The sequence below is a fragment of the Nipponia nippon genome, unplaced genomic scaffold, assembly GCF_047370975.1.
Source record: "Nipponia nippon isolate SJK-2023a ecotype South Korea unplaced genomic scaffold, ASM4737097v1 scaffold_7, whole genome shotgun sequence".
NCBI lineage: Eukaryota > Metazoa > Chordata > Aves > Pelecaniformes > Threskiornithidae > Nipponia > Nipponia nippon.
This window is the reverse complement of record NW_028262391.1, coordinates 29,294,718-29,412,031: the sequence shown is the minus strand read 5'-3', so window position 1 is coordinate 29,412,031 and position 117,314 is coordinate 29,294,718. Positions and strand designations below refer to the sequence as shown.

The 117,314-nt window shown below is 46.7% G+C and overlaps 2 protein-coding genes across 4 annotated transcripts; both read right to left on the bottom strand.

Annotated features, from left to right (window-relative positions):
- Positions 1 to 2,270: 2,270 nt before the first annotated feature.
- RYK (receptor like tyrosine kinase) lies at positions 2,271 to 68,525 on the bottom strand. Of its 2 annotated transcripts, none has more exons than XM_087739796.1 (15): positions 68,099 to 68,525; positions 49,399 to 49,520; positions 47,538 to 47,637; positions 44,536 to 44,670; positions 42,206 to 42,262; positions 40,612 to 40,756; positions 36,631 to 36,731; positions 33,257 to 33,391; positions 29,997 to 30,083; positions 16,441 to 16,510; positions 14,383 to 14,515; positions 12,437 to 12,546; positions 8,348 to 8,507; positions 4,164 to 4,300; positions 2,271 to 3,320 (listed from the first exon to the last, which is right to left on the bottom strand). In XM_087739796.1, exons 1-15 carry the CDS (start codon positions 68,415 to 68,417, stop codon positions 3,209 to 3,211), a joined length of 1,923 nt encoding a protein of 640 aa, XP_087595922.1. In that variant the 5' UTR covers positions 68,418 to 68,525; the 3' UTR covers positions 2,271 to 3,208. The 2 variants fall into 2 exon arrangements, with proteins under 2 accessions (XP_087595922.1, XP_087595923.1); XM_087739797.1 differs by having other exon boundaries at positions 33,257 to 33,382.
- Positions 68,526 to 91,931: 23,406 nt separating this feature from the next.
- On the bottom strand, positions 91,932 to 99,668 carry AMOTL2 (angiomotin like 2). Of its 2 annotated transcripts, none has more exons than XM_087739296.1 (10): positions 99,583 to 99,668; positions 98,240 to 99,081; positions 96,564 to 96,798; positions 95,882 to 96,026; positions 95,636 to 95,728; positions 94,677 to 94,972; positions 94,274 to 94,566; positions 93,952 to 94,163; positions 93,630 to 93,785; positions 91,932 to 93,318 (listed from the first exon to the last, which is right to left on the bottom strand). In XM_087739296.1, exons 2-10 carry the CDS (start codon positions 98,992 to 98,994, stop codon positions 93,260 to 93,262), a joined length of 2,244 nt encoding a protein of 747 aa, XP_087595422.1. In that variant the 5' UTR covers positions 98,995 to 99,081; positions 99,583 to 99,668; the 3' UTR covers positions 91,932 to 93,259. The 2 variants fall into 2 exon arrangements, with proteins under 2 accessions (XP_087595422.1, XP_087595423.1); XM_087739297.1 differs by having other exon boundaries at positions 93,630 to 93,782.
- Positions 99,669 to 117,314: the final 17,646 nt, after the last annotated feature.

Here is a 117,314-nt window from a genome sequence, read left to right as displayed (position 1 = left end):
GGCTCTTGCAGAGGTCTTCAGTGACATTTTTCTACAGAGAATCCACAGCAAGGAGCTATCATGCTCTAAAGGGTGCAGAGAGGACTGGTCCACCCCCACCGTGCTATTTTCCCCAGAAATTTGGTTAGGACTTTCTCAGCTGTTTCCTTCTTCTTTAGCTCCAATCTGCTGGCTCTCCCACATACAAAACATCTTTTCTACACATCAAGTCCACAGGTTGCACCTCTCTGCCAGACCCTGTTACCTCCTGTTCAAAGTCAGAAAAGATTGAAGAAAGACTACTTGGTATGTTTAGTATGGCCAGAACAGCCACTTTTCTTTCATCCTCTTCTTGTTAACACAAAATACACCTCCATCCTAGTCTGCCGTTGGAGTGTGTAAGCCTGAGGACTATCATCAACATACTCTTGATGTCTCTCCAGCATGAAACATGGTGCCATACTGGAGCTTGGTAAGAGGGTATATATTTGTATTCAGGTAACAGGTATTGATCAATCCAAACTTCAGTCCTGAGACTTTTTCTGTGTACTTTAAGAGTAGAGGCTACCGGTAACATCCTTCTTCCAGAAAGTCTGTATTTTCAATCTTCTACCCGAGTGACCTGCTCCTCAAGAGCTTTGCTAAAAGGCCATGGAGCCAAGACATATCACATGCAGCAGTGAAGAAAAATGCCAGCATGAAACCTGTTTGCAATCTTAGGTACAATAAATGCCTGCAAGGCATCTACTCTAGGTAGCTCTGCTATCAGCAAAATGCCTATCTTAGCTTTAACCCCCGTAGGTGAAACGTGTTTAAATTAAAGTAGAATTTCCAAAATTGATAGTCTATCTATACCTTAATACCACACTAAACCACTTCTCAGTCTTTATTGATGTGTACACTCATCCAGGACCAGATGAGAAATAGCCTGTTGAAGGAAAAGCTGATGTAGTTTACCATTCCCACAGCTCATGCTGATTGAGCAGAGCAGCCTGAAGTGCAGTACATCCCTAACCAACATTAAGGTGTGGCCTTAAGGCTTAGATGTCACTTCAGATATGTATCAGATGTGAATATACCTTGCAAGATACACATCTTGTATGTGACTACTACAGTGCACTCAGTGAAGCATATGCTACCCTGTGAAGTACATACAATATGCATACCATTTTCACCCTGGGCTGATTTCCAATCTCAAGTAAATCTTACAGCCATGACCTCTGTAGATCCCATCATAACACAGATCTGGATACGAATAACTCTGCCACTGATAGCTTTAACAACCAAATCATCGTAAACAAGTACTGACATTGGGTAGTTTTCCTGGGTCAGAAAGGAAAGACACCACAGAATTCCACGCAACTAAAAGCCTTACTGCTATCCCCAAACTCAGTGACTCCAAAGCCAATGAAATGAAACCAGTTTCAATTCATTCAAGCAAACACAGCCTATCATAACATGCCCAAACTTGAGCCAGCAGGAAAATTTCCTTCTAGGATAAAGCACGACTTGGTTCACTAACCACAGATAACTAACACCGAAGTACAGATAGGAAAGCTCCTGCCTTTTGAGGGGCACTCCATTTTAGCTCAGCAATACAAAGGCACAGGCTGCAACACTGAGAACGGACAGCACAAAGTTCTGCCTCACGTGATACTAACTAGAAAGGATTCATTTTCTTCAGCAAGGTTCAGAATTCTGGAAAGAACAAAAGCTACACATCTGCATGACACAGCCAAATCCAGCTGCTCATACTTGCAGACCAGAGTCTTCCAAAATGCTCACTATGGAGCCTGTCTGGGCAATGCTCCCAACCATGCAGTTGCACAAACACTCGAGGTTAGGCGTGCTTTACTCTGAAGACAGTGTGAGACAAAAGGCAATTTTTCACATTTCACATTGTGCTAAAGTGCAACCTGCCTCATGGTGCCACCACGTAGAGGATGCAATCTACAGTTCATTTGGAGAACTGGAAATTATTCTACAAATAACTGTTATATATAGAATATGAAAGTTACTGAGGCTGAATCAATGGATCACCACACACTTTCCTGAAATACCTTGTTCAGTCCTCTTAAGTAATGTTGAAATCAAAATAACCTGGGGTGTAATGGATATTTGGGTTAAAGAGTACAGCAGGACAATATATTAAGTCTCAGGGACTAGTTCTGCAGGGAGGGAGGCAGGCAGGCAATCCACCTTGTCTTCATACCAACTCCAGCCCAACGACAACCGTCAACTTGCACGTTCAATACACGGGGCAATGTGAGGGACCAATCTTTCACATTAGATGTAATAGAAAAACATTCTTTACTCTGCAAGTGTCTTTACAAATATATATTTATATATTTAAGCCCGTTTCAGGCCATAAAAGCCCATAAAAAACAACCAGTACCTTTCTGAACAAGAGAAACTGCAATCCAGAAGTCTGAGGTGAAAGACTCCCATGCAAGGGCTGCTTTGGCGCTTCTCTGAAGGCCTCTATTTAGCACATAAAACCATCTTAAAAATCACATCAGCCTTTCATCTGCAAGAAGGGGCACCATTTTTACCCCACCTTTACTACTCTGTATGAGGTAAACTGGAATCACTTTTACATAATCACTTACTGCTTTAAAAAGGGGATATTGTATCCTGAAGACCAGCTTTTCCAAAAAACATTCATGAATGGGTTAAAGTAAGATGCCGCTTGTGGATCCAACCACAATGTGCTGTTGTCTCAAAATAGAAGTTGATACTAAAAAGCTATTCCAGATACATACAAGTACAAACACTAGAGCTGGTCAGAAAGATTCAGTTTCAACTTTTTTAAAAAGCAGGGAAAATTTTCTGCAGTGTGGCTTTTGCATTGATTTCCCCTATCCTCACTTTTCTACCAGTTCCGTATACCCTTCAAAAAAAAAAAAAAATCACGTCTGTTGTAAGAGTGCAAAGTCCATCCAAATCTCATGTTTAAGTTCACTATCACTACACTTTAAAAATCCTGATGGCAAATAAAAAGGTCTCAATTTAACTTAGCAAAAGTGATATCTAGAAAATATTCAACATCAAGAGGTCTTACAAAAAACTTCAGACTACTAAAGCATTCTAAGGCACGGTGTCTCGGAAGAAGTGCTTTCTCCCTTTGGTGTTGCTTTATACACATCACGTGTGTGAGTCCGAGTGATGCATGGAGCTGCAGATGTATGCCATGCCTTCTCCCAATCAGTGAATCAAATCTTCTGCATTTTCAGACATAGGCTCCCAATGCTGCATGAAATTCAGTTAGACATTGCACCAGCTGCTGAAACTTGGGTCTTTCTTCAGGATCTAGGGCCCAACAGCAGGCCATCACAGCAAACCTGCAAGACAAAGACAAACAGAAGACATGAGAATGTAAGCCAGGCGACCACTGTCCCAACCTGAAAATGAAAAACAGCATTTGCCATTAGAAAACCTGCTGACCAGAGAGAGAAAAGGAACCCTGTATCTTCTGATACACAATGCTGAACAACTCCTTCAGAAGACAGACACCTGGAACGACCAATAAATGTGCTGTGACTGGAAGTGCTGGTTTGATTTAGGATATGAGGCAGAGGCAATCCAGGAGGAAGCAATACATAGTTCATTGGAAATTGCTCAACTATTGTAAAAGCATAGTTCAAAGCGTTTCTGTGGTAGGTTTAAGAGAAGGGGATCTGGAGGAACACGTGAGGCAGAAGGTAGTACCTGTGTATTTCAATTCTTCTGTACCATTAGGATTATGAATAAACACCTCAAGCGCTGCCGTTTAACTCCATTACACACAGTACTTTCTCCGTAGTCTTGCTGAGAGAACAGACATTCCCTCTACCTACAAACCTAGAAGCTTCCTACACTGCAGTCCCACAAACACTAAGCTGAAAACCCCCAGCCCCTTTGCCTCCCTCCTCCCATCCTGCTGATCAACCCCATTTCTCCCATGTGTCAGAATAAGCAAAAGAGTTGGGTCAGGACTCAGTGAAACAACAACAAAAAAAGCATTTAATTTTAGCCTGAGTTCCTTGACGTAGGTCACTGAAGCCAAATACTTACATGAGGGCCAGCCTAAAAGGCAGAAAAAACAGGCAGGGGAAGGCAAACCTGGCTCTTTCATCGATAAGGCTGGCTTAATGTGCTGGTTACAAAATAGACATTTTATCCTCTCTCCAAAAACATGCACTTACAGTTCATCAGGGCAGTTGATTGGCTGAGCTATTCGATAGCCATCCTTTAAATAAGCAGCCATCTCAAAGGGGTCAATATCGACATATGGAGTCTGTCCTAAAGTCATCAGCTCCCACAGCGTTACTCCGAAGGCCCACTAAAAAGAAACAGTGTACAGCATTAACATTCAGACACTCCACAAAATCAGTCATGAATAAGGCTACACAGAGTAAAAATGCTTTACATAAATGTTATATATATATATCCAAGTTCAACATGACAATACTTTGTCTTGAATAGGGACAATTAAGTATCACAGAACAGGTGTTAAGTTGAACTAAAATTAAAAGCTAAGCGCACTAAGATTTAAGTGCTAAAAAGGCAAGTATTTACTGCATTTTTCCAGTATGACATTTCAAAACACTTAACAAATCTAAGCAATATTAAACACTAAACTCACTGTTTTGAAAAAAATAATGATTTTATATTACATTTTACCTCTTCAAAACACTACATGAAATTCCTCAAAAAAGTCTGTGAAATTCAAAGGTTCAGAAGAGCAGAATGAATGAAACCATTGTTTTTTAAAATCAAAGTCACCTGTATATTTTGAGTATACGCTCAGAAGTAGGACTCATGAGAAAAATAAAGATTTCATCTAAGTAAACCTGACAGCTGGATCAGCATTCAACACATCATTCAGCCAACAATACTTGCCAAAAGGAGCTTAAGGTGATGAGGGGGGGGAAGAAAAAAAAAATTAAAAAAAAAATCAATCAATTCATGTGCAAGCACAGTACAAGTGAAATGATTTACTAGCTGGTATCAAGAGACAAAACATAGATGGTGCTGACACTGCACACTGATGATTTACTGCTGAAGTTACAAGTGCTGCAAACATGATTTATTAAAAAGGGACAGAATTCTGCAAGCCTCAAAAGATTCTTGGTTTTAATCAAAAGAAACCCTGCTCCGCTCTCGACCAAAATCTTAACTAAGGGATGCTGTCAGTGGACACCAATGGGAAGCTCAGAGCTGGAGAATGGCAGGGGCACAGATGTGGCCCTGCTCTGAACAGCCATCTATTAGCAGTGTAGGAAGGCAGGGGAGGACATCCTTTTTATTTGCAGTTAAGAAAAATGTCAAGGGACAAGCGGTGGTGCACGTAGAACATGAGAATAAAGGGCAATTCTAGCAAAACTACTTTGAGAATACAGCTATTTCTAATTCCATAAGTAGCTGCATAAAAATGGCATAAAGAGATGCAGACCTTCATGTCCAACAGAGGGAAAAAAAAAAAACCAAACTAAAATTCAACAGGAATTATGTTTTGTTTTTCTATGCTTTGGCTGACTGATAGAACTGTTGGCAGAGGAGGAACACATTAGGAATGTTTCAAGCCAGCAAAACCATTTTAAAGAAATGCATCCAAAAAGCAAGTCTAGAACACATGCCAATTGCATCTTAACAGGCACGACCTAAATTGTTTGTAACAGATTTCACCACCGATTATAAGCTACATGCAAATGATAACTAGATTTGTTCCTAGCAAGCAGACGAAAACATATTACACCATATTTATGAAAAGCGTCCAGGTAAATGCAAAGATGATATTTAGGGTAGATAGTATTTTCTACACTCAGAAAAACTGTCCATTTTTGCACACTGCAAAACTTGGATAGCTATGCATGCAAAGTTAAGAACTATGTATTAGAAGCTGAGTTGCATTTATCCCTATATAATGCAAAAAGGAGTCCTGTGTTAAAATGGTGTGGACTATACGCTGAATTGTACTAGAGTTTTCTGAAATGCTTATGATACTGAGGTGCCTTCATCTGAATAAAATTCTACATTTCGCTGACAGTGTTACATAAGGTTTTATTTCCAAGTCCAGTCTTCATGAACAGTGAACGCTTTCATGTTCCAGATTAAAAAAAAAAAAAAAAAAAGAAATCAACATTTAATCGACCCCATTTAGTATTACAAATACATGTTTTACAGCCAACTTCTATTTCCTGTTCCGTCTTCAAGTTTGGTATAACACAAAACCCCACACATTTTCCAATGAATACAGAAGTATTTCTGGAGCCGAGCTGACTCCTTCCTTCCTTTTTTTTTTTGGTTTTTTTTTTTTTTTTTTGTTTATGTGGCTTGAGCACTAGTACAGAGACCATGGCAATGAGGGGAAAAAAAAAAAAACCAAACAACAACCAACCAACCAGAACTTTTCAAAAGTTTTCTAAACTAGCACATTTTAAGATGCAGATTACAATTTCTGGATGTAGCCATGCTAAGCAAAGCATCATCACCAAAGAAAATACCCCCTTAGCAGGAAGGCACAAATCATAAGGGCAAGTGGTTTACCATTAATTAACACTCTAATTACCACAGGTCCATCTTCAAGGACAAGCTCCTGTAAGCACAAGAACAGGCCGTACTGATGTGCAGGAGGCTGAGCAAGGATGGTAGAAGGGCACCATGGATGCACTAAGTTCAGACACTAAGGAAGGAAAGAGAGGGTGGACGCAGGAGAAGGCTACTTGAGGAATACAGTGAGAATGCACCAGCGTGCAGGGATGGAGTTGGGAACATCAAGGCTCAGCAGAGTTAAATGACCAAGAAATGCCCATAGAGGAAAACATTTAGGCTGCACTGAAGCCAAGTGTGTACACACCAGACCGCTGTACCAGACAAGATGCATCCAAGAGTGCCGAGGGAGCAGGTTGAAGTCATTGCAACGCTGTTATCATCTTTGAAAGGCCACTGCAATTGGGGGAGGTTGCTGACAACTGGAAAAAAGGCATCCTCTTGAAGAGGTGGGATCTGGCAAACTACAGGCCAGGTAGTCTAACATCAGCTTGTTCTAATGTTGGGGAACGCGCGATCCTGGGAGTCACTTCCATGCATACGAAGAATAAAGGCATCTGGGAACAGCCAGCGTGGATTTATCAAGAGCAAACTGTGCCTGACTAGTTCTTTGCTGAGAAGACAGTGTTGGTGGAGACAGGGTGAGCAATGGATATTCACCTTGACTTCAGCAAGGCCTCTGACATTATCTTCCACAGTATCCTTACACCAAATTAGTGAGACGCTGACATTAAAGGGGCTGTACTGCTGGACTCAAATTGCTGTTACCAGCAGTAGTAGTACGACTAGCAGCTGGTTACTAGTGGCATTGCTCAGGAATCAATACTGTTTTATCTTCAGTAACAACCTGGACTCTTAGGAAGTTCGTGGATGACACCGATCTGGGCAGAGCGGCTGACAGGCTGGAGGACAGGGTTCTGCAGAAGGATCTCAAGAAGCTGAAGAAATGGGCCGACAGGAACCTCAAAGTTCAAGGAAAGCAAATGCAAAGTCCTGCATCTGGGAGTGAATAGCTCCACGCACCAGGACTGGCTGGGACTGACCACCTAGAAAGCAGCTTTGCAGAAAAGGACCTGGGGGTCCTGGTGAACAAGTTGAACGCATCAGCAGCATGCCCTTGAAGCAAAAGAAGTCAGCTGCATTCTGCACTGTGTTAGCAGAAGTGTAGCCAGTAGGTCAAGGGAAGCAATTCTCCCCCTCTTTTCTCTATCTGTGAGACTGCAACTGAATTACTCTGTTGTGGACCCTGGATCACGTTCATTCAAACAGCAGAGAAGTCCCAATCAGATTGCTCACTGAATTTAACTGCCTTTTCTGCTAACGCTACCAAGGAGAAGAGTGTGCAACGGACAATTCTTCTGGGCAAGGAGGGCCTGCTTGATTTTTGAACTATCTGCCAGGAGCAGCAAGTGCAGGAAGCAGGTGTATAGATGTTGTTCTAGACAAATCTATTCAGTGCCATGATTCTCCAATGGCTGAAAAAAGGGAAAAACATCAACAAGTCCACAAGTCAACAAGTCTTACAGGTACAAGTTACTCCCAGGGAGATTCTGATTGGACATGAGAGGAAAATTTTTCACAATGAGAACAGTCAATCATTGGAATAATCTCCCCAGGGAAGTGGTTGACTCCGCTACGCTGAACACGTTTAAGACTCAGCTGGGCGTGGTGCTGGGCCATCTCGTCTAGACTGTGCAAATTCTTGCCTAGAGAGGTTGGACCAGATGATCCTTGAGGTTCCGTCCAACCTGGTATTCTATGATTCTATGATACATCTATAAAATGTAAGAGGGGGGGAAAAAAAAAAAAAAAAAAAAAAAAGGAAAAAAAACCTTACCACATCACTAGCACTGGAAAACTCATTGTTAACCAGGCTTTCAAGAGCCATCCATCGAACTGGTCTGTTCTCGTTATCTCCCAGGCAATGGTAGTCCATAGGAAATAGGTCTCGAGATAGCGCGTTGTCTGTAATCTTAACCTGAAGTGCATCATCAATGCTAATTTAAAAGAACAGAAGTATTTAGCAAACTTGGCATTACAGTTTTACAGAAAATATTTAATAATTACACTCAACCTTAAGTTTCAGACTTGGGATTCAACTAGGGAATGCTAATCGCACTATCAACATTTCAAAAGACTAGCATTCTTGTAGATCAAGGCATGCTTATTCTGTGAATATCAAATATTATCAAAGAAAATATTTATTCTGCATTAACAGATAAGCACTAGAAAAATCAGCAGTCTTAGATTAAATAAAATCAAACATTTGCAAGTACAAAAAAATACAGTTAAAGCAAACAAACAACTCCCTTAATTATTCCTGCTCCCTTGGAGATCCCCTATCAGATCAATTAAACAAATTCTAGCTACAGCACCTCTGTAGCAATAATGAGCCAAAGATTTAAGCAAAGCAAGATCTAGTAATATCTTGTTAAAGCAACCAATATTATTAGTGGCCTAAAAGCTTGTCTATAACCAAGCAATTTGGTAAGACATTATTTATTCCCCTCAACAAGGGATATTGATTCTGACTGTTGTCAGAAATAGGATACTGGATAAGGGAAACCTACTTTTAATCAACAAAAGATGACTCAAAAAAGCACATGGAGCCCACTGATTCCCCTCCTCCCCAGGATGCTATTTCATATTCTTTTCAACTTAAAAGTCCGTAATAAAGTTCAATGTTCTCATAAACAGCTGACTTCAGAATATGAGTAAGACTTTGGCTTTAACATCTTATGACAAAAGTATAGAAATAACATTGGGTTAGGGGGATTGTAACAAAACGGCATTTCCTGTTTTTTTATCTTGTCAATTATTTCTTTATTTTGATGAGAAAAAATAAATAGAAATGCTCAATTTGTGTGTTTCTCGCTTCACTATGTCAAGTACCTTCTTATTTATCCCATTTCTATGCACTTTCAGGTCAGTTCACTGCCCTCAAAATTCAGATATGGAAATTCCGTGGTCTATAATCACTCTTAAGCATTCAGAGGAATTCCTAGAAGACCTGTCTATAAACAAATACAATACAAAGGGTAATTTCCCACTGATTACAGAGCTCTGACTTGTGTAATCCATATGTCCACTCTAATTGGGCCCAACTGTGCCATGGACACATGAGACCAAAAGTATTTCCTCCCTGACAAACCTGCCAAGACCACTGCAATCCTGGCTCCCTTCCCAAAATTAGGGCACTACTTTTGTAGGGCACTACACCTTTGTAGACTACTACATAGGTCTGATACACATTTCATATCAACGCCTCCTAGCCTTTTACCACACAGGAACAGACCTGGGGAGCAAAAGGGTGGCAGATGAACCAAAGCCCTTCAAGGGATCCTGGCTATTGGCACCCTCTTTCTCTTTAAAAACCTAATGTTAGCCCAGGATTTCTTGTACTGCAGCACAGATCAGCAGATGCTCAGCTCCTGCCTGCATTTCCCACAGAGAAGGAGCACCAGGTGGACAACGAATTGATTTTTATTGCCAGCACTCCAGATCACACATATGGCAACTAAAGTAAAGCTGGACTTTGCCCCAGGAGGACAAGGAGCCGAGCAGTCTGGACTGCTGACCCTCTGCACAGCAAAGGCATTAGGCTATTAATCCACTGCACAGAAATGAGAGGTTGTCACAAGGTAATTTCCCTGAAGCACTGTGTACTGCCTGCTGTGGTACGACTTCTTCCTCAACATGTTCACCAGAGAGGAAAAGCAACAGGAATTAGGAACAGAGTCTCTCAGGAACTCCATCAAACTGAGCATCCTCATGTAGCACAAGAACCAGGAAAGATTCTGCTGGACTAGCTTGGTGGCACCAGTTCAAAAGCACAAGGGATGGCTTCAGGGTGGATCTCACTGCTCCCTCTGTCCCAGCATTTCCTACACCAACAGTACTGGCACCACTGGCATCAGGCACAGCAGGTGCAGCAGGTAAAAGAATATCCTAGGACAAGCACGAGTGCTTAAGTGTCTCCCAGTTTTTTCTCTAAGCCCCTGGGATGCAACGTCAGAAGCTCTATTGGCTCTGGTTGGGACATTTGAAGAACTGGGCAAAAGACTGCACCTGAGAGGACTGAGTGGTTTTGTGGACAGAAGCATGAAGGACAAAAGTTGTAGTGACAGTGACCCCTGACAACAATGAGGGGCTAGGCAGGGAAGTCAGTCCAAATTTCAGGAGCAGGACCTATCCTGGTGTGGGGAACATGACTCATATTTTACTATTAATTGCTGAGCCAGACATACAGAGCTCTCTAATGGACACCAGTGGCATGGCCACAAGGCAGACCATACACTACAAGGGCATGCTGTCCATGAAAAGTGCAAAGACAGAAACTGGGCTTCCACTTCAAGGACTATGTGGGAACAATCAAAGCAAATCCCCCGTCAAAAAGGGGTACAACAAGGTGATTCAACAACTGTGCGTTGAAGATATTGGAGGGACTGAGGCCTTGAGGATCCCAGGAGGTATTTCCAAGGGTATACTGGAAAACATGTTGGCAAGTAAGGAAAAACAGAAAGGTGGCAAAAAGTTGGAAGAGATGGAAGCCAAAGAACAGGAACTGAGATGGTAACCCAGTCGCTCCTCCTGCCTGGGCAACTGAGAAACCTGAAGATTCAGGAGCATGCTCCAGTCTTTACACCCTTGCACTGGCAGAAAACAGGGCCTGAGAAAACCCTGTAGGCATTGCTAAGGCAAAAACTCCCAGACTACATGTAATGCATGTCCCAAGGTCATCAAGAAGATGCGGGCATCAATTCTAAGAAACTAACTAGTTTATCAATAATATTTTCATAAAACAGACACAAGAAGAATCAAGCAAATGACTAGACCATGGGGCATTTTATTTTCTTCCAAAAATAAATGAAGCATTGTAACTGAAGGAATGCAAGATGTGCATTCATCCCAAGTGATCTAATGATGATGTACTGTTTCATAAATGAAATTATTTATTATAAAGCAGAGCTCATCAAATCTCAAAATCACCTCTAATAGCCAATTTCAGGTTAAAGACTTTATATTCCTCAGGAGTTCAGTTACCTCATTAGAACTTACTACATTGACTGACAATTTGTACACAGCTCTGGTGTATAACCCAGAGGTTGCTTCTTCTGTTCTTTCATTGCTAGTTCATTAATAGACCAATACGTGTCCGGGGCGGTGGGGGAGACACAGACACAACAAAAAAGTGTCTCTCCAAATCAAGAACTCGAATTCAAGGTTTCAAACATGGTCTTGAATTCTGAACAGCAGCTGTGTTACTTGAATTATGACGTTATTTGCAGATACCATAAGACTAAGCTCATGGACTACCTGCCCCTTTAGGTATTTTCAGATGTTTAGTTAAGTTTAGGCAGAAGCCTGTATTTTCTACGTTTCCTCTAATTAGGTATGAAAGCAGGTGGAGAATGAGCACAGTTGGTCTGGTTTATAGAAAGCCACCAAACACCTCAAACAATCTCTACATTTTGAGGGCATATTCCAGTCAGAAGATGGTCTCAAACCCTGCTTTGGCATTCCTACCATTTACAGAGCACATTCATATCTATTCATCATTTGACAACTAAAATCTACCAGCGATCAAGGCCATTAGGCTATTTTTTTAAGAAAAAAGAAATGAAGAAAGCCATCTTCATACAAAAATCTATCCATTGGTAAACAGCCAAAGATATTCCAAGTTTTTAAAGTTTAAGGGAAGCTTTAATACTTTTCAAGCCTTTGAAAAAAATAAGGATAGACAAAACCTAGCAAAAGTGTTTACGGTGAGGATATTCTGCTTTCTTGAAAACAATGCTTTCTGGTTCACCTTATGTTTAAAGTATATTTTGAAGTAGAGATTGGGTCAGTTGGAGAAAGCCCATCCTAGCTCTAGCTACTGAGGTAACATTGTCTACACAATGACTCTACCCCGTTGAGTACTTACACACAGTTTCTAGCAGCCAGGTCTTTGTGAATGACCTCCCGTCTGGCCAAATAACTCATTCCACAGGCAATCTGAATAGCCATATGTACAAGATCCTGCTGGGAAATTGCCTGCAATGCACAGAACAACAATAATTGTAAAACTGCAAGCCCAGTGCCTGCGAGGTTAGTGGTTTTGTTGTATTCTAGTGCCCCCTCCCCTCACCTTTAGTGGCTGATGCTTTCTAGTAGCTACAGACACTACCACCTGTTGAAAACTTATGAAGACACCCTATTCTAAATCTTAACTTTTTTTTTTTTTTTGGCATGCCAGGGCAAACGTTTCCAATTTGCAACTGCCTCACTGCTACGCAACTTTTTCTTTGATTAGTGGTGAACATAAGCAAAAACGGTCAATTTTACTCTTCTTACCACACTTTTTTCACTTCCTGTTTCCCCAGAAACCAACCCATTTTCAGGCAGCAGAGCACAAACAGCACTCAAAATTCTTGTTGCTACCTACTGCTGAAAACTAGTATCAAGGACTGTTGCTCCATCTACTTTTACAACTTCACAGTCCTATATAAGTTAAACCCTTCTACATATTTATACCTTGGGTTCCCTCTTCCATTTCTATAGTGTTTCACAGACTTCAGCATGTAGGTGGACCCACTGAATTTGCGAGACTGGGGTTAAAATAAACCAAATACTAAATTTAAACAATAATAAATTGGTTTCTTCATTAACAGGTTGTTATTAAGAACAATAGCCACGTATTATTTCAGAAAACTCAAGAGTTTGCTTTAGGTATTTGTAGAAAAGTTCCATCTTAAAATAAGTATCTAGGACACCAAATGCCCCATTTTTTGATAGTTAAGTACAGTCATACCTAGTTACTAAGAGGCAACTCTTGTTTGACATAATATAGATTATAAATATAATTTCTGCTTAAATTCTTGGAAAGGGATATTAGTGCATTGCATAGAGATTTATAACTCAGATTAAGCAGCAAAACAAGTAAAATCAAAGCTGAAAGATCCTACCAGCTTATCACAACTTGTAAATTAACAGAGGTAGGTGGCCCTTGCTAGTCTGAAATCTGGTACGTAACAGGGACAAACACTGACCTCAGGAAACAAGATTTCATTTTGTGCTTGATTTAGCCTAAAGACAGAAGCCAAACCAAGGCGCAGTTGAAGACAAGACAAGGTAATCCTAACAAGAGGGATCGTTTTAATACGTATACACATCTATCACTAAACACTTACTCAGATTTTTAAAAATATGCAAAACATGTTCTCATCTAGGAATATTTTCTTTCTCACTTCTCATGAAATATATGCAACAGGTTCCACTGAAACACAGTAAAGTTACAAATGCTAAGGAGCACCCACAGCAGTAAAAAAAGAATCAGCAGAGATTGCTTCCTTTAGTATCTAAAGTCAAGTAAATTCAGTTATTTTACTTAATAGCAAATCTACAGCAGCACCATAAAAGTTTAACAGAAGAGCTTTATGCTTACTATAAAATAACTACAGTAATTAAATGGATGAGCTATTAATTATTAAAAAAAAAAAAAAAATCAGCAAATTTGAAATTTCTCCATACACAGTTTTCCCCTGTGTATTCTAACTTAAATCCACAATCATATACCATTTTCTATGTTTATAGTTATGTTTTGGTTTTATATGTTTTTTATAGTTTTTTAAGATGTATTGATATACCAGCTACTACTCTAATGAGAGTCTAACTCAGCTTCATGCCCTCTGAACATCTGTGATAAACCCAGCCAAGAACGTTTGCCTTGTATGAATCAAGACAAACACTTGCTAAGGAACCTGCTTGCCAATTCTCTTACTGTCACAACAGAATAGGTCAATATCACAACTATTTCTTTTAAGGCACATAAACAGATGACAAACCAAGTCTAAGTTTAATGGGCAAGAAGTCACAGATTTCTGAGTATACCTGAGGATTGTTGGCCTCTACCAGCTTGCACTGTCGCAAGAATAGTTTAAGGTTCCCCCAGTTCATGTACGGCAGCAGCACCATTGGTTTCTCTCCCTCTTCTATACAGACATGAGTGATAGGTAGCAGATTCCTGGAAGGCAGGGAGAGATATCTGTAATTTTATGAATCTGAAATTTGATAAAAGTTGTCTTGATCCCTAAACACAGTACGTGAAAGTAATTTAACACTGAAGAAAAGCATTAATCTTGCATTACGAATTGCAGAGCACAAGGTCTCCAAATAACTGAAGCCCTAGACATTTTAAAAAAAAAAAAAAAAAAAAAGAAAAGATATTTGAGTACTTTCCCATTAGGAAGAACCCTCCAAATTTTTTCACTTGATCCAAAAGGGCTGAAATAAATTTCTGTGAATACAAGCTATCATTTATATTAAGAAGCAATATATCTTTAACTTGGAAGTGTATAATTCTAAATGTAATTATAGATATAAAATATATAGCTCCATTACAGAGTGCTTTAAAAAAAGTCAAAACTTCGTGTTTGACTCACTTCAAAATGACAGAAAAGAAATTTTTAGTTTTGAATCAACTAAACATTAAATTGCATTCTAAATGCAGGAGTATCTCAGGAGTTTTATCACAGGTGTTTTACTCCTCCTTATAGCTCAGATTACCCCCATGCTGCATTGCTTAAACATCTTCCTATAGTATCAACAGATAAATTTGTAGAAACTTGAAACAAACTGTATATAGTTTCAATTTTAAAAAACCTGTATCTTCTATTGAAGACATATTAGGAAATAATCAATGAATTATAATGATTTTTAAAAAGGAACTTTGAAATTTCCTGTTCTTACTTGAAGTCTGATAGTCAGATGCCATGCCCATGAGCTCTACATACCCACATCGCTCTACCTCTGACCAAGATAAAGGTCTCCGCTTAATAGGCACTGTACAGAAGAAAAGCTTTTTGGACTATTTAAGGAGTTTGACTTGTAAAAGGGAGGGAAACAACTGATTTTAAATGATGAGAGGGAGGTTGTTTCATTTTGTTTTAATTTTGTTTCCCCAAGAACCTTCTACTCCTCTTAATTAAATAATCCTGTATTTTAGGCAAGGTCCTAACTGTAATAATTCTTAGAAAAACAGTTTTTAAATGCACTGTAGAACTAATAATTCTGCTTGAACTATTCCCATTTCCATCACATTACCAGCAAAATGATCAATTACCAGTCTAGGGACTTGACGATGAGCATGGTTTTCTTCTTACCTGCATCCTTGCCACTAATGAAGATCATTAAGGCCAATTTCAGCCTTTAATCCAAGCTGCAGAACTGCCACTAACTCAAGCTGTTTGGGGCATTACTTTAAAAACTTAAGTCATCACTCCAGAAAATCATGCCAGTAATTCTTAAGGAATAAATCCCATCAGAGATGTTACGATGCCACACCAGGACAACATGAGTGCAAGACTGCTAAAATGCATTTCCTCGTCACCATGCAGGAGTGTACCTAATCACAGTACTTGTCTGTGCCATGTAGAAAATTATGAACAATACAAAGCAGACTAGTAAATTAGCTAAACTGATAATCAACCTGCACATATACTTACTCTCACTGTCACTAAGATTCCACCACATTTAACAACTAGCCTGTGCAAGAACCCAGTGTAAACCAACACATGCCTGCAGCACCTTTTGCAGTAATAATAAAGAATATATAAAAGGAATATCTACCCATATTTCACTGCAAGGCTCGGAACATCAAACCAAAGACTTTTCCCATCTTCCCATATGCTGCTACTATTTGATTTTACTGACTGTGCAGCTGGAAGAAAAGCTTATAAGCACCCTTTGCAATAAGAAGCGTATCTAGAATTTTGTATTTTGAAGTGACACAAAAAAGTTTCAGCTCTTTATGGCTTAATAAAATTTCAAACATACAAAATGTTGCTAAGTTCTGAAAAAATAATTTCCTCTCCCCCTAGGGAGCTTTAAGCACAAGTATTTTCAGCTCATGCAGATAATAGTTTTGTTTATAAACACTGCTTAGCTTACCTGTGATGAAGCCCTCTGAGTTTACAGCTTTCAGTCAGCATCATTGTCACCTGTACCTCTGAGGCTTGATCTAATAAAAAAGAAAATAAAGGAACCACAGATATAACTTTGGAAACAAATCAACATATTAATTAAAATTTGGTCCAGCTTTGCAAGTCAGCTGAGGTCATTTGAGCACAAAGAGAACTTGCTTGCCTACTTTTTTTAAATGGAACTTAAAAAAAAACCAAACAAGTAAGCCAAGTTCTAGGGCATATTTCTTCCTGAACAAATGGGGTGAAGCTGAAAAAGGAAAACAAAACACACTCCAGGTGCTGACAGACTGTACTTCTGCCACTTCCTGACAGCTTCTGGGCAGGCATGAACTGCCTGCACTAGGCAGCGCGGGTCACATCCTGCACACAGGGCTGGTGCTGCTGGAAAAAGGGGAGCATGCCATGCGTTTCCCAAAAGCACAGAAGTGCTCAGAAGACACCGGTTCACTGCTGAATTACCAGTATAAGCTTCTGCAGATTATTTCCACACTGATGGAGACCATTTATTTCTAGATTTATTTATTTACTGCTCTCTACTTGAAACAGTTGACTCTTGGTAACCTTACAAATGTTTGCTGTTCTCCTCCCCACCTTTCAAAAAATAAATTCACTGCTGCCAGCTAAAATTCAAGCATCTGTGATAACTCCAATAACCCACAGCAATCAACATCTACTGGGCAGAAGCAGAAACGTTGCCTGTAATGCCTTCCCCACAAATATTTTTGCATTTGTTTCCCCCCCCTCCTCTGGTGGCAAGAAGCAACAGGGAAGCTTAACGCGATGTAAATCAGAGCTCTCACAATCCCACCCTCCTCATACCTGGGTGCATTTTCTGTCCCTCCTTCATGCTAGAACTAGTACCGGTGTGCCTAAGCAGCAAGCTAGCACAGGAGATGGCCCAGCAAAGGCCAATCAGTTTTCTTGCTGCATTAGGATGAATTTACATATTACAGATGAGTCAAACCAACATTTTACTGCCCTGGGAGGAAGAAGAAGAGAGAACTCATCTGCTCTTTTCCCTTCTTCATGGTCTTACCCTCCCTCCCTGTACCAGCTCTGACATCCTTTCCTAACTGAACTTTAACCCTGCAAAAGAAAACATGACTTTTGACCGAGTTAAGAGTGGTGAACATGGTCAGTGGAGATGAGCGCAAGGTAAGGAAAGAAAGCACAAAGCCCAGAGGGAAAGCATGGCCTCCCCCTTATGGCAATGGCAAGCTAAATAGATAGGCTCTAACCATAATACACAAATTGGCATTTAGCTTTCCGGATCTGCTGGAAGGGGAGACAGCTTCAGGCACAACACAGCTCCTGCCTAAGATGGGTTCATCAAAAGAAAAATCACACGACTCAAGAACCTGCAAGCCACAAAACATCGCCTGGATTGAGAAAGTTCCCCTAAGTCAGGGAAAGGAATGATATCCCAAGGCAAATTACTTCAAAGGCTGCTTTACCACCTCGGCTCAGGAGTGATGCCTTCCGAAAAGCATACAGGCACTAAGAAAAGGAGATCAGGAAATGGAGGCTATAAACGCAGATACAGGTCCCAGCCAGAGGCACTGAACCCTAAGCATGCTTGGAAACCCCCAAGGAGCACTGCCTAGACCCTGTACAGGCTGGAAGGACCAAGACCACCAAAAGACAAAACATGGCGCTCTAGAGAAGTCCAGATGCAGAGGTGCCATTAGATTAGTGACAATTATGGCTGTGATCTATTGTGGGATGCACCAAAATGGTGCATTTCATTGTATTTGATAACAAGTATGCATGGGGGGAAGGTATGGACAGGTTCTGCAGTGCAGGAGGCCTCACCTGGCCATACTTTCCTACCTACTGTGCAGGAATAGCACTCAAGTGTTTTATACATGACGAATTTGCTATGTAGGAGACAGACTTCAAAGGTTTGTAAGCAGACAAGAAAAACCAAGATGCTACATTAAAATGAAGTTATATAGGCATGAATGGTTGAATTATCCAACTGTTATAATGGGCAAGAAGCATTACAATAGAGGTGTAAAAGCATGTTATAAGAAGTTAGAGGAACTGCCAGCAGGCTACTAGTACACAGCTTCATGTTTAAATGCATTAATTACTAGAACTCAAAGACCACAACCTCTTCATCCCAGCATACGACGAAGAGAGGAAAGAGATTACTAGGTGTGAGTTTAAGGTGATTAACTCACTTATACACTCTTTGGCCCTGTGCTTGCTTAACTGGTTCCACCATGCAATAATTCGAAGCTCTAAATCAGAGATTATTTAAGACTAGCTTTAAAAATCTACAGAACGAGTTAATCTGGTTTGGACAATGCACCTATTCATCTCTTCGCGCTAACACTGTAAGAGATGACCCTTTTCTGCCAATGCCTTTCCCTTTCCATCACACAGGGTGTTTTTCAGCAGGTTACTGTTACATTTCATTGTTTTCTTTCAGCTCGGGGACACTGCGCTATAGTCGCTGAGCACCCAAAAGGACGATTGACTCCCATTCAAGTATATACGGAAATCTAAATCTTATCTTGTGAAACAGTCCCAGCATCCGTATTGTGTTTTCTTATCAATATTATTTCCTTGTTTTCTGTATGGAAAAAAAACTTACACAACACCAACAAATTCAACACAGTCAGAACAAACAATAGGAGTACAAGGCTAATCCTCCTCTAGCTTAGACTGGTGCCAATTTAGAACAACCACACAATTTGATTATTGTGGTTTTGTACTACATATAATTCAAAACAGAATATAAATCACCACTCCTTGCGCGATTCTAGTCAAAAGGGTGTAAAAAAAAAAAAACAACCAACAAGATAACGCTACTGCAACAGTCCCCATTGCAATTAGACTTCCTTTTAAGGCCATTTGCTTTAGTTACACAACAAAAAGTATATTTAAACAAACTCTGTCACACTTAGTAGATTATAACCACTTTCGAGCATCCAACAGACAGGTTTTCATAGATTAGGAAGAAGGTGATTTTGGCAAGAATACATTTTGTTGTAGAGGACCTGGTGAATCTGATCATCCTGCTTTGAAAACCCTTAAAAGCAATCCACAAAATCCACAGCATTTCTGGCTTTGATACGAGAAATACGCAGTCCCAGAGCAAAGCCAGCGACAGCTGTGACCCAGCAATTCTGGCTTGGCGAGACATTTTTACAAGGACATACTAAGGCAAATCCTACAGATTTCATTTTCCTGCCTGGGCCAAAGTGTAATCCTGTACCGAAACCATATATCAAATCTCTAATCATTACATGTAAGCACACACACGTGGGCATTTTACTCACAGAATTGTTTGTGTAGCCACACAAAACGAGACCTGGGGAATGATCTTGTCAGATGCACAAGAACGCCCACAGGCTTTTTCAGCTTGTTTTTTCTGTACCGGATCTGTGAAGTCATTTGATATGAACACAGCCACACACGCAGCTAAAGAGGGGGGAATGGGGGGAAAGCCTCCCACAGAGCCAGAAACGTCTTAAATTAGACTAGCAACTTAAAGCCACGACAGAGGAGGCCATAGTCTCCTATATATTAAATCTGTGCATCAGGAAACAGCCTCAAGTTTAACTCGAACACTCCAGGGCAAAGCAACAGTGGCATAACTTTCTTCAAAGCCCTAAAAAACCCTAAACTTCCCTCTGAGATATTAACACTATTTGTGATTAAGAATACATCAGTGCTCAACAATTCATGCAGTTGCAGCTTGATGGTCATGAGGTGTAGCCAGCTCAGTACTTCTTAGTCCTGAAAGAGCATCATCTATTTTCACAAGGCTATCGCACACCAACAACAGGTGAGTAACTGAACAGCAAAGACTTCAGGCCACATGAGTTAAGAGAAAGATTTAATACCCAGTAATTCTAGGTGTTGACTTAGGACCAAAAAAGTCCAACTTTCAGAAGGTGCTTAAAAACAAGACTATTTGAGATAGATGTAACTGCATTCTAGAAGCAGCAAGATGCTTTTAAAGCACTGTTTTCACCCTTTCTGTGCCAAGAGCCTGGCTGTGAAAGTCTACCCTAAGGCACAGAACAAGAACAAGCTAGGATTTCAAGAAGTTTTGATACAGCTGCAAGTTTATCTCATGATATTACGTTATTTGTATATAGCCAGGCACAATGGGGCTTTTGGCACTACTATTTTTATATAAAAGGCTAATCTCTCCACGCAATTCTGGCAAATGTGACGTGCTGAGGCCCTTCCTGGTTCATGGGGAAAAAGAGCACCTATTTGATTTTTACCAACTTCTAAAAGGCCATCTGCAAAACTGCATTTTAAATCTTTGTTTACCATCAGTCATATGAATCATTGTGACACTCACATGAAAAAAATCTCTGGCAAGTTTTGCGATGAAACTAACATTGGAGCAATTTGCTTGCTATGAGACTGGGCACTCATAACAACCGCAGAGCATCATGCTCTACATTCACTAGGTGGTAGTGTATCGGAAAAGAGTCACTCCACAACTCAAATTACTTACCAGAGATGAAAAGCAGCAATTACCTGGATATTGCAGTGGGTTACCCAATTAGCTGGATAGCTTTCAAGAATAACATTTTAAGTCAGACTTCCTAGAATCTCAAAATAGCAAAGCACAGCATTACAACTTAAAGACTTTAGATTGTAGCACAGTCCCTGAAATCTGTTTCTTCAGACAGAAGACAAAGCAGAATCTTAAAACCAAAGGTTTCAAAATTGGAATAATTTCAGAGCCCTTTGATAGCCTACTATGGGGCAGTAACACACAGCAATTTCTTTCAGCACTCCTATAAGAAGCAGCTCCGCAAACACTATACCTAGGAAGTCTAAGGCTTCCGATAAACATGCTTCCTGACAGCAATATTTAAAAAGATGTTTTACCAGAAGCTCTTCTCACCTTTGGACCATTTGTAACATCTTGTTCCCATGCAAACTTCCTTCTGTCTCCTATTGCAAGCTAATATTCCCCAACATCAGAACACTCTTATACAAACCGCTTTCTATATGGCTACCTGTTTTCACAAAGCTTGTATTACCCTTATTATCTTTCAAACTTGTCAGCTTTGCTTACTGTGACAAAGTCCACAAGCTCAAGTTATTGAAGGGTGAAAAGCATACAGGCAGGCACAATGGTCACAGACTCTGTGACCACAGGAATTGAAAGTGTAGTACTTGAACCGCCTTAAATGTTCAGCTTCAGGTAAGAAATGCTCCTAGTATCAACACATCCTTTTTAATTACTGCTGCTTCTGCAGAGCAATTCATTCTGTAAAATTTATCCCAAGGCAGAATTCAATCCCAGTTCAAAGAGAACACTTGCCTGAATGCTGCTTTAACCCTTCTACACAAGTCTGGTTTTTTGGAAGAAATTCAACACTCAAAGACTATCCTCAGTTCACATCTGTTGTACATGACATTTTTTAATGCTGCTAGCAGACATTTTCAGAATTTTCCTTCAACAGAAGGATGAACTGCTCAAGGAATGCAAGCAGTCATGATCCAATCTGCCTTTTTGTAGGTAGAAGGGGAAGCACATACACAAAAATATTTACACTTCAAAACTTCAAGAGGCCCTAACAGTTAGACAGCAACAAGTTACCGTGGAAGCCAGTAGCACATCTAATTGCTCTCTGCCTACCACAGAAGTAAAGGAAAAACATCTTGCTCCTGTTTAGCCACTCTATTGCATGCGCAAGTCTAGATAGCTACGGAGGCATTCAGGTAATGGTTATACTTTTACGCATCAATGTCTATCTGCTTTACAAGGCAATCGTGCATCCTACAAAATTCAAATCTTCCTTATGTTAAGACATATAGGCACAAATGACAACATAAAGAGGTTACAACATAGGACACTTATGTAAACGCTTAGTCTTATAAAAATTTCAATAGAGCAGGATTGCTCCTCCAATCTTAATATCAAGGCTATTTATATTGAAATGTTTGTTTCCACACCACAACCACACAAGTTTATTTTCCAAAGCAACGCAGTTCATATTTTCAAATTCAAGCCTAATTTTAATATATTATGGAAGTGATTCAACATGACACTGCTAAAACGGGGAATGTTGTTCTGGTTTTCCTACGTTACAAATGCACACATGACTTTAAACCGCAGAAAAGGGGAGAGAGAAGTATGATTTGGGGATAGTGCTATTTCCCTACATAACAACAATACTAGAAGCCAAGTAGTAGCAACAAATAGCAACAAGTAAAAGGGTCTTTGGTCAGTAATCCATTTAACTTAAAATGAAGCTGAAAGCGTAAGCAAATGTGAAACTGGGGAAGAGAGACATAACTGATTTAATGTTTCAAAGTCTATCAACTGCTAAAGGGCAGCAGCCAGCAAAACTGAAATACAAGTAGTGATTTCAACTGTATGTAAATGAAAGTGTACTGTAGATCATGATTCTTTTTTTCCTGCAGAAGCATATGGAATAGCAAATCTTTAAATTAAGTAGTACAGTACTTTGGATATCAACCTCTGAGAGCTGCCACTCAAGACTTTTTTAATGTATACTGTACTATTTTAGGTCTCTTAGGATATTTTCTTAACAAACTACGACTGAATGACAAATACAGTGCATTTTTAAGGTGATATTCTGAAATTTGCTACTTTTCCCTAATTCTTTAAATTCAAGTATCTTCCTTTATGAAGATGCTTAAGAATTTAGCTTAGACTAGAAGCAGCTCTTTTCTTGAATTTTTTTTTTCCCCACAAACTTTCTTCTACAGAAACAGGATCCTGCACTCTGATTTTGGGAGGTTAAATACCTCTAACAAGTAACTTAAATAACTGTACATTTAAGGCATGAAGTTGAACTTATAAATACTCTCACAATGCAGTGCTTTTAAGAATGAACTGCCCAGAATAGTAAGTTCAATGAAATTTAAAAATGGTACCTTGGGAACAACTCTGTATACTCCAGGCTGCAATATACTACATGTCTAATATGAACAAGAAACCCTTCAACTTGGTTAACATAAAGCTTATCATACACACTTAAGTCACCTAAGTATGCCTATTGCTTTCCCCTGCTTTGTGTAGCCTAAGTTCTCAGGATCTCTATCCCTATACCTCCTAACTGTACTGAAGAAGTCCTAAAGGGTCACCAACTTGCATGTGGCTAGGTTGTAAGAAGGCCAAAACAGACATCACGTGAATGAAGGCAGTAATAGGTCTGCACACTACGGACAGTTAAGTCCCACTTGTTTTAACATAAAACATTTAACATCTAATAGGTTTCCTCACATCTACAACTCAACACAAACTTGCACTACAAAGTGCATGTTTTCACTCATACTAGAAAAGTCTTGTGTACTACAAATACTCTGAAGGTAGCTGCAGTCCTGAGATGTACCAGATGAATTCATGGTAAGGTCCTTCTCCAAGGCTTCCATTACAGCATTGTGATCCATATTGTCTGTGTGGGTGCAATTTGAGCATCCCCTCTTAACTAGATTAACAATAAATAAAAGTTTTTAAAAGTATAATGTTAGAGGTAGCCAAGAACGCTGGAAGAGTCCTTTAGTGACCTATGATGACATGAACAAAACTCAAAGCTTTGTTAAAGTTGGTAAAATGAGGAAGTCTTAAGAGTTACTCTTCACTCACACTATGACTTTGTTTCCAGTGCTTTTCATGGGTGGTTTGTTTTCAAACACTCCTTTCTTGGACATAAGAAAAATTTTAAGTGGTTAGAAAATTAAATGGAAGCAGTCAGGTTATCTTGAACAACATGATCAGTTGTTTTTAACAAAAACGTACCTTGGCCAGAACATACTAAATGAGTCAGGGCTCTGTACAACTCAAACTCACTGTGTATGTTCCTGGAATAATACAATTCCATTTGTTCTGCAAAGAATTTTCTCCTCCACAGGAAAAGCATGATTAAACAATGTGTTCTTTAAATCAAAGGTGAAAGCCGTGTGTTTTCTTCCTATTCTAACGTAAGATGATCTAAAAAATTCACAAGAAAGTCTGTTTCACACGGTACAAAGGCAGAAGAGATCTGTCAGTCACTGGCAAGAGATGCAATGCCAGCTTTGAGAAACATGCCAACTGAGACACTTCCCAAAGTTGAGAGTGATGGGAAACCTCCTATCAGAAAGGTAAGTGAAGCCTTTTGACCTCAAATCAATTCTACTATAGAGCAAGAAACACAATGAAGACAGTAAGTGTCAGCTAAGTCTCTCATCTTTCTAACAAAGAACGTATTCAGGTTGTGTTGATCCATGGCTTCCAGTATCCCAAATACAGTACACACAATATATTCTTGTTCTTACAGGTAATGAGACACACATCCTTAATCTTCATGAATGTCTATTTAAAGAAATAACGAAGGCGAATTATCCATAGAAAAGTCTAAATGTGAGAAAAGCTAAAACTTTCATGACGATGACTAGCAAATTAATACAGAGTGAAACTGTAAACTGCAAATAGAAAAGAACAACTGGATGGCCAACGTGAAGGATCAAAGTATGAACAAGTGACACCTTTTGGCCAGGGCTTGTGATCTTTGTACTCCCAATGTTATTAGAGCTTCCAGAAAGCTACCTCTAATTTTGCCAACTGATACCCATTTTTTCTTTTTAGCTCTCCTCTTTGGCAAAGAGCACTGCACATAATGGAAGACTCAGGCATCCAGACGCACTCTAAAGCATTAGATGATACAGCATTAAAAAAAACATTATAAATTAATGTATTTCATGAACATGCAGGTAGAAGCTTTGTCACTACCCAGGGCATGTCACAACATTTCTCTGGAGTGCACTACAGTTAGGTGAAAGAAAAATCTCTCCTAAGGGATCTGGAGTGAATTTCTGGCACTCAGGGATTAATTCTGCCTTCAGACTGTATCTTTATAAATGATGCGGCTTTGAGATTTCAAAAGAAGCGTCTCCAACTTTTCAGTCATATCAATTTGCAAGCTACAAAACAAGTAGTCACTGAATCAGTTGAAAAGCACTTCAGAGACTTAATGAATGGTTCAGATGAAAGACCCCAGACAAATTCTGTGGCAGAGGAGAAACTAGTCAAATAATGCTAAACAAGCAAACCTCAATCTATTTGCCTCCTGCACTGATGTTGCTTTATTAGGATCAAACTTGCCCTTTGAGAGTCTGACCTAACAGGTCAATCCCAGCTTGAGAAAATGGACAATACAATACATTCCTGGAAACTAGTCTCACACTCTCTGAATGGCCTCGTTCACTTAAAGAGTTTCTCAGGACAAAGGTAGGCAGGTCCAGGCTTTCTCAGTTTTTATGTATTACCGATTCTTTTAACAGCAGATCACTTCAGAAGGGAGAACAAGTACTAAGTTCAGAAAAAATCAAGGCTTCTTGAATTCACTTAGCACTCTTCTGGCTTATAGTAATGCTCAACACCTTACCAGAAGGCTAGAAAACATCAGGGAAGGAAAGTGGGAAGGGCTGCTGAGTTACTGCCATTACCAGTCAACTATCTTTGCTTTTTGATCCTTTGCAGAAAAGCATCAACCCCAGGGCAAGGTAAAAAGATAGGAAAGAGGCAAACTGACAAGGCTGCAAACACACCCCTCTCAGAGTGGGAAATACATATCTAACTATTGTCTGATGAGCATTTCAGCCACAACATTCATCTTCTCCAGGGTATGAAATGAGAAAACTGACAGCACGGTCTCCTCTGTCCACATTATTAGGAAGTAACCCATCCTGAAAGGTTATGGATCTTATAAATTGCTTTCTACAACTACCTGAAAGGAGGTCATAGCGAGGTGGGGGTTGGTCTCTTCTCCCTAGTAACAAACGATAGGACGAGACGAAACAGCCTCAAGCTGTGACAGGGGAAGTTTCAGTTGGATATTAGGAAAAATTTCTTCACCGAAAGGTTAGTCAGGCACTGGAACAGGCTGCACAGGGAAGCAGTTGAGTCTCCATCCCTGGAGGTATTTAAAAGAAGGGTAGGCGTGGTGCTCGAGGACATGGGTTAGTGGTGGACTTGGCAGTGACAGGTTAACGGTTGGACTCGATGATCTTAAGGGTCTTTTCCAACCTTAATGATTCTATGATTCTTTAAAGGTCCTTTCCAATCCAAATGATTATGATTCTGTGATTTTAGTATGAAGCTCTAGTTTGGGCACAAGTGTACTGAGCATATTTGCCATGTCCAGGTGTTCTCCTTTTCAAAGGGTTTCTTCTATTGGCAATTCCAGATTTAAAGCTGTAGCAACTACCTTAATATCAAAACAGCCAATGCAATGTCTTAAGTTTCTCAAGCTCTGATCCTGCTAAGAGGAGGTGTTTTTCCTCTCAAGAAGGTTATTCTTCCTCTCGGCACTTGCTGAAACAATTTCAGTTCACTTTTTTTAGAAGATCTGGAACACCCCACACCCCCTCCTCATTATTTTCTGTCCTTTGAGGTACCACTGGGCTTTATTTTATCAGAGTGCACCGCTGGGTAAAACAAGACAGTTCTGGAGCAGCCCATATCTTTTCAGGGGGGATAACTTAGCTACACAGACAAAGCCTTTTTCCCTTATTTCTTTTCCATGACCCTCAGGCTCCTTTCTTGCCTTCAGCAACAGAGATACTTAAGTCAGTTTAATAGTTCTCATACCCATCTCACTTTTGTGGTCCTGCCCTACCTCCTGTGTTTGTGCCAAAACAGCAGTGTGTGTGGTCACAGAAAGAACAAGATCAAGGAAAAAGTCTGGTTAAGAGAGAATTTTTGCAGCTTTTTTTCCAAGCAGATCAAATTCCCAACTTATTACATGACCCAGCTGCACACACAGCTATCACGAAGCTGCTTAATATTAGCACTGCAAATGAACTGCTGTAAGGAGAAGTGGGGATGTTTATAGTTATTTTCCTAGCAACATTCTGCTGCCCAAATCAGTATCATTTCACAGACAAGTATCAGCAAAATCTATTATAAACTTTGTCCATATAGATCCTTTTTAAAGCTCAGAAATTCTCTACAGACAATTACGTGAATACCATTACTCCCTTAAGACCATGCTCCAGTTCACCGCAGCCAGCAAATCTTTCACTGCAAAGGGAAGGGCTAGAGAAATTAGGATGTGTGCTGTGTCAAAGATACAAGGCACTGCAAGGGAGAAATGCAGCTTTAAGAGTGGATTGGAAGACCCATTTTGGTCAAGCAATTAGACAAGTGGTGATGGGAGGCAGCTAAATTAAGATCTGTTCTCACGACTGTCATCTTGTCATTTAATCCAATGCTATAAAAAGTAAGCATGCTTGAGTAGTACCGTACAGATGTCAAACTGCCCTAGCTCACAACAATTTTGGGGTTCACAAGAGCCATAGCATTTGTTGACTGAATCAGGGCAGAGAACCACCAAATAACTCGGCAAAGGGGATCACAGGTTAAGGTAACACTGGTGAATGATGCCCCAAGTTAGACATCCTCCTCGTCATACACAGAGGAGCACCAGGCTCATGTGATAGGGGATAAGTCTGTTGGAAACTATACAAAATAAAACCAAGATGATAGTCAGAACTGTTTGGCAGGGAGGGGCAACAGAAAAAGGGCAGAATTCAGGAAAAGTTCCTAAAATACTGCAAAGCAGCATAGTTTTTTTTTTAATTGAGGATGCTTCTTTACTTCTAGCTAGAAGTCACTAAAGAAAATACTTTCCTTTTTACAAGAGGACCACTACTTTTGGTACAGCTATGACTACTTCAGTAGACACAGTTCTAGCTACCACCATCATGCTAAATGGTAGCTACCACCATCTTCCAAAGAGCAGCGTATCTATTTTTCAGAAGTCCTCTCTGGACCCAACAGGGAGGAAAAGTGCTACAGACTGAAAGTGTACCACCTCAGAGGCACTACTGAAGAAATAATGGAAGTATCTTGTGACTACAAGAGTAACTGTCACTCTGAATCTAGGAATGCCCACAAGGACGTGCAAGAGAAAAGAGCAGGAAAAGGGACAGCAGCAAATCCTCACTGTTTAACCCTCTGTGAATCCCATTAGCAGAAACACAAACAAGTGTCCCAGAGCACAGATCAAGGTCTGCTGGCTGACTTGATGCTGAGACAGATCTTCTACCCACAAAGCACTACTACACTGTCAGTACCCATCCCACTGAGGTGGAGGGACCTTCCAGTTCAGGCATACCAGGCTGATTAGGAGGTAAGGATTTGTTAGGCAGGAAAGGAGGCTAATTTCACACTGCCTATGTTGGTTACTCACAGCTGGTACCTGGCTCATAGTACAGACAGGTTGGACCTTTTTAAATTCAACATATTTTGTTAGAGCAGCAGGTATGGTACTGGGCACTGCCCTGTCTTCACTGCCAAAGCACACCATCCTGCTAGGTCTACATCAAGAACAATGTGTAGCTAAAGAATGCAACAGCATCCATCCCAAACTGCCACTTCAGACTGTTTCAAGAAGTAGGGACCCCTTGTTCAGCTACCTTTATTCCAAATCAGGTTGACCTTAAGAAATTCCTCCCCTTGAAGTGAGTGTGAATCTTTTTCTAAGTGGCCTTCCACCTAAACTGTTTTTTTATTATCACAAGCACACATCCGATTGTGTGAGAAACATACCAAGAATAATAGAAGGTTGCTTTCTTTAAGCAATATATCTTTCTTAAAAACAGCACAGAATAAATGGGTACTAGAAAGATTCAACAACAAAATTTAGCAGCTTCACCAATTCCCACCTTCCTCTTTAAAATCAGTATCTTTAAAAATTACTAGCCAGGCAAAAAAAATTTAAAACAAGTTGAAATTCTTATAGAAGCCTAATTTTTTTTTTTACAAGAAAGAATTAAAGAAATTGTAAAATGAAAAACCAAAGGCAGTAATACACACAATTGAAATGACAAAAATAACTGGTGAAGCACCTACTGTACAGTGAAGTCAGCAAAACTGTTGTGAGCTACTAGAGAACTCCTACAATGATGAGTTTAGAGGAAGGGATATATGTAATATATATGTAGGATATATGTAATACGGTTTTCATCTATACTTACCTTCTTGTTTCTTAAATCTACCTATCATGGCTTAAATCACTCCAACAACGTATTTCTTGAACAAAGATGCTATATTTGTACAAATTAAGTTCTAAATGATAATTCTTGTGCTTCAGTAGCAAAGTTTAAGGATACCAGAAACTATGCCCTATCTTTTGTACAGCCACGGATGTTTATAAAAGCTTTTTAAGATGCATTGCAGGTGCCTTTTTCAGCAATTTGCAGGGGAAAAGGCTGTGGATGGAAAGAATGATGACATGCTAGGGGAAAAAAACAAATATATTTTTTACTTAGAAGAATAATAAGCAAAAGTATTCAAGACGCAGTAACTGAAGGCACTGGTGGAGAACACACGCATTTTTCTTCCATATAAGATTTCTGTTCTCTCTGGCTGAAGGCAGCATCCTAATTGCTTTTGCTTTTTAAGCAGTAGCCATTTGCGTATTTTGGGGAGGAGGGGTTTGTTTTTAAAGACAGATTTGATACACTCGGCATGCACCACAATCCAAACAACTGGATACAAAAAAACCCTCCTTTATGTAAACATACCTTTAACAGTTTTGACAAAAACTTGTTTCTCTTTACTGGGGTCTTTTTCTTCTATTAGAATCCCATGGAAAATGCGCCCAAATGTGCCTATGAAGAGAACATACAATTAGTAAGTATTATGTGGTAAAAATACACTGGTAACATTAACAGAATTTAATATCTATTAAGAAAACACTACCTTAAAATGATTCAGCCACAGCAGAAAGTTAGGAACAATGGCCATTAAGGCATAAGTCCTGAATGCCCTAAGTAAGTCAACAATATATAACCCAACCACCTCTCCAGCACTGCATCCAGTTCTGAATTCAGAACTATATGCAGTAAATGCTGAAAGTTTAGATAACTAAAATTTAGGGGGACAAGCGTGAGAGTGAACTAATGATAGCAACAGAATGTAGTTAAATTAAGTATCGATACTGATGATGGGTTTATTTGTGGCAGTTTGGTCTTTGTCAACAGTCTGCACTAAAAACTCCAGCTCCGTCCTTTTCTCATCCACCAGGTCTGGAATTCTCCAGTTGAAACATTTCTCAAAGATGAAATTTTTTAAAAGTTTACAGGGAAATATTGGTTTCAGCCAACCAGTACACACAGAACAGTCTGAAAAAAACAGTATCACGTTACTCAAATGTTTTACCTTAGCTAGAAGGCATTTGGTTTGTTTGGGTTTGGTTTTTTTTCAGTCTCTCCAACATTTTTCCACTCACAAATTTTTAACGAAGCTATTACAGGAAGAGGAGCTACACTAAACAGCTGGAGTAAGAACAACTGCAGCATGGTAGCGCACAATTAACTTTTTATACAACTAAGGTTTGCAACACTTTTCTGTCACACTATTACCATGGCACCAACATGTGCATCATCTTCATGCAGTCTATTCATATGTTGCATCCCTTTCCTATTGATTTGTCCTGTCTGGTTAGCTTGAAAGATCTTTGATAGGGATTGCCTTATCCTGGTTGTACATCTTCTGTCATGAAGTGTGGGTCTCATTTGGTTTCTAAATACTTAACAAGGACAGCACAACACTTGCTATCATCTACCCTGGGACTGCAAGTAAACCCTGCAAGACAGGGATCTTCAAATTATAATCTCATTAAGAAGCAATTTAACTAGAGACTACAGGCAACCATAAATATATAGCATAAGTTATTTAACAGTAAACTAAAACCCTCCTATCTTGGTTCTTGAAGGCATCGTAAGAGTGCCTTGAATACATATTTCCAATATACAGATCTATGTAAAAGTCAAAGGGAATATTGCATCTTGTACTGAAACATGTTACGGTATCAAGCTATCTATCTGTTTTTAAATGCCGGAAATAAAGAGAATGGGGAAGTGTGTAAAAGCAGCTATGACTAGAAAATAATTCTCATGCAATCCAATATCTAGACATATTAAGACTGTAACATAGCATGCCTGTGTGGTCCACAGTTTGGGATTTTGTTGTTTTGGGTTATTTTAATGGTACCCTGAAAGACTTGTATCTTAGCAGGAACTGTGTGTCACTGGTGTGCTGTAACATTTAGAGACAGCACTGTGAACACACTACTTCTGCCTCACTCTCCTCTGGGTTTTTTGCAGATTATGCTGTTTATATTCCAGACTGGACATCTAAGTCATTTCTCTACTTCACCAGAAAATGGTAAAGGTCCACATACTGTTAACATCTGCTCCATTTGCTAAAGCATAGCTATTCCATTTGAAACTTTTTTTTTTTTTAAAGACGCCTGCGTTTTTGTCTTACATCTAGTACAATATGAGCTTGATGCAAGTTCAGAATCAGATGCTGCACAAGCCCAGCAATACAAAAGGCCCCTGCAGATCCCTCTTCCTTTGTGCACTCTCAAACCCTGGTGCTTTGCATTTTCCAATTGGTTACACCACAGCAGAGCCATAATCTCCTAAATTTATAAAATGTTGAAGTAGGTTAAGTTATGGAAGCTACTTGAAGTTTATAATAAATCGCTGGCCAAGACTTGTAAAATACCTTTAAGTTGCATTTGCAGCACTTAGGAATTCTTGAAAATTTTATGCAAATATTTCTATTATTCACTTCCTCCCCTCTAAAGCTCATTTGTTCTTAGATGAGAGGCTCAACTCTGCTACAATCCTGAACTAAAACTGATGATTGTTCATCAGGATCAGTCTTCTAGTCCTCTGACTAACTTTTGAAGGTTTTGACAGACTCAAATACCAACTGGAGGCCAAGAAAGAAGATCCCAGTATTAAATGGGTCCACATTGCATTCAACAGCCATTTAAGCCGTGTCTCACAGAATAGGGCAGCTCTGTCACTTGGTGCTAAGCATCTGAAGCGTAGCTGTGGTACTGAGTCCTTTCTAGTCATCGGATGACTCCTAACATCACAGCTACAGGCAACAGACAGTACAAAGGAACATAAAGCACATCCCACATGCGAAGGAAGCTTTTTGCAGAACCGACAATGGAGTTGAGCACAAAGCTACCTCCTTAGAGATTTAGAGGCATACATTAAGTGGGGAGGGTTAGCATCCTCCCATTGTTTTTCAGACAGTAATGCAAAGCATTTAGCAGTTCTGCCTCCAAAGGATGAGTGTCTCAGATATCTACCTTTGGAAAGTTTAATTTCTCATGAGGCTCAGGGAACACAGACTTGAAGTTGCAGCAGTAAAGATTAACACAAAAACCCCTGAATATTTAAGTCTATTTCCCTAATTCAACATCAACAAGAACCATTTAATGTTGTGCATGTACATTTACAAAGTAAACACTAAACAAGACAAAAGAATCAGGTAATCTCAGAGCTGTAAATGTTGCATCTGCTGATTAGATTTCCAAATCAGAAGCTATTAAATTGAGATTACGAGGTTAGATAACTGAGGTTTTTGTGGGATTTGATATTTTTGTTTTGATCTTTTTTTAAGAGAAGCTCTCCTGCAGTAACTTACAAAAGTGAGTTAACTTTGTCACTTACAGCCCCAACTGATTACCTCATTCCTTAGCCATCTAACCCTTACCTTTAAAGGACCAGATTATTAAGACAGACAAACTGAATTATCTACTGAGCACAATTAGTTGCTCCCCCATTCTAATGAATTCTGGAAACTGCTTTCCCCACACCCCAAATTCAAACATTATTCATCACTCTTCGCCTTCACTAAAGTTATGAAGATCAGAAATGTCATCCATGATTAATTTCAGAAAAATCTAGCTATTAAAAAAAAAAAATATATATATACACCATGCTGTAGTCAACAAGTGTCCAAGTCCTGTAAATACCTTCTTGAAGCACATCTTTTAGAGTTATCCTCTCCCTGGAGATGGCTATGTCCTTTACTTTAGCTTTTGCTTCCATTAGAGTGACACTTTTAAGATCATTCTTCTCTATCCGTAACGTAGGATAACCTGAGGAGCCAGCAGAGCCAAACAAACCAATATAAATACCCTTATAATGAGAACACAAGCACATTGCTTCACCTCAGCACCACCTACAGGTATAAAGACATGCAAGCAGCATGTACTTAAAAAAATATTATAATCTTAAAAAGATTATAGTATAAACAACAAACACGAGAAGTCATGTGAATATAATAATCTGGGGAGAGGCAGGGGGGGATATCACACAGGAATTCTATATAGCATCATGCAATCAAGTCTCATTACTAACACCAAGTAAATAAAACTCCTCCTTACATACTGAAGCTGATTAACGTGACACTGCACTTCCCCGACAACAAGAAAATAAAGCACAGTCAGAGACTGTCAGAAGACTTGTTAGAGTGAGGAACATGCCTTACCCCAGCAGGACGTAACGAAAACTACCAGTGCCCTCTTCTGGCACTTCTAGACATCTAGATACACTAATATAGTCAGAAAGGTCTGAATATTTTTGTACTAGTTTATGAATCGCTAGAGAAAAATCTTGAGAATTACTTTGATGGTAGGTTTTTTAATTTAAATGTTACTGAAAACAAGGTTAATATGATTGTGGAAGGACTAAGAATGTTCTTCCTGTTTATTTCATGCATCCAACCTTTTTTCCTATTATATTCGTTTTTCCTGTGCTACCAGGGGTGTCCCAAAACAGGTAAGAGCCATTCTGAAACAATACAGACTGAACACAGCAAATACATCCCATTTAGGCATACCAGCTACCATGCTTGTCAAGGTGAGGAGGGTTTAATCATCACTATGGGCTTGGCTTCTAGGCCACCTTCACGACAAGTCCTCCTCTCCCCTTTTGCCAGAGGCTCAGTAATGAGTTTCCAGGGGTCATATTTAAATTAACCAAACAGTGTCACGTAGAGAGCCAACCTAAAAACCTGAGGTCGATAGGACATCAACAGCAGAATGCAATCTGGGATAAGAGATGGAAAACAAAACGGCTGGGGAGGGACTTTGGGTGGCAAGAGGGAAAAACCAGCTCAAGAACTAGTTGCATGCTAAGGTCTCTTCCAAACTCTGTGGAAAGGAGTTTTTTAAAATATTTTTATATTTATTTATTTTTATTTTAAAATTAATTCTTCTACTAAAGAAATTTTAAAGGCAGTTTTTTGCAAGGGAAAGATGAAAAAGACACTATTTTTTTAAGGAGATATAGCTCAATTTAGAAGAAAGCCAAAACTTTTCCAAAGTTGCAGGTGTTCAATCTTAGGTAAAAACCTGCTTCCACACATGGGGAGGAAGCAAGAAAACACAGCAGGGCTGAACAGTAATCACGACACTTGTGCAGTGCTCCCCAATGAATTGGGATGGTCTGTATCACTATTAAGTGCAATCAGAAGAAAATGGGAGAGACTTTTGGGTCTTACTGGTTCCTTTTAAAAAAAAAAAAAAAAAATCAAGTCATTAATCATTAGTTTTACCTAGCTCTAAGTAACAGATCTACATTGACAATTCTACTCATTAGATTGCTGAACAAAGTCTCCTCATGCAATTAATACAAAACTATTGAGCATTACGGAAGAGAAAATCACTGGTGGCAGTAGATGAAAACAGGAGCCATTTAATTTACACTTTCTGAAAAGGTCAGGAGTGCCTGGGCATGATTTCAGCTTGGCAGTTCCCACTTTATTGAGAAAAACACGAATTTGAGTTTAACAGAGAGAGAGTTTGTTTCTCTGGTGGGGCTCCCCCATTTTTCTCACTTTGTAATATAAACCCTTACCTCACTTTAGATCTTTTAAAGCAGGCTCTCCAGCAGTAGCTGAAGCCAATTGAGTTTGGGGCTAAGTCCTGCCCTCTTCCAATGCTCAGTCATGTAGACCCTTAGCTTCTAAGCACCAATCTTGGTGCTCATACGGCTAGGCTACAAGCCGGCTCAGAGACCCAAGTCAACCAAAAACCCATCACTCTACAAAAGAAGTCAGTTTTTGGCTGACTTGGGTCTCAACAACCCCATGCAACGCTACAGGCTGGGGGAGGAGTGGCTGGAGAGCTGCCTGGCAGAAAAGGACCTGGGGGTGTTGGTTGACAGACGCCTGAACATGAGCCAGCACTGTGCCCAGGTGGCCAAGAGGGCCAATGGCATCCTGGCCTGTATCAAGAATAGTGTGGCCAGCAGGACCAAGGAGGTGATAGTGCCCCTGTACTCAGCACTGGTGAGGCCGCACCTCGAATACTGTGTTCAGTTTTGGGCCCCTCACTACAAGAAGGACAGCGAGGTGCTGGAGCGTGTCCAGAGAAGGGCAACAAAGTTGGTGAAGGGTCTAGAGCACAAGTCTTATGAGGAGCAGCTGAGGGAACTGGGGTTGTTTAGCCTGGAGAAGAGGAGGCTGAGGGGAGACCTTATTGCTCTCTACAACTACCTGAAAGGAGGTTGTAGCGAGGTGGGGGTCGGTCTCTTCTCCCTAGTAATGAGTGATAGGACGAGAGGAAACGGCCTCAAGCTGCGCCAGGGGAGGTTTAGGTTAGATATTAGGAAAAACTTCTTCACTGAAAGGGTGGTCAAGCATTGGAACAGGCTACCCAGGGAAGTGGTTGAGTCTCCATCCCTGGAGGTATTTAAAGAACAGATAGATGTGGTGCTCGAGGACATGGTATAGTGATGGACTTGGCAGTGATAGGTTAACGGTTGGACTTGATGATCTTAAAGGTCTTTTCCAACCTTAACAATTCTATGATTCTATGATTCTGAATCATCTTGCAGAATAGGTGCCAGCACAGGGGAAAAGGCAAACGCTTATGGTCAGTCCAACCTTAGATGAGACTGAACCACCAGGCAACTGCACACCAAGTGTGTCCCTACACCATCCAGCTTCCCTACAGTCTGAACAGTCCCTTCGCTGGAGTGATGCTATATGGGATATAGAAGACTAGAGAAGACAGACAATAATTGGAGGAGTAAACACTCTGCAGATAATAAATACCTCCAGTAATTACAGAATTAACACAGAACATAGCTAGTATCAGTCTATCACAGAGTATATACAACACTGCCACCCTTCCTTTTAATTCACTGCTCTTTTTAACTATTTAACATTCTTTCAAGCAAAGCTGTAAACAAAAAGAAATCACAAATATATCATCCTCAAAGTTCATTTCCTTTTCAGCAGCAAGATGAAAAGACTAATTGGTGAGACTCCTACCACTAAATACTCCAGCTGTGTCCAAGAGGGTCTGTTGCAAGGGTCTGTAATTAGATTAACACTTACTGGTTACTGGCGTTGCATTGTTTGGCGTGTCAGCTCGCAAGTACTGTGTTGTCTGTGTGGAAGGTTGGGATAAACCTTGTGAGCTACTGCTGTCACTAATGCTGTTTTAAAAAACAAAAATGGACATGAACATGACTGCTTGCCACTGTAATAAATTCAAAATTAACATATCAAAGTTAAAAACAGAAGATTTTCCAGGCTAGACTTTGAAAGAATGGCATTTTTTAAAGTCTCTCACACATTAAAACGTATTTTAAGTAACTCAAAAATCTTAGCACTTCGGTCTGCTGAGCATGAACAAGTTACTCCTACTTGTTTTGCAGAATTTGCCCTATTTTCCAGTACTTTTTCCCCACTTTTGAAAAATCAAGGTGACAAAATATTTATTGCAAGAACCGCCATGTCATACCAGAATCAACAAAAATATATTCCAGAGAAGACTTGTATTTGTTTCATGGTACCAACATCCCACTGAGAATCAACAATGACTACAAAAGTTTGAAAGCAGTAGCCTGAGCCAAACAGAGAGGAACCCATAACACCCTGCAAAGCTTAACTAGCTTTTTCAACCAGAGAGTTCTCTTCTTGCTTGCTCTGGGCATGCCAGCTGCTAGCTCTATCTGCTGCCCTTTAATTCCTGTGCTGGAGCAAATATTGAAAAGATACTCCCTAGTTCACTGTTGCAAATGGTTGTTTGCCCTATGCCACTGTACCTGTCTCAGCTCTCTTTTACAGACCAAACTGCCCTAGCCTACTTTGTCATTCCTCTCTCTAAGGATACTTGTTGTCCCTTCCAGGGCCACCTACAATGTACTTTTGAGATATTTCTTTGGGTAGAAGGACCATAGCTCCACATAGTATTCAAGAGGCAGTCAAACCATAGCTTAAACCATAGGAGGATGTTTTCTGTCTTATCCTCATAGACAAAATCCTACAAAAAGTTGTAGCTGTAATGGCCTCAGAATAGATGAGGAATTTTGCAGGCAAAGGCAGTACCTGTTACTAGCTCAGATGACAGGGCCAGAAGAAGCTTTTTTGATCTCCCTCCCAAGCACACACAAACATCCCCCCCTTTTTTGAAACTTAAAAGCTTCTCCACTTCTGCTGACTGTATCGGGAGAACAGAGAAGAGATTTTTTTGGGGGGTATAACCCTCTGCCTTGCCAAATAATCAACAATCCATTTTCTTCTTAGGCTGCTATTGAGTACTGCAGTGCTAGCCATCCTTGTAGGATTTTTAGACATGCTTGGTGATGCCCTCAAGGACCACTGTTAGCTTTGAAGCAAGACTTCCTTTAAAAAAAAAGAAAGCCAAGTCAACTCTTCCCCATTATACCATAATCACAGATGCACCTGCTGAATTTTTTCTTTAGAACAGAATTTACTAATTCTCACAATGCAAACATCAGGCTTACTGATTTATAGCTGGCCTTGATCTCTCTCCGGAAACTTTTTTTAAAGTTATTCCCACATTCACTGTCTTCCAGGTGTAGGCTTCCAGCATAGTTTTTAGCACAAGGTTAAAAGCCACAGCTGGTGGTCTAGCTACTCCACTTTAACTTCCTTTAGTTTCTGAATGAATATTCTCTGGTGCTGGCAACTTATTGCTGCTTATTTTAACTGTTTGCACTATTGCATCTATGAGCTGCTTCAATGTGATCCACTCTGCAGCAAGTTCCCTGGCAAGAAGTGTCCTGGCATGGTCACTGCATTAAACACTGATGCGGGACTTGCATTTCATTTTCCTGCTATGGCTTTATCTTCCCTGGAAACTCCTTTTGTAACTTGATCACTTACCAGCCCTACAGATTTCTTTGGCTGCCTTCCTGCTGCAGGCAATTTTGAAAAAGGAATTATTCTTTTTATGTCTGTTGCAAGTTTGAAAAACAACTTTTTTGGTCAGAGTCATTTTGGTTTTTAGGTTTATGTTTATGAGCTGTCTTAGTTTTCTCACTTGTACACTACATCAGCTTTTTGAACAATGCCTTCTTGCTTTTAATAACCTCCATTATCCTGCTGTTAAGCCATGCCAGCTTTCTTTGGCACTTTTTCAAGTGTCTTTGATAGGAGGCATGCAAGCATTTGCTCTGAACTTTCAATACAACATTCTTAAATAGTTCATGTGCAGCCTGTGAACTCAGCTGCCTGGTTTTAGCTTCTATTTAACAGCCTTCCTCATTTTTATTTAGTTCTGGTTTTTGAAATTAAGAGCAATGGCAGTGGGTTTTTCAGCCTCAGTTGCTCCTCGGAGGTCATTAACCCTAACGACATTATCATCTTTGATTCAGAACCCCTTTACAGCAATGTTTTGAGATTGTTATTCAAAACCAAATCAAAAGCTGTTTCTTCTCTCATGAGTTCCTTGACTAGCTGCTACATCAAGCAGTCACTGATCATACATAATGCTAGTGCATAACATTGAGGCTAAATTATAACACTGAACCAGTTTCTCAGCCAAGCACCAAAACATCACCTCGCAGTCTCTTTGCTGGCTCCTGTGCACGCTGCCCGTTCTGAAAACAAAACTCCACAGATCTGATTTTCAGGCCCATTTTGCCTCTGTTACACCTTTGCTACGACACTAGTTGAACACAGCTCTTATCCAGGAGCGCATCCAAGGTTTTCTCAGGTGAGGCACCTTTGGGCTCAAAAAACAAGTCATCACATGGCTCTCTGAAGAACTAAATCCCACTATCTGCACAAACTTCACAGAAATTATCAGAAGGCCATATACTGATTCAGAGCAAATTCTTTAACACTTGCAAGCTACAGAGTATTAACATTAGATGAATTTTTAGCTTCTATCTCCACAGAAATCAAGTAGAATGGAGTGGATGAAAGGATATTTGACTACACTGCTAGGCTGAGACAGTCTCTCAAAAAACTTGTAGATGACACTACCATTTACACACTCTAGAAATGTAATACTTTTCATTTCTGAGTTAAAGCAAGCTGAACATCCTTTAACATCTTGTATTGATTAAAAACCCTCAGTAGACAATTAGGCACAAATGAATTGAGGAAAGCTGACAAGTCATTTGGTTAGATAATCAGGCCTTGAAAAACCATTACTACTTAGTACACTGACCCCTCAAAAAAACAAGTGATATGGGGACACCAAAGAAGTAAATGGCAGAAAGAAAATCAGAAAGAAACAGATGGATGGATATAGAGGAAGGTGAAAAGACAGAGCTACTCTGAGAAGCTGCAAGCAGGAACAGAAACAGTTCAAGACGCCCTTTCAACAGGGGTGACCACCCACAGGCCTGACTCTTTTCCAAAGTATTCCACTTCAAAACTGCCTGCTTCTGAACAGTTGCAATCTGATGCAGCTTGTTCACACAGCCTCAGCAGAGCCTCCATCCACCTGCTTCTTCAGCCTCCCTTCCGCTTCTGTGTTTAATCCCCACTCAGCTGACCGTATTGCCCTTGGGTTCATGTTACAAGTCCTTTTTGCATGCATATGCCAATTTGGTTTTTCTGGATTGAAAATACATTTGAGAGCGAGCCCATTTTCAGCTTTATAACCAACCAGTTGTAATCCCCAGACTTTACCCTAAAGCCAATATGAATACTGGTAAATAAATCAACATAGAGAAAACTGAAATTGAATCTCCTGTAGAAGTCAGTAAAAAACCCAAATATTTTCAGTGTGCCCAGGTATTATCAAATTTCCTTCAATCCTGACAATCCCTATATATCTGATTCTGTCCAAATTTCCCCACTGTGTGTCCTCCACGCAACTATTCTGGCAAAAACCCAACAGCCACAACCCTCCTACCCCACTAACAGCAGAGCACCTGAGACTGCTGCCTTTCTGCAGTATAGCACTTACCACAACTCTGCACAGGTAGTAATTGTTACAGCTTGACATCAAGAGCAGAAATTGCAAGCTACTATAGTGCTCATTTTGAGACCACAACTCCCACAAATCTGAGTAAACGTGTCCCAAAAATGAACCTGAAAAGCTTGAATACATACCTGTCATCCAACTCTATCCTTTTCATGCTGTGGAGATGCAAGACAGCTAATATTATTGCCACCAGGAATATAACAGCACAGCACACACCTACACTGATATAAAACACGCGGGTAGAAGTGGTGGGAGCTGCGTTTACAGGATCAACTGAAACAGAAAAGTGAAAAGTTACTGAACCTTGAGAACCCAAACAAACAAACCACCCACCCAAACAAACCCCACAACAAATGACATTTCATTAGTTCCCAGCAGGCTGACGTGTCAGGAGGGCAGTGCTGCTGTCCCCAGACTCGCCCCCGGTGCCCTGCCACCCAGGTCGGGCAGGAAGAGGGAGCAGGGAGCCAGCCTGCAGAGACAGACCATGGTAACCCCCCAGAAGAACAAGCACCACAGCTCCTGCTGCAGCGAAGCAGGGCAGGGCCCAGCAAGCCACTCAATGCCTCCATTTATGTACTGGGACAAAAGGAGGGTTCCTACTGAAGGATAAAAGCTAGCCAGGAACCTCCTAAAGTGGGTTTATTGGTCCTGTTGGTTCTACCTCGCACAACCGCACAACCCTCCTTCATGGGTCCCATGCTGCAAACACAGTAGGAGTATGGACAAACCCAGCCTCCAGCTCAGCAGGGCCCCAATGCAGCAAGTGGCACAGACTTGCTAGTTGGTGCTAGAAGAGCAGAAGTCACCTGCACACCAGGACACACACCAATACAGTAAGTAAAATGAGACTAATACCTAGGTGCAGCGCAATAGTGGTGCTTACTCACGAACCGAAAGTGCCAGAGCATGCAACTTCAGCTTCTCCTCCTGATTTTAGGGTATGATGGGTGGGTTATGGCCCCCTGACCTGAATCTTAATGCAGCAGTGTTAACAGGGCGGTTAACCCTCTTTCTCAAAAGAATCTCAGCTGCAGTGAGTTTTACGGCAAAATTCTGCAGTTGCATCTTGGCAGCAGAGGGCCATCTGCCGTGCTAGACTTCAGCTAGAGCTAAGCAGCAACACGGGCAGAGGGACTGTAGGCAGGAAGAAGCAATAGCCCTAGCCGTCCCCAATTTTAAATCACACATCAGGGAGAACAATTGCCCTAGAAGAGACGGCAGGTGGTAAAGAGAAAACTGAGCAATGCACTCCGCTGCTTTCCAAAAGCATTTTGGCAAAAATGTTTACATTTTGGATACTACAGAGGCTGAGCACAGTCAGTCATCAGACAATATTTCCAGCTAGAAGAGGAGTGAGTAAAAGAAACGACCTCATTCTATTCATTCAATACTGACAAGTTAAAACAGCAAACCAGACAGGTCCTAAAGTCAAGAAAATAGATCACAGTCATGTATGGAAACCAGAGCCCCTAAGACGTGATAAAAACAAAGTTGTTAGGAGACTTGGAATAAGTTTTTTTCCTCTTCACTAGTATATATTCCCAGTTAAAATAATTAATTAAAAAAAATCCCTACTAAAATACTGGGTATAATACAGACTACCTGGGGAGTGTTTTCACAGGGAGAGCTGTGGAAACAGGAATAACATTGCAAGTTTTTCATTTTTTACACCTTAAGTAAGTTGTACCTGAAATAAGTTGTATACTCAGGATTACTTACAGATAGCCTTGCTGCTGTTTTTATCGGAAGTTGGAGATTTTACCTCTGGTTCAAGCTCTAAACAGACGAGAGAAAACCATTAAGTTTGGTACACATTAATTATTGTAGCCCTTCACAGGAAGTCAATTGCCTCATTTATGGAAAAACAAATCTGCTTTTCCAAATTGGTGAGCTGACATAAGGACTATAGTTATCTCTATATTTCCATTTTAAATACCTAACCACCATATAATAAAAATCACACTTAAGACACATAGGTCACATTTCACCACTGGTACACATGTCCACTGAGGCCATGCTTGAACTCATTGAATCTACCTACCTCAAAAAGCCCTCCGGCTTGTCCACCAAAGTCCAAAGCAGCAGACAGTAGAAAGAGGAGGTGCAGAGTATGTGAGTGTATGCTAAGACACTAAACAGCAAAGACCTCACAGAACCAGTTATTACAAGATAGAAAATAATTTCTTGAATGTTCAATCAATACTACCCTGACCTTTTGGAAGAAATTCTGGCTCCAGTCTAATGCTACTCATCCTAGGAAGAAGTCAGAGATGCAGCCACAGGCACTGTGCCTTCTCAGCTGATGCCACAGTCATAAGTGTTTTAAAACTGAAGGATGAAAAAGGTAATGCCTATTTAAATGCTCATAAATATGGAAAAAAAGGTGCAGGGACAATACTCAGGTTTGCATGTGAAAGCACTCCTTTAGAAAGGGGATAAATCTTCATTAAGCTTACTATGAGTCTGGTCACTAAGAGGGACAATGCAAACCAAGGGAATGCAGGCTGTGGAGATGATTTCAGGTGAATCTCACTGAGGATTCGCAGGCAGTTGAGGCAATATAATGGATTTCTGTGACTGCAAAGGCGCAGTCCCACTTGCACATCCCCCTTCCTGCTCCCAGCTGTGAAGAGCTGCTTCCTCCCCAGCACAGCCCCTTCTGATTCCTTGGCAAGCCAATTCAGCCTGATAAACTTGTGAAAAAGTAGTCCAGGGAAGGGAAAATCTGAGAAATTTTTTTTTTCCCCTTTTTTGAACTTTAGGAGGAACTACTACAAATGCCTTCGGCAAAACCGCTCGCAAGTTCCTGCATATTTTTAACTTATGCACTAAATTAAATCAGAAATCCCCGGATGCTCTATACCAATCAACACACACACAAAAAAAAAGTAATTGACATTTTACAAACCCACAGAAACACGATCTTTGTAAGAACCACTTCTGCATAATTTAGGAAGCAGCCCTGTCTCACACACCCTGATAACTGTGCCTATAGAAACCTCCTCTGCTTATTCAGAAGCTCAATAAGCTATGAACATATAAGCAGTGCTGACCTCCCCCACTTAGAACATTTGAAAAAGTACCTAGGAAAACATGAAATAAAGGTAAAAATGCCAACGTTATCAGCCAGACCTCCATTTTCACTAGAAAAAAGAGATACACTTCAAATTAAGAACGATTTTCCCATAACATCAATGCAAGGAACATGAGTATCACAGCATTATGTGCTAAAAAGCCACGCTAGCTCTTTCACCCATACCTTCCAGAAGTTCATCCTTAGACATTTGTACTCAAGAGAAGTGACAAACTCCCCTCTGAAAAGCCAACTACTGTCCTCAAAGGCTCCAAGTAAACTGAACAATACCAGGAGGAGCATGTAAATAGAGAGGTGGCCATCCTCAAACGCTGCCTGAGAACAGCCATTTTTAAGGAGGGTACAGTTCTTGGGATTCTCCAAAATAATTTTCTTCCGATGCCTATGAAAGTACTTCTAGGAAGCAGCAACAGGAGATAGTAACAATCCAAGAATAAATTGTGCTTGCAGATTCCAAAGTCAAAACACAGAAGAGTCAATCTGGGATCTCTGAATTCTGCATTATCTACCAAGATCATTTTGTACTCCAAGTCTGAAAGACTAACACCTGCTTACATTCATTAAATAGTCAATTTAAGTTCATCACAATTTATAAACTAAGTAGATTTTGTTGGTAATTCTTAGAACAATTTGAATATTCAGAGTGCTGCAGTTTTGAGGAAACTAGTTCCTTCCTTCCAAGCACAACAGAGAACATGCTTTTTGCTATATATGTAAAAAGGTCAGTCAATGCAGCAGAACACTTGGGCAATTTGTTCATCCCTCAGCTTCTGCTTTTACCAAATGTTCCCATTTGTCTCTGAAAGGCAAAATTTTACCTGGTTTCTTCCTATCCTCTCCACCATTCACTCTCAGGAACTGTTACTCATGTCCTGGATCATATACCTTCCCACTCCTTTTTCCTATCATACTTTAACACTAAAAGCTTTTTAATATTTGAAACTTAACGTCTTACTTCTGTAGCACATTTTCCTTCGTTTGAAATTTAAAACTGTGATGTTTTTTGATGAATTTATTGTCAAGTTGAGCTGCATTAGTATTGTGACCTCAGAGTCGAGTCTGCCAGTGCAGGAGAGTTCGACACGAAACACTGCAAACAGACAACAAATAGGCATTACAGTTAAGTTCGAGCACTTTTCAGACATTGTGGTGAAAGAATATTTAAATGATAAGGGTCTTATAAACATCATTTTAAAATACACATTTTTAAAGGACTTGCTATTAAGAAATACTATTTTAGCCTTGTAATTTCAGACAACTATTAAAGCGCTGAAGGGCATAGATTTTAAATGAATTTCTGTAAACTTTTAATAAAAAAGTTTACAGATCACTAAAATTGTATTTGTCAATAAATTATGATTAGCCATCCGTTAGCTTTGGAGTCAAAGTGCTGTCACAAGAGAAACCTCCATTATCACAGAAAACCAGAAAATTTAGTTTTCCTCATTGGTTTTTCAAATGCTATGAAGGTTAGCTTTTTTCACAACCGCTACGTTTAAATATTGACCAAAATATTGGTCTCTGCAAATCTGACTGGAATCAAAGCTTAAACTAATATGACATTATTTACTTTCTAGCTTATATACCAGTATTTTTTATGCCAACAGAGCAGACACAAGAAGTCTAATTCCCTAGTGTCTGCTTTCACAAAAGAGTGGTTAAAACCCAAAACATCAATATATATTTTATTGCCCTTTGAATATCTAACAGAGTACAACAAACCATAGTTGAATGAGCAAGGAACAATGATCACTTGCACATTTCCTGAAACAAATAAAACTGCTTCTAGACTAAATTTAATGGAGGAGCTAATACATATTCAAAAGTTCTCCATTTTAAAACTTATCATAAACACTTCAATGTATTAACAACTCCCACACATCTTGAAATGTCATCTCTATAGACCAGAGAAATTAAAAGGCCTAGATTTTAAAATCCATGCAAATGCTAATGATTATTGTTGAAAGGGAACGGGAACCTTGTGTGTGTACATACACTTAAAGTCACATTTCCTTTCCAGGAAAATCTCTATCCTCCACTAAACAAGGGGAAAAATATTATTCTCAGACTAACAGTCTCAATCTATTATATCTATTCTATCCATCTATCATCTAATCTATAAACAACCAGTTGTTCTTGGGGTACCCAGCCCCCTGAGCTGGAAGACAGGGATAGAGTGCAGAACGAAGCCCCCATAATCCAAAGGGTCAGTGACCTACTACACCACATAGACACACACAAATCTATAGGGCCAGATGGGATCTACCCAAGGGTCCTGAGGGAGCTGGCGAAGTGCTCACCAAGCTACTTTGTCATTTACTAGCAGTCCTGGCTAACCGGGGAGGTCCCAGTTGACTGAAGGTTAGCAAATATGACACCCGTCTACAAGAAGGGCTGGAAGGAGGATCTGGGGACCTACAGGCCTGTCAGCCTGACCTCGGTGCCGGGGAAATTCATAGAGCAGATCATCTTGAATGCTATCATGCAGCATGGGTGGCACAACCAGGGGATCGGGCCCAGTCAGCATGGGTTTATGAAAGGGAGGTCCTGCTTCACTAACCTGAGCTCTTTCTATGACAAGGTGACCCACTTAGTGGATGAGGGGAAGGCTGTGGATGTTGTCTACCTGGACTTTAGTAAGGCCTTTGACACCATTTCCCACAGCATTCTCCTGGAGAAATTGGCTGCTCACGGCTTGGGCAGGCATACCCTTCACTGGGTAAAAAACTGGCTGGATGGCTGGGCGCAAAGAGTTGTGGTGAACGGAGTTAAATCCAGTTGGCAGCTGGTCACAAGTGGTGCTCCCCAGGGCTCAGTACTGGGGCCAGTTCTGTTTAATACCTTTATCAATGATCTGGATGAGGGGATTGAGGGCACCCTCAGTAAGTTTGCAGATGACACCAAGTTGGGTGGGTGTGTTGATCTGCTGGAGGGTAGGAAGGCCCTACAGAGGGACGTGGACAGGCTGGATCGATGGGCCGGGGCCAACTGTATGAGGTTCAATGAGGCTCAGTGCCGGGTCCTGCACTTCGGTCACAACAACCCCATGCAATGCTATGGGCTTGGGGAAGAGTGGCTGGAGAGCTGCCCGGTGGAAAAGGACCTGAGGTTGCTGGTCGACAGCCGGCTGAATATGAGCCAGCAGTGTGCTCAGGTGGCCAAGAAGGCCAATAGCACCCTGGCTTGCATCAGGAACAGCGTGGCCAGCAGGACTGGGGAAGCGATCGTCCCCCTGTACTCGGCACTGGTGAGGCCACACCTCGAATACTGTATTCGGTTTTGGGCCCCTCACTACAAGAAGGACATGGAGGTGCTGGAGCATGTCCAGAGAAGGGCAACGAAGCTGGTGAAGGGTCTAGAGCACAAGTCTCATGAGGAGCGGCTGAGGGAACAGGGGTTGTTTAGTCTGGAGAAGAGGAGGCTGAGGGGAGACCTTATTGCTCTCTACAACTACCTGAAAGGAGGCTGTAGCGAGGTGGGAGTCCATCTCTTCTCCCAAGTAACAAGCAATAGGACAAGAGGAAATGGCCTTAAGTTGAGCCAGGGGAGGTTTAGATTGGATATTAGGAAAATTTCTTCAGCGAAAGGGTTGTCAAGCATTGGAACAGGCTGCCCAGGGAAGTGGTTGAGTCTCCATCCCTGGAGGTATTTAAAAGACGGGTAGATGTGGTGCTTAGGGACATGGTTTAGTGGTGGACTTGGTAGTGCTGGGTTAGCAGTTGGACCTGATGATCTTAAAGGTCTTTTCCAACCTAAACAATTCTAGGATTCTAATCTATAATACCCTTTTAACAATGCCATAACTGTTGCAGAAGGCCTGTAAACATATTATGTTTAATAGAGAAAAATTACGCTTTTATGCAACACTACACACATTTTGGAAAAAAACAAAGTACCACCAGAAAGCATTATTAGTATCAGCACTAGCTGTGCACTTTTGGGGGGTGGGGAGTTTACCTGAAAGGGTGCGAGGAACTTCTCCTTGTAGAGAAATGTTGGCCTGGGGCATAGCCATAGCCATGGGGTTATCTACCCGAAATCCCAGTTTATACTCAACCTGTAACAATAGTTGGGAGACGGAAAACACGTAAGAAATCTCTACAGTAGTAAAAAGAAATACTATATACCTTTTCATAATTCTTCTTGAACTTAAAAAACTGTATCTTATTTTCAAAGAATGCTGGTGATTTTAGGTATCTAAATTCAAGGTTTCTTATAGGAAGTCTAAATATCAGACTTTTGTGATGGTTAAAATTAAGAAAGCCAAAATAGAAGTCACTCTTGAAATCATTCTTGAAAATTTGGGGCAGAATTTAAAGTGCTGTATTAAAAAAACAAAACAAACACACCATAAACCTCACTTGCTGATACTTTTAAACTTACTTGTTCAAAAGCCAGTTTGTTAAAACCATAGGAATTTTAAAAAATCTCCCTCCTCTAGTCAGTTTTATAAACTACACAGCCAAAATTGCTTACAAACAGTTTATTCAGCTATAGTCAAGATTTTGTTTCCACTTAAGAACCTGATTCTGCAAATATTCATTCAAATAAGTACAGGATCTATTGTAACTAAGTCATAAGCTCCTGTTGGAAATTCATCCTATCCCTCCGCACTCAGTTGAATGAATTTGGTTTGACTTCATTTGCCCCATTAGTTTCTTTTTTTTCCCCCTTTCTAAAACATAATAGGATGCATTTATGTTACCAATTCATTTTTCAGTCAAGATGTTAAGGGTAGAAACAGTTTCTGAGTTCCTATAAACTGCACTACACCCATCCTACAAAGTTAGCACAGAAGATGCCGAGTGGTGCAATCACGGTTGCAGGTCTATAAAAGCTCAGAAATTCCTATTCAAAATTCACAGACAGGCCCAAGGAAACTCAGGGCAGGGACAGTGATGCAGGTAGCTTATAGCTGAAGTTGTAACAACAAGGAAACTCCTTCAAAGGACCTATTCAAATGGCAAGTGACTGAACTGCCTGTGAACGTGGAACGCAATATCAAGTAGAAGGGCTGGCTTGCACTGTACCCAATATTGTTGCAGGCCAAAATTCACATCTCTTAAGAAGTTACACCTCAAAGGGAAGAACAGTGGCAGAAGGAATCTTCAGAAATTGCATTGATGGAGTTGTTAACTACTACTGTTCCTACTACAGTCTTTCCTACTTAAGGAAGAAGAATAACGATTGCTCAAGTTTAAAAAAAAAAAAAAGAATGAACATCTGGCAGAGGCTAAACAGATCATTTCATATACAAATATAAATTGCTAAGTAACTGGAAATTCTTCAAAATGTAAGAGCATATGCAATCTTCATGACAGCTGTTGCTGCATGCTCCAGCCATGGTGATTAAGTGTAATAAAAATCCCTTTCCATTTAATCGGTGCTCGGTAATAACACACTAGATGCTACTTTTATACGTTCTTCTCATCTCCAAACATATGTTTCTGGAAATCTCTTAAACACAATTGCTCTACATCTGATTTCCAGAGGCTTCAGTTCATGGTTGCCCTTTCTGTACATTCAATGCACCACCAGAAGATTCCAGAACCAATAGCTTGTATATATACACATGTAGCTTGCTGGAAGCAAGAAGTACAAAATACTTCAAAAGAAGTGCTTAACCTTTCTAAAACAAGAAAGGAACAGTTTGGATATAATATTAATTTATTGCCTGCAATCATACAAATAATCCTTTTGCACCTAGCATATGCTAATTTTTGCAAAGAAAAAAGCCATTAAATTATAATAGTGGGTATTCACTAAGCAATACAGATCATGTATCAGCTACACAAACACAGAAGTTACGCCTGCTTACCTTGGATTTAGCATGCCAGCTAAAGTGAAGATTGTTGGTCTCGCTGGGTATTAAGAGATTGAAGGATAATGCATAGTGATTAACCACATCATTCCTCACGTAAGACAACTCCGCATCAAGACCTGCAATGAGAAAGAAAAGAGTAAGACAGGGAAGAACAGGACCAGCAATAACACACCGGAACAACCAACTCTCAGCACCACCAGCTCCACCTGTATTTGAATGTTTAAGCAAATACTTCCTCAAGTCCATAAATTCAATTGCAGGTTTGGAGATCAATGCTCATGTATGTCAGCATTAACAAGAGTGCTTCAAATTCTTACAAAGCAACAATTTCAGAGAGATGCCGCAGCCTAATAAACAGCTAAAAGGTGGAATGTAATGGAAGGAAGCACAACTTTTCATACAACCCTCCAAAACAGTCATTACAGACTCTCCTGAATGTACCCCTGTCTGCTTCTGGGAATCACGGGTCCAGTTTTCCTCTTTTTACAACTGCGTACACTCAAAACAAACTGCTTTGGATTATCAGCTCATTAACTGCAAGTAATTCTTCCTGGAACTGCTCATTTCTTGAGCTGAGACACATAAGCATTAAGAAATTAACTTCAAGGTAATTAGATCATAACACAAAGCACGTAATGAGCGGGGGAATGACATTTGTAAACCAAGTAATACTAGTATTTTATGTCTACCCTTTGCTTTCTGGACTTTTACATAAACCTAGATAATTGAAAGACCCACAAACTATTTACTACAGAGCACTAAGGTGCATTTTCCTAAATAATACGCATACTCTGATATTAAAAATACTGAAGCTGCCACTATCTTTTGTGGCACACATTCCAAGGCCACACTGAATACAGGATAGGACCCTACAGGTTGCCCTGGGTGTCATTAGCCATTAGAAGTACAGTAAGCACTACAAGTTAACCCCCTTCCCCACAGCTGTAAAATTAATCCCAGCTTCATACCCTCAGGACAAAACCATACTGTCTTTGTAATCAGTACCATTTTGTCTCCTCTCATACAGCTTTTCCTCCGTTGCTCCCAGTTAAACACTATCCAAGCTCAGCAATATATTGACATGCTTAGAGAACAACCGGGCAAAACAGACACAGGTGCACGCTCCAAGTATGATCTATGCAGAGGGAACTGAGTTCAATTAAAGTATTCACAGTACAATTGGGAACATAAATAACGGAGTTATTTTTATTATGGCTAGAAAGTGAAGAAAACTGGAGAGGCTGTGACTCCAAGACAACAGCATTAAAGGCATACTGAAGTTATTCCAAGAATCTAGGGAATCATGAAAGGTTTTGTTTGGGTTTTTTTTTTTAAGAAAGGAAAAAAAAAAATCACAGTTAACTATTGAACCGTGTAGACAAGCTGCATTTGAAGAAAGGGAGAATTGGCTTGAGAGAAATAATTCCTCTTATTTAGTGCAAAAACTAGGCAAAGATCAGTGCGAAGTGATAAGCATTCGTTTATTCCAGAACTTGATTTAATCCACCTTGTTTTCACAAGATATAGAAATGCAGACAAGACATTCCTCTTCATTCTTGTTGCTGTTAACCACTTCTGCTCCCTGCAGGCTCATTAGTGTCCTGAAACTTAATCAAAACTCAAGAGTATATCATAGAATACCAGGTTGTAAGGGACCTCAAGGATCATCTGGTCCAACCTTTCTAGCACAATCTAGACGAGATGGCTCAGCACCATGTCCATCTGAGTCTTAAACGTGTTCAGCGTGGCGGAGTCGCCCACTTCCCTGGGGAGATTATTCCAATGGTTGAGTGTTCTCACTGTGAAAAATTTTCCTCTCGTGTCCAACCGGAATCTCCCTGGGAGTAACTTGTACCCGTTACCCCTTCTCCTCACCATGTGACTCCTTGTAAAAAGGGAGTCTCCATCTTCTTTGTAGCTCCCCTTTAAATACTGGTACATGGTGATGAGATCACCTCCAAGCCTCCTTTTCTCAAGGCTGAACAAACCCAGCTCTCTCAGCCTATCCTCATACGGCAGGCTTCCCAGACCCTTCATCACCTTGGTGGCCCTTCTCTGGACCCCCTCCAGCCTGTCCACATCTGGTTTGTATAGCGGGGACCAGAACTGTACACAGTATTCCAGGTGTGGCCTGACAAGCACTGAGTAGAGAGGGATAATGACTTCTTCATCTCTGCTGGTGATGCCCTTTTTGATGCAACCCAGCATCCGATTGGCCTTCTTGGCCACAGCAGCACACTGTTCACTCGTGTTGAGCTTCGTGTTCACCAGGACCCCCAGGTCCCTCTCCACGGAGCTGCTCTCCAGCCAGGTGGATCCCAGTCTGAGCTGCACTCCTGGATTATGTTCTCCCAGGTGCAAGACTTTACACTTGTCTTTGTTAAACTTCATAAGGTTCTTGTTAGCCCACTCTTCCAGCCTATCCAGATCTTCCTGCAGGGTGGCTCTCCTTTCCAGAGTGTCTACTTTCCCACTCATCTGCGAACTTCATCAGGCTACACTTGATCCTGTTATCCAGATTGCTTATGAAGATATTGAACAGCGTCGGGCCCAATATCGATCCCTGGGGGACCCCACTTGTGATGGGTTGCCGGTTTGAAAAAGAGCCATTTACCACCACCCTTTGGGTGCGGCCCGTCAGCCAATTCCTCACCCACTGCACAGACCACTTGTCCAGGCCATAATGCATCAGTTTCTCCAGGAGGAGGCTGTGGGGAACCGTATCGAAGGCCTTGGAGAAGTCCAAGTAGACAATGTCAACCGCTCGCCCCATGTCAACCGAGCAGGTCACTTTATCATAGAAGGCCACCAGATTTGTCAGGCACGATCTGCCCTTGGTGAAGTCGTATTGGCTTTTCCCAACCACGTGCTTCATTTGACTCGTGATGGCCCCCAGGAGGATCCGTTCCATGACTTTCCTGGGGATTGAAGTAAGACTGATGGGCCTATAATTACCCGGATTCTCCCTTGAGCCTTTCTTGTAGATAGGGGTAACATTTGCCTTCCTCCAGTCCTCTGGGACATCCCCCGATCTCCACGACTTCTCGAAGATTAGAGAGTGGCCCTGCAATGACATCAGCCAGCTATAGAGAGTGGCGCCGCAATGACAAAGATTGCTATGCTCTAACTAAAAGACTGGCATATAAAAATAATTTAAGAGGTTTTGTAGTATAGCTCTTAACTCATAAAAAAAGGAGAAGATTGCCTGGCTTAATATCCTGTTTCTATCAGGGGTCTACAGAAAATGCCTAGAGAAGAATATAAAACCAAAGTAAATAGACAGTGATGCTTTTATCAGTAGATCCTCTGTGCTTCTAGTGTTTGTGGATCACAAACTTACTAAACTAATAGGCAGTATCTTCCAACAGCTTCTCACTGGATTTTTTTCTTCTATGAATTTGGATAAATACTTTCTCAAACCCTGGAAACTGATAGACACGTACTTGGGAAATCTCAATGTTTCAATACTGTATGGTATTTTTTCTTTTTAAGTTTATCAAGAATTAAAACATCTCCTCTATAGCACATCTTTTTCCATTGGTGAACTACAGACAAAATTCAGTTTGCCATGCACAGCTAAGAACCTGTGTCCACACCAGACAAGGAAGCTCCCATCTCTCTAGCTCCAATGCACCACAGTTCAGTTTTGCTTCCAGACCATCCTTCCACCCCTAATTTTTCATCCCCTCACTGCCTCCCCCACCTCAATCCTGAATTCCTGAAGCACTTTGTCCATTTAATTTATCTCAATCAGGCCAGCAAAACACACAAAAAATTGCAGTTGAACCTGCCAGTCAAAAAAGCATCTTGCCTGTGCTCCGGGCAGGCAGCCATGCAGCAAGGTGTGCTCTGCCAGACACAAAGGAGCCCAGGTGTCGATCACCAGCAATGCTGGGAGCCGCACCACGTCCCAGCCCTAAGAGGGGTCACTGGGAAGGTACATACAGGCAAGGAATCACGCTGGGCACTGCGGCAAGCGGTGGTGAAAGCGAGAGCTGTAGCTCACTGATGGTTGCGTGATCTGAGTATTCTTGATGCAGACTGCCATTGCTTCGCTCACTGCACTCCTGGGCTTCCTCTGTTTCATCAGTCTTCCACTTTGAGGAAGAGAAAATTTCCCCATACCCACAGAAATTGCCCGGGCAAGGCTGCAGCACTGTGCGTGTTCAAGAGCTCCACGGCGGGTGGACTCCAGACTTCTATAGTTAGTAGATTTTAGCCAAGATAAGGTATGCTTTTCTCAGCATCACATGGGTTGCACAGGTTAAATTCTTACCAAGAAAAACCGCAGCACAGCCTGCCAGGTTCCAACAGCCCTGTGCTGCTGAAGACAGAGGACAAGGATACCACTGCAAACACGCTGGGCAGATCACATCCAACGCGCCTCTTCCCACAAGTTCAGATCAAGACAACAATGATCAGCCTCAGTAAAATGTCAAACAGGTCCAGGTACGTTCACTGTCAAACAGGCTCAGTTATGTTCACTGAGTATTAGCTGTGAGCTACCGCTAGTCAATGAGATACTTTGTTCCTTGTTACCTACATACCTTTTTACAAACACTGAAACGGTGCCTCCTCACCGCTTACATTTCAAGACTGATTAAGTGCTATTATTAACTCTCTCTGAAGTAGACATTAAAAATGGTTAAGGAGTTTGCAGAAAACACTTTAGGCTCCATTATCATGACAGTTTAAGTCTAACACAGAATTGTTTTAATTCTGCATTTCACCTTTTTTCTTCAGACATGCGTACTTACATGTGCCTTGCAATGTTCCTTATTTAAACCTTCAGCAAGCCAAGTTCAAGGAGTCAAGCTAGCAGTATGTGGGGAGAAAAAAAAAGTGGGGGAACACTCCTCAGTCAGTTTAACTCCCTGAATTAGTGAGGATGCTCAGGAGCACCCCATATGGAGGGCAAGACTGCAGCAGCACTAACTTAGACGGAGCTTATACTAAAATAGTAGTTATCTTATCCAGATAGTCTAGGCTTTTTTTCAAAGCATGCTTTGGGCATAGGTAGCTTCGAAAGATGGTATCAAATTAAGCAAGTCACTGTCAATATACAGCCTAAACCAGCAACCTCAATTTTTTACTTTTCTTAAATGTGTAAATCTCTTTCAAACACAGTAGCAGTGTACAACGTAATCAGTCCACACAGCAGGTTGCTGAGGAAAAGAAGACAGAAACAAGGTTCATTTTCCCAGTTGTTTCAGATTTCAAGAATGCTTAGTAATCTACTAAACTACTACACTAAAACCTACTGACTGGTAAAGGGGAGGGAAAATGTAATTCCAGAAGGTGTCAGGTTCCTCCTAAGGTGTTGAACACTTTCACCATCTTGCACTTTAAGTAAGGCAAATACACCAGCATCCTGGAACAAACACAAATTGGTATGTAATGTTTTACGTCATATATGGAATGATAAAAAGAGAAAACAGGTGGCTCTAGAAGAAAAACACAGATGCATTACAAACAGCTAGAGAAAACAGGCAGCTCTTCAATAACCATTTTCTAGGGAAAGCAGTAAAACATAAAGAAAGGGGTGGAGAACCTTACAAAGAAATACCAGAAAATTGTTGGGTTACATAAACTGCAGAGGAAAAGAAGAATTTCAGAAATGCTTCGATTGGTTTAAGCAGTATATTGGTGATCAATGATGAACAGTTTTAAAACATAGGCTGCAGTTTTGCTTTGGCAAGCCTCCTTAAACAAGTCCACATGCAGACAATGCACAACACTAAAGGATCTAATTTCTCATTACTTGGACTTTACTAACTTACACCAACCCACACGAAAACAGTACGACCAATGCTTTGCTTTGATTTCAAAGCAAAAACGCCACCCTTTTACCCGGGCAACCCCTAAATCTCATTACTAACTTCCACATCTTTGTACCTCCCACCCTTGGGCACAAACTTGAAAGAATAAATTAAAGTTGAACACAAACAAAAAGGTAAATTTAAGCAGCACCACAGAGAAAGTCTGTCATTCTCTGCACTGTTTAACATAACAAAACATTTGAAGAAGCTCAGAAAGGAAGGAGAGAGGCCAATTTTCATTCCCAAATGCAAAAGATGCTGAGCAGCCCTTGTGTTCATGACAAAATTGGATCATGTCAGTCTAGCAGCCTAACAAAACAGTTCTTTTCAAATGCCCTTGTGTAAATGCAGTCTAGCTTCAACTCTTTTTTTTCTTTCTTTTTAAGCACAATATACAAAAGAAACTTGCCGCTATCAGCATGGGAAAAATTAGATTTTATTCTTATGAAGCAAATCTATCCAACGACATGCACTAGTAGTAACACATTCTTAAAGATGACGACAGTATTTAGGCGTCTGTTACCCCAGGTAACAGACTTCAAATCATCATAACACACTTCTGGAAGATTATGTCTAAAAATCAAGCATGAACATGCAATATAAGAGTCAGATGAGACCGCTCTTACTGAAATACTGCTTGCTGCAATATGAGTATTAGCCCTAGTCTAATAGCAATCCGTTAACGATAGTGACATAATTGGTTCTCCCAGCTGCCTACCCAACTCTCTGGTAGATTCCTGTCTGTGTACAGAAATGACTGAAATTAGTGCCTGTTTTCTTAACACACTAGTCTGTAATGCGTAAGAGTTTCTTCATAAGCAGCCGAGAAATCTCTGCAGTGCGACGTCAAACCACCATAGCCCCCACAAAGCAAGCCACTCCTGCTCCTGACTCACAGCCACTGAAATAAAGTAATTGAGAAGAGTTACGCAGTTAAACAAGTTATTACCTTTATATAAACACTCCATTTGTTCAGAGGTTTACATGCTCCGGAGAACAACGCGTTCACTCCTGAGCAGCTCATCCAGGTTAGCCCTCTGGCCAGACCAGAAGCTTCCACTCCAGGGTGAACAACCACATGAAAAAGAGTATGAATCTCAAGCTTCAGCATCCCTTCGCCACTATCCACTTCCCAAGTCTGTGCAACCTACTCCATAAACACACCGGATTCTCTCAGCACTGGACAATTTACCTTGTTGAAGAAAGATATCTTTTTGCCTCCCTTCCATTTTCCTTTCATTAAAAATGCACCATAAGTCTGAAACACTGACTTTAAATCCTAAGCTTTCCTTTTTTTGCAACTGATTCTGCAAATGTGCACTGGAAAAATTCTGCTATTTTCATACCACCAGCCTAAGCACAAGGAAACATGGCTGAAGAATTAAAAATCAGCTGTTGAGTACTGAAACTTTTTTTTTCAGGGTAGAAAGAACACTTTCCCAGAGCTAGCCTTCTTAGTGTGAATGTATTTAATTAGTTCACTTCAACGAACAGCTTACACAGGGTTGAAACTACAACTAGGAGTTAAAAAAATGAGGAAATCAAATACAAACTGATCTACACACATACAATATCATTCAGACCATAGCAAACTATTGGAAATGTAATACTAAGCATTTGTATATATATATATATATATACACACACACATAAAAAATTTCTTATATCCGATTTCCACATATCCAGTATACACAACAATGAAAGTGAACTTTCCTTTAATAAAACAAGTAACAGATTATAGCCTTCTACTTGCATTTTTACTTAAGTTTTCCACAACACTACAGTCTGCCAGTTATAGCTGTCAGTCAGGAATTTATGCTGAAATACTTGCTTTTAAACATCTTACAGGCCATGAGTCTCTGGAAAAGATGACTGATGAAAGATTTAACTTTTTTCCTGTGATATTTTAAGTAACACGGAGATGATGAAGAAACAGCTTTTCACTCTCATAACACAGGTGCCAGAGAACACCAAAGGACATTGTTCAGTGTCAAGCTTGAAAGACAAATCAGCAGGCACAAATCCAGCACTACTCACTAACCCACTTTCTGCCTTTTGTTTAGAAACATTTCTTCCCTGACTGTTGAATAGTCCTTCTGCTCAACACCCACCTGACACTTAGAAAGAAACCCACCAAGACAAAAGAATCCTCCATTTTTGGGGACAACTTCCTACTTCTACGTGAAGTTCTTCATTGCCTACATGTATCTATCTCACAAAAGAGCTCTTCAACCCTTTCTTTCTAAACTTCAGTCTAAGCTTTGCTAGAAAGGAATATCTTATAATCCAGTATCATAGAGCTTGAAAAAATAAAAAACCCACCAGTATCAAGTGCATGGAAAACAGACTAGAAATAAAATTACAGCTTGACACATCACCCAAAAATACTGAAATATGCAAACTCTTTGTGGAATCGCTCTAACATTAGGTCATTAACATAACACTGATTGGTGAGGCTCCAGAATTAAATCCATTCCCACCTCCATGGAAGACTTCTCCCACCAGAGACTGATGCCTCATTGCAAACAGCACAGTTGCTTTGCAAGCTCACCTATCTCTGCCCAGTGGTAGCAGAGAGCATACGGACTATGGTTATTTACACAAACGGTTTTGTAATCTGCACAGAGTTACATGAGCTGGAGGTGGAAAACAGTATGTAAGGCATTCAATGTGAGGAAATACTTAACATAACTTCAAGGCAATGATTGCATCCTTGAAAACCAACCAATACTCCCTAGCAGGGAATCTTAGTAGGAAACTTCCCAACATCTAGCACACAGGAGGAAAAACTGAGCTGAGAGCTCCCATTAAATCCTCCGGAATCTTCACTGACAGATCACCCACAATTCACTTTATTGATGCTGTTAAATAGAATTTGCAAGTTCAACACCAAGGGCAAATGGTATTTTTCTCACTGAAAGGTCTTTGTGAAAGTCTCAGAGTAGACCCCTTCCCTTCTACGGGAAAAAGCTTCCCCCAATAGATGGCACTTGCTGAAGTGAAAGCATAAGGCAATATTTAACTCAATCCATACCAAAAGGAAGACATTAATTGTTCCTAGGACCCAACTGCTTACCCTTTTGTTTGTCTTTGAACAACAGCAACAATTACATTTCAACAGCCTGCCTGCTTATTCTTCTCTCCTTCACCTACAGAAAAATATTCATTTTTCTGATAGGTAGGATATAAAGACAGACGTGAAAATGGTTAGAAGATGACACTCTCCTTAATGGGGAGGGAAAAAAACAACCCAACCAAACACACACCACCACATGTCTTACCTCAGAGCAGAATACAAGTAAACTCTGCTCCTGAGAACACCTCCTAAATGAAGTTTCCCCATTTGAAACTTAAAAAAAAAAAAAAAAAACCAAAACACAAACAAACTAGTAAAACTCCCAACAAAACCAGCAGTCACTTTGCTATTAATAGCTAGAACAGAGCATGAGAGTTACCTGAAGGGCCGATTCCAAAGGAAAGATGCAGTAGAGATGCATAAGACACATACTTGAAGGCAGAGAAAAATTAGTGCCAGTGACCTACACACTGGGCAAGGGGAAATGGGACAGATGGGAATGGGAATGGTGCAGATACAAGGTTGGAACCGACTGAAAGGAAACTCTATAATATAAAAATACAAAGCTAACTTTAATGAGCAAATTAAACAACTTTATTCTTAGCACACAGAATATTTAGGTATATTTATGAAATAAAAATTTAACTTATTAGTAATGGCAAATGTATTCATAATTGTAACATGAAGTTTGATGCTCCTTTTGAATTAGAATGAAAGTAAACACTGAGAATAGAAAATAAAAGAAAGGTTCCATTCACGTGAACAGCAGTTGCCCAAGATCACACACCTTGAAATAAAATAACTAATAATGCTTACTGGTATCACAAAGCTTTTAAACTGGACTGCTGTAATCTTCCCAGCCAAAACTCAATCACCTAACAAAGGTATGTCAGACATCATTTGGACTCATGAATAACGTGCATTTGCAGTATTTTAGTGTCAACTACCCCTAGAAGTTGTGCCACTTAATTTTTTTTTTTTTTTTTTTTTTAGTTATAGTAATGCACCCACATGTTGATTCAGTTATCCCTGCAAGCAAGACCATAAGGTACAACAGCACAAGTGACCTTTAGAATGGTGCCCCTGCTAGTAGCTGTGACTATTTCAGTAACAAGTACCCAACTGAGTCCAAATAAAAAAAAAAAAAACAACCAAAAAAACCCAAACACACCACACACACCCTCCCTCAATGCATCAGACCTCTTGGCCTCGAAACTCATGCTTCTAGTTCTGTGACCGACAGGACTGCTGAAGGGGTAACGCACCCTTCACATCTGTTCAGATGCTTTGGAAGACTTCCATCACAGTGAGACCGAGTGTTTAATGGAAAATCAAGCTCCACACGAACTAAAACAAGTCTATTCTCTTCTGTGGCAATCTCTGCACTCAGGAAAACCATGGAGCTTAGTATTTTTTTCTTTTATTAGTTATTATTCTACAAGGCCATCCACTAAGTTTATAAAGGTTAAAACAGTTTTGAGAGGATAACCATTTTTAGTTTATCAACCTGCTCAGCTTCACTATTGGTACTGCTGGCATTATGTATTCTGAGTGGCTGCAGCTTTTCAAGCCTACCAAGCAGCAGCTCCAACGCTTACATTACTGCTCTTATCTTTCCCAAGTAGCATGGTGAAATCAATATACTGGTTAATTTAATTACAGCTATTCAACACCCAGAAAGCGGCTGCAAAATTCTAAAGCATCACATTAGTTTCATGCTGTTGCTTCTGCTCCCAGATCTCCAAAGCAGTCAGTGCAAATATGTGAGTTATCCGCTTGAAAGAAGGACAAAGGCAGAGATGGAAGAGAAATAATGCGTTTGAAGCCTCTACCATCATGCCCTTTGTACCACCGCAAGGCATTTTGAGAGAGTGTTAGCATTCATTCTTACATGAGATCTGCTGGTGCTGCTGCCATTCGGGACGCGGGGGGGGGGGGGGGGGGGGGGGGGGAGGAAAAAAAAAAATCAATTCATCACGCACAACTCATTAAATGCACTCCACCCTTTATGCACTCCCTGCTTTCATAGTTGAGACCTCAAGTACAATTGTAATACTGCACACTAAGTTACTAGAGGAATAGCCTCTAACTAAAAACCCTTCCACTGCAAGTAGGAGCCTCAGTGATACTTCAGTCTGGACAGTTTCAGGTAGGAATTAGTCATGAAGCAATCCCCTTTCACTAGAGCTCAGAACAACTGTGAACCAAGATACATTTGGAATTTGTCTCATTAATTCAGCTTTCCCAGTATCCAAACACAACTCTGAATACCAGAAGGGGAGGAGAAAAACGCAAGACTTCCCCAACTACTTCATCTTTTAAAGGACCCACACACCAGAGTGTACAGTATAGCTGCCTCCAAAGCTCCCACTCTCAGGAAAATGCCACCCTGGGATGCTCCTCACAGGAGCATGATCCTTATCTCTTGTATCTCCCTCTGTTTCAGTCCCTGCCTTCCTGCCGGTATGGTACATGAAGCCCTTCTTGCTGGCTTTTCTCATGCATGCAGGGAGCTCTCTGCCTCCATTTCCTCTCTTGTTCCCATTCTGTCCATACACTGGAGGGAGAAAGAGATCATGTATTCGAAGAGGCCAAACAATCAACAGTGATAAATAAGATGCTGCCAAACAGAACACAGGTGTAAAATCACAGCAGCGAGGAATGCAGCTTTGGGATTTTTTTTCCTCCCCTCATCAGGCTAGTCTTCAGTCTCAGAGGTCAGATTTCTTCCAAGTCCCTGACACACAAGTGTTACAAGAGCCACAAACATTTATCACTAGACAGTCCTTGGCCTCTCGGGAGCTGAAATGGCTGCTTCCTCCCAGAGCCGAGCGCAGACAGAGAGCGGCAGGAGGAAGCCAAGCCGCCTGCTGCCCATGCAGTCCCTCCTGAACAGCCCATTTGCAGAAGCAAATTGCTTTCTCTGGGTACAATTCAGACGGAATCCCCAGCATTTTTAAATCTCAACACGTAAGCTGGTATGATAAATAAAGCAGGCTGCAGAAATCAACCACCCACCTCAGCAATGCTGAGTACATCAATACACACAAGGACTTATGTATTTCCCGGACTTCCCTCTGGTCACACAGAATAAATTATTTCAAAGCAATCCTAAGCCAGGCTAGAAGCTGCCTCCACGGGCATCACTCCAGATGGCCTTCCACAGGCTATTTCAAACTCCTAGAAGCATGTTCTTCTGCCAGTTTGCAAGCATTAAAAATATTGCAGTGGGTTTATACGACTACATGCATCTCCAAAGAAACAGCTATCCACACACTATTTGAACTTTGCAAATTAAAAGTGGAAAAGGGAAAAGGAAAATGGAAAAGGGCAGAGGAACCTCAAATGCAGCTTGTTCTCATAAACCTCAAAACAACATTGACATGAACTGTGGTACTCAGTAAATCAGACAGACAAGCATCCAAGCACACTGAAAGGCTCCAAAACAAAAACAGATTGCCCAACTCCACAATGCAAGTAACTTGTCACAACCTGCTGCAGCTTGCAAGCGGCCAGATGTTGCTGCATGCACTCTCCAAACACCCTGCCAGCCTTAATCCCCCTATTTCTCCAAAGCAGACTTAAGTGACATTCACCTGCAACACTAAAAACCCTGTCTAATAAGCACCAATCACGGACTATTATTAGGCTAAAGGGCTTCACGGGGCAAGGTAATAAAATAATTATCCTAAAAACAGCACTTGCAATTAAGTGGAATATATCAGAATATTTTCAGGCCATCATCAGTTACAGTGCATGATGTCTGTCAAGATTAGAAGCTTGCTTTCCATCCAGCACTGTGGACCTACAGCAATCTTTAATTTTAAGTCCCTTTGGAATGGTAAAATGAAGCACTACCATGCAGGTTTTTGCACTTCTGCAAAGACAGGCATGTGGACCATAGCAACACAATGCTTATTTTTGCATACAAAGTGCAAAAAAGCTACCATTCTTCAGAGTCAAGCACTTAAAAGCTAGAAAACCAAGATTTAAGAACATGTATACAACAGAACCAGATTCTGAACTGTAGATCCTGTACCACATAGACACTTGCTTCTAGACCTTAGGGTACTCAAACATCTGCTCTTCAGCGGACATCTCATTCATCCTCCAGAGGCTCTTTGCTATATTTTTTCCATTCTAAAGAGGCACCATGTACAAGCACCTGCAAGGTACCCATCTCACATCGAAATTTATGTTGGGTGCTACTAACAAAACTCACTGAGAGCACAGCACTAGCTCACTGGCAGTGGTCTAGGTAGTGATGCTGTCAAAGACAGGCACGAGTGGGCTTTTACTGAGGCTCTGAAGCATTTCAAGAATCGCAAGGAAGAAATACCTCAACTTTTCAATAAACTGAACAACCAGCTCATTCCAGCACACTGATTTTCAGCTCCCTTTCACAACAGGGACAACTAACCGGGCAACAGACAAAGGAACAAGAGGATTTCCAGTCACTATAAACTCAGTGCAAGAAAGCACTTTTGACATGAACTCCTGTTGCTAACTCCCTGAAATAGTGACATTAAGAAAGCTGTTTCACAGTATAAAATTAAGACATCTTAATTAAGATCAACTGCTGCAATAAGCAGATGTTTAGTCTCCATCTAAAATATACAAAACTGCATTTGGCCTATAATTTACCAGGGCTCTGCTCAGCCCTGGTGAAGCCACACCTGGAGTACTGGGTCCAGTGCTGGGCTCCCCAATACAAGAGCCACAGAGCTACTGGAGAGAATCCAGCAAAGGACCACAAACATGATTAAAGGGACTGGAGCATCTCTCCTATGAGAAGAGGCTGAGAAAGCTGGGGACGTTCAGCCTGGAGAAGAGAAGGCTCAGGGGGATCTCATCAATGTATATAAATATCTGAAGATGTGTGCAAAGAGGATGGAGCCAGGCTCATCTCAGTGATGCTTGGTGACAGGACCAGAGGCAACGGGCACAAACTGAAACATGGGAGGGTCTGAACATCAGGAAAAACTCATATACTGTGAGGGTGGGCGAGCACTGGCACAGGTTGCCCACAGAGGTAGTGGAGTCTCCATCCTTGGAGATGTTCAAAAGCTTCTGGGCACGGTGCCGGACAACCAGCTCTAGGTGGCCCTGCCTGAGCAGGGGCTTGGACCAGATGACCTCCAGAGGTCCCTGCCAACCCCAATCACTCCGTGAGTCAGCAGTGCGATTTAAAAAACAACAAACCAACCCTCTGCTGTAACAGACTTCTCATCTCACAACCAGACAACTCATTTCAGTAAGCCCCACGCTGGCTTCAAATAAAAATTAGAACTATGAAAATGTAAGAAAAAGTCGTATAAATGGTAATTAATTTAACTCTATAATTAAGCAAGTGCAAATATAAAACCAACAGAAGATGACATTCAATACAATTACTCAGCAGAAACCAGGCCAGAGAATACTAAGTTTGCAAACTCAATGCAAACATTGTAGGACTTCTGACTAAGATTCTCCTCCAATTCTAATTCACACACCCACCACACTGCATGTATGCATTATGATAGCCCTTAGTTACGTGATAACATGGTATTTTTCCCCCATGGGACTTAAGTTTCATTTAGTGTTCAGGCTAGACCTGTCTCTAAAAAAGAACCAGAGCCATGTGATGGGGAGGGCTATCCACAAGACCAATTTCAAAGCTGAAAGGTATGTAGTCTACAAAAAAAAAAAAAACCAACCGAACAGACAAAAAACCCAAAAACAACAAACCAAAAACCTACAAGAACAGAAAGGATTGCCCTTACTGCTTAAGCATCTTGTTGCTGCCATGAACAATTACGTGCTATCTCATGAATGCTGCAAAAGAACTGCCTGCAATGTAAGAAAAACTGCTTAAGCCAAATTTTCACAGGCAACTATTGATTCTGGTCCTCGTGCTTGGAAGGTATAACCCAAGGTCTCCTGTGAGGCTGGGCTGCAGAACTGCTGGGAACTCACAGCTGAAGGTCTAAGAGATATATCATGAATGCATTAAGTGCTAAGTAATACTATGTACTTCAAATAGATCAGATCAAATCCTCTAATTATTAAAGCTAGCTACCTAATATTAATAGATATTTTTTACCTTATTCTCTAAACCTTAGTTCATTACCTGCCAAGCAGGGATACACGTGCCTTTATATGACAGGATCCTGTGAAAAGCAGACCAATGGAACATTTCAACATTAGGCAAACACCACATTCTGATTTCACAGGCAAATTTGAATGAAAGTCACTAAATCAAGTACAGACCCTCTACTGAATAACTCGTCACTAATTTAACACCATCTGCCCTGCATGTTTAGCATCACAGGGCAGTCACCAGAAAAAGGTGATACAATCAGGTGGTATTATCATGCCTTACAGTTAGCCACTCCATAAGACTAATGCTACTTTCTTCAGGTTTATGCACAGGTCCAAAAAAGATTGTCCATACAAACCAAATCCATAAAGCTACAAACCAACTCCAAAAGCCTACGGATCACAGTGCTGAGAGAGTTCAGAGACACCCCTAAAAAGGCTTGTGGTGCTCTGGATGTCTCTCCCCAGCAAGCAGTGCTTCTCTTCCTCCTCCCCGACTGCCCATCACCCTGTACCTCGCCCCCGCTCTCACTCAAACACCTCCCGCTCCTGCTGCCATCGCTGAAGTTGTCTCAACCAAGTCCCTTTGACTAACTCCTCTCTTTCTCTTTCTACCTTTATCTCATCTATTGCTGAATCCTGCGTAGTGTGAGTGGAATCTGACACATCCAAGTATGTGAAAACCACGTTATTTTTTTTTTTCTCAAAGACTTAGAGTTTGCATGGCTGTGAACGTTTTCCACGGGAATGGCAAGAGGTATTTCTGACAGAGACACCATCTGCCTGCCATATCGCAAGCCCTGCTTTCAGACCATGAGAACACTGCAGCTTTTCAAAATAAAAATCCATCTCACACAACAAGACAACCCAGTTTTCTTTAGTTTTTTTTCTCTGTAAAGTTCTGAAGATTTCAAAACAATTCCTCCTAAGGCAGACACATGGTCAGAATCACATAGCCTAATGATGGAAATCTGGCATAAGCATACAGGAAAGCAGAGGGCAGTTTTCACTATAAACCATAGTATCTGTCCTGCCTCTGTGCCACAGAAAGAACAGCAGCCACAAATAATCTTAAGCAAGTCACTATTTCATTTACAAGAGCCACAACCTAATTAAAAACACAGGCCATGGTTCTGTAAGACAGTGAATTCTGGTTTTGAGGAGGGCAGAAGCACTGCAATGTGCCACTGAACTGGTACAGCCTCGCTGGTGAAGAGACCACGCGTGGGTACAGCCCCAACAGACCTTACACCAGACCCCACGGATGCTCCAGCTTTGCACGGAGGACACACCGTTTCACCGCCCATGGCTGGTTCAACAACTCGCAAATGCGCACTTTCATTTGTTCCAAATCAAATTTGTGATCTAAAGATCTATGGGGACAATACCAAGACGCATGAAAACACATCACAGGCTGTAGCAACTCAGTGTAACATGTGGGATTATGAGCACTTCAGAAAGTCTGAGAGTTTTCTGTTCAACCACAGCAAGACAGTAGCAGAGGTAGAGTTTGTTTAGAAACAAAAGGTGAACGAAACTAGCTTCTATGTTTACATTAGCAGCTTCACTGAACCTAACAGTTTGCTTCACAAGCAACGTCATTTTCCTATCCACTGTTAATGACTATTCTAGCATCCATGGAACCATGGCTTTCCTCAAAGAAGTTACAGAAGCCAAAACACCTCCCTGCTCTTTGAAAGTTTATGCACACCAATAGGAGCACTTAAACTTGCTTGTATGTAAACACAATTCAGATACTACAAAACCGAACATATCAAAATAGCTTGTTTTGTTTTCAAAAGCGTGAAGAACTGGAACAAACCTGTCCGTCCCTTTGGACTTTCTTCTGCCAGAGGAATACATACAGTTACTGAAGATTTGATTGCCTGTGTCTAGATGCCTCATTAAACTACGCCTTACCTACAACAGCTAGGACGTGTAAAGGATACCCCTAAAATTAAATCTGCTCATGCCAACAACACAAGGTGGATCCTGAAAGTTTAGTTTACAACAGACTTCTAGTGATCTGAATCCCACTAACTGAAAAAAGTGCCAGTTTATCTCCACATTAGACTCCAGTTTATCCAAGCAGGTATCCAAACTGAGTGGCAGAAGCAGAACAGATCATTGAGTGTCAGATAGTTAAAGTGATATAAAACAGCTACAGACAGCTTGAGTAACAAGTGACTTTAGCCATGTTAGCAACAGACACCCATAAGGGAGGTTACAGGATGCAATTTAACTTAAAAAATAATAACAACAGCAGATCTTCCCTCCTCAGTTGCTACTTAATGATGAATAATTATGCTAGTGGACCATGGAAGTCTGAGCAAATCCAACTAATACGCATTTCGGGCACTAGACTCGGGATAGCTCAAACCTTACAATTCAGTATTTCCAAGATTACCTACTTGTTTAGAAACTCAGCTAAACAGCAAGCCTGACATTTTTATCCTCTATCTGTAACAAAAGCATCTGGCAGCAAGCACATGCAAGGTAAAAATGACGGCAACAGAACCCTAATCACCAGAGCGAGCCAAAAGGGAAAAAAATGTTTACAGTGTTACTCACTCCCCCCGTCCCCTGACTTCGGTCAGCTACATGCTTACAGAGTTCAAATTAACTGGAGATATTTTTATTTTGTCCATTGGATGCAAATAAAGTCTTGCTCTGCTTGTTTTTCAGCTTACAGAGATACAGGGCACTTGCTGAAAAACAAATCATTGGGGATACCAACATATTTGTTTCAAGACTCCAGCCACCAACTCTAAACAAAAGCCTAAGCAAGCCAAAGCCTACAGAAAACAAATCTTTGTTTAAATCAGAGACTCTCCAACCACTAAACTACTGTGAAAGCCTTCCACAGTGGGCCAGATGGGGGACTTCATGAACTGTCTCCAAGTACTTGCGCAGCAATTGTCAGCCTGCCTAGAAATTAAGATTACTTTCACACACGCACCCAATTATTGCCAGGTCTCCTCTCTGCCCTCTGAATGTCACTCGCCTCGCTAATTAAATCACGGGCCCGAACTCACGTCTTCCAGAGCTTACCCTGCTCCCACGGGGCACCATCCCCAGTCACTTGAATCTGGGGAACCCCTCACCATCAGGGTAAACCCTTTTCTTCCCTTCAAATCCCAGCCACACACACGGGGCAGCACAGAGACTCTTTCCCGAGTCCTCAGACTCATCCATTCTCCCCATGACTCCCTGCTCCCCCCGTCCTGCAGAACCCCAAATTCACCCAACTCCAGCCCAGTCCCACAGCCCCCCACCCTCCCCTGAGCCCCAGGTCCTTCATCCCCGCTCACAGCCCTCTCCATCCTCCCCTGCACCCCCAGATCTGCCGCCCTTGCACCAGTCCCACAGCCACCCCCCATCGCCTCCTGGGCCCCCACAGCCACCACCCCCGTCCTCCAGTGCCACTGACCCCCACCATCCCCACCCCCAGGCTCCCCCATCCTCTTCCAGATCCCCAAACTGCCATCCCAATCCCACAGAACTCCCCTCATCCCCTTTTGAGCGCCCAGACCCCCAACACCACCTCAGTCCCACCTCCCCCCCGGCCCCTGGCCCCCCAGCCCCCTCCCTGGCCCCACACACCCCTCCCCAGCCCCACAGGCCCCCGGCTCCCATCCCACAGGCCGCCCCACCGCCGGGCCCAGCCCGGCCCCTCACCGCGCCTGGTGCGGCCGCGGGCGCAGCCCCGGCCCGCACTCACCGATCAGCCGGCGCACCTCCTCCTCGCTCAGGTAAAGGCTGAGGCTGGGCCCGGGGCCGGCGGGGGGCCAGTCCGGGGGCCCCGCGGCGTGCGGGCCGGAGCTGGGGCCGGCCTGCCCCTCAGCGCCAGCGGGCAAGAGCAGCAGCAGGGGCAGGAGACGGAGGAGATGGCGGCGCGGGGCCCGCACCCGGCACGACGACGGCCGCCGCCACCGCCGCGCTCCCGCCTCCCCCGGCGCCGAAAGGGGCCGGCCCCGCCGCCACCGCCCCCCGCCGCTGCCGCCGGGCTGGCGGCCCCCGCCCCGGCGCCCCGGCACCATCGCTCCGCGGGGAGGGGGGAAGGCAGGGAGGGACGGGACCCCCCGCCCCGCCGAACCCCTCACACGCCGCGGCCGCCAGTCCCCGCCCCGCCGCTCATGGCTGCGCGCGCCCGAGGCTGCCGCCGCCGCCGCTTCCTCCGCGGCGGCGCCGCCGCAAGCCCCGCCCCGCGCACGCGCGGCCGCGCAGCCCCGCCCTTCCCCGGCGGCCGGCGGGCGTCTGTCCCCGCCGCCTCGGGCAGCCTCGGCCTCGGCGCGGCGGGGAGCGGGCGTCCTGCCCGCCTCTCGCCTCCCACCGGCTGCCCGGGAGGACGAGGTAGGCCCGGCCCCTGGTTCCTGCCGGTGCCGCACAGCCTCGGTGCGCGGCGCCTGCAGGGTCTCTGGGCCCGTCCTGAGGGAAGGCTGGAAGGGGGTGACCACCACGCGCGCTCGCCTTTAGCCCCCGTCACGGCCCTCCTTCTCTGCTGTGGTCGCCTGCATCCCCTGCCCTTCCAGCCCCACAGCCTGTCCTGATCATCCACCGCCGCCTGTCGTCGTCATCCGCCGCCCTCCTGGCTGGAGGCAGGCCCGGCGGCTGAGCGCCGGGGTCTCTTCCACAGGGCTGGAAATGCTTTGCCAAAACATCCCAGAAGAAGGTATCCTGAACTGACTGACACTGATCAGAAAGTTACCCAACTGGAAATACTTCTGGAATACCAGCATTCTAGTTTAAGAAAATTTGCTTTTTTGGTAATTTTTTTAAAACTTCGTGTACTGATGTTATATTTAATGTTTTAGTCTACTTTTCACCTTTATCTTGGGCTTATGCTCCATTCAGAGCTAAGAAATAGCAGCAGCGTTTCATTTCACCATAACAAAGGAGGGCCTTTGATCTACGAAGAATGGTTATTTCAATCCCAGCCAAGCCATTGCTGCCTATGATGACCCTAAAGTAAAATCTAAACTGTAACACGTCTGCTGTTTTGTTATAGCATGAAATGCCAGCAGCAGTGCGGCGTGACAGCTGATATATTTTGAAAGAATGCAATAATAATCAAGTCAAATGACGAAAACACCACCAAATTCCAGCATGAGACTTTGAATCTCCTATACAAACATTCCTAACCTTTTCTCAAAATGCTCTTCTGTGCAGAATTTCAAAAGTATTTCAGTTGCAGTTTGGCATAAATCCCTGTTTCAAGATGTCCACCTTTCCCCTGAAACGCAAAACCTCTGTTGCGATCGGCTCGACAAGTAGATCTTGTTTTTCTGAACTGACATCTGACCTAAATGCGCCTGGTCCCTCACCCCTCTGGGCTGATGATGGGCGAGCCGCCTCCATCACCACCTTCCTACCTGCCGTCAGACCTGGCTGCTTTCCAGCTCCTCCGGACTCCCCGAAGAGCAGTAACAGCTTCGGTCTTAGCAAATTCATCGCTGGTAGCTGCCTGCTTGATTGAGCTTTTCAGCAGATGTGTCACAATATTAATTTATGATCATTAAATCAGTTAATAGCTTTGAATTATATGCTCCCTTATGACCTGCCAGGAGGAATTTCATACCTATATGGGACACCGTGACAGGAGGACACTGCAGGCTAATTGGCCAGGGAGGGTTTTTAATCAGTGAGTCTTTCAGCTTGTAACCGTAAGAGTGGAACGTGTATAGGAAGTTCTGCTCTTCTAATGACTGTGGTGAAAGAGAAATTGCTCACACACCTCCCCATGATAAACATCACTTACTTAGCAGCATGAGGTGTAAAAAAATAAAATGGCAAACTGAAAATGGAGTTGCAAATTACATGCAAGCCTTTAGTTGGGTGGATGTGGACCAGCTTGAAGAGCGCTGGTTGCTGAAAGAGGGCCCTCCATACCACAGGTTCTCCACAGACCATTTCCTCAGCCTCTAAACCCAGAGTCTGGGCATGTGTGTTTATTTGCTGTTCAGAGGTAGTCTAAATTTCAGGCTCCAGGTGTTTTCTAATGCACCTCACTTAGGGACTCATGGACAGACAGGCAACTTGTGCATGTAAAGTGATCAAAACCAAAACTGAGGCTCATCTCTGGCTTAGGTTTCCTGAACTGCATGATACAAATCATCACAAAAGCATTCACAAAACTAATGCACTAAATGAGCGTGAATTTGCACCAAGCTCTGTTTGAGAAATGCAGAGAATACAAAATCAGCCTGTTTCAGCAACAATCCTCATTTAGTCTCTTGAACTAAAGAATCTGTTCACAGTAGCAATAACTAACCATGCTTCAAGTTGTGAAAAGGCTGTTCACATCCTAATAGTGTACCGCTCAAAGGTCACTAGTGCGGTGTAACCTCTTGTACTTACGGCGTTTTCTCAGGCAGAGCCACTCTCACCTGGGATTCAACAACAAGCACCCTGAAAGGCTTGCCCAGAGACGAAGGAAATTTTTGATAGCCTTCTCTGGTGAAGTTAGCAGGCAGCTTACATGCTGAGACACTGCCAAAGCCACCTGAGCGTAGGCACAGATTTATCACTTTGAGAGATCCCTGCTTCACTCACAGTCTTTTTGGAGCAATGAGGGAACAGCAAGAAAGTGCTGCTGCTCTCTGGAGGTAGGATGAGCCCAGCAAGACCAAAGAATGTGGTGTAGGCACCAGGCAGGAGACGAACAGCTCTTTTTTTCCGTGGGCTTGTCGAAGACTTGGCAGAAGAGACAGGACAACGCAGGCACTCCACAGCTATGAAACAGCCTATAATACTGATCAGACCCATAGGAAGCCCCACATGGTCACTAGGCCCCAGTTGCCCTGTAACCCATTTCTGAGCTGCCATTCTGCATTAGGAACAAGGGGACGATATCCATGCAGCCATCCTGTCCACCGATAACATTACTTTAACCTTAACCTCAGTCATTCCTGCCTTGGACACAGGGATATGATATTCAGCAGAAATGTAATATTCAGCAGAAGGACCCGTGCTAGATTATTTTACTGCATTTCTTTTTAGTCAGTATGTAACTTGCCTCCTGGAAGTCACTGGCTGATTTTAACAAAAGGTCACCAAAACCACATAAACCAAATGCAAATAAACACATTCTTAGGATACATCTGCCAGCCTGTGCACAGACACTTTTAGGGCTAAAGTCATTGCTGATGTGTCTGTTCCGTTATGCCCATGATGCTGATTGCTTGCTGAGCCCTGAAGTTATAATTAAAATGCAGTCTGCTACACTTAGAAGAATTATTAGAAGTCAAATGAAGGTTTCATGGATGTCAAAAACATATCATTGGAAAAAGGTGAAAAATGCAACTCATGGGCCAGCTCAAATGCTAAAGATCTTCTGTTGATTTTTTTTGGCTGCACAGACTATTTTTGGCAGGATCGAGTTCACGGTCTTTCAAAACCATTCTGGGTAAGATTATATTGCAAGAGGATACACAAAGTCTCTACATGGAAAGCTGCTAGCAATGGCTCTGAATTCACAGCACTCGTATGGAAAAGTTTTGCTTGGCTAGGCAGTGGGACGTATCATTGCTTGTGCTCTGAGCATGATTGTATCAGCATTTACCACCACTGTGTCCCAAGAGGCAGGGAAGAGCTGGTATTCATTTCTGGATGTAACACAAATCTGCAAAAGCAAATAGCTGACAATTATTGGCACTGATGAGAATTTGATACATTAGAACCTCATGGAAGACATACAATATAGGGATATTTACGTGGGTGCTGGAAGATGGGAGACAGGGCTTTGGTAACAACTGCCCTGTGTCCAGACTCGCTTACACGCAATGCTGCGATAAAGGGTGGCTTTTCCCATCTCCCCTTTACAACTGTAAATGACCGTGTAGAGGAGAACTGGCCCTTTCGCCTAGACACAGGAATGAAGTCCTTCTGCCTCCTTCAATCTGTCTTCCAACATTTTTGCCTTCCAACAGTTTCTCTTCTTTATGAGTACCAGGTGACCTCAGCGCTTGGATGGCTTCCAACAAAACTGCACGTTGGTTACGCGGCCCAGGAGCCTTCACAAAGGCTTGCACAAAGACCTCTGTGTTGCTTGCATAAAGACCTCTGCCAGCTAGGCTTCTCCACAGAAATGCTGTGGGGCTTTGGCTTTGCTCATGGACAGTCATTAGAAATGGGCAAAAGGGATTTTAGGACACCTAGGAAAAGATGTCACAGCTGAGCCTGTGTAAGCACTAGGCTTCCTAAGCTATTTAGTATTTATCTTCTCAGGCAGCTTCTGAAGGTCTCTGTAATGGCAGCAAGAATCCCTTTCCCTGGGCAAGGACACGTGTACACTCCTGAGTGGGGATAAAACCCATTCATTTGCTCTGCTTCACCTCCTGCCATTTCCTGAGGGGTGTCCCACTTCTGTCTTTCACGGAGCAAGGTGTCCCAGGGTTTCCAGTTCTCCTCTCTTGTCTGGGAGGAACAGACTGGGGGGTACTGCTTTTTTTTTTTCTCCCGTATCTCTAAATTTGCCATCCCTTTTCCCACAAGGAGGAGAACTGAGAATGAGGGAATGGACTACACATCGAATCGTATAAATAGACAGATGGCTTCACTCAGATCAGCAGTCACCCATGGGCTCTTCCAGGGTAGGGAAGAGCTGAAATTTCAAAGTTCAAAATGTACAGAAACCCCCCACAAACTCTTTTTACCCCATCTCATCAGCCATAAACAGGAGGCACTAGCTGGGGAGGTTGGTTTCCCTGTTTCTGGAATAGCAGAGACCCAGCACTGAAACAAAGATAAAAAGCCTCAGACTTCCAGCCTGCTCCCTTTTGCAACAGACTTCTACTTTTTCTTTTTTTAATTTCTCATTGTGCACGCAGGTCCATAAAGCTGCCCTTGAGAAGGAAGGGCTGGCTGATCAGTCACTGTAGAGTCGGACCACTTGGGCTGGAGTGTATAAAGAGAGGAAAAGTCGCTCACACAGCAGCAGTGGGAAATGCTGTATACAAGTTCCTGGAAATGTAGCATTTAATGGAATAAACATCCCAGGAACGTTAATCTAACTGAGAGCAACTATGGCATTAAGCAAGCAGAGGCTGGAGGAAAGCAGAGCATCAGAATAGGATTTCAGCGTGTGGTTGTTAAGGCACATGCCATTCCTTTGTTTGCAAAAGGGGAGTGTTGCACACCGTGATATTGCAAAATACGAAATAAATTGTTTGCGTTTGGGGGTTGGTTGTCTCACCTCTTCCCTCCCCAGGACACCCAGGGGATGCTGGCTGGGGTGTGTGTCATCTGAAGCGGTTTCCCTGCCAATAGATGCCAGGATTTGGGGCCATTTTAAGGCATGGGTTGCACAGTAAGGCTTGTAATGCTGTTACATTTTGTTCTGCACTCGGACAATCACAGCTTAATGCTCAGAAGAGTTGATATCAGGACAGGCCAGAAAATGGCAACTGAAACTATTTTGATGACAAGATTGAGGGGAAAGTCATATGGTCAGAGTCTTGCGTCATCACCTTGCTATTGTTGGTCTAGTGCTATTCCCAAAGGGAGTGAGGCAGGCCAAGAGGCTGGATTCAGCTGCCTAAACACACCTACTGCTTGAGAAACCCTGCGGTATCCCCCAGGCTCCAGCTGCTGCTCCAGAAAGTCCTCCATCTTGTTGGCCAGTCCCATGCCTGCCCCCCTGCTCTTACACAGGCAGAGGTCCAGAGCCAAAGGGCCATGACACCCATGTCACCTCATGGACTGTGACAGTAGACACAGGATCTAGAGCATGGGTGACATGCACTGACCAGGCTGGGTAATTCCCGCAGTGCGGACAGAGCTGCTGCGTCTTGGAAAGATGTCTGCTGGAAGGAGCAGAGAAGGCAAGCAGGCACCTGAAACGGGGATGTCTCTCCTGGCAGAGGGATGCTGGATCTTGGGAGCTGGCAATGGATACTGCCAGCCCCAGCTTGGTGGGATCACTTCCCATCTTACAGAATACCCCATCTCACCTTGGGTCAAAGGGTTTATCTTCAGTACGGCTCTGTCTGGATTTGTGGCTAGCACAGGCTCTCAGATCCAGCGTGCTCTGGACGAGACTGGAAAACACTGGGTTTTTTCTATCTCATCAAAGGGCTGTTGGTGTTAAAACCAACCCCTGAACACCCCCGACCGCTGGTGTTAAAACCACCTCGGCACAAATGCCCTGAGAATATCTTGGTGGCAGAGACCCAAGACCAGCTCAACGGTGCCGCACCTGTTGCTCTTGGGTTTCTGTCTCCTCTTTGGTCTTTTGTTGGCTTTTCAGTGCAAATGAACCTTCAAAAATTGTCTTCAGGGGCTTTCTTATGTCTCTGCTAAAAAGACAGACCTTGCACTGTAGTTCAGCACGTGACTCCAAATGCAGCACCCATCCTCCATCATTCTTCTCTGTACTTTTCCCTTGGGAAGTCAACTGAACAGCAGTTATAAACTTACACAGTCACATTTTACAGATCACTTGCATAAGTTTTTCCCTGTGCTCTGGCAGTTTGATCTGTTTTATGGGTTACCAGGGTTTTTCAGAGCCCGCACATGATATGGGAATGGAGATAATTAGTTGTAGGAATCACTGTATCCCATCCTTCTTTTACAAAAGCACAATTGGAGCACAATTTTCCCAGGAAGTGGAAAATATTTATTTGACTTCCTTTCTGAGAAAGTATCAAAGTCCCCATTTTCACTAGGATGAAATTTACTGCAAATGAGAACCAGAAAGAAGTACTGACTGACTCACCCATGTTCACTGAATCCCACTCCCTCTACAGAAGAGGTTGTGGAACCCCTGGATCCATCAAAGGAAGAAGCACAAGACCGCATGACTCTCACACTCCTCTCAGAGTTTAGATTGTTTCAGGGAGCAGCAAGTCTGAATTTCTTTAGGCTGCAGAGATCTAACTCTTATCTCTCATTTTCTGGCCAAGTGGCTTTACAATTCTTGCAACGTCACCTGTACCATCCAACAAAGTGGCTGGAAAAGAGCAAACCCTGCTCGCTCCTCGCATGCAGGGGATGAACAGACCCTTTTGCTGGCAAGTATTTTGGACTCTGGATCCTCCAGGGATGAAATCTGTTGCCTGCAATCCCAGTTCAGATGGCTGCACTTTCCTGCATGCTCCAAATTAGCAGTTCCTAGGTGACTCCTATTCAGCGGGAGGAATACTTGGGAGATTTTTGCCTCTGCGCACACACCAGCGAGACACCGGAGCTCCAGATCCAGTCTGTGAGCTGGGCACCTATGGTTAGATATCACAGATTTGGCAGTACTTAAGTTATCGCTGTAACCGAATATACTAGACTCTGGTGAATGCTAGGTGATATTAATGAATTCATTGTGGGCAACACCGGCTTCTGGTGGCCTTTGGACTAGAGCAGAGGGTGTTGAAGCCCACCAGAACCTGCCCATGGAGATGAAGGAGAGACTGGTATCGACTTCCTCAGCTACACACAGGATCTGAGTCACTGTTATATCGTGACCAAAAGAAGGTATCTGCTTCTCTTCCCAGCACTGGGCAATACTGTTACACCCTAAGCTGGGTGGGCAACCAACTCAACTGGACGCCTTTTATTGAAGACAAATATATTTTGCTTCTGAAAAACAGATTTCTGTAGCTGATATATTCTCACATAGATAAAAATAGATCAATTTTAATCATGCTTACGTTGCAGATCCCATAAGCCAACTATTTTAATAGATTCTTTCTAAGTCCTTTTCTTTGGGCTTGGAACGTACTCAACACCAATAAACCGAAAGACTTAGAAGGATGTTTTGCCTCATTAAAATGCTTTGTGCTTTTGACTGTATGCTCTTCTTTCAGGGCTGCTATGTTTTCATAGATCCTCATCTTGAAAATGAGGTAAGGGTCCGGAAAAAGGTGGTGGAAAGACAACCTTGCCTCCTCCCATCCAACTGTTCCTGCATGCTTTCAGACTCCCCGCCAGACCGTTTATTCTCCAGCGGCTCACACCACATAAAGTCACGTGTATGCAAAATTCAATGAAAACTCGTTCCTTCAACAACAACACAAAAACCCGAAACATTTTTTAAATGCTTTTCATATAATATCCAATATTCCCACACAGATTTCAGTGCTGAAAAACCTTTTAAGGCCCCAGAGTCAGCGAGGAGGGATCCTGTAAGCAGGCACTTGCTTGGGCCAGGCCTCGCCCCGTCTTGGATGACAGCTGCGGGATCCTCACACATTTTCACCAGCTGGTTCCTCTGCTGGTTAAAACTTTGTCACTGTTGTGACAAAAATCCCGAGTCAGGCATTTTCTAGACGAGGTGATTCAGCAGCAAGTTATTGACCTAACGAACTGCAGAAATGGGTAGAGTTTCTCTGCTGGATGGCTCCATTCTCCCTGCAGCCTGGATTTTAGTCTGGTTGTGAGTTGTCCCCAGCTGCATGGCTCAGAGGTTATTTCCGCTCCTTGCCCAGCATTTACCCTTGATAGTCAGGCAGAGATTTGTTGAGAAAGGGAGAAAGAGGCAGGGGACCTGCAGGGGCTGTGTCCTGCAGAGATGGGCAGCTGTGGGCTCTCCCATGCCCAGACAGAGCAGAGCAGCCTCTCACCCCGATGCATTTTGCCTCAGCTTCCCCTGCCATCAGCTTTCATTGTCTTTAAAAATCTCCAGCTCCCAGGAACTTTCTTGCTTTGTGATCACTGTGATCAGCCATTTCTCTTGCATAAGCAAAATAAGCTCTGTTTGCTTGGCCTTTCTCTGTAAAGCAGAAGCTTGCCTGACCTTGACCCGCTCCCACAGGTCTTATTTCAGCATTTTCCATGTATTTGGCTTCTTTACTGAGTTGTGAGTGACAGGACTGGGCATGGCATCCAGTGATGGATCACAGAAATTAATTCTATCTCCCATTTCCTACTGGAGGCATCTCCGTGCTTCTCTCTGTGGGTCAGGGTGAGGGTTAGGTCAGGTGGAAACCAGCTTTCTGCTGCGGGTGTGGTGCTTAACATCTCTTGAACGTCACTAAAAGCAAAAGCTCTTGGAATATGATCTACAGGTGTTTTTATGGGGTGAAAGCCATGCAGAAGGTTTACAGTCATGCAGTTCAGTTTCAAGACTGCTTTTATTTTGGTAATATTGGCATCTCACAGCTCATGTTAATAATCCCTCCTGGACAGGGCAACAGATATCCTATCCCTAATTTATAAGCTTTGTCTCGCACATAGAGGAGAAGCCTGCATTAAAGACCCATTACTGTGTGCAGAATGAAACCAGACAGGGAGAAATGCTCCTTAATGAATCATGCAAAAAATCCCTCAGCTGGAAACCATCGTTGCCACAGTAAGACATGGGAAATCATTGACTAACTGCGATTTTTGAAGACCCCTCCTGACATCTAATTAGTATTTGCAGCAAACAAGGAGTGTCCTGCATACCTTTTCTATGGCATGTAATTTGACTATGAGCCAACCACTTTATCCTGTAAATATGACAGCCTAAGTGAGCCGCCTTTGAGCTCTCCCTGCTAGGCAGCGTGGCTGCATGGCAGTGACCTCCCCTCGAGCTGGGACACCTCTCAAGGCTGCTTCTCAAGGCAGAGAGATCTTTTACCAACAACAGATCCTTGGTAAGTGACCGATATCACGCCTCACCTTGTAGTATGGTAACTTTGATTTTGTCATGGTAACTTTGATTGCATGCTGAATTGATGCTAATGAAACATTATATACGCTTTGCACGTACAATCCCTTAGACATAAACCGCTGACCAAGTCTGAGACTAAGAGTGGACCTAGCTGCAGCTAAGCTCCATCAGGAGTTTAGAAAGCAAGGGGGTCTGCTCTGAACCTCGTGACTCAACGGGAGGGTCCTCCTTACCCTTTGCATCTCTGGTCTCTCTGTGAATCATTCTAACTCGAGTGTAACTCAATTTTCCTTTGTACGATTCTTCCATGCAGTAATTAATAGAGTGAACCTTGCCATTAGACTTTGTTAAGCTGCACTTTTACAACATCATATTAAAACCACTTTTGCTAATACCTTTGTCGGTGATTAAGCATTCTAAATCACCCATTTGAGACAAATTGGCGTAGTCAGCAGGATCCTAAATCAGGATTCGTGACAGGAGGATGGTATGAGAAGAAGATTGTGTGTGGTTTTTAAGCACTCGGGGGCAGATGTCTGCTGCATCCAGCTGGTTTTAGTGCTGTAACCAGACAGGTAGAGAACCACTGTGGCTGTGACGGAGGGGTGACAGGTCCTGGCGGGGAGGGTCAACCCTCGACGAGAGCCGGCTGCTCTGCCTCCATCAACCCCTCGGCTGGAGGCTGCGTGTCACCACCCCCAAGTGCCAGCTGTGGTTTGAAGACACCGGATCCCCCCAGGACTTCTGCGGAGAGCGCGATTCGGCGGACTGTGCGGCCCCAGGCGGGGCCGGGGCAGGGCCGGGGCGGCGGGCGGGACGCTAGGTGTCACTGCCCGCCCGGGCTGGGCTGCGCGCCGCCTCCCGCCGGGCCGGCACGCCGCGGCCGCCCCCCGCCAGCGCGGCCCGCGGCCGCCCCCGGGTGCTGGCACCGGCCGTGTTATTCTGCAATTCGACCTTCCGCCTGGCGAAGCAGCCCTTTCCCTGATTTCATCCCTAGGGAAAACGCTCCCGTGGGCACCCGGCCCCGGCGAGGCTGTAGCGTGGGGTCAGCCGGCCCCAGCGCTCCTGGCGCGGAGCAGAGGCTGTGGCACCTTCATTTCACGCCTGCGTCTTGTAATTAACACCAAGGACGGGGAATCCCACGGGAGAATAAACATTGCTGCAGAGCCAGATTCCTCGCAGGAGATATGAGTAGAGCCAAGGGTGCCTTAACATCGCAGGGTTTTAAAACGAGCTGGGTTTTGGCATGCCTGTCGCTCCCATGCAAACCCAAATTGGTACCGCAGGGGCGAATGAGCCAGACTTGCATCATCTTGGCCTGAGTGGGAACTCCAGGCTCCCAATGCCCTGCATTGCCTCTGCATGAGGAAGGGATGCTTTGCCGGAGCGTCATGGACATGAAGCGCAGGGAGCAATGCCTCACAATCTGCGTGCCGAAACCTGCTCATAAAAAACTGCCCACGGAGTGATTTTGAATACGGAGTGCACCGATATAAACAAGTCCCTTCAGGATCAGAAGAATTAGGGATACCTGCTTGCCTGCAGGTTTGCATCTCGCCTTCTCTCAATTGATGACGGTAAGGCGTATAAGCGAGTACTGCCCCGGCTCAGCTGCATTCTCGTCCTGCAGCCTGCCACTGGCATGTCCTTGCTTAGCCTCTCCAAGGATTTTATCTTGCTCATCGTTTATATCCCACACTATTCTGCTTGCCAGCTCTGCACTGGGTCACGCTTGCTAGATACACCCCTGCTGCCACCCTGCCAGCAGCTCATCTGGAAGCAGGCCTTCTGCAGCCAGTGTGGATGGGTTTCTTCCAGCACCTCTGAAGTGGTCCTGGAGCCCAGGACTAGCTTTTAATAATGTTTCTGAGCAGCACGCAGTGCCGTTGAGCCCCAGCTGGTGCCAGGAGTCACGGTTTAAATAACACACAATAAAAGAATAGCCTCAGCTACAGAGAACTCCTCAGACACCAGTTTTTAAGGATGATCTAATACATTTCTTGGACTCGCTAGTCCTTCTCATTACCCTTCTGCATTTTTCCCCCTGCAATTTTTCTTCCCTACCAATAAAATGGTTTGGTTTGGTTTTCTTCTTCTTTTTTTTTTTTTTTCTGCTTGGGTCTCTGAAATATTCAGCCATGGCAACAGGCTGGAGGAGCAAATTCCCTGGGTCCGCCCTCATGTCCTTGGGGTCTGGCAGGGAGCGAGGGGCGTGAATTCCAGCCATTCCCTCTCGCTGGGAGCAGTGTTTAGTAAACACACGCGAGCACACACATGCTAACCCCTGCCCAGCTCTGCCACACACCCGCCAGCACGGTAAAGGCTTTTCTGCGGGCTTAGCACACGTCTCCTCCTGTCCCCCCGGACCAAGAGGCACCCCTCTCCCCAGCACCGTTCTGGGCTGGCATTTTTTGGGAGCAGCACTGGGGAGGAATGCAAGGCCCTGGCATCGGGACAGGAGCTGACATTCCCAGCCCTGGGCTGAAGAATGTGGACATAGTGTCCGCTCCAAACTCCAGCGCTGGAGTTCATTCACCCTGCGCCCCGGGCGAGGGGGACGCTGGGATCTGAGCGGGGCTTGGCCCTCAGTGGCAAGGCTGCTGTAACCCGGGGGCTGATGCATTCCCCCATCACCTCCAGGCACTCCAAGGATCTCCCCATGTGGGCCACATCTTGCTGGGGTGTTTGGGGAATCGTTTCTTGTTTTGGTGGCTCTGTGGCCTCTGCCCCTCAATCTGCAGATACATCAGCCTTTTCTTGGAAAAGACAGGAGACCGTGAGGTGCACTGGAGGCTGCTGGATGGGTTGGTTTCAGTGTGGCAGGCAGCTCTAAATCCAGAGAAGGCAGGACCATGCGGCAAACCCCTCCTCAGCAGGGCAGTGGCAGGGATGCTGCAGCCAGGCAGCAAAGCGGGGACCACTGTTTAGGAACCGAGCACCCCAGTTTGATGGGTGTTACTTAAAGACCTGAAAAAGGCAGTGCAGGCTGAAGCTCTCATGAGGTTTTTATTACGCAAAGCTGACCTGCTTTGACATCTGTATTGTGGCAGAAACCAGAATTCAATGTAAATTCAAGCCCTAAACCCATTGCTAGCTTTCAGCTCATCTTTTGAAGGCAAACGTGGGTGTTACAATTCCCCCTGCCCCTCCAACACACCCAGGCGAAGGCCAGCAAGGACTATTTATACACTTTATAATGTTACACACCACTTGGATTACTGCATGGCATCCAGTTTGTTTGGAGCGGGGTCTCATGAACCAGAATAGTTTCGCATTAATACAGTTCTCACCAGTTCGTAGGTTTGAAATCAAATACGACAGAGTTACTCGCCATTTACTTCGACTGGGTTGTACGGGGCTTTGTGGCTTAAAATAGCAAAACTTCAGCAATAACAATGATACAACATGGTTCAGGCAGAAAGATCCCCACTGATTCACCACCCTGTTACGTCAGTGTTGCGACACCAGGGAAATGCTGCTCATTCCACCAGTTTTCAAGGACGGTGAAGCCCTGAAATTGCAGGGAAGCTGAGAAAGTTGGGGAGTTTTGAAGGAATTTGTGGAATTCTCATTTTTTAACAACACCAGAATATGAGAGGAGGTTATCCCCAGTCCCCAGATAACTGTAGTTCGAGAACAGATGGATAAAATGAAATAAGGTATCACAAAATCCACCCGGGTTCTGCGCCCAGGGCAGGGGTGAGTGTGGCAACGCCACCCTGACCCGCTGTGCCAGGGATGGAGCTCAGCAGCAAGCACCCTGTACAGGACCACAGGCTGACCTGGTGTTCCCGGGAGGCTCAGCACCGCAGGCTCCCATCCCTCCCCTACACGCCCCAGCTTCTGGAAAGGCTCCAGGTGCTGCACAAAAGCGAAGCACCAGCGGTTTGTTGCAGAACCTGAAGGAAGAGGCAGCACTTGTCTCGGCACGTTGGAGCCAGCCAACACTTTCTAGTCATGCTCTTAAAGTCAAGCTCAGGGAGCATCCAGGGTTACCCAGCAAATTCTTGTCTGCAGGAGGGAAGACAGGCTGTTCTTGAGCCCTTGATGTGGCTGTGGGTAGCACAATCAAACCCATGTCTTTCTGTTGTCAGAGCCCACTGTCAAAACACAGAAGGATTTCACCCATGTCCCTGGCCACCTAGGACAGGAGGAGAGCAGGGCTGAGCTGCAGAGAGACCTGTTGCCCCAAAATAACATCTTCAAGGGGAAGAAAAGCCCAGAAAGCAGACCCACCGCAAAGGCTGTCTGCCCCCATTCTTCCAGACAAAGGAAGGGACTGAGCTTCTTTTGGACCAACAGTGGGAACAGTCCACCCCAAATGGATATGCTTGGGAATGCTCTGCCCGTGCTGGCTTTCAAGGGTTAAGCCTCGTGTTTGTTTTACGGTGGTAGAGCTCACCCTGGCATGCTGCTGCTTTGTCATCACAGGATTTTGTTCCCTGGCGTGTGAGAGATCTGACAGTCAGGGAGATGCACAGCTGTGCTTTGATTGTGCAATGCAAGGCTGTGTGTGGAGGCAGAAAGAGGGATCCACAACACAACAGGAACCTGTAAGCTCATGATTCCATTCTTAAGTATTTGTGCTGTGGTCACGCCAAGGATCCCTAGTTCTAGCACCGAGGATCCCCAGTCCTGGAGCCAGGACCAGTTGTGGAGCTGGAGATGCTCCAGATTCAGTCGTTTCCAGTGCTCTCCCACCTGCCAGGGCACCAGCCTCCAAGGAGCGGTGGGAATGGAGATGGACCATGGAATGAAGATGGTGTTTGGACCATGGGAGTGGAGACAGTGTTTGGTGAAGCATGAAGAGCATGTGGTTTGGAAGGGTTGGGGCTGGTTCTTCTGCCTGGAAGCAAGCAGAAGCCAAGGAGGGAGATACGTCTTACTTGCTTTACCACAGAGCGATGCTTTCTGCAGCCTCAGCCTCCTGAGCAAGCCCTCCTGCTGCCCATGGTGTGGTGGCCCCAAGGGCAATGTTCGTTCCCTGTCACTCCTGTTCCTTTGTAGCACAAATGCCCACAAAGCCACCAGCTGCCTCCCTGAGCTCAGCTGCAGCCATGGCACAAACACCCTCTCTTGCACAGGTCGTCTTCTCTCTTACAGTCCTCTCAGACCTTGCAAAGCCAAAGTGGGCTCTCCTGCCTTAGCTGCCTGGCTTCCCTTGCACCCTCCTGGCTGCAGCTCCGCGGCAGGGCAGGGACTCACCACCAGCTTGGAGCTCACCCGGCAGCACTGCCTGGCATAGTCGAGGAGGACAGTAGAGATTACGCCCTGCAAGCAGCAATAAACAAGAAAGCAGAGCGCAAAAAAAAATGGCTGGGACTTGTGATCTGGTCTTCCCGACCTGCCGGTGAGCTATGCACGGGGAGGCTGGGGTGCTGTGTGATGCTGAGCCTTCCGCCCCACCGGCCCACAGTCCTCCCCGAGCCAGGTCAGCTCCGCACGCCATTCAGCCTTGGAGCCAGCTGAACGTGAAGAAAAAGCAACGCTGCTGGTTAAACAGACATGCCATAAAGCTAAGCAAGATGGGGAGAAAAATGAATGGAAGAGGAGCAAGGACTAAGATGAAAATGTCAGTTTTTTTGGGCAGAAGTGAGTTGTGTTTGGGCCCCAGAGAAGGAGCCTCCTGGGTGCTGGAGACACACATTTAACTCTGCAGAGACACAACCCGAAATAGCCGCCACGGGGTAACATCTCCATGGTGGCTCTATTCCGGGATGGAGCCACTCCTGGTCTGGCTCACGGGGCAGCAGCTCAGGAATAGCCCCGGCTGGTGAGTGCAGCCCTGACGTGCTTTCCTGCGTGCAGAGGACCTCGCTCACACCAGGAGCATCTTCCCTGCCCATCTCCAGCCAGTGTTCATCAGGGAGGGCTGGGGAGAGGGACCCGCCTGCCAGTTTTCCGGCTGATTTAATTTTCTTAGAATTTCCTCCATTGGTTCTGTTTCTTTCTTTTTTTTTTTTTTTTAATTCCACTTTTTTTTTTTTGGACAGCTGGAAAAAATAATATGTTTTGGTTACCGTGGAAACACGCTCCTAAACTTTTGGTGGATCCAAGACATGCCAGGAGTTCCAGGACAACCAGTCACAGTGGTGGAGGCTTGCCCTCGCTTCCCAAAAGCAGCAGACGCTGCTCTCCAGTGGGTCCGGGCACATGTGGCCCTGACCTACCCTCCGTACCGACCCCTGTTTACTCGGCAAATACGGTATTGCTTACAAATTCCTGGGGCATGCCATGGGATCGCCAGTGTAGTGTTACTTCATGCTGGACCCTATGCAAGAGGAAAAAAATAAAAGGATCACGCTTTAAGGCTGTAAAAATGCGGGTGGGAATATTTTCCAGCCTGTGTCATTTTCCATCGAGGCCAAAATTCACATTCTGCCTCTCGCTGTTTGTGTTTTTCTCCCTGAAACTCATTTTTTTCTCATTTCAGGCTCTGTAATGCCTTTCTCTCTCCTCTCCCAGCAGCTTCCAGCCTGCACTGGCAGGAGGGAGCAAGCAGGGCAGAAGCCGGGGCAGCTGGGCTCCCCGGGGAGGGGGCGCGCAGCGAAGGGGGTCTCCCCCAGTGCCTGCCATGGGGACCAGGCATCTCCACTGTCCCGGCTCTGATGTAGGCTGTCGCGTCCTGTCTTCACTTCAAAATGTCAGCTTGAGATGATGAAACATGCTTTGACTTTCACAATTGAAGAATTAGGGAATTCAAGGGAAGTGATTCTCCCCCATCCCACCCAGTGAAAAATTTCAAGGAAACCTTGTACGTGCAAAATTTCAAGCATTGGGAGTTAAAATTTTCCTTTGGCCTAAAGCCAATTGTTTTCCCCAAATTTAAGTATTTCTGTGATTTCCCTAAGCGTGAGAACAGTGAGGAAGAGGCACCTTCTCTTCAATTAATCAATTCAAATTCTTATACACTTGGATTTTTAGAAGACTTTTAGCTCTGAAGTGGAGAGGGAAGCAAAATTACGATGAAATGTTTTCCCCCACAGCGGGCAGAAAGGCCAAAAATCCAATTTTTCCTGGAAGGAAGAAGCCAGGGTTTTTTATTAAAAAAAAAGAAAAAAAAAAAGAAACCAAGCCACTTCTGTATGGGAAAATGTTTCACTAGAAATTTCCTGAGCAGTGTTACTGCGCAGTGACTCAGTGCTGGTGTTAAGACCTGGGAAATGAAGTTCAGTGGTTTTTAAAGGCTTTCCCCATCCCAAGCAATGGCTCCAACCACCTCCATCCCCTGCAGCTGGGCATCATTTGCCCATCCCGCTGAGCAAGTGCCGCGAGCTTCATCCCCCTTCTGAGCCCCTTTGCTTGAGCTTCCAACGACTGTAATTTTTCTCCATCCAATTAATTGATCCCTGGCTCCCTCTGGATATTTGGCCAGAGCACTTTGCAGTGCCCTGTGGTGGGACTTGGCCCTGCAGCCCTGGGGACTTGCCCTTTGCTCTGTGCTGGATCCAGCCCTGTGTGCTCATGCCGGTCCTGCCGGGACGGTGTGCTGGGATGGTGTGCCAGGACATGCCACGAACCTGTAAAACTTTCCTGCTGCAGCAAAACCCAATGAGCAAACAAAAAATCCCACATCAGCTCTAGCAGGGTGCTCAGTTCCTCTTCTTTCCAATTTCTGCTTAAATATTTTCAGTGGCACGTTCAAAAATGAAAAGCTTCAGGAAACAACCCCTGCCTGGTGGGAAGTCAGGCTTCCAAAATGTCACAGTGAAACACTTAGGGTTGTTTTTTTGGTCAAAATAAATGAAGAAATAAAAAGGCATCTTGGGCCAGGGACAACACAAACACTGACGGGGATGGCGTGAATAATGTTTAGCTAAAAAAATGTGTTTCACTCGAAAATGCTTCTTGCATCTCTCCCCTTCACTCACACTAAACCATCGATTCCAGGCGATGTGCCTAATGTCAGGGATGCTTATTGCTGCCCTATATAAAAAACTCACCTGCATCTGTCAGGGAACGTAGAGATACATAAATACTTTAATTTTACACACACGAGTAGTATAATGGGTGTCGTGCGCAGCAAGAGATGGCATCGCATGAGCTCTGCGGGGGGCAGACAGGTGGGAGATGTCCCCAAGCCCCATCTGATTTCGGACCCCCTCCCCACTATTAGGCAGGAGCTTAAAATTATCGTGTGCTCGGCTGTCGTCGCTGTTCGCACCTCCAGGCAGCTTGTCCCCCCCTTTCATTCAGCCAGCATCCAGCGAGTCCTCTGCGTGCTCCTGCTCTGATGAGCCAGCGGGGTCTGTCTGGATGCTGGGGGACCCCCATCCCCACGGGCAATGGCAGCTCCACTCGATGAGGTCCTGAGTCTCCTGCTGTGGCTTTGCTCCAGGCGGGGAGGTGACCTGGGGTCTCCAGGGGTCCCTGCCAACCTCACCGATGCTGGGATTTCCTGTGACCCAGCTTTGCCCAGCAGAGAGCCCTTTGCTCCGTCTCTCTTGTCTGGTTATGGCTGCTTTTGTGTTCCTGGGAAGCGTTTGGTCCTGGAGGTGGGGCCTTGTGCTCAGATCTCTCCAGATGTTGAATTGCCCCCGTCCCACTTGCCGGCACCTTCTTGTTACCGCAAGGGAGCTGTTGGTGCCCAAGGCTTTCATTCAGCACCCACCTCAACACATCCGTGTGGGTGCTTCTCCATCACAGAGCTGGTGTCCAGAGCCCACCTGTCTTGGGGACCCACCGTCCCCCAGCTCCTGCCCTGGTGCCTTCCCAGCATTGACAAACCCCCCTGCAAAAGCCCAGCACTGTTTTTTCCCCGGAGGTGCTGCACAAGGATGAATTCATCAGCCACTCATCGATCATTGCCACCGCTGTCCGAACCGAGCCCTAGCTCCAGCCAGAAACTTGAACAGAGATCCAGCTGCACCATTGCATATTGGCATTAAACCGCCAATGGGCGAGAGGCACAGCATAGATCCTGCCTGTGCTCCACATCCCGGCCGGCACTGACCTCCTGTTCCTCGCCTCCATGCCACCATCCATCTGGGCTCACCATTGCTCCTCAGCTGTTGGAGCATCGAAAGCATCCCAAAAATGTTGCAGAGATGAAACAACCTGGGGCTGAACGTGGAGCCTTCCCTGCCAGGCATCTCCTCCTCTGGCAGGCAGGGATGCAGCTGAGCATGGGGTTGTCCCCTGCCTGCAGCCAGCCCTGGCCCAACACCCCACCCTGCCCGCGCTGCCTGCGGCAGCAGTCCCCATGTGCAGGCAGGGGTGCATGACCCACATACCAGTGCTCGGGCAGCGCGGCCCGGACTCATTTTTCATGTGAAGTAACATCCCTGGGGGAGGAAAAGAAGCCCCAAAAAAACCCAACCCGCACACACCAGCAAACCCTTGCATTTGAGGAGCCAGAGGAGCTGGCAGGGACGCAGAGCCCTGACCCATCCCATGCCTCTTGCCACCAGCTCTGGCCCCCTGGAGACCCGTGAGTGCTGAAGCCCAGGCTGGAGAGGGGCTTTTGGCCACAGCCATCCTCTGCCTGGTCCCTGCCCACCATGTGCCGACCCAAAGGCCCTGACACTGGGTCCAGGGAGGGCTTTCAGGGATCACACCTAAAAGTAAAGGTGGAGAAGTGCCTACGGGGCTGCCCTGCGGGAGGATGAGGAGGCAGGAAAGGGGAGGAAGGAGTCCCAGCTCTGCCAGGGGACCTGCGGGGCGAGCCAGGGAATACCTGCTGCCTGCAAGGGCTCGATGGTCAGGCTGCTCTTGTCCTCCCCTCAGCTCCCAGCTGCCTGCATTGTCCCAGGACACACAGCTTCCAACCCCTGGGGACACAAACCGGGGAGCACAGGCAGCATCCTCTGCCCCTGCCCCCAACTGCCTGCATGAACTGCACCCCTGGAGCATCCCCAGCCACTTCGAGCATCCCCAGCCACCTTGAGCATCCCCAGCTGCCTCGGCCAGGGGAGGCGATGGGCAAGGTGCCCAACGGGCCAGATCTTGCCCGCCGCCACCATCCCAGAGCTGCTCTGCCACCAGACTTGGCCCCAAATTCACCTGCTGCCAGCTGCAGGGAGCAGTGAGAGCATGGCCAGGGAGTGGGTGCGAGTGGGGAGAACCAGTGAGCTTGTCTGCCTGGTTTTTCAAGGTCACAGAGGTGGTGGGAAGGAAAGAAAAGAGAGCAAGAAAAAAAAAGTTGACTCAGAAACCGCAGGGAATTTTTTGCCTTTTTAGAATACTGGGAAGAGAAAAAATAGCCACAGTTATTCAAAGCATCCGGGATAATAACACCCTGTTTACTGTTTGCATGCAAAGATGGCAGGCAGGCAGCACAGCGCAGGGAAGAGGAATGAGGAATTTGCCGCGCTTGCGCCATGGCCCAACCACTTCTGCTTAGCCCAGCAAAGCACTGGGCGGCAATCCTGGCCTGCCTGCACCGGCCAAGAGGGCAGGAGCCAGGCGCCCCTGCCACGATGCCCAGCTGGTCCCCCCTGCAGGCCCAGGAGGAAGGGCTTCGGGAGGGACCTGGGGCTGGGGAGGATGGAGAAGGAGCTCCCGGTGCTGGAGGATGCTCGCGCTGTTCCACAGCTGGGCAGACGGAGCATCCTGGAGGGAGTCACAGCCACCCCCATGCAGACAGGGCTGAGCATCTCCCCTAAATAACACCACCCATCCCACCCCGCGGGTCCCATCTCCGCTCCAGTGCCTGCTACACACTGATGCTCTGCAGGGAGGGGACATCTTGGGGGGTGGCTTGTAACTGCAAGGGGATGCAAAGCCCGAGGCAAAGACTTTGTGGGGTGAAGCATTGGCTCCCCAGCAGAAGGAAGCCAGGGAAGACCCCCCCAACAAGCCCTGGGCACAGAGAGGAACCCATGGGCTTGGGGCTCTGGCAGAGTCCCCGGGGAAGGTGGTGGGGAGAGGGAAGGAGAGAGGAAGGAAGGGGGAAGGGAAGGGTTCAGCAGGCCCGGCGGGGAGAGCTTCATTCCTGCCGGCCCAAGGAGCAAGCTGGGACTTGAGGCAGGAGAAAGCACTGCGGTTTGCCCAACTAGTTTGCTGGGAAGCTGGCTGTGGGGCTGGCCCGCAGCACTGCCAAACTCCCCCCACAAGAACAGGGATTATTTGGAAGGGGAGTGAAATTCCCTTTCTCCCAAATCCTGGTGGGGATTTTTCGGCTTTTCAAAGAGACATTTTCCATCATAAGGAGGTTGTGACGAGCTTGTCTTTCCCTGTCCAGCTCTAGCATTTGGCAAGTAGAAAAGGAGAGGAGGTGCACAAGGAGAGGACGAGGAGGGACCAGGGCCAACGAAGGACGTGCCAAGCTCTGAGGATGCTCCAAGGACCAAGCTCCAACTTCCAGACTCCAAGGAGAAATGATTAAAAGCAGGAACCAACGCTGCAGGGGTGCTGCTGTGGTGTGGCACCAGGGGAACAAGGTGCTTATGGCTGGGAATGGCCCTTAGTGGACAGCGAGGGGCCCCAACGAGATCCTCAGCCTTGTCCTGACCCACGGTGACCACGGGAGGGACTGTCCCTCCCCGAACAGCCCCCAGGCCAGACGAGCCATCTCCTTTTCACCCACGAGAGAGCTGCTGCCCCAGGACAGGGTGTCTTACTCAAAGCCACCAGGCTGACAGTGGTGGCATTCAGAGATGAGCTCGCTGGCCCTTTTCCATCTCTCCAGGGCTGCAGATGTGCAGCCCGCAGAAGGTGTCACGTCCAGGCGCCAGCCCAGCCAGCAGCTCGACAGACATCTCCAGCCACCCCATCTTAGGGTCATAGGGACACAGGGATGCAAGGATTGTGGACACAGGGATGCAGGAACACAGGGATACAGAGATAAGGATGCAGATATGCAGACATGTAAGGATTGAGGACACAGGGATGCAGGCTCACGGGGTTGCGGAATCAAGGCTGCAGGGATGCAGGGACACAAGGATCAAGGACAAGAGATCATGGACACATGGATGGGAGCAGGAGCAGAAGGTTTGGTTCCCGCATGGTATTTCAGCTGAAACAGCAAAAGAGACACCAGCAACTGCGTCATGGTGACAGGGACATGTCCTGGCCTGAGCAGGACCCACGTGGGATAAAGTACTGTGGGTCTGAGTGATGCTGATGGTGAAACCCAGTGAGACAGTACAGAAAGAGCAGAGGGAAATGCCTGTGATGACAGAGCGATAAAGCAGGTGGTGATACACACCCACACCAGCCTTCCTTGTGCCAAGGCGTGGAGCTCTATCAGGCTGCTGCTCTGGCTGAAAAGCAATCCTACCAAAACAAACGAATCCGAGCACTGCTGCCACGTCCTCGTGGGCATAGCAGGAGGAGCTGTGACCTCCTGCCCCAGCCTGCTGGGCTTGGGCAACCTCTCCCCACGGCCCAACTCCCACATTCACAAGAGGACTTTGGGGTTTTCCTTTCCCTTCCCATTTTTTTATGCTTCTCTGACACCTGACTCGTAGAGGGCTGTGCTCCCCCATTTTCTGGCTCCTGGAGACTGTGAAAGCCCTGGCGATGGAGGTCCACAGGGCGATGGGCGAGATGGAGGATGGCCAAGCAGTGGACAAAGCTCTCAACAGGAGCCCATTCCCTGAATCCCTGGACCCAGAAAGCTGCCTGCAAACAGCCAGACCTGCCGCAAGGCCACTCTGCATCCGGATTTGGGTAAATAAAGCGTGGGGCGTGAGAGCTGCGGTATGCCAGGAATGCTGCAAGCCTTCCCGGGCGGCTGCCTGCAGCTCTGGGGCAGCAGGAGCTGGGGGGGCAGGGCAGGTACGGCCCCTGGCCAGGGGCCACTGGCACCCCCCAACATATTCCCAGCAGCCGCAGCTCCCTGTGAGCTTCCCACCCAGTCCTCCCCATCGCTGGCCCCGTTTCGGGGCGGGGGGTAGGGGGGAGCTTGTTTCCCTGCTTGCAAAACCCAGGAGAAGCCATGGGTGGAAGGAGGAGCCTGGCTCCCAGCTTCCCATTTCTCTGAGTCTCTCTAACTTGCTCTTGCAGGGATGGAGACCTGTCCCACAGCCACAGGAAGCCCCACAATTTTCAGCCATGCTCCTTCCAGGTTCCTGGGTGGGAAGGGTAGAGCTGAGCCAGCGTTCAGCATCACAGTCCCACCAAGACCAGTGATCCTCAATGGAGTCCTAAGCCACCTTCCAGGGAGGAGTTAGCAGCAAAGCTGGTTTCTTGTGCCGTTGTTCTGCATAAACTAAGCTAAAGCCCATTGCAGAGACTTGCACAAGATCTCCTGGTCCCCAGGGACAGTAGGATAAAAAAAAAAAAAAGAGCTGCCAATAAATGCCAAGTGATGCACAAAAGGGAAAGCCCCAAGCCTGGCTGGTGATTGCTCCAGCCAGGCTGCCAGCACCCAAGCAGCCAGAGCAGAGTCCCCAGGGATGCTCCCTGGGAAGCATGAATGCAACAGCTATTAAAAATAAAAGTCAAATGACAGCAGCAAACAAAAAGTTCTGAGGAGAAGTGCTGGGGAGCAGCACGGTGTGACTGTGGAAGACTTAAGGCAACCCTAGCTTGAACAGCAGGAGAAATTCTGGTCTTCCAGAAGACCAAGGAGCTGAGCAGGTTGGGAAGGGCTTGGAGGTGGCTGACAAAGCCAGGGGAGAGGCTGGGGACAAGAAAGGTCCAGCTGTGCTTGGAGATGCTGTTGAGGAGTCCCTGCTGTGGGGGCTTAGGAAGGCAGGAACGGGTCTTGCGAGGAAGAGGAGGATCCCACCAGGATGGACTTACTGGAGCACTACACGCAGGAAGGAAACTACATCAACATTTCTAGGCAACTCCATCCTTTTCCCCCATCGAGGTGGGGGAAATGGGATCCTAATGGGATTTCAGGGAATGCAGAGATGCTCCTGAGCCTTTTCTTCCCATCTCCCATGCAGCTGCACCCAAAATCACTGCCTGGGGGAGCTGGGAAGGGCAGCGCTTCAGCCAGGGGGTCACCACCCCTAGACCCCTTCCCCCCGGCAGCACCTCTGTCTCGCCCCATCACATGGGAAAAAAGACTACTCGTGGGTCAATATTTGGGGTTTTTTTATTAAAATATTGTTATACCAAGTGGAATGCTACAGCAATCTCGGTATAGGGCGGCATAATGAAACAGCCAGGTTTACGTTTAAATACTTAAGATAACTTAAAATGCACAAACAAGAACTCATTGTCTTTGGCAGGAAAAAAAAGTTCACAGCACGAAAAAAAATACTTAAAAAGAAATACCAATATTAATATAAAATATATTAAGTTGTGGAGTTTTTCTTTTCCTCTTTCATAATTTTTGTTTGTTTGTTTTCCACGTTGTAAACAATGCACGAGAACCGAACGCATTTTTTACGTGTCTGGGAGAAAAAACTAAAAAATGCAGTTGTCCAGCAAATGCACACATGTTTAAAGAAGAAAGAAAGAAAAAAAAAATATATATATATACACAAAGGGCAAGGACGGGAAGCGTCCGAGCTCAGAGGAGCGAGACGTCGGTGCTGGCTACGGGCAGAAGCCAGCTGCCAGTAGCCGGGGGATGTAGCAGTGGGATGAAGCCACGAGAGGGGCGGCGTGTCCCACCACCTCCGTCAGCTGTCCTTGGTTCACTCAGAGTATTTCACCTCCGGTTTCAAGGGGATTTCTCCTCCACCTTTCATTCCCTCAATTATAGCTTTCTCTTTTGCTTCACCGCCACCCCAGCCCGAACCCCTTGCCTGCCCGTGATAAAAACCCAGAGGCAGGATGCAGGTGATGGATGCAGATGATGGAGGTTTGGGGGTCCCAATGCTCGACTTGGCCACATGGATCCGGGCAGTCGATGGGACCCATGGAGGATCCCTCCTGGCTCTGCCCTTGCACAGAGACATCGGCTTGTGGGTACAGTTTGGGCAAACAGAGAGGGATTTTCCAGTCAGAGGCCAAGCACCTGGGTGGGTACGGATGGTCAAGACCCAGAGGTGGGATGGGGATGGAGCCGGGATGGGGATGGAGCCAATGAGGGAGGGGATGGGAAGAAGCCCCCCACCTCAGGAAGGAGAAGAGGCTGAAACAATAAATACGTTTGCTCCCATCGTACAAAACCCAGGTGTATTTACAGAGGGGTCGCCAGGCCCCGCTGCCACCACAGGGTCCCCGGGCTCCAGCGCGCACCGCGCAGCTGGGGACCATGTGGGTGCTGAGCGGGGACAGTGGCCCTCCCGCACACAGGGGCCACCCACTGAGACTGGCCGCAGGGATGCTGCTGAGCTCCAGGCTTGGTCCTCCTTCCTGCAGGCTCCTCCATCCCGGGCAGGTGCAGGCAGGGTGGCTCTGCCTGTGCGGCAGGCAGGGAGGGTGGAGGGGCCAGTGTGCAGCCCCTGGGTGGCCTTAAATCAGGATCTCCACCATGTCGGACAGGTCCAGGGCTCTGGCAGCAGCCGAGCTCTCTGCAGAGAAAGAAGGTGAGAGCTGGAGGAGAGTTGAAGAGCATCAGCATGGCGCCCACCCCACAAAAGGGCCGGTAACAAGCGTACTGCTGGTCCACCCTCCCCACAAGGCGTTCAAGAAAAAAAGCTCTGCACCTTAAAAATAAAAAAGCAATGAGTGATTGCAGGGTTTCAAACCCACCAGACTCAACCGGGGTCTTTAAAATGCCGTAAAAAATCACCGATGCTTGTGCAAAGCCCATCTCCTGGATGACACGCCCACGAGCTAGAGCATCCCCAGCTCTCCCCTGTGCCACCCCCAGGGGACTCACCCAGCAAACCGGCCAGGTGCTCGGTGGCCTCGCCCTGGCCGCTGCTCTCGGCTGCCCCGTCCGTCTGTGTGCTGCCGTCCTTGCTGCCATGCTTGGAGTGGGAGGGCAGGGAGAGGGCAGTGGGTGCTGCTGCCCCTTCGGCTGTGGCTTTGCCTGCTGGAGGAGACACCATTAGGGATTGCTGGCTCCTCCAGCCGGTCCCTACAGCTCACTGGAGAAATCCCCCCTCCCCATCCTCTCTACTTCCAAAACCGCAGGGGAAATTGCAGGCAACTCCCCGCTACCGAGCAAAGGCAGGGAACAGGCAGGTGCCTCTGTTTACCTGTGCTGCCCCGGGAGCTGCCCTCAGCCAGCCGGTCACTCTGGCCAGCCCCCGGCCAGCTTGGGGCGGCGGAGGCAGCGAAGATGGAGGGCACGGACTTGGCTGGCCGCAGGGAGCCCTGGAGGGCTTTGCTGGGATCCCTCCGCGAGCGCTGCTGCAAGACCTTGATGACGGCGTCCTTCTCCAGGATTTGGGCGTGAAGGGCTTTTAACCTGGAGGGCAGAAGAGGCAGAAGCTGGGAAAGGAGCCGGAGGTAAGGGAGGAGGATGTGGGCACTGCCCGGCCAGACCACGGCACAAGCTTGTCGGCGAGGTAGACCTACCTGTTCTCCATCTCTTGGTGCTTGTGGCTGGCCAGGAGGAGGTCCTCGTTGAAGCTGCTGTTGGGGGAGTGCCGTGGGGAATGGCTGATGAGGGTGGTGTCCCGCTGGGCGGCCGCGGTGGCTGCGGCATCCATGGCGAACTGCCGCATGGTGCACTCCTCCAGGTACTTCTGCTCCCACTTGGTCATGTCAGCCTCCAGGGCCAGGATCTTCTCTTCCTTCTCCCTCAGCTGCTCGGAGAGCGTGTGGGTGCTCAGCTCCAGCGTCCCTCCGCCCACGGCACCCGCCTGCCTCTGCAGCAGCAAAAAAATAAAACCCAAAGGAGAGGATGAGGAGGTGCTGGGAAGATGCAGCACCCACCACATCTCCCCAGCACCCACTACCATGTCTCATCGGCGCCCACCTGCTGAGCCCGCAGCATCTTCAGCTCCTGCTCCAGGCGGGTGCGGAGCCGCAGCTCGAGCTGCTCCCGCTTCTCACAGGCGGCCTGGAGCTGGCCCAGGGCTGCCTGCAGCCGCTCTACCTTCTCCACGTAGGCCCGCTTCTTCCGCAGCTCGGCCTCCGCCTTGGCTGCCCGTGCCTGGGCGCTGCCCAGTGCCTGCTCCAGCAGCTCTGCTCGCCGCCGCTGGTCCTCGTTGGCACTGCGCAGCAGGGAGACCTCCCTCTCCAGCTTCTCCTTCTCCTGCTGGAGCTCGTAGCCTGCAAGAGAGCCCCCAAGTTTCAGCCAAGGAGGCTTCACCACCCTAAGGCTGGTCCACAAAGACCCACGGGGACTCTTTGCTCCCCGAAACCTGGCCGTGCCATCCCTCCCGCAGCATACAAGGTATATGGGGGCCAGGGGCATCCCAGCCGGATGGGCAGATGGGCAAAAGCCTGTTTGCCACCTTCCAGCCCAAATTTTGGCTTATGGAGGGTAAAAGCTGCCCGGCATGAATCCAACCACCTTAGGGAAGGGGATGCAATTCTTCCCACATAACACCAACACCATGTCTCTCTGCTAAAATAATGGATTTAGGTATATTTTCCCAAAAAAAAAGCCCAGGCCTGAGGTGGAGGAGGAAGGAGGGAGAGAAGGGCCGGGCTGGCGCGGGGTGGGAGTGCGGGCTTGCTGCTGGAAGAGCCGGCGCGGCAGCAGGAATGTGGAGAATGCGGGTCATGCCGCCGGCCGGCCGACCGGCCAGGATTAATGGCTCGAGTCCAGCGCCAAGAGCGGCTCCATCCTCCCCAGGGAAGGGCAAGAGCTGCCACCCGCCACCCACCTCCTCCTCCTCTTCCAGCCGAAAGGGAGCGCGCCAAGCCCTGCCATCCCGCTCACAGATGCCATGGGGAGCTGGGCGAGGACAGGCATCCTCCGGGACTTACTCTGTGCCAGGAGTTTGGCCACGCTGCCCTGGTTGCTCTCCTGGCTTTCCTGGGTCTTGCTGGCCAGCTGCTTGTTCACAGATTCCAACCGCTCTGGTCCAAAGGCAATTAAACCCAATTAAGATTTAAATACAAGATTTCAGCCGGAGGAAGTGAGAGAAGCCTGGCTTCCCATGGAAACACCTCGGGGGAAAAGCTGGGGGACAAGAGAGTGCCTGGGGGATGGGGACACAGAGGGTCCCTCACCTTTCAGGTCCCGGTTGAAGTCCTGGAGCCGCCGCATCTCGCCGTCTCTCTTGTTCCTCATGGCTTTCTCCAAGGCTTCCCGCTTGGAAGATGCCTTGACGAGGTTTTCATAATCCTCTGAGATGCGCTGGATCTCACTCTCCAGCTGGGGTGGAGGAAGGGACAGGCCAGGGTTAGATATCCGTGGAATGAGGAAAGGAAAGGGAGATGTTGGCCAAAGCTCACCCGGGTCGCTCAGCCCAACCCAAGCTGCCAGAGAAGCTCAGCGCACCCATAGGACCCCCCCCCAGGGCTGACCTCCAGTGCACATTTTGGGGGGAAAACTAATTTTTTCTGCCTTTCTTCTTGCAGAAGAGTCCCTCCACAGGTTTTGGCTCTGCCGCAGCCCGGCCGGCAGGGAACAGCCACCCCTTGTACACAGCCACACAAAGGGCTTTCTGTGGCGGCCAGGGATAGGGGGCACAGGCGGCAGGAGGGAGTCACCGGAGAATGGGCTCCTTCTGCCCCTTCCCGGCTGCCACACTGCTGACATGCAGCTGCTCAGAGGGGAACAAGCCACCAGAGGGAGGGGGAGAAGGGATTAAAACACCAAAGGGGGTGAATTTTCACAGCAGCTGGTGGAGCATCCCCCTGGGTGGGGGGACATGAAGCCCTGGCCGTGGGGCTGCTACCATTTGCTCACCTTCTGGATGCGGCTCGCCTTCTCGGTGTAGCTCTCCAGCTCCCGACGCAGCTTCTCACTCTCCCGTTGGAGCCTCTCGTTCTCCCGCTGGACTGCGTCTGCCCGGGCCAGGTGGCTGCCGGCCGAGACTGCCTGGGCGCTCACCAGTGCCTCCACGCCGGCGGGGCCCAGCGTGCTGGGGCACAGGGCGCCCGGTGGCGGCAGGAAAGCGGCGGGGACGTGGGTGGGCAGCACCCTGCAGGGAGGGAGGAGAGGGTTGGTCAAGGGGCTTGGCGGCAGTGGGGGAGAGCCGACCACATCTCCAGCGTCCCACTGACCACTCCAAGGCCAAGCAAGTGCCAGTGCCTCTGGGTCACCCCAAAGGAGAAGAGAGGCTCCAGGAAGCACCTATCTTGCTCTTCAGAGTTGGGAAGCATTTGCTTTCTAAAAGGTGCTCGCCCGAGGACCCTCAAACACAAAATAAATCCCATCTCGCAGGGATGCCTTGACCTAACAATGCCAGGACCTGGCTGGTGGGTCAGGATGGGCTTCCAGACCCCCCGGCCCACCCTATTTCTGGGGATGCTGCAGATGGATGACAGCTCAGCAAAGCATGCACCTTGGAAGCTGGCAGCGCTGCCCCTTTTCCTTGTTTCCTGGGCAAAGCGAGGGCTCCTGGCACGGCTCCTCACCACCAAACTATTAATACGTCCTCACTATATTCAGAGGAGCAGGGCCAGCCCAGCCGCCCCTCACGCGGCCACTCCAAGTTCCTCGACATCCTGCGGCCGCCTCGAATACCCCGAGTGGGGCGGCTGCGCACGGCCTGGCCCCGCTCTGCCGCGGGCTGCCCGCCAAGGGCCTGCATTCCTGCGGGATGATATAGGAGTGAGGAAGAATAAATACATCTTCCTCGCGGCTCCCCTTCCCCTCTTTGTTCCCTGGAAGGAGAAGGTTTTCCTGCTGGAGATGCTATCACTCTCTGCCTGGATAGGTCAGCAGGGCTGGGAGCAGCGTGCGTCCTCCCATTGAGCCTCCAATTCCCTTTTTCCCATTGTTTTCCACGCTGGAAGAAGTTGCTTCCAGCCCTCCCTAAATGCCAGGCAATGCCTGGACCTCCGGGCTCCCCAGACATCTCCATGGCCCTCTTGGAGACAACCTGGGGCTTTGCTGGAGGCATCAAGCTGCCAAAGGGAAGGGGAGAGCTGCCCGGCGCTGCTCATCATCTCCGCTAACTGCCCTGCACCAGCCTGGGTTCAGCTCGGCAGCAATCCCACGGCACTGGGAGCAAACCGGGGTGGGTTTCCATGCAGTGGGGAGCATGTTTGTCTTCCACGCTGCCCCATGCCTGTTCTAAATTTAGCCATTTCCTGAGCTGGTTCCAGCTCCTAAATTAACCCCAAATTCCTCCCAGCACATGAGGAGGGGGCAGGGTCTGCAGAGGCAGTGGGATTTTTCATCACCAGGTGGAAAAACCCAACTGTACTGGGGAGAGGAGAGGACCTGAAGGGTCCCCGCAGACCCCCGTGGGCTGAGCCAGATCCGGGCCCATGAGGATGAGAGGTTTGGCAACAGGTCCCCCACTGCTCTCCACATCCTGCACCTTCCGAGCATCCATCCCAGCTGCTCCTGGGGCACCGCAGCTGCAATGCACCCGGTGGGGACACCAAAAGCGGAGCCCAGGGGCCGCAGGTTACCTGATTTCAGGATGCTGAAATCCAGGACCTTCCCGGGAGCAGGGTCGGGGTTCAGCCAGGTAAGCGTCCTGGGAAGGGATGACGTAGGGATACTCCGGAGGGGGTCCCCGTGGCTCCAGCCCTTCGAGGTGCTGCCCTCGCAGGGCAGCAAGCTGGTGGTGGCGGGAGAGCTGGGGGTAGCTGTGGGAGGCACTGATGGGGCTCTGCACTTTGGCCCCATTCCTCTCCAGCGACATCCGCATCAGCCGCTCACTCAGCGACCGCACGTGGCCGTGCTTCAGGTCCTTCAGCCCCTCGTCGGGGCGTCGGGCACCGCTCTCAGCCCCACGTGGACCGTTTTCACCCCGAATTCCCAGGCTGGCTCCTCCAGGATGCTGCCCACCCCGCTGTGAGGCGTAGTACTGGGAATGCGCCTTGGCCTCCTCGTAGGTCGGGAGCTCCTCGCCCTTGTGCTGGGGCTGGCAGAGCCGATAGACGCTGTTCTCCAAGTAGACGTGGTCAGAGTGATGCTCCTGGCCCTGGGGCTCCTGCCGCGTGGATTGCTGCACCATTTGGCTCTCCTCTGGGCTGAGGCTCTCCAGGGAGGAGCGGGGGCTGCCGGCACCACCGGCACCACCAGCACTACCGCCGCCACCACGCAAGGCCTGCTGCTGGATGGCCAGCAGCGTGCGGTTCTCCGTGAGGTTCCCATAGCGCAGCTGCTCCTGGATCAGGCGGTGCAGGACCGTCCCATTCGAGTCCTCCGCCGTCCTCATCTCCACCCGCGCCGTCGGCAAAGCCACGTTTCCACCCAAGAAGGGCGTCCCCAGGGACCTTAGCAGCAACCAGCCACGCCGAGACACCTGTGGGGGAAAAGAGGGGATAATTGGGAACCGGCCCAGGCAGCATGCAGCACAGACCCTGATCAACAAGGGTTTGTTTTCCAGGAACCCCACTCAGCATGCTGGCAGGCTGGCCGGGATGTGTCGGCCGGGTGGGAGCCCGTGGTGGCGGCGGTGGGAGTGCGGACGCAGCCTCCCCGCTGTTATGGCTGAGTACTGGCGCTCTCATCACATCCATGGCCGAGGCTGGGGAACGGGCCAGGGCCGGGGCCGGGGGCCGGCTCGGGGGTCGGGGCTGGCTCCGGCGCCGGCTCCCCACGGACACGGGACCGGGGCTTCCCCACGGCCCGGGGACGGGGGACGAGGCGGCCCCGGGGGACCGGGCACGGAGCCACCCGGAGGCGGGCAGGACCCCCCCGCCGCCGCCCCCGCAGCCAGGGCGAGCCGAGCCGGCCCCGCACGGAGCCCCCGGTGCCGGCGGGGTGCCGGTAGCGGTGGGAGCCCCGCCGGGGAGGCACTTACCGGGACATGGCGGAGCGGGGCGGCGGCGGTGCTGGCCGGGGAGCGCGGCGGAGGCACTGGGCGTCCCGCCGGCAGCGGGGGCCGGCCCGGGCGCTGCTATGCCCGGAATGCAGGGGCCGGACCCGCCCGCTCCGCTCCGCACCGCCCCCCACCGGCCCGTCGGGGCTGCTGCCAGCAGGGGGAGCACGGACACGGACACGGACACGGGGGTCATGGGGCAGCCGCAGCTGGCCCAGGCTGGCGGCTCCAGACCGCCGAGGAGAGGAGGGAGCGGGATGTGCATCCCCAATCCCCACTCCCACCCTTCTCAAAATCACCCCAAAACCCGTCCAGGCCTTTCCCGTGCCCACCGGAGCCCCCCGGCACCGTGAGGCCCGATGGTGTCGCTCCCAGCCCCTCAAGCGTGCAGGAAGCGCCCCACGAGCATGCAGGGATGCTCGGGGCGCTCAGCCGGCCTGGGCCCGGGAGCGTGTGCCTGGGGTGTCCGAGGGGCCACATGTGTGTCACGGGCGCTCACAGGCGTGCGAGGGGCCTGGGGGGCAGAGGCAGGAGCACACTCGGGGCCGGTGTGCACCGCATGCGTGCGGAGAGCTCGCAGCTGCCGGGATGGGGGGGCCGGCGAGCTCTGCCCACCAGCTGTCCGGCAGCATAAATCTTCTTGTTTAATCGCAGCTCAGAGAGACGCGCCATTGTCTGCAGGACCAGACCAGCCCCTCAAAAACCTGCCGGCCCCATCTGCTCTGCCCTCACGCCCCCCCTCCTCGCATCGCCCCAGCTGGGGGATATCGGCTCGCTGCGAGCACAGCCGTCCCTGCCAGCTATTGCCTGTCAGGCGCTGGGCTCAGCACCTTTGGGTGAGCCCCTGCCTCTCTCCTGGCCTCAGTTTCCCTTTTCGGGCAGATGCCGTCTGCAGCACGGCCATGGGACCACGGCGAGGCTTGGCCACCCACCGCGCTGGGGGACACGAGAGGATGGAGGAAGCCACCAGGGACAAAATTCCTTTTCCCCTTTCAACACCAAGGAGTCCCAGCTCGTCTTTGGGGGGACGCCGAAAACCCCAACCCCAAAGCAGAGAAACACAAGCTCTGTCTTGGCCACAAGCTCCCAAGGCTGCTGGTGTGGAGCCCAAAGCCGTGGCTGCCTGCGAGGCCCCGAGACAGCAGATGGTCAGAGGGGAGGCAGCGGCAGCAAGGCAGGTGCAGGGGAAAATTGCTAATTAGCTACGGGACATTAAGCTCCCATTCTTGCGAGAGGGAACTCGGCATCTTCCAACCGGCACAGACCTGGGAGGCAGGTCTGGGGAGGGGGGACACAGTGGTCTCCAGCCTCGTCTCCTTGCTTTGCTGCTTCTGCTGGTGTGAAATCCACCCCATCCCACCCCAGTATCACCCCCAGGTCACCTGAAGCACCCCAAAAGCCACGGGATGTGATAGCAGGCAGGGGGCTGCAGGCACAGCTCTCTCCCTCTGGGTTTTCTTCCCAAAAATTGGGAAAAAAAATAAATCCCCAATGTGGAGCAGGTAACAGGCTCAAAGGCAGGGGAGCATGCAGAGAAGGTGCACAGGGAGAAGGAGCTGGTGCTTGGAGGAAGAGGAGCGCTGCGTTACAGACCCAGAGATGAAGGACGCAGCTCTGGCATGGTCCATCTGGATTTTGGGCTTAACAAAGCCTAACAGTATCCCCACCCAGGCAGGTCCTAAGCCTGTACTTAGCGCCTGGGAGCTCATCAAACAGTTACAGAGCTCAAAAAAAAAGTTTTTCAGCCCAGTTTTACCAGTGATAAGTCAAATCTGCCTGGCTGGATTTTCGGAGGTGGGATTCAGCCCTGCGGTGTAGGGAGACCCCGAAACCCCAGGGAGGGTCTACCCCTTTGTGGGGAGGAGAGGAGGGCATGGCTCTCGTCCCTGTGTCCCCAAGCACATGCTGAGCCTGGAAACACGAGCCCAGGCCCAGCACCAGGTGGACTGATGGATGGATGGATGGATGGAGGGATGGATGGATGGATGGACAGACGGACGGACGGATGCACTGCTCTGAGATACGAAGCCCGGCAGCAGCAGCTCCGGGGGGGGGCCCGCTGTGGCTCTGCCATGCTCTTTCCCAAGGGGATGGGGTGACCCACCCTGAGCCCCACGGGAGCCAGCCTAGCTCCCCTGGCAGCCAGGCTGCCTCTCCCAGCTCGTCTGCCGGCCTTATCTAAGCCTGCGTCATCCTGCTTCCCTTCCTATCTTAACACCGCTCTATTTTTGGCAGCAGGAAACCCCTCCTGGGCTGATAACGCCCTTTTGGAAAGTGATCTGAAGAGTTTCCTCTTCTTCTTTCTAATGCTGGAGGTAAGAAAAGCCTTAATCTTGTTTTCCTCTGGAGAAGGTGAAATAGTAGCCGGCAGCCCCACGCCAGGCTGCACCTGTGGGCAGCAGGCAGTGGCAGGGGCACCGCGGGGGCTGCCTGCATGGACCCTCTTGCCCAGGTGGGAGGGTGCGGGTGGAAAGCCCGGCTGCGGCCATGCCATGGGGCAAGGGCTCACAGCTCTGGCTGGATCCATGGGAGCGGCGGGCAAGCGCAGGTGCCGGTGTCTCAGGCTCCCCGGGTGACACACAGCTCCGCAATGCAAAACTCTCATGCTGACCTCACCACCGAGCCTTATCGGCGAGGCGTTGGAGCAAGACGAATGAGCCAAGAAAATACTCGTGGGATGAGATCACCTTGGCTGTCTTTGCGGCTCCCAAAATGCCTTGGCCATGCCGAGCCCGGATAACTGAGGCGTTGCAGGCAGTTGAAGGTGCCTGCGATGGAGAGGAGGTTCGCAGCTGGCTTTAGGCTGGGCTCAGTGCATCTCCTGAGGTGATGGTTGTGGAGGTGAGAGCGTCCCTCAGCCACCGAGCCCCATGGGATGCTGAAGTCCCTAAATCGCTCCATGGCAATTTGCCCTATAAAGCTCCCTCCGCGTATACCTGCTTCTCTCCCAAGCTCCTGATTCAAAGTGCAACCAGGTGGGAAAGAGCTGGAATTCAAGGAATCACACAAGTGCCTTTCCTATGCTGTTTCCCAGTGCCAGGATCCATGCAGGGTGCATGGCGGAGGGAGCCCCCCGGGCTGTCCCCCGAGGGTACTGGGATGCTGCATCCCCGTGGGCAGGGAGCAAAGGCAGCACCCAGGCCCTTCCTCTCGCCACCCAGCATCCCAGCCGGGTGCTCCAGTCCTGGAGACACCCCCACAAGATGCCAAGCCTGATCACGACTCCTCTTCCATGTCCTCTGATACCAGTTTCTCTCTGGTAGCTTGAAATGGGAGTCGTGCCATTTTGGAGGTGTCCCAGCTCTGCCCCCTGTGGGGATGCATGGCCTGGGGTGCTGCCGTGTGACAGGGGAAACCCCATTCCCATGGCTTTTCCCACAGCTGCGACTCAGATGGGGAACACTCCTCAACGTGCCTGGGGAGGGCACGGGTGGGAATGGGGTCCTCCTGGCTTTTGCCCAGTACCCTCTCCTTTTCTTGCTGCTTCATGAACTGGTGACTGATACGGCTCTTCCTTGGTGGAGGAAAGAGAGGAAAGATCCCTGCCTGCCCAGAGGGAACTCAAGCAGCTTCGGTTGTGGCTCAGCTGGAGCAATGGGGGGACCAGGGCCGGTCCCATTGGAAAGAGGCTGATGGGGATGTCCCATGGGCAGCTGTCCCCTGAGACATGGCTCCAGCACTGCTCCTGCCTATCCCATCACTCCAGGAAAGAGCAGGTTGCTTCCACACCTTGGAGCCGGAGCCTTGAGACTCCCTCTTGCTTGGGGGGATGCTGGTTCTAGCCCCAGGTGAGGGTCACACAAGGTTGGGGCTCTCCTGCTCCCCCCCACGCCTTGTCCTGGGTGCTCTCCTCTTCTCCTGGGGCAGGGCAGGACCACCTGCTGTGCAGCTGGGAGGTCCCAAAACCAGCACCTGGGTAACCCAGGGGACATCGACGCTCCCCAGCAAGGGTACTTTTGCCGCAGTTCTCCATCGATCCGACATCCAGGGAGGTGACGCCACAGGTACGGTCACAAAGCCCCTTCACAGGAATTTGGGGAGGGGAAAAGCAGCAAGCTGCTGCTCATCCATCGGATAACATGAATTCATGAGTGTGACACAGTCAGGGGTGTGCTCCTGGATGTGCGCACCACTATCTTCTGCAGTGCCACAGCTTCACCCTCCCGGCCGTCCCTGCTGCTGGCTCCAGCTCCAGCAGCAGCTCTGCAGGACCAAAACTGATACCCAGCAGCAGGGGCAGTCCCAAGCCTTGCCCAGCCTTTGGGAAACCGTCACCGCAGAAGCCCAGCAAGGAGGCAGCCAGGCTAGATGCCTCTGCACCCTCCAGCCCAGATGCCTCTGCACCCTCCAGCCCCACTAAACAGGCAGCAGGGGCCAAACCCTGACATAAGGGACAAGGTATGAAATGCAAAGGACAATGTGCAAACTTGTGACAAAGCCACGTGGCTATCAGAAAGAGACCAGGACCCTTCTCCTCGTCCTCTTCTCTGCGTTTTAAACACCTTGAGTCATTTCCATTCCTGGATGTTAAATTGTCCTTTTCTGCTTTCCTTTATTTCCCCGTTTCCTGAAGGGGCTCATTGTTCCTGACCTGCCAGCACCGGTGCGGTGGGACCCGGGGCTTTGGTTTCAGTCACCGGCATCCACCATGGAGATGCCAGTGAGAACAAAGGTCAAGCGCAGCTGCCCGCTGCGTCCCAGCGAGATGCCGGGAGCCACCAGCCCCGGGGGACACAGTTCGACATTTCCATAGCAAAGCTCTTCACTGTCGTTTGGCCACGTTCTCACATGTGAGGCACTTTTACTCTTTCTTGAGAAATGCAAAGTGCCTGGTGTGATTTCCTGCCCGCAGGAGGGCTGGCAGGGAACCCCCCATGGCTCCAGCGTTGCCGGGAGAGGGGGCAGCTCTGTCCCCTGCCCTGGTGCCAGGTGGGAGCGTGGGGTGACATGGTGCCACCTGGGAAAGTGCCACGGGCAGGTGGCCACGGGCAGCATCCCCTCGCTGGCCATGTTTGCACACTTGCCGCTGCTCCGGAGCACCTCCACATTGATGTGGCCTCCTTGTCCGTACCCCCTCCCCACAGCCAAGCAGGGGATCAGCACCCTAATTTGAAGCCACCACCTGCAAAAGGAGCAGGGTAGCACCCAGAGGGACACCAGCCACCCTGTGGCTCTTCTGTGATGAAAATAAGTGCACGCTTCTGGATCTCTAAGGAAGCTTCGCATCTTCCTGGCTGTGACGATAACCTGCCAGGGACACAGCCAGGGCAAAATCAGCTCGGCGTTGTGTTCCCAAACACAGAAGTGAGAACTAGCCATCCTGGAAGAGCAGCCCTGGCTGAGTCATGCTAGGGTGGTTGAGGGGAGAGAAAAGGGCTGTTCACCCTTGTGCCTAGTGACTACGCTTTACAAAGCAGCCTGCCAAATAGTTGTCTCCAATGCATGGACAGGCTAAGTGAAATAAGTGGGAAGGGGTTGTTCTTCATTGCTGGACCCCAACTGCAGCAGGAACATGTTGCCTTCTTGCTGCCTTTCCTGCCTCCTGCCTGCCCTAGTAGAGACCTGATGGTCTGTCTAGAGGGATTTTAGGCCACTCCCTGGGAGGAATTTAGCTCCCACACACAGGGTGTCCAGGATCTCATTTCCTACTCTGTGCTGTGCAGCTTTACCCAGAGGTGCTCCCACCTCCAGGTGTTACCCACAGGAGGAATGTAGAGGGATAACAAGGGCAGGTGCATCGGATGGCATCAGCCTGGGATCAGCCCTTCATTTCTGGGTACCACGTTATGATTTTGGGGTGTACCCTCTGGGGCAGCCAAGGTGGGAACTGAGCTCCTGGTGTGAGCGTGGTGTTCCTCTCCTGCTGGAAAAGGGCTCCACCATGGAGTGGGGCATTGAATCAGACACTTCCCTGGCAGTGGCTCATCCCATGGCTCCAGCGGGAGAGGAGGGAATGTGTCCAAACCCGAGCACTGCAGCCTCCTGGAGCAGCTCCCACTGGGTCCCTGCCACCATCTGCCCTTTGTTCAGAAGCCGTAGGAGATAGGGATTTGGAGAGAGGACTTTGCTTTCCCCATTCTCTGGCGAGCGCAGAAGCACCAGGCGCTCTTTGGACCTCCCCTCCAGGCAAATCGGTGCCTGATGCAAGGAGTGTGTCTTGGTGCACCCACATCCATGGCCATCTCCTGTGTAGGGGGGGGACAGCTATGTGGGATCTTGGAGCTGAACCCACAGCCCCGTTTGCTGTTTCATCAGCTCCTCTGCAGAAGAGAGAGGCGTTTTCGTATAGCAGCTTGGCACCGGGAATAAGGGAGACAGCAGCCACCGAACAACCTGCTTTTAAATTTTCATGCAAATATGGAATAACAAAAGCAAACAGGAGAAAGACCAGGTGTTCCCCCAAGCCCTCACCATGCTCCTCCTCCAACTGACCTTCTCAGGACAGCTAGGCTGGTCTTTTACCTAGCAGCTGATTTTTAACCACCTGAGAAATTGTAAAGACAAACTTTGTTTTGCAGAATATGGAATATACAGTGGGAAGGATGGATGAATGGATGGATGGATGGATGGATGGATGGATGGATGGATGGATGGATGGATAGAAAGAAGGAAAGATCTTCCTTTTTCCCCCCCATTTAAATGCCAAAGAGATAATTATGTCTTATCAGTACATCAATAAGAAGGCCAAATTCTTCAAAGCTCTGATGACACCTCCATTTCTTCAGGGGCTGCTCAGCTATCATGAAAGGAGGAGATGGGTATGAGCACTTCTCAACAGAAAGAAGCATCAAGGGAGAGGCACTGGGACGAGGTGCAGAACAGGGCAGAGAGGATGAGAGATGCCCCAGAGGTCAGTTCTTGGCATGCATCATGCCATGCCCCCTGAAGAGGGAAAGAGGGAAGACAGCAGCATTTCTGTCACCTTGAGGTCCCCCAGGATGGTGGCCATCCCCTGGGGAGAGGCAGCCCGCCTCCAGGCATCCCTGAGGGGAAAGAGAAACCCTGGAGACCAGGCTTGGTGGTGTTATTGCTGGCTGTCTTCACAGGTCAGATTGAAATGTTATTGCTCTTTGTGGTATGCTGCAGGAGCTGGCTGGCTCACGCTGTCTAACGAGGTTTTGTTGTGCAATAAGAACCGGCACAACATGGGAAACTCAGCCGGTGGCAAAGGCACCGGCACAGACAGCAGTCACAGTGTGGAGATGAATCATGCAACTCCATGGCAGACCATCCCCCCCAAACAGAGGGGTGGGCATCCCTCCGATGGATGGCAATGGGCTTCCCGGCTCCTCTGCTGCTCTCCCTTTGAAGCCCAAAGCTGACAATTGTCATGGTGTTTTCAGCATCTCTGGGTTTTGGAGCCACAAAGGCTTGGGAGAGTCACTGGATCTGTCCCCGAAACTCTCGTAGCCATTCGTGGCTTGCTTGGAAGATACTGGTAATGTGGCTGGGGTGGGAGGGTGTCAGTGTGGCGGTCAGCCCATCCTCTCTGGTGAAGTTAGAAATCGTTGCCCCATTGCACCCGTAGAGACATGGAGCTCTCAAAAATACACAATTCCTACAAACCTTGGAAAAAGGGGTGGTGGGTAGGGGAGAAAGATGATGAATGGAGCATCGGGGGCATCCCTGGGGCATCGGCCATGCCCTGCAAGGACAGCAGAAACTTCCCACAGTGGGTAAAGGAGGGAGGGAAGGGAGTGTAGGAGATCAGGATCACAGGATCACAGAACAGCCCAGGTTCGAAGGGACTTGGAAAGATCATCTGGTCCAACCTTTCATGGGAAAGGGAGCCTAGCTGAGATTATCTAGCACCCTGTCCAGTTGCATCTTGAAAACCTCCAGCGAGGACTTTACCATGTCCCTGGGGAGGTTGTTCCAGTCAATGACTGTTCTCAGTATAAAAAAATTCTTTCTTATGTTGAGATGAAACCTCTCCCGAAGTAACTTATACCTGTTGCCCCTTGTCTTCTCCATGTGGCTCTTTGTGAAGAGAGAGCCTCTGTCCTCTTTGTAGCCACCCTTGAAGCACTGGAATACTGCGATGAGGGTCCCCCCGAGCCTTCTCTTCTCCACAGAGTAAGGACTCAACTCCTTCTAGCTTTCCTCATAGGGCAGGTTCTCCAGTCCTTTGATCATCTTTGTGGCCCTCCTTTGGACCCTCTCCAGTCTGTCCGCATCTTTCTTGAGTTGTCCATAACTGGACACAGTACTCCAGGTGTGGCCTGACAAGCACTGACTAGAGTGGGATGACCACTTCTCTATCTCTGCTAGTAATGCCCTTGCGGATGCAGCCCAGGATCCAACTTGCCTTCGTCGCTGCAGCGGCTCCCAGCTGACTCGTGTTCAGCCTGTTGTCCACCAGGACCCCCAGGTCCCTTTCAGCAAGGCTGCTCCCCAGCCACACAGGTCCCAGCCTGCGCTGGGCTCTTGGGTTATGTTGTCTCAGCTGCAGGACTTTGCACTTGTCTTCATTAAATTTCATTCAGTTCTTGCTAGCCCACTCTTCCAGCCTGTCCAGGTCTCTCTGCAAGATGGCTCTCCCTTCTGATGTGTCCACCTCACCACCCGCTTTGGTGTCATCAACAGACCTGGTGAGGTTCAATCCCATCGTCCAGATCATTTATGAAGATGTTGAACAGTGTGGGGTGCAGTATTGATCCCTGGGGGACCCTGCTTGTGACAGGCTGCTGGCTGGAGTCAAAACCATTGATCACCACCCTCTGAGCACAGCCTGTGAGCCAATTTCCTACCCATGTTGCAGACCACCCACCCAGTTTGTGTCTTGCCAGTTTGTCCCGGAGAAGGCTGTGGGTGCTGAAATCCAGCAGGATTTCAGGAGGATGGCAGGACAAGCCTCGGTAAGAAATGGCACCTCTTAGACTGACGGTCTAAAGGAGGAAGCAGAAGTCTGCAGGAGCTTCCCTGGCTGAGGGCTCTGCCACCACGCTCACTCCTGCTCACTTGGTCTCATAGCAGTGCAGAGGGCTTCCTAGCTACTCTGTGTTAAGAAATTACATGTGTCCGGGAATGCCCCTGGCACCGAGGCCACACAGCACGGGACAGACTAGCTCTGTGTCACCGCTGGGATCGGTCCCAGCTGCATCCAAACACCTGAGCCATGCCTGGGAGCTGTGCTGTGGTGAAAACACAAGCAAACAGTGTGCCAGACATAAAGGTAACACCTTAACGGCATTGAACATCCCCTGGCATTGTGACAGCAAGGGTGTGACCAGGTTGGTCACTGCTAATATGCAGCTGGATTACCGGAGGGCTTATTACTCAGATGCAGCTCCAGGTGAACCCTGCGTGGGCACAAAGTGGCTGTAAAACATCCCTTTACCCCCTCATCATGAGTTTTTGAACTTCTACTGTTGCACATGGTGGTGGTCATGAGAGTGGCTGGGGTGGCATCGAGACAGATGTGGAGAGGGGACAGCAAAGAGCATCTCACTCTTTAGCTCCCTCCAGTCCAGCAAATGTATGGAGGCAAAGCAGGGTGTAAAGGTGGAGGGTGGAGCAGCAGCAGCTTCAAATCCAACACTGCCCAACAAAGAAGCAGCAGAGATAAACCTACAGGCTGTATTGCCTCTGGTCTTGCCTATCAGGGGGACACAGGCGGGCGTAGAGAGACAGGCTCCAGGAGGACCCATACCTAGCACCTATTTATTCCATGCAGGAATGCGTGTCCCCAGCGCTCCTGTGCTGATACCTGTCCCTCCTCCTGTGGCTCAGCTGAGGTGGATGTACAGACCCTTCTCAGCCGCCTGCTCAGCTGTGACATTATGCTTAAGTGCTCTGTTCCTGGACCTTTTTGTCCTGGCAGGATCCCTCCCCTGGCATGCAGCACAGATGCTGCCTCTAGCAATGGAGAAAAGCAAAGAAAAAAGTGGGAAGACCAGGACCTGAAAATGATGGGTACCGAACTCTGGTGGCAAGTTTCCACCAGATTCCCATGCTGAAGGTCTTCTTGCTTGCAGTAACAAGTTTGTGGCTGGACCTGTGGCTGGCAGCCTGCAGCTCTGCTCTATGAGCCAGCTTTTTTGCCAAGGTGAGCCTCCTCTGGGAACATGGGGACATGGGGACACATCCACACATCTGCCCTGCACAACGTGGCATCAGTTCAGGAATCCCACAGCCAGCTCTGGGCAAGGATGGTGCTGGCATGCAAGTTCAGGTGTCAGAAGAGCCATAGCTGCATTACCTGGGGCAAATTAGAGCACCTTTGGCCAGGATTCTGAAGCTATTTCTGTTGTTCTGGAGGTGACCATGAGCTGTTCTTCAGAGCTAACTTGGCACCCCTGCATCACATACAGGCAGAGCCTGCGACACCTGGAAGCCACCAAGGAGAACGTGGAGATGAAGCCCAAGTGCACCAACAAGGTGGTCCTGGTCTTCTCAGCATTCTCCCCTTTTACGATGTCTTAGGCCCGTCTCCTGGAGAAACCTTCATCTGTGCATTCCCCAGTCCAGCCCAAGGTAGGAAGGTTACGTTGGCAACTGAGCAAAGACCTTCAAGCAGAGCTGCATGTTTTAGCTGTGTGCTCGATGATACAATAGAAAATGCCTCCGAAGTCCCGGCCCTCTGGAGCATTTCCTTAGCTCGCTGGAATTTCCGTTTATTTCTTCCTCTCCCAGGCTCTTACCGAAAACCAGTGTCACCACATGTGTCTCCTCGGCAGGCTCTGGAGACCAGCCAGCTCGCTTGGTCTCCCTCTCAGGTCCCTCACCGATGTGCTGGGCATTTTCAAGGAGCAAGCTCCCCAAGGGTGTCAGCTTCGGCTCGCCCCTCAATTAATCACCAAAGGCGACTCTGCCAATCAAGGAAAGATTTACAAGGCAGGCAGGAAGCTCTTGTTTTTACAGGAGTGCCTCAAACACACGCACACAGTAGGAAAAGCAAACATTCCAGGCATACCAAGGGATCCACGGGATAAAAATTCCCCAAACAGCCCAGATTAAGATACTTGGCGGCACATGGAAACACTAAAACCTGGATTCAAGGATTTAATTGTCTTATTTAGCAGAGAGCCCCGAGCACTGCGTGGAACAACCTGAGCTGCATGGGAACAGCCACCCCGGGGGGGTAGGGAGAGGGTCAACGATGGTGCCCTCCATACAATAAAGGTCAGGGCTGGCCCCCACCCCTCTCCCAGCTCCATATGGTCGCCAGAGCCTTCTGGCAGAGTTTAATGTGAGTTTTCCTTTGGAAATGCTCAGCCCTGCTCCTTGACAAGTCGTGCAGGGGTCACTCTGAATCAATGTACCGCCGAATCCGAGCCCGTTGGAGCAGAGAGAACCGCCGTTCTGGCTCTGACTGCTGAGACCCCTGGCCTGAGAGCAGCGGTCGTCATGCTGGGTCAATAACCATTACCTCCTGTCCTACCCTAAAGCCCTTTGAAGCAACTGGAAAAACTCCCATCCTCTCTGGTCCCAAATGACAACCAAGGAGATGCAGCAATGACCCCGCAACTGCTTGCCTCCACTGAAATACTCCTTAAGCATCATCAGGGTTGGCTGAGAAGAGAAACGGGCAGGCTAGAGCAGGTCCAGTCCCACTGGTGGGTTCAGCTGCTTCTACAGAATAGCCTGTCTCCTGGGCTGCTTGACCAGCTCACGCCCTGGCTGGTCCCCAGCTGTTGCTGTTTGACAAACAGCGGCAGTATTTTTCATTTATGGGTTTTCAAGGGACCATGAGAAAGGCAGGAGAGAAACAGCACTTTGGTTTCTTTAAAAAAAATCAGTCAAAATGATGTGCTTCCCCTTTCTCTGATGCTCTTTTGAACTTCCTTTTTTCAATTTGAAACAATTTTTCAAGGGAGTTCACTCTCTGGCTGTATTTCCCAGAACTTGCTCCTGTTTGTCAAGTTATCTGTGCAACAAACTCATACTCATGCAGTTAGTCCTGACTATGTGTTGTGGGATAATCTGGACTCTACATCAGACTCTCAATCTCTAGGTGAAGAAGAGGAACAAGCCCTGCAGGACAACAAAGTGAGAAGGCTCAGAAATTTTCGTAAGCTGGAAATATTCTCCCCTCTGAGAGGACTGGTTGCTATATAAAGGCACCTTTTTCATCTTTCTGCAAACCACCCCACAGAAAGTGGAATTCGACCTCGCCTAGTTACGTATGGCCTGTCCACTGCTGCTCCGAATCCAGCTGCCAGTGGCTTGTCCCAGCAGGAAGCTCCAGCTCCCACTCACAGATGGACAGTTTCTGGAAGAGTGGCAGAGGGGACTGATAAGGAAACAAGTCATCTGCTGAAAGTGAGAGTTAAAGGGAAGCACATACTTGAGATCATTGAATCACAGGATGGTTTGGGTCAGAAGGGACCTTTAAAGACCGTCTAGTCCACCCCCCCTGCCATGGGCAGGGACATCTTTCACTAGGTCATGTTGCTCAAAGCCCCATCCAACCTGACCTTGAACATTTCCAGGGATGGGGCAGCCACATCTTCTCTGGGCAACCTGCTCCAGTGTCTTACCACCCTCATTGTAAAAAATTCCTTCCTTATACCCAATCTAAATCTACCCTCTTTCAGGTTAAAACCATTGCCCCTTGTCCTGTCACTACAGACCCTGGTAAAAAGTGTCTCTCCATCTTTTTATAAGCCCCCTTTATGTATTGAAAGGCCACAATAAGGTCTCCCCGCAGGCTTTGCTTTTCCAGGCTGAACAACCCAAGCCTCTCAGCTTTTCTTCACAGGAGAGGCCCTTGGATCATTTTTGTGGCCTCCTCTAGACCCGCTCTAACAGGTCCATGTCTGTCTTGTGCTGGGGGCCCCAGAGCTGAATGCAGTAATTATCCTAGAATAAAATCCTCATTTACACACTCAACAAGTCACCTGCCATGCACTAAGAAGATGCAGATTGCCCTGAGCGTTTATCCCAAATTGCAGCCCATGCTGAGGCATGAGTGGGGCTGCCTGCCCCAAAAGCTCACCCCAGCTCCCCTCCTGCAGCCCGACCTTTCACAGAGCTCCCTGTGGCTCTGAGAATGCTTCATGGGATCCACATGTGGGAGCATGACTTGAATTACTGAGCTTTTGCATCTCAGTACATCACATTATTACTGCTAGCAGTTTCCTGGTGGTCCTCCTCTCTTTCCTGCCTCTGTTTATCACCAGCCAATGCAGCAGAAGTCCAGGAGACCTTTTGGCAGCTAGCTCATGGTTGGGACACAAATGCATCCTTCAGAAACTGGTTTTGTCCCAGTAAATAGGATTGGCTTTAACGTGTGGCTCTGCATTTCTTCTGCAATCGCACGTGTCAGCACCTGTGCCCTTCCGTTTAGCAGCTGAGTTTAAGCCTGCTTCCATGTCAGCTTTCCTGGCAGCATCCTCCTAACGTGACCACAGCTGTGCTGAGAGTGCAGTCCCTTCCCGGGAGCCTGCCAGCATTTTCCCTTTCTGGGGCTTTTGCAAGTCCTCTGAGGCTTCTAGCTTGGCAATTTGCATCTGCGAAGTTCAGCATCTGCTTAAAAAAAAAAGCTGGCTGTGTTTAGGAAGTTTAACGTGGTATTGCAGGGACATGTGTCATCATCACCATCGTTGTTTTCTGCACCACGGTATTTTTGTTTGCCCTCACCCACAGAACAATAACACAACTCAGCTCTCCGCATGACAGCAGCACCTGGCCCACTAGTCACATCCCCATCTTGTTAGGAAAAGGTAAATAAAGTCACACCGTGCAGCCAAGAAGCCATCCTGAGGGAGATGGCCACCGCACACACTGCTCAGGCCAGCGCCATGCAAGGACCAGAGGCTCCATGAATCCAGCAGCCACTGATGAAATGTGATAGAGAGTGGTGGATCTGGGAAGCAAGTGGTCAAGTATAATCGCTCGCTTGCTCTGGAGAGGGCCAGGGATAAAGCCCCGGGAGCACCACGGTCAGGAGACCTGGTGTCAGGAGGACTGCTGCTGTCACCCACGACAGACGCTGGGCAGGCTGGAGGCCTCGGCTAAACACTGTGTCTTCACACCAAGACTTTCCAAGGTCTCGGTTTGCCGCCCTTTTCCAAATACAGTTCAGAGCAGAGATGACTCTGGGCTCTCCCAGAGGCCTCCAGAATTGGCATACCCACCCTGGGCATCACTGCTGCTCCCCTGGGGCTCGTGTCCTGGCTGGGAGCACATGGGGGTGGGAGGTGGGAAATATTAGGGCAGGTGGGACTTCCCATCCTGACCTCAAAATGGGGTTGGGAGACCTGGCCAGGGTGCTTCAGGTGCCTTCTGCCCTGCCTCGCCTTCCTTTACTTTGCCTTCCTTTGCCTTGCCTTGCCCTGACCTTGCCTTGCTTTCCTTCCCATCTCATCCAATCCCATCTGATCCCATCCCATCCCATCCCTTGCCTTCCCACCCCTTGCCTTCCTCTTCTGCTTCCCTTAGGCAATGTTAACCACGTTAAATCACAGCAGGAGGAGGTTGAGAAGGTCCCATGGCCACCACACCACCAGCTGTGTTCAGAGTGGGTGCTGGGGGTGGCTACACCAATCTCCTCTTTTGATGCACGGGCCCAGTGGCTGTGGGCAGGGGTCCGGCTCTCCGGGCTTGGGTGGGAGTGTGGCATCTCACAGTGTGAATTCTGCCCTGCTATGAGCAGTGTCACCCCAGGATGAGGAAGTGGGGAGCTGAGATCAGATGTGGACCAGACACTGCACCGTCACGCAGCTGGGGTTCGGTGAGAAGATGTGCCACCTTCACACAAGCCCTGCCATGGCAATGGTGATGGGAAGCATAGGGACCCCTGCCCTGCGCTCAGAGTCCTTCTGGGTCCACAGAGTGGTGTAGATGGTGGTGTCCCTTCTGAGCCAAGCGACAAATGACACCACAACAGCCCATGGGGAAGGAGGAATGGCTGGGAGGTGCCAGTGGGCAGGTGAGAAGACAGACGTGAATTCAGATCTGCCCTTCTCCACTCAGCCAGGAGCTGAGTTCATGCTCTGCAATTGTACATCCTGAGTAAGACTCAGACTGACGCTTGGGCACGAGATGGAGTCTGCCTCCTGGAGTGGCTGCTTTAGTGTGGGAAGCAGGGACAAGCTGCGAGGTCCTCAAAGGAAAGCCGTCATTGCTCCCACGATGTGCTGTTAGGCGCCATGTTTGCATGTGCATGATGTTACCCAGCCAGGCACGCTGGGGACGCGGGCGCTTGGGTGAAATACGCCCCACTGGCTGTGATGCACCGTAAACACAGGCTTAAATGGGCTGCTGGACAGAGATGTACCTAGAGCTGTTCCTGTCCAGAGCAGGAAACTGAAAGGGACAGCGAAGCTGTGAACTTAACCTTCAGCTATGTAAATTACAGGGAACGAAAAATGGAACCGATGTGAACCAGTATTATAAATGCACCTTAACTACAGGCACTGTATTATAACGCGTAACCTTGCTGAACTGGGGCAGTGGAAAAGAGCAAATTTCAACCTCAGAGCTATCCAGGGTGAAACTTAAGCTATTTTTTCCAACCACTTCTGCTGTCGCATGTGATCCCACTTGATAGAGAGTGACTGTACAAAACGGGCTGAACGGCTAAATGCACACGAGTCATAAAGCAGCTATGTTGGCAAATTGAATCATATTTAGTGGGATGATACCCAAGGCAAAGAATCACGAAGATTAGTGAACGAGCGATGTGAAAGCATCAGCAAACCCACACTGCTGAGACTCGCAGCGCTGGTTTGGGAGTGCTGAGCTCCAGACCCACAGGCCAAGCCCCTGTTTGTAGGCAGTAAGTGAAAGCATGGGCAGCGTCAGCTTTTGCAGGGCGCAGCGCCCAGAGCCGTGTGATGACAGGGACGGTGGCCACTGAGCTGAGCTGGGCCCTCTTGGTGTTAGACCAAGGGTGCGGCAGGGGGAACGGAGAAGCATCTTTTTAGCAAACAGCTCTTTAGTATAGCACTGTGCCACCTGGACATCACCCTGAACATATGTAAAATAGAGAGATTTAAATGACAGATTAAGTATATTATGCTCTATGTACCCAAGATTAGGTGTATACCTAAAATTACCAATCGTTCCTCTAGCCCCAAAATTAATTATTGAACGGAATTACTTTGTTATCCCACTAGTTTGAAACATGCTGCTTTAGCATCCAGGTACGTGAACTACATTGCTTTTACACTGAAGCTGCTCTAAAGATAGAAACTTCGGGTAACACACAATTAAATGAACCCAGATTCTGAAACTATCTGCATTCACTATCAGATTGGAGATGGGACACAAGTAATCCATGTGTATTTAAATGGCCAGTAACAGGATTCTAGATTTACATGCACCAAATGTCATAATTTTGAGTCATTACACATCAATGTACTGAGCAAGAAGCTCAAAGGCATAGTAAGGAATTAAGTCATGAAGTTAACCATCAGCTGCATAAATTACAGGGATTGAGAAATGTAACCAATGTAAAACTGCACTGTAAAGACACGCCAGGAATTACAACATATAGCCTCTTGTACATCTAGCTATTGCTATATTTTCCTTTAGGAAAAAAAGGAAATTTTTGCCATATACATGAGATAAAAAAAAAAAAAGGCATTTCATGTAAGGTGCGACAAGTCACCCAACTCCAAGAAGAAAGATTCTCAGTCTGGTAGCATTAATTTAATGAAATCCTAACTTCTTTATGTATTTGGTTATTGATGTTTTAGAGATCGGAATAGTCTTCATACCAAACACTGTGTAAAAAAGAATCAGATCATGTAACTCCACGTTAACTGTCCTCACACGCCTGGGACAAAACCTTCAGGCTGCACAGGACATCAGATGGACACAGTGGAGGAAACCGCAGCTGTGGGGACATGCCAATTGGAGTGATCCTGCAGCCCCAAGGCTGGGTCCACACCTGTGCTCAGGGTGGGGGGTCCCAGGGCAGGAGACAAGCTTCAGCACCATCCCTGTTCCCAGCACAGCACCTGCTGACACGGGAGCAAGCAGGGCAGGGCACCTGTACGAGCCCCATGTGTGCCTCGTCTGCCTTGTGGGTCCCCAAAAGACCATCCTTCCTTCTTTCCTAGTTTGTAGGATATTGTCCAGTGGGTTCAGTGCTCTTTGCTTTCTCTCCGCATATTTAGCTGAGGACAGAAAGAGCAGGAGTGTAGCAGGTGAGTCTCGGCTTTGCAGAGCTAAACCGAGAGAAACCTCTCATCTTTCTGTAGGCAGGAATTTGAACAAACGCCCTGTGCCCCGTCAGCTCTTGGCTGCAGGATTCAGCTAAAACATGCGGGATGGGGAAACAAATAGAGAAGCCGACTGAAGAAGCATCTCCAAGCCACAGGCCCAGGGCAGGCCGTGTGTGGGGTTGACATGCCCTCTGCCGGGCTGCTTCCACCACCCACCCAGCCCTGCCTGCAGCCTGCTTGTGCCCCGCTGCCACATTGCACTTCTGCATCCAGGGCTCAGGCATCTTCCTCGGACACAGCCCTGAAGCGTAAGTGGAATAGTAATTAAGTTCATAAAGTAACGAGGAAGGTCGTTTTTATTAAACCAGATGCCACCGCCACTTAGACTCCCTGCAGGTGTGACAAGCTTAGCAGGACTTCCTGCAACAAGGGCTGCCCCAAAGTGCCACTGCTGCCCCGAGTGCTTTAATCTGCCCAGTTTGCTCTGCAGCTTCCTTCTTCGCCTTCCTAGACTTAAAAAAAAAAAAAAAAAGTCATTTGCACTCCTCATGTGGAAAAGTCTCTCCAGGATGTGGCTGCAGTAACACCTGCAGCTTC

Bases quoted from the DNA above. Each gene is read 5' to 3' on its own strand.
- RYK (XM_087739796.1), bottom strand. From the start codon at position 68,417: ATGGTGCCGGGGCGCCGGGGCGGGGGCCGCCAGCCCGGCGGCAGCGGC. The intron at 49,521-68,098 runs GTGAGTGCGGGC...TTCTCATTGCAG, and splicing joins GGAGGTGCGCCGGCTGATCG to GTCTTGATGCGGAGTTGTCT. The intron at 33,392-36,630 runs GTAAGTGTTAAT...TTGGCTCTGCTG, and splicing joins CAATGCAACGCCAGTAACCA to GCTCCTCAGGTTATCCTACG.
- AMOTL2 (XM_087739296.1), bottom strand. From the start codon at position 98,994: ATGAGGACGGCGGAGGACTCGAATGGGACGGTCCTGCACCGCCTGATC. The intron at 94,164-94,273 runs GTAGGTCTACCT...TCTGCCCTCCAG, and splicing joins CACCAAGAGATGGAGAACAG to GTTAAAAGCCCTTCACGCCC. The intron at 93,319-93,629 runs GTGAGTCCCCTG...CTTTCTCTGCAG, and splicing joins GCACCTGGCCGGTTTGCTGG to AGAGCTCGGCTGCTGCCAGA.